Source organism: Aricia agestis, chromosome 8 (assembly GCF_905147365.1).
Source record: "Aricia agestis chromosome 8, ilAriAges1.1, whole genome shotgun sequence".
NCBI classification, from domain to species: Eukaryota; Metazoa; Arthropoda; class Insecta; order Lepidoptera; family Lycaenidae; genus Aricia; species Aricia agestis.
The window spans coordinates 14953325-15079499 of NC_056413.1; the positions used below are offsets into that span (position 1 = coordinate 14953325).

At 36.1% G+C, this 126175-nt stretch overlaps 3 protein-coding genes and 1 long non-coding RNA gene across 22 annotated transcripts in view; 2 read left to right on the top strand and 2 right to left on the bottom strand.

Annotated features, from left to right (window-relative positions):
* Positions 1-11187, bottom strand: part of LOC121729887 — a 15547-nt gene extending 4360 nt beyond the window's left edge. The window contains exons 1-2 of the long non-coding RNA XR_006036033.1: positions 11178-11187; positions 9796-9806 (exon numbers count right to left, since the gene is read on the bottom strand). This is a non-coding gene — a long non-coding RNA (uncharacterized LOC121729887). The remainder of the gene's footprint in view (positions 1-9795; positions 9807-11177) is intronic.
* A 7376-nt stretch (positions 11188-18563) lies between these two features.
* Positions 18564-58566, top strand: LOC121729885 (voltage-dependent calcium channel type A subunit alpha-1). Of its 19 annotated transcripts, none has more exons than XM_042118556.1 (42): positions 18564-18630; positions 30216-30350; positions 32654-32786; positions 33680-33819; positions 34107-34207; positions 36063-36218; positions 37143-37363; positions 37861-37964; positions 38622-38737; positions 38824-38883; positions 39032-39133; positions 39418-39435; positions 40052-40249; positions 40331-40545; positions 40624-40836; positions 40913-41086; positions 41328-41384; positions 41519-41599; positions 42215-42309; positions 42399-42521; positions 42679-42858; positions 43611-43877; positions 44307-44450; positions 44967-45168; positions 45241-45405; positions 46684-46794; positions 48345-48428; positions 48576-48617; positions 50288-50470; positions 50621-50712; positions 50823-50976; positions 51083-51210; positions 51302-51504; positions 51581-51792; positions 53557-53732; positions 53944-53956; positions 54879-54994; positions 55468-55616; positions 56771-56854; positions 57352-57542; positions 57762-57871; positions 58322-58566. In XM_042118556.1, the coding sequence occupies exons 1-42, from the start codon at positions 18605-18607 to the stop codon at positions 58512-58514; spliced, it is 5667 nt and encodes a 1888-aa protein (XP_041974490.1). In that variant the 5' UTR covers positions 18564-18604; the 3' UTR covers positions 58515-58566. The 19 variants fall into 19 exon arrangements, 13 of the variants coding, with proteins under 13 accessions (XP_041974490.1, XP_041974491.1, XP_041974494.1 ...); XM_042118557.1 differs by having other exon boundaries at positions 57367-57542; XM_042118560.1 differs by lacking the exons at positions 53557-53732; positions 53944-53956 and adding an exon at positions 52210-52245.
* A 5934-nt stretch (positions 58567-64500) lies between these two features.
* LOC121729562 lies at positions 64501-87694 on the bottom strand. Its single transcript, XM_042118117.1, has 22 exons — positions 87293-87694; positions 86492-86653; positions 84893-85152; positions 84314-84486; positions 83954-84020; positions 83011-83214; positions 82439-82679; positions 81515-81681; positions 80471-80588; positions 79567-79630; positions 79162-79416; positions 78774-78837; positions 78655-78698; positions 78101-78196; positions 77585-78009; positions 77197-77473; positions 69358-71279; positions 69152-69253; positions 68868-68957; positions 68501-68713; positions 67690-67795; positions 64501-64604 (listed from the first exon to the last, which is right to left on the bottom strand). The coding sequence occupies exons 1-22, from the start codon at positions 87551-87553 to the stop codon at positions 64501-64503; spliced, it is 5415 nt and encodes a 1804-aa protein (XP_041974051.1). The 5' UTR covers positions 87554-87694.
* A 17644-nt stretch (positions 87695-105338) lies between these two features.
* Positions 105339-114926, top strand: LOC121729388 (protein obstructor-E). The gene is made up of 5 exons (XM_042117888.1): positions 105339-105443; positions 110735-110935; positions 112868-113071; positions 113847-114060; positions 114809-114926. Exons 1-5 carry the CDS (start codon positions 105401-105403, stop codon positions 114864-114866), a joined length of 720 nt encoding a protein of 239 aa, XP_041973822.1. The 5' UTR covers positions 105339-105400; the 3' UTR covers positions 114867-114926.
* The last annotated feature ends 11249 nt before the right edge of the window (positions 114927-126175 follow it).

Here is a 126175-nt window from a genome sequence, read left to right on the forward strand (position 1 = left end):
TTACTTTTAAAAAACTAATAATGAGACTTAATTGTCATTTTTAAAATATTCTACAAATAATAATCTAGAAATAATAATAACACATTCTCAGTAATATAATTGATACAAAATATGGTAAATATATTATTCTTGAAGCTCACTTAACGAAAGAAATAATAATAATTTGTATTAACTACCTCTATACTACTAAAATTTCATATACGTACATTTAATTTAGTTCAAATGTAACAATAATATTGGTCGCGCGCTGATTCAATGATAGTAATTATCTTTTATTGACATTAATTCTTCAATTGATATTCATGTTTTAAAAGTTAATCAAAAACATGAATAATTATCCCATAACAATGCAACTTGTTGCTTAATTTATTTAATAAACAGTAAAACAGATGAACAATTATAACATAATGTAATATTAAGTATAATGACGCAAGTAAATGTAAAAATCTTCAATATGTCTAAAAGATACACAGGGTGTAACAAAAATAAGTGATAATACTTTTTAATTGGGTGTGTGCAACGTGTGTAATTATGGGTTCCCTATATACATATAGTTACTACACACACACGTACACTATGAAAGTATAAGCGCTAAAAGATAAACTTTTTTTTACTTTTGTAGGAAAAAAACCTTATGCATCGCCAACTTTTTTGGCGATTTGTATGAGCTAGCTAGCTCATACAAATCGCCAAAAAAGTTGCTCTTTCAGCGCTACAACTTTCACACTGAACTCCATATAAGGAACACCCTAAAGTATTATCATTATGTTTTATTACCGACTTCCAAAAAGGAGGAGGTTATACGTTCGGCTGTATGTATTTTTTTTTTGTATGTTCAACGATAACTCAGCCGTTTGTGATCCGATTTTCAAAATTCTATCTGTGTTGTATAGGGTTTAACTCGAATTTGGTACCTTGTTCACAAAAGTGGTGATCTGATGATACGATCCTGGAGGAATCGAGGGGACTCCTTGAAATTTGTATGGAAACATATAGTGATTTCAATTTTTTCTGAAGCATTCGAAGTAAATGCTACCAAAAAGTAAGATTTCGCCCTGGATCCGAAGGTACCCAACAGAACTTTTGAATCCTTATAGATACAGGTTCGGGGATTTCGGCGTTGTTTAAACAACTGAAAGCATAAGCCAACACATAAATTTATTTGATCATCATCATCAAAATCATAATTATGCCATGGGTCATCACATTATGATCCAATTATTGATGCTTTTCGTGATATTTTGCATCGAAGCAGATGTTTTTGATGATTATTTCGCTGTTTGTGGACCGATTTTCAAAATTCTTGTGTTGTTGTATAGGACATAATCTTGTAATTACGAAAGTGGTGAGCTGATGATGGGATCTATGGGAGCAATCGAGGGAAATCCTTGAAATTTATCAAAAGACTCCTAGTGGTTAAAATGTTGTTTTTAGTAACTTAAACATATGTTACGAATAAGAAAAAGTCTCTTGAAGAAAGTGTCTCTTGGTCCAAAGGCACTGAACAGAACTCCTGAACCTTTAAAGATAAAAGTTTGGAAATTGCAGCATCGCTTAGATAACTGCAAGCATTTACCACAATTTCGCTTACAGTAACATAATGTGAGTAGTTAACTTTCGTAGTGGTTATTTACGCCTAAAGTCTTATCTTGTAAATAACTAAAAAGAGTGAAATTATTATTTTTAACAAAAAATTAAAACCGACTTCCAAGGCAAAAACAACGGTACCAGCTAATTTTATCGTGAGTTCAGTCATTGTCAGAATATCTGAAGCTTTTGGGACTGGTACCGACTTCAAATTGAAGACTGTAGTATGTACAGAAATAGTTGAGATTTAGACGAATTCTGAAAAAGGCACTGTTATAGAGTAAGAGTTATTTAATAATTTTTAGTACATATTATTATAATTTTTACCTTGGAAGTCGGTTTTAATTTTTTGTTAAAAATAATAATTATATCTTGTATAGAGTTTATAGTCTTTTGGGATTGGGTTTGGAAGTGCATCCAAGGTGCGTAGAGCCAAAATATAATTATATGCCGTAGAGCAGGGGTCACTAAATGGCGGACTGCGGTCCGCATCCGGACCGCCGACCTATTGTGTGCGGACCCAGCATGTTCGAAGATGACCTTCGTTAAAAATTAATTTAAATCTCGACGATGTCTCGATATACTGTTGAACATGTAGCAACCAAAATTTTTACTTTTCTCATTGATACAAATTACAAATACCTTTGTAATTTCCGTTATTACGAGTACCTGCATTTATTAAGAAAAAAAAATGTGTGGACCGCGAAGGTCATTTTATTTCCTAAAACGGACCCCGAACGAAACTAATTGGTGACCCTGCCGTAGAGTAACTAAGACATGTCCTTGAAATCAAACTCGTACAGAACACACCACCAGTTTACGTGTGTCATTCGCATCTGCATCGTTATGCTATAGCGTGTTTTGTGATTTCGGACAACGATATCTAAAAACACGAAAATTTACGCGTGGGCCTGATGTTCAAAATGAAATCTTCTTTAGGACGTTGTGCCTTTTTTGAATGGGTACAAAATGTTTCCATCCCAAAAAAAAAATCAAGATACCTGATCGAATATACGTAATATTTTCAAGAAGAGAGCATATTCCCTCTTAAAAGGCCGGCAATGCACCTGCAGCTCTCCTGATGTTGAGAATGTCCATTGGAATGTCCAAACGGTAGTTGCTTTCCATCAGGTGACCCGTTTGCTCATTTGCCCCCTTATTTTATAACAAAAAATACGGAGGGACAATCGACGCGGCGTAGGAGAGGAAGTAATATCTATAAGAGAAAGCGTGTATGTTCTTCTGCCTATACTCCCAAAGTGCGACTCGCTGTTATTTATAGTACCTGGATGACCGAGCTTTGTTCGGTATAGCAAACACTCATTGACTTCGTGTTACTTAACAACGACATCTGCTGGAATAGTTTTAGCTGTTGTTGTGTCGTTAAAGCAATTAGTTGCTCACGAAATAGTTTTATTATTCGTCAATAGATGTCAGGAAGAGTCATTTTTTTCAGTTTATAGATTATCGATAAAACACGAATAAAAATCCGTTCTCTAAAAATGATTCCTACCTAGATCGATTTATCGCCCCCGAAACCCAATATATACTAAATATCATGAAAATCGTTGGAGCCGATTCCGAGATTCCAATTATATATATATATATATACAAGAATTGCTCGTTTAAAGATATAAGATAAGATTTTGTGGAAAACATATAATACTCGGATGAGTATTATAGTAGAAAACAGCATTCTGAAGGTCATTGCCTCTAAATTAGACTGTCCCATTCAAAAATACTGGATGGAGATAGGGATAGGCTTGATGTCGTAAATATTATACAGACTCTACTAACACTACTAACATATTTATATAAGATAATTGTTACTAACTATCTCTAACAAATCTATGGACAAATTAGTCTGAAATAAAGTTTTATTTATTTATTTATTTATTTATTTATTATATGTTTTCCACAAAATCATTCACAATTTCAATACATATATTTCGATTTGACGTTATACGTGCGTAACGAAAGTGGTGATATCAACTCGAAACTTGTACTCGTTTATTTAACATCTGCTAGGTACCACGTATGGTTCTTGAACGTTCCCTATAGCCGCACATACTTAAGGGGGCGACTAACCCTAAAGTGTCGATTTTATAATTCATTTTTATACTTGAAAATAAGCCCCGAATTGTTTCATTTTCTAAAATTAGATACAACATTATATTTCCGAGAATTCGATCTGAGCGAAAACACGATATCTTAAAATTTTCTCGATAGAAAAAAATCACAAAGATGCATCTAATTTTCACTAATTCTTCATTTATTTCTGTAACCGTGCATTGAACTAAGTTAATATTTTAACACATTGTATAAAATTCTAACATAGAGAGATCGACCTAGCGGATTTTTAAAAATATTGTATATTTATCCAGTTATTAAGAAAAAACTAATTTGGCGATGAATCCGCGTCGTTCTTTTTCACCTGGCATATGAAAAACGGGCGTGAGTGTAAAGAGAGAAGGACGAGGTTTGATTTTTAGGGTTAGTCGCCCTCTTAAAGCTGTTTACGTAAATTAATAATTGACTATTAACAGCAGCTGTGACCAATAGTTCTTACATTATACCCACCTGTACTATGTTTACATTAACATCGAAACGTATTCAAACGGAGTCAAGGAAAGTAATAGACGGGCAAGTTATGGAAAATAATTTATTGTAATCAAATAAAGCCACACGCGATGTTGCATACGAGCGTGCGGGGATATTGATTGGCTGGACGACCACAAGGTCAATACTTGCCCAAGGATCTGGGACACGCTACTGTGACGAGTTGCTGGTAATGGTGACGTCATGTGACACTTGTTTTTTTTTAATTATTAAAACACAGTCACTAGTCATTTTGCGAAAGGTATCCTTAAACGTTATTGGGAGTTTTTATCGTTCACATATCAAAAAATAACGTATAATATATTTGTGGCTTCAAACTAAGTAACGTTGTTGAAAAATATTCTTAGTACATTTAGATATTTGCAGCGCCTTAACTATAGTCACATTTTTTCGGTGAACGCATTTTATTTAGAATATATTATGATAACAATTCATAACTTCTAGGACGATTTCCGTAGACCGTATATTGATACGGTCTACGGAAATCGTCCTAGAAGTAGGCTGTAATTGAAGTTAAGCTACGGAATTTTATAGTGCCCGAGTGTAACAAATATCATAGACACACTTTTTATGGAACAGAGAGCGTCCAGCGAGCGAAAGGTGTTGAAATGTTTTTTAATTGTTTAGTTATTTTGTATTGTTTACCAAATAAAGTTTGTTTGTTTCTTTCTTTCTTTCTTTCTTTCTTTCTTTCCATGTCCATTATACTCGAAACGCATAAACCAACACGATTAGCGAGAGATCAGGCACAGGACCGACTTTTATATGCCTATGGAGCATCTTACTTGTCAGGCAATCAGGTTATCGGCCTGCAATGACATTGTGGAAATCAAACCTAGGAACTCCGAGATCAGAGCCAAGTTCTAAATCATAAGAACGTCGAAGCGTATGGAGGTAAATAGTAGACATGTAAAATTAAGCTGACCTTTATCTCATCTTATTGGCCATACATTACTTAAAATAAGGACTCTAAGGGCCTGTTTCACTACTTTCTGATAAAGTGCCGAATTGGCTGTTCGCAACTTTTTTGACAGATGTTCCATACTTGATCTGTCACTGTGGATAGCACGAGCATGCTATTAGGCACTTATTAGAAAGTGGTGAAACAATCCCTTAATGTATTTAGAGAGGTTATCAGAGATGTTTGACAGAGTCAATATTATTATTGACTGTGTAGTGTGTATGGCCCGTCAGTCGTGTCGTATAAACCCCAAAAATGTAGAAAAATATTAATCACAATTATATATTTCTGGTGTGCCTGTATCTACTGTCTATAATGGAATTTGTACGGTAATGTAACTTCTTAATTTTAACTTGTACACATATAAGAAAGTTTTATAAGCTAGCTCTGTAAAGGTGTACTAGATATTAACCACCCGTTAACTTACATTTTGCAGTAATAAAAACTATAATAATTATGTCTTTTTTCCGGATTGAAAATATTTTTGTTTAATTTTAACGAAGACTCGCTATCGTCTTCGTTATGATAATTAAAAGTATAGATAATCATTTATACTACATACTGCGTTTAGACAAAATAATTGCGATTATATTGAAAAAGTGTGTAAAAAAGTTGTGTGTTAACAAAATGAGCAATGAGCTATTTTATGTGCAGAGTGCAGCCAAACACGGTTGATATTAGCACTAACCCACTGTGAATTTAACGTGAATACACACAGTAGCACTCTTAAGCAGTATATTAAGCTTTGATGTGCCTTAGTAAGTGTGTCAGTAATAACTCGGCGCGAAGTAGGTTATGTTATGAATTAATGCGCCGGGCTAAGTTAGATCGTTGTAAGCCAGATTCTAATCCGGAAGAGGTAAATTTGGATTTAATCTGAATAACTTAGTCACATTAACATTATAAGGATGGATATAAATCCAGCAATAGATGTAACGATTTATTTAAAAAGCGCTGCGGTCGCGTTGTCATTTACTTTTTTTTTAAATGAAATAAGGGGCAAACGAGCAAGCGGGTCACCTGATGGAAAGCAACTTCAGTCGCCCATGGACACTCGCAGCATCAGAAGAGCTGCAGGTGCGTTCCTGGCCTTTTAAGGGGTAATAGGGGAGGGTAGGGATGGGAAGGGAATAGGGGAGGGTAGGGATTGGAATAGGGTAGGGGATTGGGCCTCCGGTAAACTCACTCACTCGGCGAAACACAACGCTAGCGCTGTTTCACGCCGGTTTTCTGTGAGAACGTGGTATTTCTCCGGTCGAGCCAGCCCATGGTTCTCCCACGTATAAATATAATTATTCTTATTATAAGCCTAAGCTGTCCCACTGCTGGGCAAAGGCTTCCCCCAAAGACTTAACTGTGTCCCCCAAATGACTTAATATAATAGCTTGTGGTGTAGCAGCTAAGCCGCGCGTTCGAGCGGACGCATATTATAAACCATATGTTGTATGTATCCGGAAAAGTTTAATTTGGATTTAATCTGTATTACTTATATATACTAATATTATAATACCGTTTGTGAGTGTGTGAGTTTTTTACCTACCTGATCACCTATTGTCTGACAAGTAAGATGATCCATGCGTCGGAAGGGCATGTAAAAAGTCGGTCCTGCACCTGATCTCCCACCAGTCGTGTCGGTCTTTCGTCCCACTGGGTTATGAGAGTAAAGGAATAGAGAGTGCTCTTGTGTACTGCGCACACACTTGGGTATTATAAAATTACTCCTGCGTACCTAGCTCGGTTTCAATGAAACCGGCCACCGTCGCCGAAACCGGTGTGGAGGGTATTATTATTATGGACTGCAGAAAATGTAGCCTCACCATTTTTGAATTTAGGAGAAATATCTAGTCAGCACAAACTGTCATAGTTTTAAGGTTGGTTGGAACTGAAATGCAGCACGATTAAGAGGAGTTCACACCGCCCTTTTTTCCATACAAACGTTGTCCCCTGTTTTCTCCCTGGATAATGCTACTAGAGTTATAATTTTTTTCCTAAATATCTACGGCCACTAATACAATCCCTATGTTTTCTTTTTTTCATAATTTAATTATTAAATAAGGTATGAACGTTCAAAAACCCAAAAAAATGGCCAGATTTTCCGCTGTGTTCAAACATCCAGAAAACAGATTTGGCTAGATTATACAAAAAAAAAAACAGGAACACAGCTCAAGCCTTTCTTTAATCTTTAATGAAAAAAGTACTTAATTTGGTTAAGTTTTGGAGAAGGAATCAGGGGACAACGAATCGTTGATTTTCTGCAGTTGTCTCTATCGCATTCTGCGGTATAGGCTTGAGGTAAGGGAGACAGCTATTATAGATATTACACGTACTTTTTTTTCATTTCTTTAGCCCCTGGTAGCCCCTCTTAGTGCCTGGTATGCTATTCGATACTAATATGATGCCGAAATTCCGTTGCGTTATTTCTATTTTAAAAGGCTTTATTATTATTATATTTTTTCGGTATCCTAATTTCTATTTCAGTAGCAATTTATTATTTGTGAAAGTTTCCGGAAAGCTCCGGACATAAAATCAGCCGCGGAACTTCAGTTGCGTATGTTTATCTCGCTGTGTTATAGATATTTCTTCAGCGATATTTTATTAAAATAAAAATTTTCTTGTTAAAAGTCTTCCTTAAATCAACTTTAATTTAAGGAAGGCTTCGATAGAAACAGTATACAGCCTATATAAAACTCTTTAGCAAAAAAACTAAGTGTAGACCATCTGTCAGATGAGTTATGGATAAAAAAAAAAAAAATCAAAATTGTTTTATTTCTGAATAAATTTAAAATAAATGTTTTCAGAAAGTCCTACATGATGCCTACCACCGGTTCGGGAACTAACCCGGCGAGAAGAACCGGCGTAAGAAACTCGCACGGGGCCCACTTTTTTACCAAAAAAAGTGAGAAAAAAAAATAGCCTATTCGATTCGAGAAAAAGATAGCCTATTCGACACATATCAGCAAGTGGTGAAACAGCCCCTTAAAGTCATAATTAAAATATACAAGGTGTAACAAAAGTAAGTGATAATACTTTAGGGTGTGTATGAGTCCCTTGTATTGAGTTCACTGTGAAAGTAGCAGAGCTGAAAAAGTAACTTATTTTTAACTTTTGTATGGAAAAATTCCTCACGCTTGGGCGCTTGCCCAAACAAATAAAGAAAATCATTTTTCAGCGCTGCTACTTTCACAGTGAACTTAATATAAGGGACAAACCCTGGTGTAAGTAAAAGTAGGTGTAATAAAAAGTAAAGTATTTCCGGTTAACTAAAGATTTGACATTTTGCATTGTAGTTAAAGTTATAGTTAATTTTTAGTTATAGTTAAAGTAAGTTGGTGCAACCCACCCTTAGTGTGTGTTACACCCTGTAATCTGTGTACGGCGTTTGCATGAAAACAGACTCGTAAGCTTCGATTGAGTATTTAGCGATTCCCTTTGAGCGCGCAGTGAAAACTGTATCGATGACAGCTCGGTCATTTTTGGAGGGAAATTGCCCCATATCCGCCGCCCACGAGCCCCGATCGGCCCGTGATTGACAGTACTATTTGCTGGATTTGTGTTTGAAGCAGGGATTCCATGATTGACATACACAAGTTTGGTTTACAGCAAGGAAAATTGTTTGTTAAAATTTTAATCGAACTTTTTATTTCGTGGACGATTTTTCTACATTTCCGGTTTATTTGTCATGTGTATTGTCGTATACAGGGTGTTACATATTATGTTGGATAATACTTTAGGGTGCAATAAGTGTCCTTTATTATTATTTAATTCACTGTCAAAGTAGCAGCGCTGAAAGAGCAACTTTTTACGAAAAGTTTAAAAGAATTTACTCTTTCAGCTGCTACTTTCACAGTGAACTCTATACACGGGACTCATACACACCCAAAGTATTAATACCTTTTTTTGTTACATTCTGTACATCCAGTCCACGTGCGACTGACAACATCCTCCTGGCCACACGTATTTTGCCCACATGATAGGAATCTGTGAAATGATAGGATGTGAGTAACTATCATGCGGATCCGCACGCGGGCTCTAACACGCCTGACATAAAAAACGCCTTTATATGCTGAGAATGCAAAAAAACACGTCTTTGTTGTACGTAATAATAATATCTATGGACGCTTCACACCACGTCAGTCTGGCCCCGTGCTAAGTACCTAAAGGACTTGTGTTACAGATACCAGACAACGGAAATATATTTAATACTTTTATACTATACATATATTTAAGATTTTAATTATATCATACACCTATTTAATATACATCCAGACCCGGGAACATTGAAAACTTTTTGTTCCGTCGGCGGGATTCGAACCCGTGACCCCCGGCCTGAGCTACCGACGCGCTCACCACTGAGCCACAGAGGTCGTCACGTATAACGTATTACTATAATTTCATTACCATTGAATCTTTCATCGTAATTCCGTTATCTGTCTCAATCCGAACTTGCCACGGGGCCAAACTGACGTGGTATAAAAGTTCCAGATATTATTATTATTTAAATGTTAAGTATTAGGCGCGCAGTTCACAAATATAGTAGCATTTCATTTTGTTCGAGTTTCATTTATTAGGGTTCCGTACCCAAAGGGTAAAAACAGGACCCTAGGGTCCCATTTTTACCCTTTGGGTACGGAATACGGAACTTCGGGTACGGAAGTAATAGCTATTACTGAGACTTCGATGTCTGTCCGTCTGTCTCCAGGCTGTATCTCAAGAACCGCTATAAGTAGGTAGACTTTTGAAATTTTCACAGATTGTGTATTTCTGTTGCCGCTATAATAACAAATACTAAAAACGAAATAAAATAAATATTTAAAGTGGGCTCCCATAGAACAAACGTGATTTTTTCGGCTTTTTTTTGCTCTATATCAATAATGGAAACAGGCAGGCACTTGAAAATTTTAAATATGCCTTAATTATATTATTATTATGTGTACTTTAATAATAATATTAAAATAAAAATTTAAGGGCCATACAAAACACACCATTTTTGGCCTATTTTTGCTCTATAACCGTTCGAAACCCTTCGTGCGCGAGTCTGACTCGCACTTGGCCGATTATTTGTTTACATTTAGATCAAAATAAACGAAGTACAGGGCCTCTATCATGAGCTCTTAAATCCATTCTCTTTACGTCCTTATACTTACTGTATAAGGACGTAAAGTGAATGGATTTAAGAGCTCATGATAGAGGCCCGGGCAATACAAGTACATAGTACATTATAATGTCAAACAAGATAACAACGTAAACAAACAATTAAAGGGGTTAATAACAGGAATATCTTATCAGCTAGGGCCTGATAACGAGTGTTATTAAGGCTGCAATACTACATTGTACTATAACAATGGTTCCCACACTGGTTTCGGTGACCGTGATTGTTTTTAATACGGTGACGGAAACAAGGAACTATAATAAGGTGTACTCGGGGAATCGAGACAGTAGCGGTCATTGACTCCCTGTCAAAAAACTTGTCATTTTCTTTACGAATAATAAAAATGGAAAAGTAACTCCGTCAAAAACATGTTCCACAATACTTGTCAAGAATGTGCACCGGTACACATTTCAATACGTTTGCAATATTTAGGTGGCCTTGAGTGGTAGCAGGCTGACGTTACATGACGAAAGGAACCAAATTTAAAACGATAATGGTATGGGAGTTACATTTCCTCAGTTTTTATTATTATCGTAACATTTTCTATATAAACCGCGATTGACTATGAAATGTCTGATGTTTCTAGCTAAGGGCGATAGCGTATTTTGCATACTCGATGTGAACTAAATATGAAGCATAATATCACTAAGAACTTATAAAAAGTTGGAGATTATCATTCTAAGAGTTACCAAGAGGTATTCCGACGAATCTATAATAATCTGTGTCTTTATAAGTGGTCAATTTTATTCTTAAATATTCTAAATACAGTGCGAGCATTTTCCATTTAGCGCCTAGACTAAAAAGATCAATGACAGCTACCGCCTCGTTTCGCCGAGTACAGTATAGTACTGGCAATTAGACAAAAAATTCGATTTCTTTATGAATGTCACTTGCCTAAAAGTGACAGTAGTTTCGTGACTGACTTCAATTGTGAATTACGGTGTAGCCTGCAGGCCAGCATAATAACTGTAATTTAATTTAGGTCTCACTAAGTGCTCAATACGTAAGGATGTCTCTATTCATATTATACTCTCTCTTCTTTACTCTCATATCTCCTTTCGTCATGTCAAAATATTGTCTGTCCCACTGACCGATATAATAAGGTACAGATCGACTCTTAACCATAAATTTATTATACCTAACAGAATAGAGCAACAATCTCGAGCTGTCAAACGAAACCGAAATTGATTTATGTCTTTGTGTAAAAATTTGTTTACGTATACAATTACACAAGCATCTTTCTAAGAGATTAAATTGTCAACGTGCCGATAAGTGCCAACTGGACGTCAAACAGATGAAAAAATTGATTCAGCTGTCATGTATCACACGTCTCTTTTTACCACGCAGTGTTACTGATAGTGACATCTCGCTTGCTTAGGCCTTTGTTTCTCTATTCGGCTAGGTATATTAACTTTATGCTTTTAACATGTCCATCCGACGCATGGATTATCTTCCTAGTAATTACACATTCGAGTGATCAGTCTCAGCCTTTTTTTTTTTTGATGCGCAGGGGAAACCCATCATGGGTGCCCCGGGTTGGGGATGTGCCTCTGTTAGCTGAAGCACCCCGGGGGTATGTGGGACTCTTAACCACTAAAACCACATGCGGTTTGCCTTCAGCCATATACAGAGGCCTGGAGGGAGTCCTGTATCTGTCTTATACAGGACTCCCTCCACGACCGGCCGGCCTACCTCAAAAGGGACCGGACTTCCTCCAAAATAAGGGAACGCTTCGGCAAACTGAAGCGTTCCCCTCGGCGCCGGGACTAGCTAAGCCGGGCAAGTTCCCATCCTTGCCCGGAGCCCTGGATTAGGCAGAAGTTTGGAGGTTCGCGTAACGACGCCTCCGCACTCCCGTCCTACGCCGGCGGAGTGGAACGGAGGATAGATCACTCTCACTGTTCCGCTCCGCGGATCGGTCTCAGCCTCAGCCAGACTCAGTCAGCCACAGTCTGAATTGTCCGCAACTAAAACCTTGAAAACAACTTTTTTTCATCGTGGAAATTATCCACGACCTCCGAGTCAAGATCTACACTCAAAATAATAATGGACTATAAATGCATTGCTTTAGTCGGTCGTAGCATAGAGAAAAAATCGTACATAGACCTATTTGCTGATGTTTCTTTCACTCGCACACGATAAACAAAAAAATATAGATGTTGTACAATTTGTACTATCAGAGAAGTTGATTCCTATGCAAATCGGGGCCCTAAGTAGTTTGGTTGCGTTACGTCAAACCCAGCTGACAGATCACAATTAACATTGAATTGACATATTCGACCAAATAACGTTGGTCTGTCAATTGCATAGGAATCAGCTTCCTCGATGGTACATTCTTGTAGGGAGAGTAAAACACAGAATATTGTTATATCACTCAACACCACCACTCGGGCTCGTAGCTGATAGAAGAAGTGATCGTCAGACCGAAGTCGAGCTACCACTACTACTCTCCCCACTACCTACCCAAGTAGGCGGGGCATATCTTTATTTATCAATACACTACAGATGTAAACACTGTTGATCAGATAGTTCTACAATAAAGGAACAGTTATCAACTCTATCTGAGGAGAAGCTTACTTAAACTTTATAAACTTTAATCTCGACGACGACTCCAAAACAGTATACTTAATCTTGGCTTTATTTGTTTGTTTGTTCGCATTTAATTCAGCGTTATAAACATCTTATTCTTTGCCACAACATTGTCGGTTTATTGCTTTCACTTGAATATAATATTACTATGCTCATAAACAGTAAAGAATGTTACCAACCACACTAATATTCTAAATACCAAATTGTGTCAGTTTTATCGTTTTATGAGTTACCTTCATGCTACCTCTTCAGTTTAAACTGATTTAAAAGAATATGTTTAGTATGGAGGTATATTGAATCTTGCAATGGGATATTTGTAACACTAGACGTGGGAGAGCCATGCTTCGGCACGAATGGGCCGGCTCGACCGGAGAAATACCACGTTTTCACAGAAAACCGGCGTGAAGCAGCGCTTGCACTGTGTTTCGCCGAGTGAGTGAGTTTACCGGAGGCCCAATCCCTTACCCTATTCCCTTCCCTACCCTCCCCTATTCCCTTCCCTTCCCTTCCCATCCGTACCCTCCCCTATTACCCTATTCCCTCTTAAAAGGCCGGCAACGCACCTGCAGCTCTTCTGATGCTGCGAGTGTCCATGGGCGACGGAAGTTGCTTTCCATCAGGTGACCCGTTTGCTCGTTTGCCCCCTTATTTCATTAAAAAATCTCATTAAAAAAACTGAAAATGTGCGGTATCCGCCTGATGAACGATTCTGGGTGAAAGTTTAATATTTTATTAATATAAAAAATGTGGTATAATGACTTTAAGTTAGTGTTAACTAACAGTCGTGAATCGATTTGTGACTTATTGATAGAAAAAAATATTACAAAAGTAAAATACGACAACTGAGGGACAAGCCAAATAATGTTCTAAGCCACGTAATCATAACATTATCAAAAGTGATTTGTATGATTATGACAGCTCCCATACATTTGACGACTATGAATACGCAGCATTCTTAATCTTATTGCTCAAAACTTCCAGCAAACGCAAGATTCTCATATCATTGAACATAAATAATAGAAGTAGGTACACAAACATCTTTATCATCATATCTGTTGACAAAAACCTCGTAATCCGGCAGCCAGAGCGGCGCCAGGACCAAGGACGAAGGTCTGGCGGACGTCCAGATTGACGTCATCACTTCGACAGTCAGAAGGTGTCTAGGATAGATGTTTGACTTTGAAGGACTTTTTAAAGCCTATAACATCAATTCCCTCCCTCAATTATATTCCCTCTTAAAAGGCCGGCAGTGCATAATATTATGCAACTCTTCTAGTCTTCTACTGTTGCCAGTGTCCATAGGCAACGGTAGTTGCTTTTCATCAGGTGACCCATTTGCTCGTTTGCCCCCTTATTTTTTTTTAAAGTCAGTGGTACAGATATTTAATGACTACTTACGGCCGTTCCCAATATTTGATCTATCTCTGGTTTTGCCCTACTAGAGATAGGAATAGCTCACATTAGACATTAGAGACATATATTTTATGTCAATTGTGAGCTATTCCTATCTCTAGTAGGGCAAAACCAGAGATAGATCAAATATTGGGAACGGCCGCTAGATGACGCCCGTAACTCCGTTGTGACTCCGTCGACATGACACTAGTACTAATTCGTAATAGTGTCATGTCGACTATAATCACAGTATAAATATCATTAGAAGGGTAACTTAGCCGTATTCAATGTTCCACGTACGTTTTAAGTGATATTATATTGTTTTGCTACTTTAAGGTATCTGGTGATAGTACCAGCCACCAGGTGACTTCAGAAACAATTTAATCCATATCAATCTACGAATATTAAAAAGGAAACGTAACTACCATACTATTACCGTTTTGGTTCCTTTCGAACTGTCAAGTGACGTCAGCCTGATACCGCTCAAGGCGGCAGGAAAACGTGTACCTAGGTACCATAAAGTTAATATACCTAGTGGAATAGAGAAACAAAGGCCTGAGCAACAGAGATGTCACTATCAGTAACAGTGCGTGGTAAAAAGAGACGTGTGATACATGACAGCAGCATTCTTTTTAAGACGTCTAGTCGGCACGTGCCGCACGTTGACAATTTAATTTCACAGAATTCATATTCAATCATGCTTGTGTAAGTGTATACGTACACATATTTTTCACACAGATAAAAACCAATTTCGGTTACGTTTGACAGCTCGAGATTGTTGCTCTATTCCGCTAGGTATATTAACTTTATGCTAGGTACATATTTTTAACAAGTATTGTAGAACATGTATTAATGCTTAAAAATTATCATTATCATTCAAACGCATTTACATCAGTAGGTATAACATTGAACAGTGTGGCTCCACTCTTGCGATAAAATGTGAATGTTAAAGGTACAAGTTCGAACAGAGCGACACGCGACAACTGCAGACGATGTCGTCGCGACACCACTGGTTTCTATGTATATTTCTATTTTCTATGAATAAGTGTCGCTAGCTGCGGAGGGTATTTCTTGTAGTGTCGTGACGACACGTTGTCAGCTATTGTCTCGAGTCGCTCGGTTCCAACTTGTACCTTTGGCTATAAATAAAGTTTTTTGTTAATTCATGAAGACCTAAGCGGCCGCATCCGGCCGCGATAACAATAGATAAGCTATTGTGTCTCGTTATTCCACGATCGATGGGTTAATACATTTATCACAACTTTGTGTAAACTCATCCTAAAAGCAAAAACACATAAAATGCGTTGCAACACTGCAAAGCGAAAATCGGTAGATTTTTTTTTATTTGATAAGTTTGGAATGTTTTTGCCGCTGCACAAGGTGTTTTAGCCCTAAGTTGCAACGAAGTTGACAAGCCATTTTTCCTAGAACTAGCACGCTATGACCGTGTTTGTTCTGACCGTTTCTAGATAATCTGACTGCTTTAATCTGAAAATTGCTTGCGTTAATACGGTGTGGTAATTTTAGAACTGGAATGTAATTTAAAAGATACGGCTAGTTACAATAATTAAAGTATGTTTTAACTTAGGTTATTAAGCAGGTATAAAATTTTGGATAGTTTGTTTAAGGGGGCGACTAATCATGAATCACGGTATATCTTAAAATTTTCTCGATAGAAAAAATAAATCACAAAGATGCATCTAATTTTCACGAATTTTTCATAATATATTACCATAACCGTGCGTTAAACTAAGTTAATATTTTAACGAATTGCATAAAATTCTAGCATTGAGAATCTGGCCTAGCGGATTTTTTAAATGTTGTATATTTATCGAGTTATTGAGAAATAACAGCTAATTTGGCGATGAATCTGCGTCGTCCTTTTCACCTGGCATATGAAAGACGAGTAAGTGTGAAGAGAGAAGGCGACTAACGCAAAAAATCAAACATCGTGTTTGATTTTTTGCCGCTTATTATACAATACCTAATATAAAAAAATCCGTCAATACTAATCTAATTTTCAAACTATGACTGTTCGTCTTTTCGACTGTCTCTCTGTCGGTAGCCTCTTCATGCCTAGACTAATAATGAACGAATTCTGATATTATTTGACATAAATATTATTTTCTTTAAGTTCTCGGAAATTACATACTTAACATAATTTTTTCATCCCTTGAAAATCTGCACGAAAAATATTAACTTGGTTGGTCACGTTATTTTCTAATATTTCACTTTCATCTACACTAGTCATCATCATCACTAATATGAGGTAAACCCCAATCAAGTTAGATCAAAAAGACCCTGTAAGGTTGCATTAATTCGCACCAAGCTAAAAATCGGTGTTCTAAAATAATAGTTTTCACGATTATCAGCAAAACGGTAAGTTTTTTTTTTATAAAAATACCTCAGACAACAATCATAGGTCATAAAATTATCTACAAAAATTGTAAATAAGTACCTATATATACTTTTTTTTCCATACGAGCCACCGTTTTTATAATATATACACTATACAGATTCAAAAAGTTGAAAAAGTTGTAATTGTCACAATATGCATAAGTAGGTACGCCTCGTATACAATGTATGATGTATCCTTACACCAGTGTCCGAGTTCCGACCCTTCAATGTTATGAAATCATAAAGTGCGGAATAGAGAAACAAAGGCCTGAGCAAGAGAGATGTCACTATCAGTAACACTGCGTGGTAAAAAGAGACGTGTACATAACAGCAGCACCCTTTTTTTGATGTCCAGTCGGCACGTGCCGCACGTTGACAATTTAATCTCATAGAATTCATGTTCAATCATGCTTATGTAAGTGTATACGTACACATATTTTTCACACAGATGAAAACCAATTTTGGTTTCGTTTGACAGCTCGAGATTGTTGCTCTATTTAGCTAGGTATATTAACTTTATGTATGAAATATGGTATTATCTATCGACGCATTGGTTCTTTTTTTTCTCTCATATTCTAAACAATATTACTGATTTTCAACTTGGACTTGCGAATTAATGCAACCTCAACTTGACTGGGGTATACAGTTTATTTTTTGTAGGAGGTAATCTCTGAAACTATCGGTCCGATTGCAAAAAAATTAAGACCGACAGAAAGCTGGTGTGTTCCTGTGTAAGAAACGCTATATATTTTTAAGTTTAAAAAATATTTTTTTTTTTCTGAAATTATGTCGTTCTCAGAATCCCACGCGGGCGAAACCGCGGGCAAGGCTAGTACTTAATATCAAGAGCCGCAAAGATAATAAGCTATAACCATATAAATGGTATGACAAGGTGCGGCGCCTCCCAGACTACGCCGCGCCGGCGTCGTCTCGTCTCCCGCCTTTGGACGCGACCCAGAGTTTTTCCTCGTAGGCTTCGAGGTCACGACGATACTTGGGAAAGCCCATGCCAAAGGCAGGACAAGATTAATTGGTTATGTCGAATATTTTAACTTCTTGTTGGGTTAGCACTTTTATTTTCTTAGGCAGATTGAATTGATAACATTATTGTCTATTTATTTTAAATTGGAGTCCTTTGTTGGGGATTATACTAATTGTAATGTATCTGAGTTATTATTATATTGATGCCATAAAAATTAGAATCAATTTAAGTAACTTCTAATATTGTTTTATGAACACATAAAGCAACTATTTACTTATTTATGCAACTATAATATGGTATAAATATTTATTTATAATATTAACTGTAGTTTGCTACGTAGTACGTATTTATATTATAAGTAAGCACTATAATATGCTAAGTACTCACATACGGTTTTGCTCGATCGAGCAATCACGTAGAGTAAAAACCACGGCTCGGGCTTTCGTCCACACATTCAGCATTGCTCGATAGTTTTACTCCAAATCGAATGAAATTAGATATAATATTTAATTCCATCGAACCGGCTCGATGCGAGCCTTCGAGCTGTGAGTTTTGCTGTCCACACGGTGATTTTTGCTCGATTTGGAGTAAAACTATCGAGTGAAACCGTATGTGAGTACTTAGTATTAGTATTAATATAAATCTAAGTGCTACCGCGAATCGAAGCCGCGAATACACTTTTTTCAAAGTTATTTTAGCTTAATTTTGAGTCCATGATGTTGGCATAAGACCCGATGTCAGAATTTAAAAAATAACACTGTCATATCAGAGACAATATTATTTTTTCAAGTACCCTCCATCATTTTTTTTGCTGTCATCTTATTACGAAGTTCAGAGTGTTGGAACTTGAAGTGTACTGTCTCAGTGTTGTTTAGTGACTTTCTTTGATGAGTGATAAGAAAATAATAAAGGTTATAGATGAGTCTTCATGAAGCTCCAGTGCAATGGAAATACGTGAGTCGGTTTTTATTCGCAAAATACATGAGTCAAGTTTTACGATGTAGTTGTATTACTACTAGTTCCACCAATATTGTTATGTAGTATGTTACGGATGCAGGAATTTGTTGCTGTTGATACTTCATTGTTATGGTTAGTCTTGAATTATTTTGCTATTTAGGATATATAATCTTATTCCTAAAAAGACATCCGAGGTAAATTATTAACCCTACGTTGAGATAATATCATAAATTTTCTGTCGTAAATACTGTACATATGAGTGAAATTACAGAACTTTTAACCTAGACTGTAAAATGGGGTGATGTAATACAATGCATTTTTAATAAGCCATTCAATATGTAACTTTATCGACTACACACTACACATATTGAATTGATAACCTTGCTGCTTATATTAGGCTATCTCATAAAGTTAATATACCTAGCGGAATAGAGAAACAAAGGCCTGAGCAAGAGAGATGTCACTATCAGTAACACTGCGTGGTAAAAAGAGACGTGTGATACATGACAGCAGCACTCTTTTTTTGACGTCCAGTCGGCACGTGCCGCACGTTGACAATTTAATCTCATAGAATTCATCAAAGAGAATATAATCACTATGGAATTCATCATATTCATGTTCAATCATGCTTGTGTAAGTGTATACGTACACATATTTTTCACACATATGAAAACCAATTTTGGTTACGTTTGACAGCTCGAGATTGTTGCTCTATTTCGCTAGGTACCTCTATTAACTTTATGGGCCATCTACTGCTATTTTGAATGCTTCATATTGCCTCCTCACATCGCAATGTAAACTTTAAACGACGCGTAACCGTTTAAATCCATCCAAAAAACGTCGTCTATAAAATGAGCCAACACAACAATAACTGAAGTGATCTGAGATGCTCACTGTCCTTCAGTACCAGTGTCTTGACCTCATTACACCCCCCCCCCCCCCCCCCCTCCCTCCCGTGGGAGTGACCATCGCTCTCAGCATCGAGCACCTATTTTACATAATGATTAAGTTAACATTAATTTTTGAAGACGTTGGATGGTCATTCAGAATCTTGTGCCATTTTCAGGCTGAAAAAAAGTTTTTTAGTTAACTATAATACTTTTTTCACAACGTACACTATTCTAAGACTGTTTTCGCATTAAGTCGCGAGTCATTTTAGTATAGCAGTTGCGCGGCTGCCGCACTACTCGCGATTTAATGTGAAGGCAGCCTTAGTTTAGAAATATAAAATGGAAATCGGTTTAGCGGTTGTGAATACGTAGTCGACAGTCTTATTTATAAGGTTAACATTACACGGTAGATTTTGCTGTCAGTTTTACCACAGTCATGACTGTGACTGATGCATAACCTGTCGTGTAATGCAATGACTGAAGGTTGCATGAAGTTGATTGACGAAAATCTGGATATCTTGATTTTTGGTTCATGCAACCATCAGTCACGTATTTTGAATGAGTGTTGTCACATCTGACAAAATAGGAAAAAAATTTGAAACGTTTACCTTTGAAAATGTTGGCTTTGACTGACATAAAACTGAAGAGAATTGAGTGACCGTCTAATACCATTCGTCAGTCCATCAGTCACCATCAGTCATCAGTCAAACATAATTCATTATTGACGAAATTGACTGTCGCTTGTTCATACAAGAGACAGTCAATTTCGTCAATAGTGAATGATGCCTAATGGTGCCCTCTCACGGCGCGTATTATCGCAAGCCGCGCCGCGCCCGCTCGAGCCACCCCTTCTCACGGCGCGTGATATCACAAGCCGCGCCACGCCGACGAAAATTCAAGTAAAATGAAACTTTATTAACACGATAATAGATATCATTTTGCTCTAAGTCACTTCGTTAAATAAATAAATTTTAATGAAGTACAACTTTATTCACTAGGCAACTAGGTTGCATTTCAATCTATGCCGCTAATTTTATTAAATTAAATGTAATTCATTTAATTGATAACACTTTTGACGAGCCGGCACGAATTCTCCCATGCTTCGGCACGAATGGGCCGGCTCGACCGGAGAAATACCACGTCCTCACAGAAAACCGGCGTGAAACAGCGCTTTCGGCTGTGTTTCGCCGAGTGAGTGAGTTTACCGGAGGCCCAATTCCCTTCCATATCCTCCCCTATTCCCTTCCCTTCCCATCCCTACCCTCTCCTATTTACCCTATTCTCTCTTAAAAGGCCGGCAACGCACCTGCAGCTCTTCAGAGAAAAAAATCGAAGTTATAGTAATGATGAATAACAGTAGAATTGAGAAACTTATTATACACTGAAAATTTGCTTTACACCAATATTAGTAAGATGCAGATGTTAAACTTCTTAATATAAATCCACTCCACTTGGTCACGATCACCCTTTATCAGTTAGACCGATTTTCATGATATATGGTGTGAAAGTATAATAAACTACAGGAAAGGAAATAGGCTTCTTTTCATAGTTGAAAATGCACAGTTTCTTACTTATATAGACAGTCGAACAGCTAGTAGGTTAATAGTATTAGCTGGAAGTGTGTCAGTTGTGACGTGCTAGCGACCGCATGCAAGCGCATTAGATCAGGTAATTAACCCATACATCCACTCTAAATCGAATTGTCACCGTACACGAGCCACGGGGTAATAACACTCCAATTTAGTGCCGTTGTTTGGAATATTTAGCCAGCCAGGTAAATGAACATAGTGTATTACAGATACTCTTATTTTACATCCATACTACTAATATAATATATTATATTATTAGTAGTACCAAACAGGGGTTGATTTTTGAGAAAAGTTTAACTGAGCTTTTTTGCTCCTATTGGCGCCCCCTATCGATTGATGTATTCAAAATTGGTGGTTATAAGAAGTTAGCCCATCAATCCCCAAGCAGCAGCCGGTTGCCGCATTGCAATTGAAAATCTATGTATCTGCGATACCCACGATGGAGGTGCTACAATTTTGACGCAAAATTTTTTAGTCTTTTTCCATAGTGTCCCGTTTCCTCCAGTCCGACCATGAAATTTAGTATGAGGGTACTTTGAATCTTGAGTCACAATAAAGAAGTCAAATTTCAGTCACAATACATCCTTATGAATCAAAGTCAAAAAAATTTATTCAGAATAAGTTTTTTTCCAAACATTTTCCGAACCTTGTTGCTACTGGGGCCTACCACCGGTCCGGGAACTAACCCGGCACTGCGAGTCGCAGTGACGAAAGGGCTACCTGCCTTTCTTAACAAAAAAAAATGGCAGTGCCAGGCCATGACACGGTGGACTAACGTCAGTTACTGGCTCAATTCATATCTGTCTTAACACCTCGTATTGTATCAGTGTTTGAGAGACGGCTGATGTTTCACAAACACGCGTGTAGGTCAGCCATTCTCAGAGCCCGGGAGCTCCGCAAAGTCCTTGCCACCAGCATGGAGACAAAAATGTCACTAATTGAAAACCGCTGGTGTAGGTGTACCTACTTTTGCAAATAATGTTCTACAAAAAGGCTTCTTAAATTGCCAACTCTCAAGGGTCATTGGATAACTAGAACGTGCTTTATACCTTTTATTTTTTTACACATTCGATAGTTATTCGAGGCATGCAGACTCAATTAAATTTAATCAAATTTTTTTTTAATCACTTATTACTGAATAGGAATAATTTTGTAATAATTACTATGTTATTGTATTTTGACTGAATTTTCTTTTTTGGGTACATTATACAGGTTGTAACAAAACTAAACTGTGATAAATGATAATACTTCAGGGTGTGTACATGTTTCTTGTAAAGAGTTCACTGTGAAAGTAGCAGCGCTAAAATACCTTTTTTTCACTTTTGTATGGGCAAGCGCCCTAGCGTCACGAGTTTCCCCATACAAAAGTGAAAAAAGATGGTATTTCAGCGCTGCTACTTTCACAATAAACTCTATAAAAGAGACACATGCACTGCCTAAAGTATTATCACTTAGTTTTGTTACACCCTGTATTATTTTAGAATAGAATAGAATTTATTTATTTCCTAAAAATTTGTTACATCTCATTTAATGAATCTATACTTAATTACATAAAAAACTAGGCCTTTGCATCCGTTGTGGATGATTTATATAATTTTTGAGAGCGAAGTAACCACTCCTCAAATACTGTGTAATATTATAAATGCGAAAGTGTGTCTGTCTGTCTGTCTCATCTGTCTGTTGCCTCTTTACGCCCAAGCCGCTGAACCGATTTTGCTGAAATTTGGTATGGAGATTGAGTCCCAGGCAAGGATGCTTTTTATCCTGGAGTTGCCGGCGTAATTTAGTAGATTTTATTCTATTGGATTTAGCCTATAACTACGCGCGTTGTGACGAATAACGATAATTATTATCTTATGTTCTTTTTAGGGGCCTAAAAGTTTCTGCATACCAAAATACATCAAAACATTCTCGAGCGCAGCTTAAATGTTTACTATACTGTACTCGGCAAAACGAGGCGGTAGCGGTCATTGACCTTTTCAGTCTAGGCGCTAAATGAAAAATACTCCCACTGTATTAAAAATATTGAAGAATAAAATTGGCCTCTAATAAAGACACAGATTATTACAGATTCACCAGAAAACCCCTTGGTAACTCTAAGAATGATAATCTCCAACTTTTCATGAGTTCGAAGATGATATGTACTATATACTTCATATTCAGTTCACATCGAGTATGCAAAATACGCTATCGCCCTTACCGCCGTACTCAGAGACATTTAATTACGATTAACCTTCAATTTAATGAAGAGTTTGACAGATAATGTATGGGGCTTATGTCAACATTTTGAATTAATTACAATTAAGTAATTAATGCTCCACTCTGAGTGCGGCAGTTAGACTAGGAACATCTGACACTTCATTGTTAATCGCGGTTTATATGGAAAATGACAAGTTTTTTGACAGGGAGTCAATGACCGCTACTATTAAGGTCTACCAAGATCTGATGGCTTGGATGGCAGATTTTCAAAAAATATCCTTAATCATTGAAATTTTTATATTTGCATGTTTCACACACAGAATCAGTCGTTATAAGAAAAAAAAAAGGATCAAAATGTTTCATTCCAATTACCCCAGTATTGCTAGAGTCAATTTATTTTTTCACTTTTTGCCCTCAGATTCTGGTAGACCGATCTCGATTCCCCGAGTACACCTTACGTTACTTTCAAGTCTGGTACTCGTAACATAAGTTCTTTGAGAACTTACGAGGCCAGACTGATATGGTGTGAAACGTCCATAGATATTATTTTTAACTAGCCCTTGTCCTAATTCCCATAAATTATTTATGTATACGAAAGGATACACAAAACTAATTGTTCCCTATAATGTGCGGAAATGTCATTCTCGGCGGTCTTTGTAGTACAATACGAGTAGTTTCAACCCCCCGTCAAGCGCAGACGCGAACAATAGTCAATCTTGATTCTTTGTGGTACAATGGTATTTAAAAACTAAAAATTCACATAGCAAAACTGTTAATTTTCATTGTTTCAATCATCTATCACAGACCACAGCCTAGTCAAATCCGGATTGGGTTAATTAATCAATGAAAATGAATGAATGAATGAAAATACTTTATTGTATCAAAAACAAACAGAACATAGAAACCGAGACGTGTAAAAAATACATCTAAGGCGGTCTTACAATTTCTACCACTTAGGATTAATACTTACGTATTTACTCTTAAGAGGCCGGGTACCATCGAAATTCTCAGACATACGTAATACCAAAATCATTTCTCATACGAAAATATTTAACATGTTTGACTTATTTTTCAGCTTAAAATAGTAACTACCTAGGTTCCTGTGTAAAAATTTACTACAAAATAATTAAACACTAAAAATATATAAATAAATAGTAAATTTGCTATAAAATATTTAAACTTTAAAAAATATTTTTAAAGTTTACCTAAATATTTATTGTTGGACCACCATCTGCCTGCGAATTCATTTCTAATATTTTCTCTAAATATCTCATGCATACTAATATTATAAATACGAAAGTGTGTCTGTCTGTATGTCTGTCTGTCTGTCTGTCTGTTACCTCTTCACACCTAAACGGCTGCGGCGGCGATTTTGCTAAAATTTGGTATGTAGATACTTTGAGTCCCGGAAAAGGACATAGGATATTTTTTGCCCCGGAAAAATATACGGTTCCCGCGCGATAAACGAGTTTTGGCGCAACGGAGTTGCGGGCATCTATATCATCATATCAATCACAAATCATCTAGTACGAGATAATTCATAGTTTCAAGCACTTACAGATTTTGGCGCGAAGCATCCTTCTTATTTCGGGTACTTTCTAGCGGCCGTTGTTAGTTCTTAAATCTATGGACGATATTCATGTAAGGCTTAAAAAATGTTTATGAAGTAAGGAAAAGTTGGTTTAAAAAAGCAGGTTCCTTTGGCATCTTTACTAGGCTGAGCCTGTATCTTATATGCCAGTTTCTTCCTCACAAATCTGACATCGTTACAATACATTCTAGTTTTTATATATTGTGTAGGTGAATATCAAAACCCGGCAAGTCACACCCATACTCGAAACTGAACTATGAATGGCGCTAAATTTGAAATTTAGTTCTTTTTTCCAAATCACGATAAGTCCCCAAAAACTGTATAAAAACAACGTTTAAAATCGACAATTTATTTAAAAACCCGGTACGTCCATTGACAAATCGAAATCAAACTCAAGGACGTTCACTTCGACCAATCACAACTAAGAATGGCGTCCAAGATCGCAGCCAGTTTGAAAACAAAATCGAGAGAAATACACCTCACTGTCGTCGATTTTATTGAATTTTGTGAGAAAAATAGAAGAACGCAGTACACAAATTAGTGTGGTGAATCCTGAAAGAGCAAAGAAGATGTCTGTGTCAAAAGTTAACACTTTCGAGGACAGAACGACATTATACGTCATAGTTCGAAATTTTGATACGGCACAACGTACGATGACGACCAAATAACATTTGGATTTTACGGCAGAACGTTCATTTCCGATTAACGTTCAAGTTAAAATCCCATTGAATGTATCTTGTGTCACAACATGTAAAATTCCCGAAGCTCTACTGTCACGTAGAGTAAGTTTTAAACTATTTCAAATAAGTGCCGATGACAGTTGGCGGTGGTTACTCGCACACGCACAACGTGTTTATACGTCCCGGGCGCCTCCCGCGCTCCCGGCTGCGTCACTGCGGAGGTGCGCTCGCGTCAGGGTAACATTTCGTGGCGTATTGTAATATTTTCCGCGACAAAACATCTTGAATATTTAGTTATTTTATTTATATGTTATTCTTTCGCTGGGCAATATATTATTTAACTATAAATTCATAATTTTATACTGAGAAAATGGATTATTTTATTTATATTAGATGAATAAGCGCAAAATAAGACTATGAGCATTTTCGATGATTCCGACAATGATGATGATGAAAATTTTGGTTTGGATAAATCCGTTGAGAATGGTCATTCGCTCACTGTGAACTCACCATCACCTCAAGCTCCAGCCTCATCACGTTTTCAAGGGGAGGGTTATATTATGTTGGACGTTATGACACGTTGTATCCGTACGCGTCTAGTTAATTTTACTTTTAATGACGTAACGTATTGATACGATGACGTGATAAAACGGTTGTGTCATGATGTGTATAAAACAATATGTTTTAATGGGACGCTACGTATACGTCGTATAATTTGTATGGACATTTACTGTTTCATTTTGTTATACAGTCTCAAGTGATAGCGTTCTTGAAAGTGTTAAAAAGAAAAATGCCGGGAATAAAGTTGTAATAAGATGTGTTTTATTTTATGGCTAAATATTAGGATGAAGCAACCCTCAGTACGGGATTGTCAAAATAAGATTTAGCAAAACTACTATTTTTCGAAATCCGGTAAGTCCACAGTGATTTTTTTCAAACTCCGATAAATTTCGACAGTATACACCAAACACCGATATGTCCAAACTTTAACAAGGTTTTAAAGCGTAATCTCTTATGAAAACTGTATTTTTATATTTTCCTTTACACACTACCTCCTATATAAATCCCTATTTGCTGAAAATTCCAAGAAATACCTTTATCAATAGTCAAAAGCATATTTCTCTCATTTGCCAAGTTTCGCTTCTGGTGGACATACTGGGATTTGATATTATTATTTTACTAGCTCTCCCGGCAAACGTTTCTTTGCCATACATAAAGTATTTCGCCCGTATTATTCTATTGAAGTGACTAAATAAGTATGTCACCATGGCAACTTTTGCAATTTAGGAGCTGTGTCACAGTTTTAACTAGTACAGCTAAGAACACTAACTACTGAATTTGTACTGTAATTAAGTTAAACAGTGTCTTTATTAAAAGCTTTTGAATGTTACTTAATATGATTTGAAAGAAATAAATAATAATTATTAAAAAAAACGTCCATCCCTATCCCGTCGCACGTAAACAATGGTCGCCGTCAGACTCGAGTTGTAATAATTTACTATTATTTATGCAACAAAATATTATGCACTTATCAATATAATAGGTACCCAGTAGCTGATTCTCAGACCCACTGAATATGCATATAAAATTTGGTTAAAATCAGTAAAGCCGTTTCGGAGGAGTACGCGGCCTAACATTGTGATACGAGAATTTTATATTATATAAGAAGATATTGTGTGTCAGTACATTCATATTACAATATGAAAGCCTTACAAAATAGTATGTAGGTCCTACAAAATAGTATGTAAGTCCTACGAAACAGCATGTAGGACCTACAAAACAGTATGTAGGTCACACAGAAGGGAGAATCGGGTGCATTACATTAATTAACATGGCGCCCCCGGGACGGTGTTATCCGATGACGTATCTTTTAATCATGCAAAATGTATTTTAACTATTTATTTTTTTTAATTCGCTAATTCCATTTCTGTTCAATTATAGATACGAATCATGACAGCTGATTAACCTGTAATACATTTAGCTAGACAACTTAGTCTAGCCCCATTTATAATAAAATATATTTACAAATAATACATGAATAATACGCTGCAGACAGTGCTGTCGTTATCAAACCATTGGAAACGTCGCTAGAAAGAAAAGACAAAACATTGTAAAGGTTTTTCTCATAATAAGAAAGATATTAAATAGTTAATGAATGACCAAACTTGCTTGACTACGTCACCGCTTATTAATATGTTCGGGGGTACTAGTGAGAGTAGTGGGGGTAGTGGGGATAGTAGCGGGGCTCGATAGACGGATAGATGGACGTTGTTCGTAGAGTCCACATCCTGAGGATGCTCCGGTGTTGGGGCGAAACGCGCGTCGAGGTTTTCAACCTGCATGGTGGTGAGGGGCCTTGCACGGATTTGCCAACATTATTGCTTGTGTGGTGGTGGTGTTTGCAAGTTCTTGCATGCGAGTGTACGCATAGGCAGTGTGGGAGGAGGGAGGTGCTGTACGCATGCCTATGCGTACACTCACTCATTTACTTAAAGGTGGAAGTTGTTTTCGCGGAATATTGCTAAAAATAATAACAAACTAAATTTAAAAAGAAATATATTGACAAATAAGATTAGTTACCTACCTTACCATAAACTCGACTTTTATGCCCAATTTTAAACCCACTTCCAAAAATGAGGAGGTTATATGTTCGTCTGTTTATATTTCTCTGTCTGTTTATATAGTTTTTTGTATGTTCAACGATCACTTCGCCGTTTATGGACCTGTTTAAAAATAATACTAATTTAAGAGGTACTAATTTAAGAGGTAGTGAGGACTGAGGAGGCTGATCGTTCTGGTCGGAACTGTCTGGGCGATCCGAATTAGGGCGAGATTTGTTTGACAGTAGATATTGTACTATCAGAGCTACAGTTTATTCCTAGGCAGTTGGGGGACCTATCGCGTTACGTCAAACCCAGCCAACAAATCACGACTTACTTGAATTGACATAACTTGACCAATTATTGGCGTTGGTCTGTCAACTGCCTATAGGATCGATGGTACCAATAATTGCCTGTTGCATTGCTGTCGCAAGATCATTAATCACCCTACAGAACGATCGGCCTCCCTAATCCCTATATAGAAGGCCTTAATATGCGTTTTCCCCGTGGATAACTTTGCTCTCAGAGGCGATGGAAGGGGAAGTATCGTAAAAATCAGATACGGCGCCGTCGAGTCTCGCGATTCGCTTTCCGTTCCAATCTCCTGCTGTGAGAGATATTATTTTCCTCACATTTAAATACATGTTTACAAGTTACTCGTGTTATAATGTAATAGTATTTATTGATTGTTATGTCAGAACTCAGAAGGCTTTTCATATAATATATAATGTATGTGTAAACGACGTCTTGACGTCTTCATACGTGGGAGAGCCATGCTTCGGCACGAATGGGCCGGCTTGACCGGAGAAATACCACGTTCTCACAGAAAACCGGCGTGAAACAGCGCTAGCGCTGTGTTTCGCCGAGTGAGTGAGTTTACCGGAGGCCCAATACCCTACCCTATTCCCTTCCCTACCCTTCTCTATTCCCTTCCTTACCCTCCCTATTCCCTCTTAAAAGGCCGGCAACGCACCTGCAGCTCTTCTGATGAAGTTGCTTTCCATCAGGTGACCCGTTTGCCCCCATATTTCATTAAAAAAAATAAAAATAAAAATTATGTAAAATGCAAAGTTGGGCATGGTTTTGTGCTTAACATGTAACCAAAATATATCCAAAACCGGAATGGACCCGTTTTTTTTTTACTCAAAATTGTTGTTTGTGTGTGTGAACTTAGCTAGAACTTGCTTTGTTACGGGCGTCCGCGTCACGGCCAGCGCCAGTCTGTCTAGTTTAAGCTATAATTATTGGTGGGCGTCCCGAAACCCACAAGTATTTTTGGACCACGCTTCTAGCCTCAAAACACTATAAGTATCTACCATCTTCTATTTAACATTCTCGACGTATTTTTTCCGGTGTTTATTACCAGATTCTTCTGGACCTTTGCTTAAGTATATGTTTAAATGTTGTGTTCTTATCCTGTTTGTCTGAGAATCGGCCAACTTTTTTTAACATCTGAAAGTAATAACAACGTTAAAGCAGACATCATACAATTCTGAATCGTGACAGGCTCGCCGTATACACACGCGCGGACCCGCCGATTTGCACTCGAAACGTTAGCGCGGAATTCGTTTAGTACGTTCGTTTTCCTCCAAACGAACTTTGCGGTGCGGCAATTAATGTAGGTACCTCTATTTCCTACTGATTCCACGTTTTCGGATTTCCGAATACGGAAAACGTGCGTATGCGGCCAGCCTTAGTTTGATATAAATATATTTGGATTCTAAAAGGAGTTGTTATTACAACATTCGAAATAACAGCCCATCCTCGGAGGATCCATCGGAGGATCTTTCTTCGAGGCTCAAGGCAGACCTTGAGCCTCGTTGTGGCACGACGTTTAATATTCCCACGACGAATAATATGGCAATACAGCGTTTACCGGATGTGTATGTCCGCCATCTTATATTATGACCACCATGTTCCAAAATCTTCCTTTGAGGCTATCATGGTATCAGCGCAACGTGTGCGGCAAAACAATGTCAGCCAGAGCAGCTTGCTAATGTCCGCCATCTTATATTGTGACCGTCATGTTTCAGGTTGGCGGCAGCGCAGGAGGCGGCGGGGGCGCAGGCTCGCGCGGCGCCAGCTGATACCATGGGCGGCGCGCACCAGCCCGCTACTCCGGGGCCCAGCTCGCTCTTTATATTCTCCGACGAAAATCCTATTCGGAGGTAAATATTATCATAAAACTGTTTTTAATCTGAAATATGCACTAGTGACTAAGGTATTTTTTTAAAGTATCCAATACACAATGGCCCACGATAGCCCACTGCAGGCCATTGCGCGCCACGCCTGGTAATCGTCCGCCATCATACACCATTACCCCGTCTACACAATGGCGATGGCTTATTGTGGGCCAGCATGATCCATTGTGTACAGGTACATAAGTTAGCCGACTATCGTACAAACCACAGAAATAGATCAAGATAGAAGCGCAATGTCGCTCCAATTTGTATGAACACGAGCGTGTCACTTTTTTCCTACCTACTCCTTTTGGTTAAAAAGAAAAAAGTGGATATATTTTTGTCAATTTTTACTGAAAGGATTTATTAAAGTCTTATTGGAGTGTTTGTTATTTAAATTCATACTTTATGAAGTTACTCTCTTCAAATCTAATAAGCGTCATGTCGCTATTCATTACAACAATTGTCCATATCACCGCTGCTCAGTAACTCCATTATTTCACGGACAGTCACACATATACAAGGACATGTTCAATGAAATTATTTTTCTCGCATACTCAAATACGATTACTGTGAGAGTAAAATTTGATTTCTTCGATGCATCACTTGATCGTGTTAGTCTCAAGCCTTGATTACTACAATTATTGCGACGTCTTGCATGCATATTAATAATAATAGAAGTGAATCGTGGACTATCCTAGACGACTTATGTTGTTAACTGCTTGTAAAAGTTGTTTAAAGTATTCAGTCCATCCTAATTCCTAAGGCTGCGTTTAGAATCGTTGCGCTGAATGTTGTCAGGCAAATGAAGCGTTTCTATTGGTTTCATTCCTCGCAACGCAGCTTATGCTCATCTCCGGTGGAAACACAGCCTTATCCAACCGGACAGGCTGTAGTAAAATTTGATGAAAGCAAATTTCGTAAGCATTGTCACTCAAAACACACTTAGACCCAGTTTCATCAAGCAATGTTAAATAAATAATGGCTTGTTAAATCAGTTAATGGCCTGTTAGAGCTATCGAGCGTTCCACCATGCCCTAATGTCATGTTAAATCACCTAACACGGTGTTAAATTTAATTCCTGCTATGGAGGTCCGTTAAATATTTAACAGGCTGTTATATGAGTCAAAATAACAACTTTCAAAGACAATAATATGCAATATCAATAAAAGAATCTGTTTTGACTTTTGAGTCTTTCCGCCATGTTTCCGCTACGTCCTTATTATTAATTATTTTCATAGTTATGAATAATTATTTATTTTCACTTTGCCAAAAATTCAGCTTTCGGATTTTCCTTGACATTGCAAATACACTAACTTGTATCAAAATTACCAAACCGAAATATGTAAAAGTTTGTATTATGATTCATGTTTTCATCTTTGACAGATAATAATTATTAACCTGGTTAATTAAGAAGAACTATTATAGCGTAACAAATGTAAGGAATCAGTGATATTTTAATTTGGTCGCATTATCTACTATGGAATAAAGTAACACATTGCAGCAAAGATGTCGTATTAATCTTGTACATTGCAATTTCGTCGCCTTAAAATTGTCGCGCAAGAATGAACGAATTGATAGTTGTTCACTCGTTGTTCACTTATCATTGCATTTACTAATCCGCTGTTAAATTTTTACTGTGGGACATAAGTATTTTAACAGTCTGTTTAATTTTCCAAGGTCCGTTAAGTAATGCCTTGTTAGGATTTAACAAACAGAGGTTGGTGAAATTGGGTCTCAACTTTAGTTTATTTGAATGAGATCTTGCACACATCTGGGATAAAGTTTTGTAAAAAAAATATGTGATATTTAACCCAGGGTTAACTTTAACACAAATCTGACAAGTCGTATTTGATGGTACCTAGTTATTAGGCAATTAATTTAAGACCTTCCTTAAGAGATTCCTCACTCAGTATTGACTTCTTTATTTCACCGTTTTAGATGTTTTCTTTTCTTTGAATATACTTCATCAACATATTTTTTAAGAAAATGCATCTTACCATTCACTTTTAGACTAGGGTTACATGGTCAGTAAGGCATCAGTTCAGTCCATCAGTCTCAGACTGACGCCAGAATGATGGCCGGAATCACGCGGTTACACCATCATTCTCCCGTCCGCGTCAGTCTGGATCAGACTGATGGACTGAACTAATGTCAGACTGACCGTGTAACCCTTTGTATTAGCTTCATGGTGTAATCCTAGGGCCTAGTCTTACATGCGTTGCATCTAACAAGTACTTGATATCCTTCATATTGTGCAGTATTTAATGAGAATCCACTCTGAATTCCAGGTATACAAAGTTCATTATCGAGTGGCCGCCCTTCGAGTACGCGGTGCTGCTTACCATCATCGCCAACTGCGTGGTGCTGGCGCTGGAGGAGCATCTGCCCAACGGCGACAAGACGATCTTAGCTAAGAATCTGGTACGATGGAAATGATAGGATGGAAATTGCGTTAGTAATAGTTGGACGCTGTTAAGCATTCGTGTACTAACCCACAAAAAAAATACGTATTGAGTTATGAATGCAGTTATGTTCTTTTGTTTATTTAGAACAAGACTGCATTCAAAATTAAACAACAAAAAAATGTGGGTTAGGAGTTAGGACACTAATGCTTAACAGCGACGAGTTGGAGTAGGTTATTTTAATGATAAGAAAGATGGAAAGAAACGCGTTATATTCAAATGAAGATTTTCTCAGGATTTCAATAAAAAATCTACCTAAGCCCACCGAAAAGAACGGGGAAAAACTCGGTATCCCAAATCATGGCTTGCATAGCTTGTGGTTGTTGATTTGCCGATATTAAAAAAATGCTTAGGCCGTGGCTGCATCAGCAACAATGAGTGTAGCTACCGATGATATCAAAAAATATAAAAAGGAGCACTATCAGATAAACCATAATCTTTACAATACTTAAAGAGGCAATTTCCTGAAGTGTCTTTAAGCTATGTTAATAAAATATGTATTTAAGTGACTAAATAATAACTAAATTGCAAGTAACAAAACCTGATTTGTTTTAATAGGTATATTGTGACTAAACCAACGTGGTTATAGTGTGCAAATACTAGACCGTAAACATTCAACATTTTTCTACAGCTGTAACAAATAGGGTACGTTAGTCTAGCGTACAGGCTTTACAAAGGCCTACAATGCTTCACAGGGTAATCTAGCAGTGGATACTCGTACTAATTGAGGTCTGTCCCCACATAGTCACAATAAATGCATTTTTATTTAATTTCAACAGGTAGCATAGTTTATTTGTCTAAAGTTAGGTTATTATGATACTAGTAATCTAACGTAATCGTTTTTTGTTTCAGGAAAAGACGGAGACGTACTTTTTAGGAATATTTTGTGTAGAAGCCTCATTAAAAATTTTAGCCTTAGGTTTTGTTTTACACAAGGGATCGTATCTTAGGAACATTTGGAACATAATGGATTTTTTCGTTGTACTCACCGGGTAAGTGAACTTTATTAACTACGAATAAATCATCATCATTATTTAATTTATAATTTTACAATCATCAATACTATAATCTATTTTGAGTAGCTAAGGTGATTGGCTGTTTCTTTTACAGTCCGATTCAGATCATTGTAACATGACTGTAAACAAAACCTACCTGTTAACATGTTAAACTCATTAAAAAAATAGTCTTCTTTGATCAGGTAAGGTTTGTTTATAGTGGTGGTACTTAGGACTGTAGGTGTGTATAGGATCGTGACTGAAGTGTGACTGACACAAACTAGGTCGATGACGATTTTCGCCGAATACAACGTGGACGTTGACCTGCGGATGCTGCGCTCTTTCAGAGTGCTCCGACCGCTCAAGCTCGTCTCAAGAATACCAAGTAATTCACAGTAATTGGCGAAAAGTTCAAATAATTTTACTGTATAGAGAGAACCTCGCTAGATTTCTTCGATGGATTTTTTGAATGTAGAACAAACGCTAGTTTTGAAAATAGAATTTAACTTTTTTAGTGACACAGACGTAGCATCGATTTTTGCCATACGCTATGAAATCGTTAGAGTGGATTTCTTTATTGTCGATGCTCAGAGTATTCCAGTTTCGATTTTTCGTGTTGCATAATAGATCCGTTGTTATATTTTGTGTGTCGTAGGTATTTTCGAATAATAAAAATAAAAAGTAAATATATAGATATAACAAGATTATTTAGGTGATTACTATGGTATAGATTAAAGTAAAAATAAAAATCATTAGAAATAATAATGTTATGTAATAATTAGAATAATACTTAGAATGTAGACTAAGCTAGTTTTTTATTTTGTTTCACGGAATATGGTTGTTTATTTTTTTTGACTAGAATTTAATAGCCGACTTCAACATACAAGGTATTTTTGGTTTACTCAAAATAAGTATCCTTAGTAGAAATAGACCTACACAAATGAACATAGATTTTAGAGGTGATCCTTAGTTCTTATTAGAATTTATCCAAGCAAAGCTAGACGAAAAGTTTAACAATATTGTAACAATAATATCTAAAAAAACCTGTTGCTGATTAAGGTTTTATAATATAAACCTGACTAAATTACTTCTCCTACAACAATTAATTATTATGTAACTTCAAAATCAAAGAAATCTAGTAACATTATTGTTATTACTTACTCTAAAATCCCATTTACAATAGCGTTGTCACTCTCAAAAAAAAACATTTTTTAAATGCTTCACAATAGCAGCAATATCTTAATTTCTACATTTTCCCCAATGTCAATAAGTTAAAAAACATTTTTCTTGCAATCAGCAACATATTCCGTATCAGCAACATATTCCTCTCAGTCAGCAACATATTCCTTCCAATCAGCAACATATTCCTCGCGATCAGCAACATATTCCTCGCTATCAGCAATATATTCCTCCCAATCAGCAACATTTTCCTCTCAATCAGCCCCTTGAAGTCGGCTAGCCACAAACATATTCCGGTAGAGTGTGCTAGCAGCTATAGTACCGAGTGATATGTTGGCAGTATCATCACGCAGCTGCCCGTCGCGCCCGACGTGGACTTCCGGACCTTGCGTGCCATTAGGGTGCTGAGGCCCCTTAAATTAGTGTCGGGCGTTCCTAGTGAGTTCTCGTGTCAAAATTATTAGTTTAGTACCAGTAGTGTTCACGAAATTTGTTGCATTATTATCAGATCGTCGCCAGAAATTATTGTATTTAGGTTGGGCCAATGTTTTATTTTAATAGCTACTAGAGGACTGGAGAACACTAAAGGATATATTTTTTTACAACTTACTCATATTGTGTAATATGTTAACCATCTCCTCGAATGTTGCTAAAAGTATCAAACACGATATTATTATCTAAACTATTTTAAGAATACTTTATTAAATGAAAACTTTATGGCAGCAGAAATATACAGCAGTGAACATATTTCACCTTCACTTACTCGTATTAACTATCGCAAACAATGCTTACTTTAATGAATATTTAAATACTTTGGGCCCCACTTAAACTGTTATTCAATAAAATAAAGTTATATACAAGTAATAATGCAACAACAGTATCGCAGTTTGCACGTTCACCGTAATTTTGCAGGCACTTCAATGTTTTACATCACATTCGTAGATTTTATTAATTCGATTTACAACTCAATTGGCTCAAATCTGATGAATCATATCATTATAGTGATCAAATTAGCATGATAACTTTAATGATTGATGGGTTTAATGACAACCATTACGCAGGTCTCCAAGTGGTGCTGAAGTCTATCATCAAGGCTATGGCACCACTGCTGCAGATCGGGTTGCTGGTGCTGTTCGCGATTGTCATATTCGCCATCATTGGCCTGGAGTTTTATTCTGGGGCGCTACATAAGACTTGTTATAGCTTAGAAGATATTAGTAAGTATCTGTATTATGTTGAGGATGTTTCAGGATCTGATAATGTTGCTTTACTAGCTAACTTGCCTCGTCTTATGACAAAGACGAAGCAATTTAAGCTAATAGACTAAGAAATTTGAAAGGCAAGAGCCCTTTCCTGTTTTCCCAAATTACTTGTTCCAAAAATGCCGTTTTTTTTTTTTAATCTTTATTTAATGAGCTTATTCAATAATGAACATGCCACTCAGTAACAATTTCTTAAGACTAATTACAAAATCAGAAAACAACAAACAAAGAAATAATATTTAACAATAATTATTATGACCTCGATCCTTCAAAATAATTTTGACAACTTTTAAGAGATCATTAGCTACTAAAAAAAAATGCCGTTGTTACCCAGTTGTTTTTGTGTATTCAAACTTAAAAGTACGCTCTGGAAGAGTGCCAATAAGTTGTGTTATACCAGTTGTAAATTACTAAGAAATATTAACAGAAACTAGTATTGGCCTAGTTGTGAAAACTAACTTGGTGTGCAATAGGCTGAAAGTTGGCAAGTTGTAATATAAGTTGAGACGTTAATTATATTTTGTTTGTTAGATGTATCACGCTATACTCGCATAATTGAGCGCGGTATTAGTTTAAAATTTTGCGATTTTTGCGTTTGAATTTGTCAAGCTAAGGATAATTTTGTTTTTCGTTATCTACATAGGTAATCTAATAAAACACTTTCTTCCTTAAAGTAAATTACGATTATCAAAGAAGTAAATTACGATTACTTATAAAGATTTATTATAATTATTATTTATCGCATTGTCTAATTAGTTAGGATTTAGTACAGCTGTTACTACTGAGTTACATTGTCGCTAATTAATAATGTTTTACTGTTCCTTATAACTGTGCTCTAACATTTTAATACTCCACTTTATATATATATTCATATTTTAGATGAAATAGTGAATGACGGTGAATCGCCGACGCCGTGTAACGCAGACAACGAGACGCTGGCTCCGTACGGCGCGTACGTGTGCGCGTACGACAAGAACACGTGCCTCGAGAAGTGGGAGGGGCCCAACAAGGGCATCACGTCCTTCGACAACATCGGCTTCGCCATGCTCACCGTCTTCCAGTGCATCACCATGGAGGGATGGACGGCCATTTTGTATTGGGTATGAGATTTTATCATGTTGTGACTTACTATTTGTTACGTATTTATTAATTGCTGCCACTACCTTCAAGGAGACCAAACCCTTGTGTCTACGTCTTTTGTTTGTTGTCCAAAATATATTAAAGGACGGGGCTGATGTTTACCATGAGCCAATTACTGTCGAGTGAATGCTAAATAGTTTACAACTTTAAGTACTTCGTATTTTACCACCCTATAACGATTTCGACTGGTGTATGTCTTATACGAAAGTTATATTTTAAAACAATATTATAAATAGTATTTACATTGAGGTGGTTTTCTGTTTGTAGACGTTAACTTATGAGTTATTATAATAAAACGGTTATAGTAGTATTGTCAATACTAATTTCATATCCTCGTGAAGCACAGGTAATAATAACATGCCTTAATACCTTAATTCATTATTTACTCATGTCAGTATCTATCTTAGTTATAAATTCCTTTTTTTTCCTGTGATTTATAATGTATGATTTCTTTCAGACAAACGATGCGTTAGGTAGTACATTCAACTGGATTTACTTTGTACCTCTCATAGTATTGGGTTCATTCTTTATGCTCAACTTAGTTCTCGGTGTCCTTAGCGGGTAAGTTGCAAATATCATCTTTTTTTTAGTCATCTTACTAATAAAATGACCAACACCATGTTGCCGAGTTTTGTTTTTGTCGTAAAAAGTTAAACGTATCACTTTAGAAAAGCCACTTGGCTGAATTTATGAATAGTGTTGGTCTTTTTGTCAATAAGGATCTTAATCATAACAAGGTTTAGGGTCTGTTTCACCACTTTCTGATAAAGTGCCTAATAGGCTATTCACAACTTTTTTGACAGATTCTCATACTTGATCTGTCAAGTTAATTGGTGGATAGCCTTATCAGAAAGTGGTGAAACAGGCCCTTATAGAAATATCCTAACACTTAGATAATGTTTAGAGAATTTTCTAACGAAAGAGGCCGTGTCGAACGGAGGGCACAATATCAGAAAGAGAAGAAAAGGCAAAAGTTTAATGCAGATTTTACTGGCTATATAAATTGGATTACTGAAGCAGGTCTGACTGTGTTGCCAGAAAACATGATTTGTAGTAGGCTACTGCTAAGTGTTTCTATGCTAACATATATCTTACTCATAGTATGCTCAATAGTCGTATCTGTTTTTGTCATGTAACGAATGTTCATTATCTATTCTGAATCATTTAAAATAATTTACATTAGTACCAACAGCTAGATCATCGTCATTATTTTTCCAGTGAATTTGCTAAAGAAAGAGAAAAAGTAGAAAATAGGCAAGAATTTCTTAAATTAAGAAGACAACAAATGCTAGAAAGAGAACTGAATGGTTACGTTGAGTGGATTTGTAAAGCTGGTAAGTATTAAAGTAATCCAATTCTAAACATTAATGAGAGTTAATATTTACAAAATATATTTATGCGACGCCAAATATTTTTACAGAGGAAGTAATATTAGCAGAAGAAAGAACGACAGAAGAAGAGAGAATGCATATAATAGAAGGTAAGAAAAGCCACTTTACAAACAGATTTCTCATCCATTTATTCATTCATTCTAAAAAGCGAACCCAATTTAATTTATTATGTCCTTATTTACTATAGCGATCAATAAACGGTTAAAGAATATTTCTAATATTTAATGCATGTTCCAGCACGACGGAGAGCAGCGGCAAAAAAGAAATTAAAAAACCTAGGAAAAAGTAAAAGTACTGATACAGAAGAAGAGGAACAGGACGAAGATTGTGGAGATGACGGTCAGTAAACTAAAGATCTTTTTCTCTGTTTGTGTGTGTGCGTAGTATCACAATTTCCAAAAATACTAACAAACTTTTCTGTAGCGAAGTTCCTATCAAATCTCTTTTACAATAAATTCTTGATCAAATTCTTCGTGTACATAAAGCTAGATGTAATATCATTCAGCTAGGTACATTAACGAATGTTGCATGTAACTGTCTATCATATTATATTCTTAAAATATCTCTACGATCATCCATTTCCATACGTTCTCGTACTGTATTTGTGTGTTGATTGTTTACAGTTCCAAAGAAAAAGCAAGGTATGGGATCAAGCGTGACGCTGGTAGAATATTCCTTTTCATCTTCTAGTAGTCAAATTAGTCTCTAGATCTAGTCTTAGGAATAGCTACCCCTTAACGGTGATCCTATCATATTAATATTTTGTTTTTGCCAACCTTGTTTTGTTATAATATTATAGCTGATAGAATTTATTCACTCCATCTGATTACTTCGTTTAGCCATACATTAAAAAGTTACCATATAACGTAACATTTGAGCACATTTAATGGGGACGATACGTAAACCACCCTTAGGGATGGCTGAGTTAATAAGCGAAGAGTATCGAATAACGATTTAGATCGAATTTCGATACTACTGCAGAGAAAAATCCAATTACTGGACTTTGATATCGTGTATGTGAATATGATATTTATAACATTTATAATATGTATCTTATATTGGAACTATTTCCGGATCAGTCAAGATCAATTTAATTGGTCATTAAAATCAAACTATAGTCCTATCATTTTGAAAATCTTTCAATCTCCAACACTTTGCTCGTAAATGGTTCCATAACAATGTAGTATTCCAGAAATTAGAGTAAAGCAAGAACTTGTTATTCACGCACTTTATTTGACTGTTTTTGACTTACTTCAGGTTTTCTGAAGAGCAAAACGAGAACGGCAGGAAAATGTGCTGATTTCTGGAGAGCAGAGAAGAGGTTTCGTTTTTGGATACGACACACAGTTAAAACGCAGTGGTTTTACTGGTTCGTCATAGTTTTGGTGCTCTTCAATACAATATGCGTAGCTGTGGAGCATTATAAGCAACCTAAGTACCTTACTTCATTTTTATGTAAGTAACCTTATAATTCAATTTATATTTCCACGGTACCTTAAGATCCTGATAATTATTTTACTATTTGTTCCATTTCAGACTACGCCGAATTTGTGTTCTTGGGTCTATTTATGATGGAGATGTGGATAAAAATGTATGCTTTAGGACCTAGGATATATTTTGAATCCTCATTCAATCGCTTCGATTGCGTTGTAATATCGGGTTCTATCTTCGAAGTAATCTGGTCAGAAGTGAAGGGTGGTTCTTTTGGACTCTCTGTATTAAGAGCTTTAAGATTGTTAAGGATATTCAAGGTAAATATTATTAAATTATTAATCAATACATATCCTGTTGAATTTGTATATTAAACGTAAAATTTTCTTCATTTTTAGGTTACAAAATATTGGTCCTCTCTGCGGAATCTTGTAATATCTCTGCTCAATTCAATGAGATCTATTATATCTCTGTTGTTCCTTCTGTTCTTGTTCATTCTAATATTTGCTCTACTGGGTATGCAATTATTTGGCGGACAATTTAATTTCGAGGATGGAACGCCACCGACGAACTTCAACACATTTCCGATTGCGCTGCTTACTGTCTTCCAGGTAATATAATATAGTTACATTTTTATATTAGCAAACAAGAAAACCTTCTCTTTACACATATTTTTTCTGCTTCCAGATTTTAACAGGCGAAGATTGGAATGAAGTCATGTATGATGGTATTCAATCTCAAGGTGGCATACAGAGAGGCATGATTTATTCACTGTATTTTGTTATTCTTGTTCTGTTTGGAAACTACACTCTGCTGAACGTGTTTCTTGCCATCGCCGTCGACAACTTGGCGAATGCGCAGGTAAATACGACAATGCTTTCGCTTAAATTTACCGCCCATACATCGTTTTGTTTATGTATAAAATATTTGTTGAATGTATCGTAATTTGTGTAAGACCAAATGTAAATAGGGAGAGAAGAAATTGAAAGGTAAAATTAAACGCGCCTAAATCAGTGATGTATTTGTGACGTGTCTTCGCGAATGAGGCAATTGTATATTCAAAAGCGCTTCGCAAACAATGTTGCATTTATGTATTTTTCAGGAATTAACGGCAGCAGAAGAAGAGCAAGTAGAAGAAGATAAGGAGAAACAGCTGCAAGTGAGTAATATGCTTAATATTTACTAAATAGATGAAATTGAGAGAGCTTAGATGCTTCTCAAGTAAGACTAGATAGGATCGCTAACGTAGATTGTAAATACTGTTACAAAACGAGTTCTGTTGTAAATAATTAGGAATTGGAGAAAGAAATGGGTGCATTGCACGCTGTGGATGGGACACCATCTCGAAACAGTCAAGGGTCTTCAAGTAGGAAGGTAAAAGAACTCAGTGGAGCCTCGCTGTGCTTGACGTCGATGGTTGTTGTGGCTTAAAATATTGTTGTTTAACTCCATTAAAACACATAATTAAGCCATGTTGTAACGTGCTAGTTAATTTGTCTCTGCTAATTTCATGTAACCACCATTGTGATTATCATCAAGGGCTCAACAATATTATAAGTTTAAGTTCGGTGTTGATGTTGCTTGTGTGGGCCGAATGTCTCTAAATTATTTTTTTTATATTTAAAATTTTAACAAAATTTATAGATGCTGAACATTTTAATTTAAATAGATCATAGTTGTCAAAGTTTTTAGATTGATAACACGTTATAAATTAATTTGTCTTTGATTATGCTTGTTATAATTGGTTATTTCATACAAATTTATTTAAATGCATGATCAATAGACAACTTAGAAATTATTCAAAATTAGTAAAATCTAACATTACGAGAACTTTAAATGGTGGTACTACAAAACTTACTAACATGGGGATTAATGGTAAAGGTGATTTTAGTCTGTTGATTTGCCTTTACATTGTGGTAACTCCATGCAGGGGGACCTTGCAATGTTTAATTCCTTTTGAACAGATTACTCAAATTGCAGGATAAACAGAAGGAAGAGGCCAAAAAGGAAGAAGAAGAGATACCAGATGGACCAAAACCAATGCTGCCATATTCGTCCATGTTTATTTTATCACCTACGAATCCGTAAGTCTTTACACAATAATATGATGATTCGTTTTTGGAATAAGCTATTAACGGGGCGATGTAATCTCATATATACTTTTTTGTTACAGCATAAGACGTGGCGCACACTGGGTTGTAAATTTAAGATATTTTGATTTTTTTATTATGGTAGTTATATGTATGAGTTCTGTGGCTCTTGCGGCGGAAGACCCCGTAGTTGAAGAAAGTTACAGGTGCCTACATTTTAAAATACATAGTTTATATGATCAGTCCCATGTTCTTTCTTCATTGCTCTTAGTGCTTCGGACATGTCCAATTTTCATCAAGCTAAACGTTTCTTCGCAACTTTGTATTCTCCGGCTTCAGCTAATTCCTTGTTATTGTTTACAGGAATAAAATTTTGAATTACTTCGACTACGCTTTCACGGGGGTGTTCACTGTGGAAATGTTGTTGAAGATCGTGGATCTCGGCATCCTGTTCCACCCGGGCGCGTACCTGCGCGACCTATGGAACATCATGGACGCCGCCGTCGTCATCTGCGCCATCGTCAGCTTCGGCTTCGAAATAGGGTACGTTGGTTTACATTACTTTTTAATTTCGTTTTTGTTTATTTTACATGTCACAGTAGATTACATGCGTTCGTATGTAAATCAGAAGAAAAACCATGAAAATAATTTCATGGTTTTTCTTCTGATTTACATACAGTAGGATAGACATAAACGGTGACATATTCTGAATCTGTGTTAAAGTGTTAATAGTACTATTTAAAATAATATATATTTAAATAAATAGTAAGTAAGTATATTTATTTTTATTATTATTAATATTTTAATTTTAAAATTATTTTTTAATGAAGTATTTAATTATTTTTAAATTTAAATTACTTTTTTATTTTTAATTTTTTAAATTTTAATTATTTTTATTAATTTTTATTTTTAATTTTTTTAATTAATTTTACATAAAAAGTATTTTAATTATTATCAATATTAATTAAATAATATATTTAAATAAATAGTGTATTTTAAATAATAATTTAACATTAAAAAGCATTGAAAATAGTTTTATTCTTCGATGCTCAAGTCAGGTAACAAGCGGCTGTTTACCCGGTAACAAGCTGCTGTTTATTCGTTTCTAGCGGCTGCTATCGGTTACTACCCGCTTACAAGCCGCTGGTTTACAACTATAGTCTCCTCTAGTCCTAAATATTGTCTATTAATACCATTATAAATATTTTTGTTAGAGTATAATTTACACTAAGGATGATTAATATTGACAAGTTGAGCAAATAATCATATTAACGTTGAATATTTTATTGTTTCAGAGGCGTGAAAAAGGGCGCGGGGCAGAATTTGTCTACAATAAAATCGTTAAGAGTGTTGAGAGTGCTTAGACCTTTAAAAACAATTAAGCGTGTTCCAAAACTAAAAGCAGTGTTTGACTGTGTTGTGAACTCTTTGAAAAACGTCATTAACATTCTCATTGTGTATATATTGTTTCAATTCATATTCGCTGTAATTGCTGTTCAACTTTTTAATGGTAAATTTTTTTACTGCAACGATATCAGTAAGAATACTTATGAAGACTGCCAGTAAGTATAACTTTTTATTGTTTTCTAGCTTAATTTAATTTAGGTCAAAAATAAAATCGTATTGTATGTTTGTCTCATACTACATTTTTAAAATAATAAATATCAATATTTGACAGTTATGAGAACTTCAGAACTTAGTATTATGTTTATTTATGGAGAAATAATAATTAATTATTATAGAGTACCAAAAATGTATTTGCGAAATTATCAGATAATATATATTAAGGGTCTGTTTCACCACTTCCAGATAAAGTGCCGAATAAGCTATTCACAACTTTTTGAAAGATTCTCCATATTTGATCTGTCGAGTTAAGTGGTGGATAGCCTATTCGGCACTTATCAGGAAGTGGTGAAACAGGCCCTTAATCTATTAAACATGTAAAACGTAATGCTATGATACATACTAAACTTTTAATTTATCTGTTACAGAGGGTCGTACTTCGTGTACGAGAAAAACAGTATACTGCCTACGATAAGCAAGCGTCTGTGGACGACGCAGTCCTTTCACTACGACAATGTGGCGTCGGCTATGCTCACGCTATTCGCGGTACAAACTGGAGAGGGCTGGCCGCAGTAAGTGACCACAATATCTAACTACTGTAATACGATGTAGATCTAGAAAATATCGCTAGCAAACTTTTATTTGTCATAGAGAATTTTAATAAAATTAAACAGAAACGCGATGCCTAAAGCAGAGTAAACAGAACTAACGAGAAGGCCAACTCAAAAGAAATCTCGACATTTACGTTTGATGTAGTATATCTTATCGGCCGGCACGCGCCATACTGTACTAAGGGTTGATTGAGACCACAACGCGACGGGTAGATGCATTTCTAAATTTATATGGATTTGACAGATTCGCAAGACGTCTCACGCAATTGAAATCTGTCAAATCCTCGTCGCGTTACGGTCTGAATTGACCCGGATGCGTTACGCATCATTCTGAAGCATGTCGAAATTGATACTAGCGCCCAACTCACGTAGATTCACTAGTTGTTTGAAGTCGAGATACTCTTTAGTTCTGTCTACTCTGCCTAAAGCTAAGGTGAATGGAAGGCGTGTGATAAATGGCATATATCTTATTTTCAGAGTTCTACAAAATTCAATGGCCGCAACATACGAGGATCGGGGACCCATACAAAATTTTCGGATAGAAATGTCCTTATTTTATATAGTTTACTTTATAGTGTTTCCGTTCTTCTTTGTCAACATATTCGTAGCCTTGATTATTATTACGTTTCAAGAGCAGGGTGAAGCAGAATTGCAGGATGGTGAAATAGATAAAAATCAGGTAACTATGATTTCTGTTTGGCAAGTAGAAATAAATATATCCAAAACTAATGCAACTAAATTCATATTTTAGAAATCATGTATAGACTTTACAATAGACGCCAGACCATTAGAAAGGTATATGCCAAGTAAAAGAGGAAGTCTAAAGTACAAAGTGTGGAGGATAGTAGTATCTTCGCCTTTTGAGTACTCCATCATGACACTTATTGTGTTGAACACATTATTGCTTATGATGAAGGTATGTGTGCATTTTTTATAAAAATATATTGATATTATACTTACTGAAATTAACATTATTAGCACTTTCATTGCTCCTTACTCGGCTAGGGTCGGGATGGTTGGGCAGTGAATGTGCTAATAATAATGACTATTATTATTTAACTGTTAATTATATAGAGTCAAAGTACACAACATTTACCAAAGCTAATATAACAAAAGTCAGACATACAAGGCACATTGTTGTGGAAAGTATGTAGAAAATTTTCACTACGTCAAAGTAGATACCCAAATGATGGCCGATTTCACAAGGCACACGATAGATTAGTGTGCAAAAGTTGTATTATGAGAAACACAACAGTCACTGCACTGAACCAAATTAGAGAGTAACGAAATCCATTCCTTGAGTAAAATGTTGTGATTGTGTGTAGTTTTAATAATATCATACATGCATAATTACTAATTAATGATTTATACATCATAAATTGGCTTCAGTTAGTACTGCCACACACATCAAGACAAACACACAATATTAATGCTCATATCGGCGTCAATGGACAATTTTATGTATTGGAATGCGCCGTTTTGGAATTGAGCCTATACCTTCAAAAGTATCCTAATTTCGTTGTTTTATTTTGTGTCTTACTTTGAGTGGTCCTGTGTCTCCTCGCTTGCTGATAACCTAATATTTATATGTAATTGTATATGTGTTTACTCGTATGCACGATATACCTCTTCCTTCCTGCACATTCAGGCACAAGATTCAACACTATTTCGTTCCGAGCTCGTGAACAACTCTTCAAGTCAGGTCCTGGCCATTCGTGTTGTTCGTGTTGCATGATTATAAAGAGGATGACTTATAATTATTATATGTTGACTATGCATGATTGATGGAACGGCCTCGTGCCAAGCAAGATTGTCAGTGGCTTTGGCCTGCTTCTCGTTTTGTCAATCGATTTAAATTAAGTTCGTTTAAATATTTGGAGGATCGTCGAGTAAATTCCACTTTAAAACAATAGGTCTATCTCTTACATACGTTATACTATAATTAAAACTATCTACTGTTATTATGTTTATTGTTTTTACAAAAGTAGTTAATATCTACCTCTGTTATTTAACTATCCTTCCTTATTGCCTTATTTGTTATGTTCTCCAAAACAAAATAATTGACTTACATCATCATCATACATTCTTTACAATACCTTCTTTTCTATTTTATTTTAAACCTACTAACAATCCAATAACTATTCAATATTTTCATTGCCATGGATTTATTCTACACATCTTCACGTAATGGCAGTACTATAATCAAAGTGACCTCTACTCGGATATCCTCAAGTATTCCAATATGGGGTTTACCGGCATGTTTTCTGTGGAAACGGTGTTGAAAATCATCGCTTATGGTGTCAAAGTAAGTACACGATTAACACGATTTCAAACGCCATAACGGCAAGTAATCTTGAAAAAGGATTACAAATGTACTCTTTCTTTTGTAGGGTGTATCATACTAACTTTACATGACTAAGGGATTGTTTAGTTATATTGCTCCCCTTCCTTTTCGTACCCTCGACTGGTTTCTCTCTGATAGTGGTTTTAATTTGAAAGCTAGAAATATTATTTGCTAAATACGTACTGCATGTACTGCATGGCTTATCTTAATGTTTTTGTTAATGTAAATGTTTTGTAGTGACTATTTTAAGTAAATTATACAGCAGGTAAGAATAATTTGCGGCATTTTAACGATTTTTACACAGGGGAGCAGATTTTAGTACCAGTATATTCATTGATCGAGTGCTAGGTAAAGAAAATTTTGAAAATCAAAGGTAAGTTATATTTTTTACTTTCGCGGTGAAGCCAGCAAAATACGTATGTGTGGGTGAACGCATGGAAGCCTTTGCATGAAGCACGTGCACTCTCACAAGTTACTTCAACAAACATTTCACTTGAACAGATATTGGCTCAAATCGATTTCATTACAACACATATATACACATAACACAATTAAAATTTTGGATCTAAAGGAATTCCCAAGTGAAAAATCGGCATACACAAAATTGAAGCTAGTTTAAATTAGAAATTTGGAATTAAGAGTGATACTTTAATTAGTGGAATAAATTTTTTAGTATGAATTTTTAAAAATTTGGTGTTGGTTTTGTATTAGTTTCACGAGGCCCCACCACTACTTACGGACATCTTAACCTTCACGAACATATTTTTTACGTTCTGCTTTCTCCTCGAGACTGTTTTGAAGTTAATTGCCTACGGATGTACGGTAAGAATTTATCCACTTTTCTTTATTGTCACTGACGAATTAAGTACCTATTATTTTAATTAGCTCGAAATCGAATCAGAGTATTAATCGATTTCATAATATTATTAGACTAAATATTAGTATTGAAGGTTTTGAGTTTTAGATGAAACATCTATTATTAAACTGTTTTAAAATAATTGTTTTTAACTATTTTTATCACGAGTGCTTTCAATAGCACAAACGAGATCTTCAATATTAAAATTTAAACACATTTTAGACACGTATATTATATTATATAATATGTTATAATTAGATTAGTTTATACTTAAAAACTTAAGTATAGCATTTTAATATTCAATATTGACTTGAATATCATGTACTTAGATAAACTTTTTGAAAGAGTTTTGATATGCTGCTTATTTAATATTTATAATATTAAAATATTTTTGATAATTTTCATTATTAACAGTCTAGATAATATCGCAAGATTTAGAATTGCATAGATTTAAAATGTAAGAGAGATTACCTATCCTACAGATCCCTCGTGAACTAACGTAGAAAGCGTACATTTGTATACAGTTACTTGTAGATTGATGAGCTTAAAGACAAACTGTAGATATTATTCCAGCAAAAGTTAAAAATTTACTTAGTTAGACTCAATTTACTTTTCTAGCTACTTCTTTATTAATGACACGACATTTGTTTTTCAGAATTTTTTCAAAGATCCATGGAATACATTCGATTTCATAACAGTAATTGGAAGTATTATCGACGCCCTCATTATGGAGTTCGGCGTGAGTATTTTTATAATGTCTTTGCTTTTCTTTATTTTTATAATTGATCTTGCCAAGATCATAATTTGGAAGCTTCTCGATCTGATTTTTATGAATTTGATATTATTCTTTAATTGCCGCAAAATAAAGTATATATCCTGATTCCAGAGCGACCTCACTGAAAACTGTGCTGACATTTCCTGTCAGCAGGTAACGGTACTTGCTTTTTGCTAGGAAACCTAGATTTTTTTGTATCTAATATTTGATTGCCCGTGATTTTGACTGTGTCGAAAACTGATTTACTGTAGCGCTAGAAGATGGTTGAAGTTTTGGTCTCTAGAATAGCTTTTGATCTAGGAAGTGTCTAGGTCTTATCATCCAAGCATAGAACACCCTTTCGAGAGTCGTGATTGTGTCTGTAGTGTTGGTAGAGGTCAAATGGGTCAGTTTTTAACATTTCTAATGAGTGTAAACCTTAAAATGTCTATGAATAATAATATAATATTAATTATTATGTGTGACAAAGTTTCATTTTCAACTATGGCTTGACTACTACAAGTTATACAAAACGTGGCATGACAGGTTGGAAATATTGTTATTGAAGATATTTAGATTTTATAGAGACCTGGCAAAGTGTAAACTAAATAATTGCTATCATCGATTTGTTTGAAATGACAAAAACTCTAGTAAAATACTGCACAAAAATATTTTAGATTACACATTAAAGAACCTTGCATTTTAAATAGCGATGAATCATTGATATAAAATGCAACGAGCACAACGTTTTTTAACTTGTGAAAATAATGAATACAAAAAATATGGTAAAAAGTGTGTCCTATGCATTAGATTAAATTGTTATTGGATTGATGTTTTAATTGTTTCAAGAATACTAGAGGTTTTTCGCTAAAATAGTACCATATATTGCTGAAGTTTCAATTTGAACATAAGATTTTTAAAATTTGAATTTCAACTTTTAGAAACGATTAGTAGCAAAAGTATTCTTCGCTAGTTTAAAAATAGAATACTCATTTAACCCTCTCTCGAAAAATCCTTTGGCTGATATTGGTAATAAATTTTCGATTAGATTTGCTGGAGACATGAGCTTATAAAATTTATTTCATGTGTGTTCATTGCGCTTCGTCTCATACATTTATTTGCACCTCTCAATTGACTAACAATAGAGTTCATATACTTCTAGAACTCTAAACTAAATAAAATGTTTAATATTTTTCATTTTATTCCAAACTACTAAAATATCTTCATTGTAATTTAGACGTATCAAAGTACATAAAATATATAGACCTGGAAAATATTAGTTAAGTATTCACATTAGTCGAGAGTGTTTTAGCTATGTTTTCATTAGTTTTGCTTATTTTTACACTTATATATTTAGTAGCAGTATCAGGGAAGATTTTGTTTAATTTTGTAATAAAATTTGTATTTATTATTAAAAAAATATTATTTATATTTTATTTTGGGTTAAACCTTAACTAATAAATTTTTAAGTATTAATTATTTAGAGTCCAAAAGTATTCCTTATTTTAAAAATATGGATTCACAAAGAATTTCTTATATTTCATGATTATTTTAAGAGCTTCTGGATAAACAGTGTTATCTAGAAAATAAGATACCTTATAAATAATAAAAATCAAGTAAAGAATTTGGACACGATGACTACTTAAAATGCCTATTTAAAATAATTATGCATCCAAATAACTTGGAAATGCATGTGAACAATAATAATAAGACTGTTTTAAGGTATCAACTCTGAACAGAAGAATAATTTATTATTTGCTAAATACCAATAGATATTTTATTGCAAAATAGGGGGTGAATCAAAAGGAACCCAAATAAAGACAAAGAAACTTGTAAAATTTCAGGAGAACACTTTCAATGTGGGTTTTCTGCGTCTGTTTCGAGCGGCTCGGCTGATCAAGCTGCTGAGACAGGGGTATACCATACGGATACTGTTGTGGACATTCGTGCAGAGCTTCAAAGCGTTGCCCTACGTGTGCCTTCTCATCGCTATGTTGTTTTTCATTTATGCCATCATCGGGATGCAGGTATTTAAAAATAGAAGATGTTTTATCATTTCATTTTATTATTAAGATAATTATAGTTTTAAAGACCCCTTGCTGTCCCACTGATGGGCACAGGCCTTTTAAATGATACTATAGATAACGATGTTACTTTACATTATTTTTGTCTTTCAGGTGTTCGGAAATATAGAGTTAATAGCAGACTCAGATATGAATAGACATAACAACTTTCGAAGTTTTATTCAAGCGCTCATGTTATTATTTAGGTAAAAAACTGATAGTGTTAATTTGTTAAATTTCTTGGAACTACCTATCTTCGAGTAAGTAGTTAATACTTCTTGTACATATTATCTAATAATAATTTATTTGTTTTCAGGTGTGCCACAGGTGAAGCTTGGCCAAATATAATGTTAGCTTGCTTGAAGCCAGCTAAATGTGATAAAGAAGCTGGCAAGCCATCAAATGAGTCGTGTGGAAGTACTTTAGCTTATGCATACTTTGTTTCTTTCATATTCTTCTGTTCCTTTCTTGTAAGTATTTGCTTTATAATATTCTTATCATTTGATTATAAAATAAACTATCGTTTTGTTTTTTACGATTTTTCACGAAATATTAATTAAATTATAATTATTTCAGATGTTGAATCTGTTCGTGGCTGTCATCATGGATAACTTCGATTATCTGACGAGAGATTCATCAATTCTCGGAGCGCATCATTTAGATGAATTTGTTAGGATATGGGCCGAATACGACCCAAATGCGACGTAAGTTTTTACATTTCAAAGGAATGTTAAAATCATAATCAGAATATTATATAATTTTTAATATTTTATTAAAAAATATATTATATTTCAGAGGGAAAATTCATTATACAGAAATGTATGATATGTTAAAAAATATGGACCCCCCATTGGGGTTTGGCAATAAATGTCCGAATAGGTTAGCGTACAAAAAGTTAATAAGAATGAATATGCCGTTAGACGAAGAAGGGAAAGTGAATTTTACGACAACGTTGTTTGCCTTGATACGAGAAAACTTAAACATTAAGATGAGATCTGGTAAGTGATTTTACATATTAAGTGAACAAATGAAATACTTGAAAACATTAAATGAATAAATGTCATAAAATTCCAGCTGGAGAAATGGACCAAGCTGATGAGGAGCTCAGAGAAACAATAACCCACATCTGGCCACTCCAGGCAAAGAAGATGCTAGATTTGCTGGTGCCTCGCAAAGATGTACTCAACGCTGGAAAACTAACCGTAGGGAAGGTCTACGCAGGACTTCTAATTTTAGAAAGTTGGAGATCGACTAGGTTTGGGCAAACTAAACCACAGGGTGCTCCGGTAAGTACAGTTTGCATTGATTTCAGTTTATTTTTGGTTCTGATTACATTTTGACTAAATATTTTGACAGAATAGGTTTCGTAGTTACATGAAGCCAGAGTAAATCGTAAGGCTAATTTGAGTTGTATTGCACAGTTTGAACTTTGAGCCAAATGTAACCCTTTGGATAGGTTTTAATTCACGATTTAACCTAATAGTAGTGTGTGTTAATTGTCCCTTAAAATTCCTTTTGACTAGATTAAAAACACGATATAGTTAGAACTAGTTGTGTTGTCTTCCTGTGGATGTATTGTTGTGTGAACTGACGTCATAAAGTCACGCAAACCGTTGATTGGCTATAGAAATTAAAAACAACAATACAACGGTATTTTAGCATCGACTCGGTATGGGTCGACTACATTGGTGGTTTATTTTCAGGCATTCAGCGAGAATAGCCCTACGGCCAATCAGCCGGTAGTATTAATTATTTTAAGGAACGAAACTTTAACCTTTTTCTTGCACTCCTATAGACATTTTGTTTTGTTTTTCATCAACTTCTTTCGCATCGTGTTTTAATAAATTAATTTAAATATATAATATTAAACTTCATTTATAAATCAACACGATGATTTAAGAGATTTAAATAGGTCATACGTTGATTAGTAAAATAGAGGAATTAAAAATATTAGTACTAGATACATAGCGCACATCACTTGGTAGTGTAAGAGATTCTTGATATTGGATTAATTTGTACTATGGAAATTTATGAGGCCAAAACGTTACCCTTCGTAAACCACAATCTACCTAGTGACCTGTCCTATAGTTGCAAAATGTACCAATAGTTTTTAGGCGAGTGTTTCTGTGTAATGAGTTCTTTTAGGTTTGACGTAGTAATAGCCATGTGTTCCGTAGATTTATTTGTCATTCCAATTATGATTTTTTACCGACTTTGACTTTGTTTTTTATGTTACGATGACTTTCTGTCCCAACTGGCACAATGCATGACTTACATCTTACTCAACTCACACACTGTTTGTCTCTACCTGTAATTTACATTCTGGCTCAGTTTGACTACTTCTACTATCATTTCGTCGCCTGTGATTATAAAAAAAATTAGTTGCTTTTGCTATGCCTCTCGCTCCACGATATATTCACTATTAACTATCGTTTATACAATTTAGCACAATCAGGGCTGTAAAATCAGCAATTGTATATATATTTTTATTTATCAATAATTGCATTTTGTTATGAACTATACAATTATTGGGTATGTTTGATTTCCTTGGTCTGCATAATGTCTCTGGCTTCAACCTGGATCACTATGCACATTTATTCAAATGCTTTTTGTGATTTACAGTTTCCTGCAGCAATCCAAACATATCTATTTATATTTGATGACATTGAGAATACTCGAACAAATGATACATTTTAACAGCGACTCTAAAATTCTAGCTCGTCAAAGCCATTTTTACAGACACTGATACATCCATGTTTGATTTCCCCAACAAGTGCTTATCTACTCTTGCTCACATTATTTACACAAACAGAAATAATATCACAGAAAGAGTTCAGAACTCCAGCATGGATATGTAATGTATGGGGACTTTGCGCAGACTCATGTAGGCTTTGTAGTTTCTCACATATAAGTATAGTTACTATACCATGAAATACGGTTCTATATCGAATATAATTTACATCTAATATGGTTACCCCAATTTGGATATGAGACATGATTTTGCGCAAAAGTTTGGGGGTATTGCGTGACGAGGGGTGTGCGTGGTGCAGAAGGCGTCCTTCTTTAACTGCCTGCTGGACGTGGCTGCGGGACTGGGGCCCGGGTCAAGAGCCGGCTCTCTGAGCCACGACATACCGACCATCACCGCCACGGACGGTCATCCCGAAGATCCGCACATGTTACCGAATTTGGCGAAGAGATCCTCGACTCGAAGAAGATCTTTCAAGTAAGTTAATTGCAATCAATTATGTTAAATTTGGCGAAGATTTTGCTGTTATGCAGTACACTATTTGTCAGTTACTTTTGAATGTATGTAATTGTTACTACTATCTACATATTCGGTATTTTTTTTAATTGGTTGATGATTATCTAATAAGTAACTGCTTTTAAAGTACTAAAAATTATGGAGCATTAATATCAATTTTCTATTGTTACAGGAACAATAAAAAGGTGTGTGTAAAGGTGAACATGTCCCAAATTAAATGTAACCAAAAAATTTTGTCAACGATATTTGTAACGATGTTCCCCTTAATACAAATGAATTGTCGATTCAATGTATTAACGTAACCTGTTATAACCCGAGTAATGGTATCTGGGTACTGTTCTGTGCTTAAGTGTTAAGTGTAACCCTATAACCGATATTTACTTTGCTCTAATAGTTGGTGTTGTAATTTTGTTAGAAACGCTGTTGCGATGTGTTGTCCTAACGACTAATGTATACGATTATTTTGTATTAATTGTTGTCTTATATAGCTTAACGAGCAATCGTAGGTTCTATTTTGAGAGATTAGGGGCCTAGGCCCGTACACACTGTTATTGTAATAGAATATGTTGTACTCAAATTAATTTTTATTTAAAGTTTACAGATGGTTGTTGATGTTTAGGTAATCTATTCAGTAATAATACAGCAGCAATAAGTAGAGTTACTGTATGTGTATCGAATGTCTTAAAATATATTAGGTATAGTGAATGGTTTATTTAAAATGTGTAAAGATTAGGGGATATCATACCGATATGCCTAGACACAGCACCTTATATTCTTAACACTTACACGCTACATAATTTCAATATTATACTAGAAACAGTACAAAATGACTGAAATACTTAACTTTGAACGCATGATACCGACATTGTAAGTATGCATGAATCACTAATAGATTTAGTTTTGCATATCATGTCGGTAAGTACATTAACTTTTTAATTTCCTACGAGCACGATGCATGCAATGCAATAACCACTAGATTTGTGCATCCATGTTGTGTCAACAGAAACTTTTTGTCATTATGGGACAGTATCATTTTTAGTTCTTTTGTTACGTTTTCAAAGGTTACTTCTAGTTTTTTGAGTATGCTCATACTATTGTATTGTATAGGTTCTGGAGTTGCAAGATGTGGGTTCTCATCACGCATCCATGGAGTCATTGGAGGAGGGAAGGTTACAAGCTCCTCATGTATACCAAAATGGGCATGGAAGATCGTCTAGTCTAAGGTACATTCAAATCAAGATTTGTAATATTTTTGATTTATAAAACATGATAACTGATAAGGGACGTATATTGTCTAATGTTGATTATTATTTATAATTTTTAATTTTCATCTGTACCAAATATTTTATTTTTTTGTTTAATATTTAATTTTTGCGTTACTAGGACCGACTTTTTTTTTGTTTTATTATATACTTTTTCGTTTTATTTATTTATTTTTATTTTATAGCGTCATCGAAGAAGAAAACGAACTTACTGAAATTGTAGTAGAGGAGGGTATGTTAAAATCATGGTTTAATGAAACGACTAACCAAAATTATATTCTAGGTACTAACAAAACTTTTAACAACCCAACAGCGCATGTCACTATATGAAATATGCATGACTATAGTTGTAACTAATCATGGACTGGAATGTACCGATGCCGTATATTCATAATTTAATGCAAATGACTTAGTACCAATAAATTTCATGGTAGACGAACGCCAAGTCCGCGACGACGCCACTACGGGGGCTACCAACACGAGATCGGCTTCTCCGACACCGTCAACAACGTCGTCGAGATAGTCAAACACGAGCACCAGAGGCATGGCCGACACCGCGCGCCGCACCACTATCATCCACATGGTAGGTCACACGATTTTGATCCATCCCCTCGAAGACATACCAGCTGAAGACCGATCTAACAAAGTGAATCTGCTAATATGCATCGCCTGTTTCTTTTCTTTTACCCTTTTATTTTTAGATTCTCCCTATATTGGCAGATTTACTACTGGCTTGTTTGCTAATGCAATCAAAATTGCAAATGATAATATCGAGCCTCTTAAAGCTATACGCCTAAACCTACGATCATATAGTGTTCACTCATATATACCATCATTAACCATATTTATATATATTTCATTTAGATTTAGTTTATGAAACCAAACAGTTTTGCAAACATTTTTCTTCTCATGAAGGTACTCTGAAAGTTTTGTGAGAAGTTTGGAAGATTAGCTTTAAAGTAGTTGTAGTTGTCCATAATTTGTAGATGTAGTTATAAGAAATTGAGACAATGCAGTAAAGCTAAAATTACCTTAAAATTAGTTGAGAAATTATTTAGATGATTAATTATTTAGATCTAAACTAATAAATTATTTACGATGCTAGTTTTGTAAAATAAGTATTCCGTAGATTAATTTTAGATTCTGAAAATGCTCATACGTTTGCTCATTACCTATCTTATTTGACTTCATTTATACTTCATCAAGCTATATTGTTCTTTCCACTAGAGTAAGTTCATACAACGATTCTAGAAAATATTGTGTACTCAATTCGGCATAAGTAATTTATTTGTAACATTTAATTACTGAAATATGAAATGTATTGCCTGCTGCATGCTACAATATAACAGTGCTCACTTTGGCCGCACATCGCTTTGTATAATCTGACATATGCCTGAGTGCATGCACTTTGAGAACATTACTTAATCATGCAGCATGCAAAAGCTTAAAATGTCCAGCTGTAGTCGATCTAAATTGTTCTGAAGAAACCGCTACCTCGATAGAGTAAAATAAAGATTGTATGTATAACACAATCGTGTCCCGCGTACCCGAACACTCGGACACTCTTACTGAACCTTTCGAAAACTCAATCCTCAATTTCCGAATTCCAATCTCGCAGTCGAATCCTATACAGATCAAAACTTTTAGAGTCACCTTTATGAGCAAGGAAATGAAGTCGGTAAACCGACGGGCGTAGGGTAAAGCGTGGTCGAAGGTACATGAAGGTATTCCTGACAGCAGGGAAGGAGTGGAGAGCGCCGTATCCCACCACCAGCCTGAGCCAGCCCTCGCGATCGCCCAGCCCGCCACACCACACCTACGGTGAGACCACTCGCCACACACACGGACCGACAAGTGACAACACACCACGCTCGCCAGAGCGAGCCCCGTATCGATAAGCTCCCATACGAAACTAACACGTAGCATTAAAGTTTATAAATTAATCTAAAATCAGTACCTTATTCAGTAACGCAAGCAGTGACTATTGATGTTAAGCCGAAATTAATGTAAATACACCCGTCGAATTTATATTCGTCGATACGATCCATTGTAAAGCAGTAGGTCTGCAGTTTAACCGACCGAGGCCTACTGCTCGATTCAAAATTGTTCTCGGTCGATGTCAAATTAGTAGCGCATGATTTGTGAACGCGGAAGCGTGGCGTTATCAATGAGAAAACTGTTTGCACATCTGTTTATTATCCCTTCTATATTTTCTTTAAAATCTTTATTTGTTCACTTCCGTCATGAGATTATCATCAGTACATGGTGGCGTTTTGTGTTCGTGCGGAGGAAGAGCGCTCAAATTATTCAAAGAGCAGTTTGGGCCCCGATAGGTGGCGACAGGGAGCGGGATAGGGAGCGCGAGTGGCGGGAATGGCGGGAGCGGTCGGGCGAGCGGGAGGGCGGCCGGCGGGGCCGCGGCCGGCAGCTGCCCCCCACGCCCACGAAGCCGTCCACCTTACACGTTAAACAGCAACCGTTCACAAGAATTAGCCATAGCCCCTCGCACGTGAGTATACCGACATCGACACCGACTATAATCATTGAGAGACACCCGATTTCAATGAGAGCACAATATAATATCCCAATGTCAAAAAAACTATTGTCCATTACCTATCTTCATTTACCTACTCTACTTCTACAACCATTTGTGAGTCATTTTGTTCAACTTTTATACCGACTAGAATTAGAAAATGGATACGGTATCAAAACTAAACTTTTCCTACAGCTTTCATTAAGGCACACAGCACGAGAACCATTGGAGCCTTTACACGACGAGTACGAGTATGGCAGAGAAGTTGAAAGACTGATACATCGAGACTATAGATCTAGAGATAGGTGAGTCCACACACATTTCTTCTAATTCTTATAATAAAAACTTGAAGTACGCTGACGAACATGGCAAAATTTCGATCTTTTCCACTATCTTCTCTATACAGGGTGTAACAAAAACAAGTGATAATAATTTAGGGTGTGTACGTGTTCCCTGTAGAGAGTTCTCTGTGAAAGTAACAGCGCTGAAAGACCAAAAAAATTTTTCACTTTTGTATGGGGAAACTCGTGACTCTTGGGCCCTTGCCCATACAAAAGTAAAAAAAAATTTTGGTCTTTCAGCGCTGCTACTTTCACAGTGAAATCTCTACAGGGAACACGTAAGTATTATCACTTGTTTTTGTTACACCCTGTATATATTTTCTACATACAAAATTACCACGAGGGTAGACAAAGCGAGTAAACACCTTTTTGCACCGCCTTCATTGGGTGAACCCTGAACTTTTGGCAAATCAGACGCGGTTGGGGCACCGATCCGGAGCGCAGCGCGCGGTCGTACGAGGCGCCGCTCTCGTATGAGGCGGCGCTGGCGATGGGCCGCGGCGGCGGCGCGCGCGCGCTGCCCTCGCCCGCCGGCGCGCCGCGGCTGCCCAACGGGTACAAGCCGCGCGCGCGACACTCGGACTCCGACGAGGACGACTGGTGCTAGCGGCGCCGCCGCGCGCGCTCCCAGCGGGACGTGCGCGCGCCGCCCGCGAGCCCCGCCACGCACGCGCACACCTTCTGACGCGCCGCGCCCCCTCCCGCGCCCGCGCTCCCGTGCGTGTACATAGAGACGGACGATCCTCGCCGCTCGGCGTCCCGGACGGGTCGCGATCGGTTCGCGGGCACCGAGTGTTCGAATTCTAGTATTTACAAAGTTTTGGAAAATTTAATTTTTAATTCGCTAAAATTTTACTCTTTGATTTATATTATGATAAGGTAATCGAAATATGAAACAGTGCCAGGCAACTCGTTTGCGCTAGGATTTTTACATAAAATGAAATTATTAGTCTGTATCGTAAAAGTAAACTTTCTATATTAAATTTGCACTACATAAAGTCTAAATATATCGCCTGTTGAAACGGCGTCGGCTGAGGTTCCGTCTCGCGGCGGTGGTCTCGTCGTACCGCAAGCGAGGACTCGGTTTTGTCGACGCGCCGCTTGCGCTACGACGAGGCGCGGACTCGAGAGGACCACAACGGTCTCGTTTCATGTTCAAGTTAGACGTTGAGTGAATCTAGCATTTCATCGTCGAAACAAATTAATACTAGAATTGTATAAAATATTTACATAGCGAATAATTTTTACTTAGTTAATATATACTAAATAAATAATTAAACATTTTTTATTAAATTTGCTGTCCTTCCCCCAAGTGCTTTATATCTATGTTATTTAAATTTAAATACAATTATAAATATGGATTGTATGTAAACTTTAAAGAAATTCTGCATATTATTAAGTACATAAATTGTTAAATCGTGTGTAGGCCAGTCAATACGTATCTAGTATTTTGTTACATTTGGCTATAAAGGTTGTATAGGAGTCGTCTAAACGGAAAAGGTCAAAGTTTAGTGCCTACTATAACTATAACTTAACATTCGTTCAAATCAATACTAGCCACATTACATTAAAACATTTAGCCAGACCAAATGTGACAAAAACTTTTCATCAATTTTTGACTGGTTAATTGAATTTAATAGATTTTGTCGCCTGGTAAATGTCATGCTGTTGATTTAAAGTGTGTGATGTTGGATTAGATGCCTTTCATTTTATTTGGTACTTCTACTACTTCATTTTCAAAATTGTTCCTATTTTTCTGAATTAATTTTCTATTTCTAATCTAACATTGCACGTTTTGTGAGGAGAATAAAGTAACCACAGAGTAACGCCAGAAATAACAGTAGTCTTAGCGTTTAGCTGTGACCACTCGGTTACGTGCGGCAACGTAGGAGATGTTGCCGGTAAACCTAATGTATCCCTTCCCTCTCAGCCAAATGCTAGGGCTGCTACCGACTTGTCATAGCAGCATAATATAATCGCCCATAGAGAAAGTATTCGAAATTGTTAAAGTATTGAAAATAATATTATTAGGGTTGTAACAATGGAAATAAATTCTATAATTAATTTCTAATTCCCGGAGGAATAGCAGTTAATTAATAATTTTTTATCCAATATGATGAATCAATGTCTAAAAATATCAGAGTATAATTACATTTTTCCGTCATAAACAATTATCTCGAGTAAGCTTTGTTTGTTGGACTTGCGATTTTGAATGTTAAATAGACCAGGCACAAAATCCATGCAAACATTGTATTCTGAATTGGTTTTAACAACCATTGCATGTATTTGAAACGTATTACGACTAACAATCAGAAAACCAATTCAGGTGCACATAGACCCACTCAATCCTATTCGACCTGGTAAATTAGGACTCATTGACATTCAACAAACAGTTTTCAGAATTCGAACGCGACTTTTGCATTTTCTATTCCGTTTATTGACTATACTTTTTTCTCTCATTGTTTTCTAGACAGATTCTCGTGGTACTGACTTGCACTAGTCGCGTCTCGATGATCACATTTCAACCTCACATCGTTGCGAGACATGTTCTACGTACTAGTACGACGAAATTGTAAATACATAATTTTCTGTGATAACATGAGGAAAATGAGATTTATAATTAGAACTGTGTGGTTGCATAGGAAAGTTATTTATTTCTAACGCTGTGCGAATCTACCGCCACGGCGATTGACAGTATGGGTCTTTGCATATTCTCTGAGTTCATTATGGATTGCGATTTTTATTTGACTGGTAGTTGTATTGTAAGTACTTTTATACAGATTTTTGAAAATGTTTTCTCTAATTACATAGACCAGTGCGATCTCCAAATTACGCAGTTTGAGGCGGTCTCGAATACTCAGACTTGATATTATAGTGTGCTCGCACTTGTACCGTTTAAAGTATTAATCCATATACTTATTGTATTGTTTGTCTGTAGATCTTGTCAGAATGGATATTACATAAGACACTTTGATTGTTATTCACGATACTCGTTTATTAGAGCTTTTAAATGACTATTTTCATTTCATATTTTAACCTCTGTTATTATAGTACAAAATGTATAGTCCAATGTGTTTGTAAGTTTAGGTTGTCTGGATTGATGCGGTGGGTTTTGACTGTGTAATGTATAAATATAATGTAAAATAACTGTTGTAATTTAAGTGTGTTAAGATTTTATATTATTTTGTTGTTCAGTTAATATTTTAAAATATGTTGTAAAAATGTTTATTTAATATTTTAACTAATAGATTTTATCAGTTATATCCAGAATTGTTTATTATACATCATTAATACCTTACAATACTTTAAAATTCCAGACCTTGGCCGTGACCTTCCAATCCGGACAGTTTAAACTTACATTTAGCTTCAATGTGCAATTGCGAGAATCGTATTATGCAAGAATAAAATATACTTGTTGTTGTAAAACATTTAATTTATTCAATTAAGATTTTAATAAAACATAAAATAAATATTATTTGTATGACTCGAATGTCATTCGTTTCCCTCCATAGTTTTAACTCCTAGGTGTTAACCCGTTCTCGAATAAACGGTATGTGCATAAAATGATTCTTGAATTGTGTTACTGTTTTGATATTATGTCAAATATAATCCGTCTCGTCGTAACGCAAATGTAAACTTGGCTTCGTCGTAAGGCATAAAATGTTTTGCCACATAAAAAGACGGGGTTTGTTTACATTTTTTTTACTTCTGATGGACTAAAGAGTAGTCGTTTTATTTTATTTGAGATGGGAATGAGTGTCTAATAATAAATTGTTACCTTGATCTCAAGAGTGTTAGAATTTTTCCGTGTAGTTTTATCATTTGTAAACATAGAGTTAAGTAGATGGAGCCTACAATTCCAAAAATATATTGACAGCTAATTCTAGGTTTTAACTTTTAAGACCACACCTTTTAATCCGTTTACACTTAACATAATTATTTAAAGTACGAAAAACACTAAAACCCCGCCAATAAAAATTTTGATACTTTGATTTTCATATGCTACAGTCTAAAACGAAAATGTTTTAAAGTTAACCCACGAGGTTTATAATCAGGAGAATGGAGATATTCACATCTATCCAGCGATTTATTTGTTACCTGTCTACTTAGCTCTATCTGTACGACTCATGACAAATATAATTATTGTTATTGTATAGATGTATGGATACTTTTGTTCTGTCATTGGGGCGTTAGGATAAGGCCGATGGACTTTCGATGCTGCGGTGCGCCGCGACCATCGGACTGTGTTTAAGTGGTGTAAATATTGTATATTGTCTCGACCGTGTCGTAGGGGTCGTGTGTGAAAATGTCTAGTGATACGTTACTAGTATAATGTTAGCTAGGTAATATCGCCCCCAACTGTCCTAGAGTTTGAGTTGGGTGTCTCACTGCCTTAAAATAATGAAAATGTTTGTTGTAATAGTTAACCCTAACTACTACAAGTAAGTGACATTTCAATAATCTTTATACATTTTTGAATCGAGCACTACTCATCGCGGGTTTAGTCGGTGTTCGACCCCAATATCCAACCCTGTCTACGGTACATTACTGAAACGACGGGGTTGAAACTTGAAAGCGACCCCAACATTCTTGCGTAACGTAGTTGTAAAGACGGGGTTAAATCGACCCCAAGATTTTCACGTTACGCAGTTGCAAAGACGGGGTTGAAAGCGACCCCAAGAATCTCGCGTAACGTAGTTGTAAAGACGGGGTTGGAGATTGGGGTTGAACACGGAATAAGCCTCATCGTGCAATCTTTGTGCGTCCACGTCACTTCCTATCATCACTCGGCTAGTAACGAATTTAATATTGTAACTTTCTTTTTCCTTTTTATATGCTAGTTGAGCTAGATAATTAATAAACATTATTGAAGCATCTTCTTTATACTTTACCACTATTACGAGGATCCTAGTGTCATAGACATGGACACAGCCTGGCTATTCTTAATACGGATTAATCACTGAAAATTTTTTGGTAATAGAGAAGTTTGAACGTTTAAATTCTTGTACACTTGTGCAAAATCAAATAAATTAAAAAAGTAATCTGTAGGTCTACTACGAAGCCGTTTTGAGACTCAAACAATCGGAAGAGTATGCCGCGTCCTGCTCTAACAATGTCACTTCACGTTTGTAAGAGTAGGACGCAAGACTCTCGTACGATTGTTTGAGTCTCAAAACCGTTTCGTGGTATGGGCCCAGATCCATTTCAATCTATATAGATGTTATGAAATTGCAGTCTGGATCCTTGTACAACAATATAAATCATTTGCCCATCTAACAATGCCGTCTTCGGGCTTTCTTTTCTCTACTGTTCTCGAGATTTCTAGAATATTCCAGTGTTTGATCATTCGCTTGTACAGCTTGCCATTATCTTGTACATTTGGCATAGGAGGTCCATCGGCGGGCACCATAGGATGTTGCGGTACGGCCAATAATTCTGCAGGATAGTGAAATCCTATCGATTATGTATTTAATAAAGAACCAAACTTAAAGTTAGTATTTAAGTAATTTATTATCCTAAAACTAAAATATACGCATGTTTTCACTATACCTACAGGTAAAGGTTATGTACAATACGAGGAGCTACCGTTTTATATATGAATTCTTGCTCGCCTGTAAAATTTTGCAGAATGAATCATATTATAAGAATGTACAATATGAATAAATGCAAAAAAGACATTTCCTCGAGCTTTGTGTATTTTTTACCCGCCCCTCGTTCCAAGATTCATTTTGAAAACGCGAAAGTATCCAGAAAATAAATATTAGCTAGATGAAAAAGTAGGTAAATTATAAGGTTTGTTAAAATTATAAGGGAAAAATGAGCAATTCTTCATGTTGTAAAATGTTGTTTATCTGGTTCTTTCACTCACGTCTTTATATTTTTGAATCGGATCTGATTTCCTACCTGGACTAAAAGACTTAATTAAAGTTAAAAATAAATTAAAGAAAGAACTAGTTGACAACCAAAAACGACTTATAGAAAAAGTTCCCTTAAAGGGGGCGACTAACCCTAAATTTTATAATTAATTTTTATACTTATTTGAAAATAAGCCCCGAATCGTTTCCTAAAATTAGATACTACATTATATTTCCGAGAATTCGATCTGAGCAAAAAACGATATCTTAAAATTTTCTCGATAGAAAAAAAATCACAATCACATCTAATTTTCACGAATTTTTCATTTATTGCCATAACCGTGCATTGAACTAAGTTAATATTTTAACACATTGTATAAAATTCTATCATTGAGAGATCGACCTAGCGGATATTTAAAATGTTGTATATTTATTGAGTTAATGAGAAAAAACTAATTTGGCGATGAATCCGCGTCGTTCCTTTTCACCTGGCATATGAAAGACGGGCGTGAGTGTGAAGAGAGAAGAACGATGTTTAATTTTTGGGGTTAGTCGCCCTCTTAATACCTTTTATTTGAGTGACTTACTATTAATTTTAACAAAATTTCAAAATGCAGACTTTCTAAAAATTTGGCAATCTTATAAATTATATTTAAAATAAAAACAATTCATTTGAAAAGATCACAGTAATTTTTTAATAAATAATATAATATCACATTATAATTTTGAATTTTAATATTAAATAATGCCGTAGGAGGTTTCCGAGTCCATTTCATACTCGTTGTCCAGCGAGCTCGCATCTGCATCCGTACTTATTGGTAGTGTGGGCGAGGTGGGTGTATCTAAACAAAACGTTTATTTGAGCATTTAGATAACGTGGACCCTTATCATATAATAAATATTAAACTACTAGTGTGACTTTTAAGTTTTATGAATACATATTATACTCGTATTGACGATTTTACCATGAATCTACCATTAAAGCAGTGGTTCCGAACCTGGCGGTAATCACCCCCGCGGGGGTAATATAGCTATTCTATTATAGGGATAACAGAAGTGGTAAGTACCTGAAATAGGTGAATTGGCAGAAAAAAAAATTTAAACTCTGTTCAGCCTCTGGCATTAAAAAAAAGGCAAGAAACCGTGTGAACGTCGAGCATGATATGAGTAATGAGATACGCGTTGAGTGGAACTGAACCTAATTATATTTAAAAACTTGCGAATTTAAAACAATAATAATAATGAATAATATCAACCTTATAATAAAGTAATTACCAATAAATTAATAAAGTTGTTTTTAATTGCAGTACTGTTTTCTTAAAAATATAAAGTGGGATGGGGGGGGGGGGGGGGTAAAATCAGTTTTTCTAACAGACCATAGGGGTAACAGCCCTGAAAAGGTTAGGAAACACTGCATTTAATTGAAAGACATGTAGTCAGCTCGTAAGCGCGTGGCCATTTTATGCTTGTGTGCATTGCCATTTGCCGTAATGTGCGTGTAGGGATGGGCGTTTATCGTGCTTATATAATAATATATCAAATAAAAAGTAAAAACACTATATATTATTACAAAATATTCTTAACTACTAGGGGTAGTCCATTTGTTTTTAACTATGAAGTACCAGGAGCGCATAACGTATGAAGAGCTGTTTGCATTCAATTTTTTCAACCTACCCACTAAAGGTAGGACACAGTTAGTCGGCGCGTGCCGGGGCGGATCGGGGTTCAGCGCAGCGCAAAATGCGCTATAGCACACTATTGCCGGGTCGGGTCGCATGACGCATCGCATTGACGGATTTTAACGCTCACTGTGCCGGGGCGGGTCGGCGCGCAATGCATTGTGACGGATTTTGAGCCGAGGCTTGCCGAGCCGCATCGCATCACATCCGCGTGCCGCTTGCTATAGCACACTGTTGTCGGGGCGCAGCGGGTCTTGTCGGGCCGTGTCGCATTGACGGAAATCTGCCGAGCAAAAATCCGCGCCGATGCGCCCCGGCACAGTGTGTGATACGCGCATCCGCTTCCATACTAATTGTATGGAGGCGGATTTTTGCGATGCACCCCGGCACGCTGAGCCCCAGCACGGCCCGTCTCAGTGCTCTCTCTCACACCGCCCTTTTTTCCATACAAACGTTGTCCCCTGTTTCCTCCCTGGATAATGCTAGTAGACTTATAATTTTTTTCCTGAATATCTACGGCCACTAATACAATGTCCCTATGTTTTCTTTCTTTTCATAATTTAGTTATTAAATAAGATAATATGAACGTTCAAAAACCCAAAAAAATGGCCAGATTTTCCGCTGTGTTCAAACATCCAGAAAACAGATTTGGCTAGATTATACAAAAAAAAAAATAAAACATAGGAACACAGCTCAAGCCTTTCTTTAATCTTTAATGAAAAAAGTATTTAAATCGGTTAAGTTTTGGAGAAGGAATCAGGGGACAACGAATCGTTTATTTTCTGCAGTTGTCTCTATCGCGTTCTGCGGTATAGGCTTGAGGTAAGGGAGACAGCTATAGATATTACACGTACTTTTTTTTTCATTTCTCTAGCCCCTGGTGTATCCTCTTAATTCTAAGATTTTTCTTGTGACTACCCCCAATATTTTGTTATAATTATTGTGAATGGACAAATTAAGAGGGGTAGCCCATTTTATTTAAACTATAAAGTACCAGGAGCGCATAACGTATGAGGAGGTTTTTGTGTTAATATTTTTCGACCTACGCACTAATTCTAAGATTTTTCTTGTGACTACCCCCAATATTTTGTTTCAATTCTTGTGAATAGACAAATTAAGAGTTGTAGCCCATTTGTTATAAACTATGAAGTACCAGGAGCGCATAACGTATGAAGAACTGTTTGCATTTACTTTTTTTCGACCTACCCACTAATTCTAATATTTTTCTTGGGAGGAGAATAGCAAGATTCAAGTACATTTTGTACACCTGTTTTGTATAAACTTAAGGTAAGTATTGCAAAGTTAAGTTTATTAAGTTACATACATGAAACTAGAACGTATTATAGTAGGTAAGATAAAATTAATTCGTACATTACTAGTTATAGACAAATTTATGGTACCTAATTACAACGTGTTATTAAAAATATTTTAAAATACCTGACTTATGAAGTAATGACAGGGATAGATAACAATCATTATTTAGTGGAACCACAAAACTATTGCATAAAACGTTCACTAAACACTTTATCACGTGAAATATGCAGACCGACCGATCCTTCGCTATGACCGAGTATAGCGGTCTAAACATTACACGCTTTTCACGCTAATACACCGATATGAGCTCTCTCTTTTACTCGACTTATCGCATCGTTAGTTACAAAGAGTAACATTATCAACTGTCAAAATATAATAGTATTATATCTCAATATTATATACTTTAGGGTGTGTATGATTCCCCTATATAGCAGCATTGAAAGAGTAAATTTGCCCGTACAAAAGTTTTTTAACTTTTGTACGGGCAAATTCATGAAGTTGGGGAGCGTGCCCATACAAATCACAAAAAAAATGTGCTCTTTCAGAGCTGTTACTTTAACAGTGAACTCTATATAAGTAACACACACACAACCTTAAAAGTAATAACATTTTTTCGTTTTTCGATCAAATTGTGTAGGTATTTAAAAGTAATATTCAACTCTACATGAAGTCGCAGATATACAGGGTGTAACAAAAATAAGTGACCAAAATTTTTCTTTCACTTTTGTATGGGGAAACTCGTGCCGCTCGGGCCGTCGCCCATACAAAAGTGAAAAAAAAATTCGTCTTTCAGAGCTGCTACTTTCACAGTGAACTCTCTACAAGGAACATGTACACACCCTAAAGTATTATCACTTATTTTTGTTACACCCTGTATAAATAACGTTTGTTGCAGTCATTTATGATTTTGTGACAAATATCTCTTTGCACTTACCATTAGAAGTAACAGCTTGCTCGTTAGCAGGTTCACTATTTTCCGGATTGCGGTGCGCCTCCAAGTTATATTCAGATTGCCCGCTTGACCGATTGCTTAGTGGCTCCTGAAAAAATTTTAACGTATATAAGGTTACAATACGGCTTATACTCTTACTGTTAGTCTTATCTTGTCTGACAAAGTCATGCCTATTTTTTGGTAGTGTCTTCAAGTATCAGATTAATATGCACTTAGCGCCATCTGTGTGTTGAAAATAATATTTAAATGACACAAGTAAGTTCAAATGAAGTAAGCCGGGTTAGTTCGCAAACCGGTGGTAGGTCAAGTGGTCAACATGTAAAAGTTCTGAAAATATTATATTTTGTTTCAAAAGTAAAAATATTTCTAAGCAAATCTTCCTATTTATTTAGTACTAGGTTTCCGCCCGTGGCTCGGCCCACGTGGATATCGGTTATATCGCGCTTCAAAATGAAACGTACTTATTTTCGTGAGGGATACTCACACACCACGTACTGGCGCCGTTGTAGTATATGCTATGTATCAGAGATGGCGCTGTATGTGAAAACTGATTTTCCCTGTTTTCCTGCTTTTCTCTTGAAGTTTTTTCTGATTTTTTCTATAGACCTCACGGAGCCCGAGACCTTTTCAACGAATGCAAAACCGTGGAAATCGGTTCGTGCGTTCTGGAGTTATAGCGTCAGGAAGAAAAACCCGACTTAATTTTATATATTAGATTCGACGAACATTATAAAATCATTCACAATCGATCCTAATACTATCAATACTCCTAAAGAACTTTCATCTAACCCACCTCACTCTCCAAGGAGGTCGTCCCGCTGAGCGAAGTGCCTCTTCCCGAAGTGTCCTGTGACACGTCACTGTGTATACCGCGCCCGTCGCCGGCGCCGATTCCCCCTGCTATATGGTCTTCTGTCTCATCTTCTGTCTCATGCTCCGAATCTTCCGTCTCGTTCATATCATCTTCCGGAAGTGACGTCACTGTACGGTCCAGTTCGGAGTCACTCTGCAAATTATGGTCATTAAAATTATTTATTGCGAGTTTCTTTACAGACACCTTTTGATAAAAAATAAAGTATTTTGAGCATATTAAAATATAAAATGGAATTTCAATTACGATGGAGACATATTATTATTATTCATTTTATGCATATGCATACCTCAAACAACCAGTACGAAATATGAACATCGTCCTCCGTAGAGCAGGACATGTAGGTGTCTTCTGATGATCGTTGGGATACTTCTGGATCCTGAAATAAAAAAAAAGTATACCTGCTATAAAAATAACAAATAGTATAGAAAGTTTAAAAAAAAGCAAAACATAGACATATAATATTAACGGTCAAATTAACCATGAAAACTTTAATGCAGGGAGCAAAGAAAGTAATAAAAATCTAGAATATAATATTGTTTTAGTATCTAGAACAATTATCTCATTACTTACACGCTCAAACTCTACTCTTGTATCTGAAATATTGTTCACATCCATGAGGTTATCTTCATCAGCAGCCTTCAGTATATCGACTGGCACCAAAGGGTTTTCAATCTGCGGAAATATAGCAAATGATAATAGACTATTTAGGGGAAGCCATGAAATAATTTGACAATTTAAGCCAAAACTAAAGTTAGAAATTAGAATATAACACTTACTTTTGATATAATATTTTCCTTGAGATCAGGGGATTGCGGCAATGAAAGAATGGAATTACTATTCAACGAAGATAATTCTTCGAATTCATTGTCAGCTGACAAATATTCGGAAAACTTTGAAGTAGTCGCAGACGCGACGGAAATAGGTGACAAAAACTCCACATCCTGAACCCCAGAATCTATATTCGAGTATTCTATGGACACTTTCGACGAATTTTCATTTTGGACTATAAATATCTCTTTTTTTGCACTCGATGCGGTGGGTAAAGTCAAAGTTGAAGTATAATCAGAGTTGATAGACTCTTTATCGTCTGGAAATTGATATATATTGCAAGCCCCATCTTTGTTGTCAATAGTTGAGCACCTTGTTATGTGACTGAGCGTTTTATCAATTAGATATCTTACTTGTTCTTCAATATAATCACCTGCATCTTCTTGTACGTCATCACTTCTTTCGGTTTTATCAAAGGCAGAATCAATTTCGATTGTTTGGTTATTATATCTCTTACAAGCGTTTTCAGCTTCTTTAAATTTGATAAGTCTCGTATTGGAGAAATTAAAATCATTTGATATTTCTGTTGCCTCAACATCAAAGTCTACGCCAAGAGGTGCTTCAGTTTCCATACTGCGAGATTTAACATTTTCGGCCTTGGTCGTTTCCAAGCTTTTGATGCTGTTTAATTTCCGAACTCGTTTGATCCTATTTGTGTAATTTCCAGGTTTATAGCTCTCCGAACTTTTTTTGGATGAATAATCGACAGTGCATTTATTTTTAATACAGAACGATACGTTATTGTTACTACAAGACGAACAAGGAACGTATGTACTGCTTCCAGGTATACATTTCTTAAGTTTTTCTTCTTCAACTCCTTTAACATCCAACTTGTCTTTATCGATTTCGTTTCTATAAACTTGATATATAGGAAATTTTCGGAGGTAGGTAGGAAATCTATTCCGTTTAGCCGCTTGGGATTTCCCAGAACTTTTTAACGGTAACTCGTGTAATTGTTTCCTTTCATTATACGTGTTTAGTACAATATTTAAATTAAGATTTAACTTTTTATCACTTGAACATTTGTTGATTCGCCTCTTTAAATATGCAGGAATATAATTTTTTATGTCAAAAATTTGGCTTGTATCGAGAAATTTTGTAATGGGCGAAGAAGTTTCCAAAGGTTTCATACCTATACTTGGTTTAACTAATCGGACATGTCTAATTTTTTTCTTAATGTCACTGATATCTAGACAATTATGTTTTCCAGGTTTTCTCTGTGCAACGTTGATAAGTGCTGATTTTCGGTAAGATATTTTTCTTTTAGATTCTCTTCTAACATTAAGTGCCGGATTAGATTTATTTAACGTATTTTGAGTAACGACAATATTTTTCTTTACGATAATTTCCCTTCTTCTTCTATATTGAACAATGGGCGCTTTCTTGACCACATTATTTGAAATTCCTTCCTGCCATTTTCCTTGATAGACAATATCTTCGGAATTTCTATTTTTGTAGCAGTGTACGTAAATTCCACCATAGCTTAAAGAAGACCTTTTACTACTAACTTTATTGGCATAAAGCTTTGTGGTTGTACCATTATTTTCCAAACTTTGCTTCTTAAACATGACTATGGATTCAGATTTTTGTTGTTGCTTATGATTTATAATTTCTTGGTCATTTTGATGTCCAAGAACGTATTCTTTTCTTAAAGATTCGCAAGCATTGAATGTATCTTTGCTTGTATTAGTTCCTATAATATTTTGGAAATCAGTAATAGATGCCTTGATCTTGAGTTCTGTATGTTGTATCTTAGGTGTTATGTTTAACGCTGATCGAGCATCTGATAAATCCATCACATCATCTGGCCCACACTGGATATCTGCACTGATGTGCCGAATACCATCCGAAGTACTTGGTTCGTCTATATCTAGAAACATAGGTTTAGAATAGAATAGAATAGAAAATACATTATTTGTACAACTTAAAACTAAACTTAAACTTAAGAAACACAATAAAGGAAAAATATGTACAAATAGGCGGTCTTAGTAATAGCAGCAGTTTCTGCCAGACAACCTGTGATTTTAAAATACAAAAATAAGAGTAAGTATATTTGTTAATAATATTATGACTAAATAATAAATAAGTATATACTGCATATAACATAGGTACTACATATAAATAACATGTAATAATACATAAAAAATATTTATATAAACTACATAAAATTTACACAAATATAATAATGTTAGCGGCAACACCAGAAGCTGATTCACCTAGCCACCCCCCTACCTCTCAGAGTGTATAAAAACTGCCTCGCCACGTGACTCGTTCTCTTTTTCCCTTGAGAATTCGTGCGAGATAGACGTGCCATTGCTTGTGTCCGTTATTTTGTAATTAATTATTAGTTTTGTTATTTTCTTTTGTTTAATTTTGTAATTAATTAGTTTGTTAGCAATTTAGTGATTTAGTTTTGTTATTTAATTTTTATTTAAAGTGTTAAATTAGATTTATAGAATTGGTGTTGATTTTTTTTATATTAATTAAGGTTTCCCTACCTAAAATCAGGCGTGGGATAAAGAAAACACTCCCACAATTATTATTTTCCAACAAGGTTGCTAATTTAGAATAGTCATGGGTAGATCGAATCGTTCACGGTCAAAAACACGGGGGAAGCGCGTTGCACGCTCGCGTAGTAGAATCTCGCACGGCAGGCTGTCTCGTAGCACGTCTCGGGGACGCACAAAGGAGCGGCGGCGATCTCGCCGTGACCGTTCGGGCTCGGAACGATGGAGCCGTGATCGCTCGCGTGAACAGCACGAGCGGTGTCGTCGTCGGCGTTCACGATCGAGGTGTTCTGGCCGGGAGCGTTCGAGTCCAGGTCGATCATACTTGGAACCGAGGGACGAGACGCTGCATCGAGACTACGCACAATCGCTCGAGGCGATAGCCTCGCGGTTGAGTGCATTGGAAGGTAAATCGGGGTGGTCGAATACGCCCGGCGCTGCTAACGGAGACTCCATGGGCTGCTCTACGGAAAGAATTGTGGACGCAATTCAATCATTAAGGTCGGTACATACACAAAACTATTACGTCTCTAACTTTGATCCCGATGTAAACGATGTAGATCAGTGGTATTCCGAGGTGGATAGGGCACAGCTTGTAAATAAGTGGTCAGATAATGAGTGCCTGTCGCGGGTAGGTAACTGTTTAAAGGGGAACGCGAAACAATGGCTTAGTGAGTGGGTTACCAACGATCGTTCGTGGAGTACCTTTAAAAATGATTTTAGATCGTTATGTGTAAAAAAGATAGATGTGGCTAATATTCTTTTCGAAGTTATGAATACGGATTCAGAAAAATATTCCACTTATGCGGAGTACGCGCGTAGATCGTTATTACGATTACGAATTGTTAAGGGGTTGTCCGAGGAACTTATGATCGCAATCGTAATTCGTGGCATTAGAGACCCACATATCAAGGCGTGTGCCACTAATGCGAAACTCACTATCGACAATATGGTCGACTTTTTGTCGACGTTTACTAAGCCTACTTCTAAATCTTTACCTATGTCTTCATTTTCTCAACAATCTCGACACAAGTCGACTTTTAAACGTATATTGAAGTGTTTTATTTGCGGCGACACTCAACACAAACAGGTTAATTGTCCAAAGAAACCTAAACAAAAAACTAACTCTCAAATACTCGCATTACCTAGTTCGAGTGATAATAGTTCTAAGTCCAATTTGTCGTGCGCTTATTGCAAGAAGGGTGGGCACGATATTACTTCGTGTTTTGCTAAACAACGTTCGGATGCACAACGTAATAAAAACAAAGTTAATTTTTGTTCTACCCCCGACTTTAGTAAAAATAATGACGTTATGGTTGGTATCATTCAGGGGATTCCGGTTGATATACTTATTGACAGTGGTGCATTAGATGTGTCATTAATATCCTCGGATGTTGTAAATCATTTTTCGTGTTGTAAGAAACCTATTAACAGTCAGTTAAAGGGTATTAGTGACACAACTATTTTTGTTGAATTTTACGTGACACTGACAATCGAGTTCCCGGAAATAACTTTGGAAGTTGATTTGCTAATTGTGCCTAGAGAGTGTATGAATGCGCCTATAATTATCGGTACAGATGTACTGAATAGAGACGGGGTCACGTACGTCCGTACACGAAGTTTGCAACGTTTGACTCGCGGGCTTTCAGTTAATCGTGTGTGCAATGTTCAAGCGAATATCGAGTGTAATGAAATTAAAACAACATTAGTGGGCGATGATTTGAAAGTTTTATTGTCTATTCTTGATAAATTTTCTAAGTTTATGATTTCGGGTACCGCCATGACTACCGTTACCACCGGTAAAATGCAAATTCGCTTGAATAATGACACTCCGATATACTATCGACCTTACAAAATGTCTTTTAACGAAAAACTAAAGGTGCGGGATATCATTAAAGACCTTCTGTCCAAAAATATTATTCGTGAGTCGGAGTCGCCTTATTCTAGCCCGGTCTTGTTAGTCAAAAAGAAGGATGGCTCAGATAGGATGTGCGTGGATTTTCGTGCACTAAATAAGATAACCGTAAAAGATCGATACCCACTTCCTTTAATAGATGACCACCTTGACAGACTAGGGAAAGCGAAATTGTTCACAACTTTGGATATGGCTACCGGCTTCCACCAAATCATGTTACAGGACGATTCTATTCCCCTTACTGGTTTTGTTACGCCCGAAGGGCATTACGAATATATTAAAATGCCATACGGTCTCGCGAATGCTCCCATAGTTTATCAGCGAATTATATCAAAAACGTTGCGTGAGTTTATCGAATCTGGCTTAGTTTTGGTATATATTGATGACTGTTTAATACTGCATTCCTCAATTGAGGAAGGTTTGCAAACACTCGATCGTGTGTTGACAACGTTAACAAATTCAGGTTTTTCGATAAACTTACGCAAATGTTCCTTCCTATGTACCAAGATAGAATACTTGGGTAGGATAATATCGGACGGATGCATACGACCGGCTGAAGCTAAAGTTCAGGCTCTGATAAATTCAAGTGTACCTCAAAACGTGCGGCAAGTGAGACAGTTTCTGGGCCTGGTGGGCTATTTCAGGAAATACATATCTGGTTACTCATTAAAAACGTCTTGTATAGCACGGTTAACAAAGAAAGGCGTCGATTTTGTATGGGGTGAGGAACAGGAAATGGCTCGTCAGGAACTCATTAAGTGTCTTACCAGTAAGCCGGTACTTTGTATTTTTGATCCTGAACTACCCACGCAGGTTCATACAGATGCGAGTAGCGCGGGCTACGGTGCGGTCCTACTCCAGATTCATAGGGATGGTAGTAAACGGGTAGTGGCGTATTACAGCCAGGCCACTAAGGGGGCCGAGTCTAAATACCATTCCTATGAACTGGAGACTCTTGCGGTGGTAAAAGCCCTTAAACATTTTAGGCATCATCTCATTGGTAGGCATTTTACTGTCGTAACCGATTGTAACGCTCTCAAATCTACTCAGACAAAAAGGGACCTGTTACCACGGGTAGCTAGATGGTGGGTTTACTTGCAGGATTTCGACTTTGATATTCAGTACCGAAAGGGGGTCTTATTGCCGCATGCTGACTATTTTAGTCGAAACCCTGTTGCAACTGTAAACAACATAACCAAACCACGCAATTGGGCACAAATCGCACAATCGGGTGATGAGGAAACGCAACAATTGTTGCGATCCCTAGACGAGGGACAGTTGGACGCCTCGAGATACGTCAAAAAGGGTGATCTTTTGTACTATCGCTATACACCTACGGGCGAAGAGGGGCGCCTCCTCTGTTTTATTCCTAAGGGGTATCGACTTAGTCTGCTTCGTATTTTTCACGACGAACATGCCCATATTGATGTCGAAAAGACTGCCGATCTCATATTACGATATTTTTGGTTTCCTGGTCTAAGGACCTTTATTTCCAAATATGTTAAGCATTGTTTAACCTGCATAGCTCATAAACGTGTGCCACGATCCTCATTACAGCCAATTACTTCATGGGCCAAGCCTAATATTCCATTTGACACTCTACACCTTGACGTTTTGGGACCGTTACCAGAATCACAAGGTTTTAAGCACATATTAGTTGCAGTTGATTCTTTTTCCAAATTTTGTCACTTAATTCCTATTCACCGACAAGATTTAACTGAGCTGAAGCGAGCCATGCAATTAATTATTTCCTTGTTCGGTACTCCCAACACTTTAATTTGTGATAGAGGTAGAATGTTTGAGGCTTCGAGTTTTTTATCTTTTCTTAATGAGTTAGGATGCCGAGTGCATCACATCACTCCTGAGATGCATCAAGCTAATGGCCAGGCCGAACGCTATATCCGCACGATTCTCAATATGCTTCGTATCGAGTCAAATCAAAAGAAAAGTGAATGGGCTGAGGAGTTGTGGCGACTGCAATTAATTTTAAATATCACAAAACAAAAGACAACGCAGTATTCTCCCTTAAATTTGTTGATCGGGTCCGAAAATGCATTACCGGTAGTCCGCTCGTTAATACGCGATGTGGCTTTAGAAAATTCTACTGACAATCGTGAGTCATTACGCGAATTACGAAGACAGAGGACGACCGAACGGTTGACACGAAATCAAGCCGAACAAGATCGACGGGTGAACGAAGATCGTGAGCCTCCCCGCATCTATAAATTGAATGATCTCGTATTTGTGATCAAGTACTCCCAGTCACAGGGCAAGTTGGATCCAGGAATGCGTGGACCTTACCGAATTACCCGAGTGCTCGATCATGGGCGCTACGAGCTGAAGCTGGTCAGCGGAGCATACGGCAAGGTTACTTATGCGGCCGCGCAGTACCTGGTGCCCTGGAGAGGAGAGTGGACCCCGGAGACCTGCGCAGCATTCTTTGAGGGTGAGTTTACAAGTCTGTTTGGTACGCTTAATAGTGGAGCCTATGCCAGAACAGCCGTCGGAGGTACGCTTAATAGTGGAGCCTATGCCTTGACGTGAAGTCCGAGCAATATGATTATTGACGGCAGTTCTGACGGGTATGCTTAATAGTGGAGCCTATGCCTGAAAGCTAGCTAGCTAAATAATGTAGTTGACTATATAATGCGCACTTCGGTACCATTTTTGCTTGTTACTCATTTATAAAAATCGGACCAGTTTTTGATGTTGTTACAACTGTATTAGAGCTATTTTTATGTAATTCCAGGAGAGGAGAATGATGACGTCTCAGCAGATGCCGTAACTGCTCAGTCCGATCCTACTCAAGAACAACCCGGTCCATCATCGAAGCCTGACGAGGACGTCAGACTGTCAGGAGAGGCCGTGTTAGCGGCAACACCAGAAGCTGATTCACCTAGCCACCCCCCTACCTCTCAGAGTGTATAAAAACTGCCTCGCCACGTGACTCGTTCTCTTTTTCCCTTGAGAATTCGTGCGAGATAGACGTGCCATTGCTTGTGTCCGTTATTTTGTAATTAATTATTAGTTTTGTTATTTTCTTTTGTTTAATTTTGTAATTAATTAGTTTGTTAGCAATTTAGTGATTTAGTTTTGTTATTTAATTTTTATTTAAAGTGTTAAATTAGATTTATAGAATTGGTGTTGATTTTTTTTATATTAATTAAGGTTTCCCTACCTAAAAATAATATATTTTGAAAGAAGACATTTATATTATAGACTATTATGACAGATTTAGATAATATTCCTTAACTCGCTTCTTAAAAATATTTATTGTTTGTATTGTTGTGGTTTATTGAGGTTTATTGTATTGTATAGATTTATTTCATGGATCATAACTAATATTATCAAATTAAGTACTATACCATGCGTGAAAAAGACAGACGGAACTTCAACCTTTTCTTTAACATAGGCTTCTTCATGACAAGATACACTTTTAGTTACTGTTAACTCTAAACTTTTATTTTTAGATTTGTCGACATTTGGTTCAGCATCGGTACTTTTTATGTTAGTAACTTCTTTATGTTTAATAGTTATAAAACTCGCTTGTTCATAAAAATCCATGTCACCAATGGAACCTTCTTGATTCACTTCAATCTCATTTTGACTCAAATTAAATATGTTCATAAGGCTAATCGGTATCTAACAAAAATTTAATCGGTATCTAACAAAAAATTATCAAGAACTTAAATAATTTTTGTAGAGTTAAAAATGTTGGCATTATTATCAGCAAACGATAAAGTAGGTACTCACCGGTCTAATAGACTTACACATAGAAGCATAACAATTTTCTTCTTTGTGCATTTTTACTTTTTGTTGATTCCGAATACTTTCATTCTTAAAGTAACTTATATATCCAGGCGCGAATGATGTAAGTCTTTTAATCTTTCCATATCCCTTGCGTTTCAACTTTTTCTTGTGTTCTCGGAATTTACTTTGTCTTTTTCGCATAGACTTAGCTTTTATAACTATGACTTCATCATTATTATTCCTTTGTAAACACTCGGTACTTTGATTACATCTCCATTTAGCAATTTCGTCACTTTTTGACAGAATATGCTGAGTGCTTATACACGTAGTAGTATCTGCTTTGTCAGTTTGTTTAAAATAAACATCCTTCAACTCATATTCTTCAATCAAGCTATCATAACTTTGAAGAATTATTTTATTATCTGCATCTAAATTGTTACAATCATTGAGTACTGCTGTTTGCACTATATTATATGCTGTTTAATACTACATATTATTTTATACTAACTACAATTTTACCTGTATCATCAAAACGCATATTTTTAAGAGTTATCTCGCGATTTGAAAATTCATCTATAAAGTCGTATTCCAGATTTTCTATACTTTGATCGCTACCTAAAATTGTCATATAAGGCATTTTATAGTATACTTCAATTTTGGTTGCCCTGTTAAAAGTAGGTATTACATTTTTTTTATATCTAAACCATAAAGTTAATATACCTAGCGGAATAGAGCAACAATCTCGAGCTGTCAAACGAAACCGAAACTGGTATTATCTGTGTGTAAAAATATGTGTACGTATACACTTACACAAGCATGATTGAACGTGATTTCTATGAGATTAAATTGTCGAGGTGCGGCACGTGCCGAATGGACGTCAAAAAAAAGTGTGCTGCTGTCATATATCACACGTCTCTTTTTACCACGCAGTGTTACTGATAGTGACATCTCTCTTGCTCAGACCTTTGTTTCTCTATTCCGCTAGGTATATTAACTTTATGAACTTAAAAAAAATGTGACAATTATTTGTAAAAAATAATGTTGACGGATCATTTGTTTCTTTTGTAACTTACATGAATCCAGCACAATGCTTTCATATCTTTCCACAATAGTTTCTCTGAAAATAATTTAAGATATTTTTATTTTATTTACTTCAGAATCTTTATTGAGAATAATATTTAAGCCAACTCACGCCTTAAATGTTTTCTCAATTCCAATAGAAATTATGATATTTAGATCTTCCTTATATCTCTCGTCTAAAAGTTATTGAGATTATAAAAATGTAGGTAATATACACTAGTGAGCACCTAGTCTAAGATAATAGTTTTTATTTAAACAGCTGATAGTTATTTTGTCTGTACGATCAAAGAAATGTATGCTGCAAACCTACATTATTTAGTAGGGTTATGTGTGATGTTAAGTTGGTCGTGAAAAGGCCTCGGCTGGGTCAAGCCCAGCCGAAGCCTTTTCACGACCAACTTAATCTAATAACCCTACCGAATTACGTAGGTTTGCTATCTGCCATTCAGACTTTATCAGATACGCCACCTATAGCATACAATTATACTAAAAACACATACTGAATTTTATCGCTCTCTTGCAATCACCAATGAAATTCCTTCGTTGTTCCATCATAGCCTTCTCAGTAACACGAAGCAAATCGTACAACTTGTGAAGCAACATCGGTAGCGGTGGCAACCCACCATTCCTGGCGTCTTGTACCAAGTCGACCACTCGGCAGACCAGTCGCTCGAGCTCAAACGATATGTCTTTACGCTTACTCAGCCTTTGAAGACTTAGAATCTTCTGATCGAGAGACGTAAGCAAGTCATACTCTACATGAGGGATATATAAATTATTTTGTAAGACATTTAAAGATGGGTATTACAAGAATAAGTTTAGAGGCTGCATTATTTTAGTACGTTGCGGTGTAAAGCTACCTAAAATACTTCAAGATAATATCATAATTAATAAAAAATTCTAACCAAACAAATCGGGTTCCGGGAGATTTTGTAACATTTCCAATGATTGAGAATCGGTGGAAGACCACTGAAAACATAATATTTACATAAAAATATGTCCTAAAATCTGATTAGATTTGAATCCAATCAAACTCTACTATAAGTAGCAAAGTTACAGCAAGTTTGAAAATGGTGTCAAGAAAAACTAAGTGTATAAAAACATACAAAATAATTTTATTTGTTACAAATTATACTTAGTACGCAATTAATATCAAACAATAATAATCTATCTCTAAGATAACTAGGACTTAGAATAAAATATACAGTCTTATAAGTGTGATGAATAATAAACAACCAATTATCTAAAATGTGACAGCAAAACATTGGCTCCCTTACTAATTAAAATATTTACATAATAGATAGGCCACTGTGTCAAGGGTTTTATCAGAGAAGTGGATTCATAGGCAGATGGCGGACCTACGTAATTTGGTCGCCTTATGTCATACCCAGCCGGCAGATCACAGCTAACATTGAATTGACATAATCCGACCATTTGACGAAGGTCCGTGAACTGGCTGTGAATAAATTTCTTCGTTCGATTCGAACATTGATAAAACCCTTGAGACATGGGCAAAACATTGTAAAACCTATTCATCGTGTAAATAGTTAAATACCTTCCTCAGTAAGGGAAATACGGGTCAAACTACCTAATCGTTGGCAGTCATCCTATTTAGATTTTTGTTATAAAATAGCATTTTAGAACAAAGAATAATGCCAATAATAGAATTATCTGTAGTAAGTATAAACATTAAACGCGTAAAGTGTCAATAATTGGCTGCTTCACCCAATTTAATAACTGAATTAATTTTTAAATTTGGTAAAACTACCAATTATTTAAATTGAGAATTTAATAAAATTAAGAATTTACATCGGTCGAGGCGACATCTATCCAATCCTTCTGTAAGTCTAACGGTTCGTTTTCTACCAGTTTTGTGTACACCACAGTATCATCGACCACTTCGTACCCATTCCATTCTAGAAGTTCCCTGAAACGTCGCAGCACTGTAGAACATGTATCTTTTTTAAACTATTGAAATGGAAACAGCACAAAGGCAAAACTGATTAAGGTCAAATTATACTAACTACCCAATAGTTGGCAGTTATCATATTATTAGCACAGTAAATGTTTGACTGATATGATTAAAAAAAAATGTTTTATTTCTGAGTAGATTTTAAGAAACCTGGTGCCTACCACCGGTTCGGGAACTATCCCGGCGATAGTTCCGTAGGCAGGCACCGTAGCTAATATTAACATTCTGAAAGTATTTTCTTAAAATCTACTCAGAAATAAAACATTTTTTTTCTTAAAATCTACTCAGAAATAAAACATTTTTTTTTTGTAATTTGAATGGTTTTCAAATGAATATTATATTTAGTTACTAGATGACGCCCGCAATTCCATGTGCCAATATTCGTTTGTCGCGCGGCAAACGTACATTTTTCCGAGATAAAAAGTTTTGGGCCGGCTCGACCGGAGAAATACCACTCGTTGAAACCGGCGTTGAACAGCGATTGCGCTGTGTTTCGCCGAGTGAGTGAGTTTACCGGAGTCCCAATCCCAACCCTTTTCCCTTCCCTACCCTCCCCTATTTCTTTCCCAACTGTCCCCTATTCCATTCCCTACCCTATTACCCTATTTCCTTTTAAAAGGCTGGCAACGCGCCTGCAGCTCTTCTGATGCTGCGAGTGTCCATGGGCGACGGAAGTTTTCCATCAGGTGACCCGTTTGCTCGTTTGCCCCCTTATTTCATTAAAAAAACCTTATGTCCTTTCACGGGACTCAAATTATTTCCATGCCAAATTTCAGCTAAATCGGTTCAGCGGTTTAATCGTAAAGAGGTAACAGACAGACAGACACTTTCGTATTAATAATTTATATTAGTATGTATATTGTATAATGGTATTAACTAACCTAACTTGATACTCATCATCGGTAATATGAGAGACGAGACCCATTATGTACCCGATAGGTATCTCAATCTTATCGTCCTGTAGGAAACTATCCTCGCCGCTCGTGTAGGTTAACCGGGTTATTTCTTCAGATATCGCTTCTAGTATTCTAGTTTCTTCCGATCTAGCCTATTATATAAACACAATTTATTTACTACATTTTATAAAGTACATAATTATTATTATTGTATAGGGAACATATGCATCGAAGGTGCTGAACTGATGTCTCATGTCGCCAATAAGAAACTTGTACTCAATTATTTACTTGACATGTGCTGCCACCTATAATTGTCTTTGCACATACCCAATTATCATAAAAATGAGTGGTCCTCCCTTATGTGTTCATGTTTTTATTGATAGTTGGGGAGGGGAAGAGGGGATTTCGGGAGTAGCTCGAGCGTGTCAGATTAAGCTTGTATAGGCTTCCGACATGTGTCTAGTTATCATGGTACAGAAATTAGATTTCTCACAATATGGTGGGTTATTTTTTTTAATGTTGAAATGTCATCAGATCTATCAGATTAAGATAGGGGATGTTGCACTGACAATTCAAAGGTTAGGTAAGCCTGTAGTATGTTTGTAAGCCTGTAACCTAACCTAAATAAGCAATTTTCTGGATATATTTTCTTTTCCAAAACTTTAAAATGGATGCAGTTTCTGAACCCACCACTAAAATAAAAACGATCTTAGAATAATTTTTTAATCAGTTTTACCTATAAATGTAAAACACCTACTAGGTGTCCATGACGCTAGAGTGACTACAAAATTAGCACCTTCCCCTCCCCTACTATCAGAATATTTGTTATTACTTATTATGCATATCAATAGCTTCACGACATACATTGTATAATATTATTCCTGTTTTAAAATAATCATAGTAACTCACCGCAAATGGGTATGAATACTCCTTTATAATTTTGTAATATTTATTCCAGTATGGGGCATCTTCTCCCCAGTTAATATTCTTCCAAATAGTTTCTTCTGTATCCAGGGTAGCCATTTTGGATAGGTGTCGAATTTCTCCAAGAAGATCCCTAGCATTGGCCAACGTGTCCGGTTTATTTTTGGCCATCAACTTGTGTGTAGTCTTTGAAAATCTTTTAACCTGGTTATTCATACAATTTAACCTGAAAATTATAAATAAACAAGAACTTTGAACAAAATTTTTGTAAATCATTAAAAAAATAAGGTTGTAGGAAGTGATTATAATTCTTGATGTTATTAAGGTTTTCTGTTTTCAGGGAGAAATAAGATTATGGATTTTAACTAGATGAATACAAATTACAAATATAAAAAAAATACTGTGTTACTTTCGTATATTAACTACTGAACTCTTGCTTCTGAACCTTTCGAATTTTGTTCTAAGCTACCATGATATTCTAAAATCAAATATAACAATGATAAAGAGAATTTAAATCTAAATAATAGTACTATACTGATTATTTAGATTTCATTAACCTGTTCGACACATTTTCGATATGATAGACACTTATAAACCATTCTCTGGCCAAGCGAATACAGAATGTATCTTCTTCAAACATAAGGTAGTTTCTTTCAAACTCCTCCTTAACGTCACATTGCAAATTCTTATGTTGGATAGGTGAGGACGGAGTGGAACTTACAAAGGACACACACTCACAGTAAGTCGTTAAAGATTGAACACTATAGGAAATATTACATTGATTATAATGTTTTTCAATTAAATGAGTTTCAAATTCAAATTCAAAATTGCTAAGAATATGGTACAGTAGATGTTTACATTTTTATGAGTTCAGACATAAATAAATAAATAAAATAAATAAAAATTCTTTATTTCAGCAAAAACACAAAATTCTTAAAAACATTACAGTGTCATTTTTTGCTGTTTACATTACCAAAAGATTAACTGTAGTTCTCACACTAGGATAACCTGTGTCGTGAGAACTGATGTGATTTAATCAATAAGCTTAAGCTCGGTACCACCACCATTATGAAACAATATATAAATGTAAATATATATAAAACTATGTAAGAAAAAAAAATGAAATAAAATAAAAAATATGAGTAGGTAATAAAGGTTAGTACTTGGTATATGAAACATTGTTTTAATAAATTAATGTTAAGATAAAACAGGAAAGATTTAACTGTTGTGTCTGTGAGTATTAAAAATAATATTTTTTAGATGGGTGTTAGGAATTTAATTATATATAAAGACATATTCGACTATTAACATATTGTGCAAATATTGTCATTGTAATTATAATTTTTTCTTTTAGTTCATCAAGCCCCATTACGGTGACCGAGACATAATATAAATTCTACTGTGTCTCGCTTTTCCACGATCGACAGGTTAAAATTACCAGTTACTAAAAATATTTACACAGTAAACAACAATACAAAGTTAATAAAATAAATTAAGTACCTGGTCTCTATTGATTCTGTCATGTCCCAGCTATCCATAGAATCACTCATGGCAGAATTAGATTCACCTGAAAAGAAGAAAAAGACATGCCAAAGGATATCTTTCATTTTCGTCCAAGCGAGGACATTAGGCAGGCCAGAGAAGAAAAGTTTCGTATTTGCATGAAGCTTGAGAAAATCACATATTATTGCACTATTTATTAGTGTCGCTAGTTTACAACCAGTGATCAAACTTTGATGAAGACTGAAGACACATAAAATGAAAGATACAAAAATATTAAATTATTACAGAAATAAAAGTCTACCTTTAAATTAATATAGCATCTGAAATTTTTATATGAGACAATAAATAAAAACTTACGTTCAACAATAGCCAGGCTATTTGGACTTAGTTCAGTCTGCTTCTGATAGTTTGATGCGACAAACAAAGCTAGCTGACTGCAGCAGCCGAGGAGTGAGGTGCCCGGTGGGCCTGGCCCTATGCCTTTACAGCTGACAGAATATTCCGGATACCTAGTCACTATGTTGCTACACCTGTAAAGATATAATATACATTACGTTTTTTTTTTTTTTTTCCGAAGCTTTTAACTTTGTGTAGACAGATCTACATAATTTGCCTCTAATAAAAATTTGTTGAAATTTATCATTTCATTACATTGAAGACTATAGTTTAAAAAACTTCATAATAATTCCAATTTTGTTTCTTATGTTTTATTTTGTATATATTATGTTAATTTATAGGCTAAAGGTGGGCCTTTATTGTTTTGTTGGGTAATGGGTTATAAGGCTGGGTTTCACATAGCCTGGCCCGATAAATGATGTAGGCCATCTGCCTATGAATTTGTTTCCCTGATAGGACATAATTATCACATAATAATATTATGTGATCATTTAATGCCTTTGTTGCCTTATTATGACTATATTAAGATAAATCACTCACCAATCATGAAACTGTTCTCTGCTCCATTCAAAAAAGTGATCTAATCTTCTGAGTCCATTTGACTCCAGAGCTTTGAACAACTCATTGAAATCCCCGTTCGGAGTTGTGATGACAACGACCCAGGGTTTGATGAAACCAAATATGTTGTGAACAAATCTCTCTAGGTCATGAGGAAGCATGTGCTCTATCATCTCTATAGAGACCACCGCATCGCTACCTAGCAGTCTATGATCTGGATCAGCAGCATTACCTTGGTACACCTGAAATAAAAAGAATATTAATTGCATTCTATGGAATCTTTTATTACGAGATTTTTGTAATATTTTTTATTTTATTTTATTTATTTGCCCAGCAGTAGGACACAAACGGCTAATTAGACTAGAATAGAATATATTTTATTTGATACACCAACAAGGAAATACATTAAAAAAGGTCTTAATATAGAAAGCATACAGTTGTAAAATAAAGATTAACATATCCCAAATTACAGGTGTAATTCTACGTATGCACAAATCTTACACACAATATCTTAAGAACTATGAACTATGATGTATCTCAAGTGGCAACAAACAAACAACAATAATATGTAATCAAACCACAACAGAGAACAGTTAATACAATAATAAAAGAAAATTTGTATATAGCTTATGGCGCTTTGCAGACGACAGGGCAGGGCGGGCTTTCTGTCCGCGAATCAGGAGCGGACATGCCGCGCCGCCAGTGCCGGTCGGGCACCTGCGGCGCGGTCTTTTTGCCCGCCGTGTGCGTTGGTAATATAGAATACCCTTTGTGCTATCATTCGCGGCAAAATTGACTGGCCCACCCTGCCCCGTTGTCTGCAAAGCGCCTAAAAAGTTAAAACATCATCAACAACCTAGGGCAACAAACCAACAATCATTTTTTTAAACTTTCATACGTGGGAGAGCCATGCTTCGGCACGAATGGGCCAGCTCGACCGGAGAAATACCACGTTCTCACAGAAAACCGGCGTGAAACAGCGCTTGCGCTGTGTTTCGCCGAGTGAGTGAGTTTACCAGAGGCCCAATCCCCTACCCTATTCCCTTTCCTACCCTCGCCTATTCCCTTCCCTTCCCATCCCCCCCCCCCCCCTAATACCCTATTCCCTCTTCAAAGGCCGGCAACGCACCTGCAGCTCTTCTGATGCTGCGAGTGTCCATGGGCGACGGAAGTTGCTTTCCATCAGGTGACCCGTTTGCTCGTTTGCCCCCTTATTTCATTAAAAGAAAAAAAAAAAAACTCAATTTATTGGAACAGATACAAGTATCGCTAGTATTTGACAAACTGTTATAATATAATATATGACATATACCATCAAAGAATTGATTCATAGATAGATGCGGACCTACATTATTTAGCTGGGTTATGTTAAGTCAATGATAATCTTGATCTGTATGTGGATATTCTAGCTATTGATGGTATTATTTTATTAAAATATAATTTCAGTAACAGAGACAGCTTGCAGTTTATATTATATTCATATAGTATAAACTGCATGCTGTCTCCGTATAAAATCTCATAAAAAAAATCTTAATGGATAAAAGAACTTTAAGGGTAATTTAGGAGTGACTTAGAACTTACTGTTATTTTCAATGGGTTTTCTCTCTTCTGGGTGTACCTGTCATGTTTGAGGTCCAGTGTTATGGGCAATGGTTCCAAGTCAACGCCTAAGATCTCTGTGATACCTGGTATATTCTTTAGATATTTGATGAAGCTCATGTCATTACACCCAAAATCTATGACCTGTAATTAAGAAATAATAAAATAGATAGAGTTGAGAGAAAACTCAAAATGTTTGGGTAGTGTTTAGGGTTGCCAGGTCGCTTAGCCAAAAAGCCGGACAAAGGAGCCAGCTTGGCCAGACATTTGTACAAAAACGTCCTGCTATCGAGTACTTAGAATCTGAACTCTCAGTGTTCCAATATGTTCATAATTTTCTGTTTTATTAAAAACAATTTTACATATAGTTTTACATTTTATTAAGTGTAAAACCTTCTTAAAATAGTAGATTTTCATATAAAATTATCTATTCAAAGCTCTATAAAAGCCGGACTCCTCTTAATTTTGTCCGGACAAGCAGTCAAAAAGCCTGACTGTGTCCTGCTTTATGCCTGGCAACCCTAGTAGTGTTTGTATGTTTAATATTTATGCATGTTTGTTCCGTGTAGTACATCTTATTTGTAATAAATAGTCAAGATACTTGCAGTGATGGATGTAAGAAAATTATTACTTAGATTAGGTTTATTACTAGGTAGGTACAGATCTAAGGCCAAACAATTTGGTAATACATCTAGATTTGAACCACAAAGAAAAGGTTACGTTGGTAAGAATCATTGGGGGATGTAGGCCTTGAAAATAGCAAAGTAAACAAAAGAAACCTACCTTTTCCAATTGACCCCTCCATCTTGTATCCAACAAACAATCGCTCACTGCTGCATATCTTTGCACGTAAACGGGAGGAAAAAATACTACTCCTTTGTTCTCATCGTATTCTGAGTATACATCATCATCACTATCTTCTTCCAAATAAACATCTGTTGATTTGTAAAAGAAAATTTTCTTCAAATACGGCTCGAGTATTTGTTCAAACACTGCTATCAAAGATTTTTGAAACAGATACAAAGCTTGCAGAGCGATAATCATTTTTGTTATTATAACCAACTTTTATTTATAATTATTATTGTATTAGAAACAAAACTGCTTCATATTTTGTGAATTTCGATGTCGGTCTCGCGGTAATCTTTTGTTTTTGTTTTTGAACGTTTTTTTGAAGGATTCTTCTTCCTCGTCATCTGACAGCAGATTCGATACACAACACACACACACCCCGCGTTCCAGATGACGTTAGAAACGCTCACGCTCAAGACCGTAGTTTTTCCCGTTCCACTAGCTTAGGTATATTTGTTTCGTTTTTTAAGTAATCATATTTTAATATAGTTAAACTTTTATTATATTTGAGTATTCACATTGAATCATATTTTAATAACAAAACCACATACTTACTTACTTTGAATATTGACTATTGTCACAATAGACATAACTACCAGTCATAGAGTAACTTAAATCTACCAGTAGTTCGACTGCAAAGAAGCGGACAGGTTTCAATATTTGTCAAATTCGTCGGGTTTCACTAGGCTTATGAACGGAATGTGCCTCGCGCTGGCTGATATAATTTATTTTTAAATATTTAAAATAAAGATTTCAAAATTGGATTTTTGGATTGAAAATTGGATTGGTAACAAGTTAACAACCCTAGCGACGATTTTCGTCATAATACGTTAAATTTAAAAATTTCAACATCAGTTCTAAGTCGACATACTCTATCATTCTGTCTACTCTGCTATTGTCACAATAAACATTTAAGGCGAGGATAAACCCCAATTTGTTATTCCGTGACTCCCGGTTTACCTAGTTCCAATATAATAACGAAGTGTTAAAAAATATGAGATATAAAGCACAATATTCAAAATACCTTAAACCATAAACATTTTAATAAAACGTAATACTTTGGCTGTAATTAATTTACAAAGTTACCTCCGAAAAAACTCTATTTCATCGAAATATAAGTATTAACTGGGATAATTGTACATTTTATTTGAATAAATTGTTGGTAAATCTATATTAAAAATTCTTTAACCGAACAATTTCGTTTCTTAATATTTATTTCCAAAGATATTTGAAAAAAACATGAAAAATAGAGAAGATTCGCCCGAGAACCTATAGTTTTATGCTAAGCTAAAATAAATCTTATTGCGATGCGTATACGCTTGGTCTTTGGTTGTGTGCAAGGTTATCGTTTTTGATTGAGATTAATCCCCGCCTTAAACGCTCTAAGGTAACAATACTAACAATACCGCATAATCCTTAGTCAAGTACGAGTATGTCAACAGACTATAGGAGAGATGAAAATTAGTATTAATTAATAATTATTATATATTAGAAATCATTTGACCTTTCATTTAAAACAATTTATTTTCTAATCAAAATATTTCATTATAATATGTTATTTAATTTATTTAATTAAAATATTATTTGTAATGAAATAATATAAAGTTTTTTTGTCTCTACTCTCTCCTGAAAACTTTCCGAACATGGCTTTCGCGATATAGTTACGTTAAAATTAAAAAAAAACTAGAACGCCCACTTTGACCCATCTTCGTCAAGGGTCGTTTTGAGCGAAAATGATGACGTCATGAGTGACGTCATAGCCGCAATCAAAACGACCCCGGTCGCCAAAGAGAACGGCAGAGTGGACGTTTTGAGCGTTTTGGTCAAAATTAACGTCATCTGGAACGCAGCCACAGTATATATTATGTCTATGGATTATAATATCCGTTTCCTTATTCATTGTAATATTTTCTGATATTTTCTTCTTCTAAAGCTGGCGCCAGACATGGGCTTCAAAGTTTGAGCAAACTTTGCACAAATAGTAAATGCCAGCAATAACTTTGCACAAATAGGCAAATGTCAGTGCCACACTTGGCGAGTTTGCGTATTTGATCATATTATGTCTGGCGCCCGCTTAAGCTGTCAACGTCAAAATAAAGATTTTTTTTTTTGCTTGTCAAGTTTTGTTTTTTTTTTTAGTTTTATGAACCTTCGATCAAATACTTAATATTCGATCGAAGCTTTTAACCATGTTTTACACAGAAAAAATTAAAATATGATAAGATTTCTTTTATTTTTCAGGTTTAAAAATAGATTATTTTTTGCTTAGGTGATGTAATCTCAACATCCTATAGTAGAAACACGAGCTACATGAGAGATACCTTAAAAGTACTTACAGTTCAATTTCGGCAGGTTCTCGAGTGGTATTTCCTTAGAGTATACATTAGCAAGCTATAGAGCGCGCGCATCGCTCGTTCCCCGTTGTGCCGATCGTAAGCAGAAGTTCTATAGATACTTGTCAAACGTATAACGCAAGTCTAGTGATGTTCCATGCGCCATCGTAAGACGCTTATAGGAAAATATGTTCACACTCGTGCTTACAGTTCATACCTTGTTAGAAGCACTCTATAGCTTGCTATAATGTTTACTCTATGGGTATTTCTTTTATAATATGTTCGGGACATATTAGCAGATTATAATCAGATGCTTATTTTTTAATCAAACACTAATACAACAATCTTTTTACGATATTTTTGTGCAATATACGAAGCCACACTGAATCGCAAAACAAAATGGTGGGCGCTTACGTCACGCCTATAGCGAGCTGTGATTGGCTATATAGCTGGAAGTTGACCAAACAAGCACACATTTAACCAAATCGTGGAGGTTGGATTATTAAGCAGGGAATTAATATTTTTTCGCTGCGAACAAAAAAACTTTAAACTAAAAAAACAGCCCTTTTGTTTGGGAAATTAAACATTATCGTTAGTGTAATAAAATCGATTTTTGTCCGTCTATCATCCTAAATTTATAACTAATTTTTGGTCAAAATGGTCGGTTGAACAATCTAGCACTCAGGCGACGAGTTCTAATCTGCTAACCACTTAGCTATTAGCCGATATCAATACGGAACTGATCTTAATTTATTTCCTCTGATGTAGTTAGTGAAAGTGTTCCATTGTCAGTCAGGCGACGTCTGTGATCTATTATTGCGACAAATCTCCGTTTCTTTATGCTAATAACCACTTTCAGATCATGTTATTGACCCTCTATAGTCTATATACTTATTACTTAACCAATTTATACCATCTACCTATAAGTAGGTATACCGTATAACTTGTAAAAATATTAACCACGCAACGTCAGTTTTTTTTTAAAATGAATTATGGGGGCACACGAGCAAACGGGTCACCTGATGGAAAGCAACTTCCGTCGCCCATGGACACTCGCAGCATCGGAAGAGCTGCAGGTGCTTTGCCGACCTTTTAAGAGGGAATAGGGTAATAGGGGAGGGTAGGGAAGGAAATAGGAAAGGGTAGGGAAGGGAAAAGGGTAGGGCATTGGGCCTCCGGTAAACTCATTCACTAGGCGAAACACAGCGCAAGCGCTGTTTTACGCCGGTTTTCTGTGAACCCGTGATATTTCTCCGGTCGAGCCGGCCCATTCGTGCCGAAGCATGGCTCTCCCACGTCATAGTCACATCAAGACTTGATGTATATTTTGAATTATTTTGACCTTTGGGTTGGATTGAGACCCGGGAAAGTACTTACCTACTCGTACAATATAGATTTTGTGGCTGAGAAATGTACGGCCCGTATAAATAGTTAGTACTGATGCGACCCGGTCTCCAGACGCGGTTCGGCTCTGTGATTAGTCCAAATTTTGACAGACAATCAATCACAGAGCTTGAACCGAGTCTTGAGACCGAGATGCATCTTGAGTACTGACTATTAATTATACGCGCCTACGTCTCCCGCGCTATAAACGAATTTTAGCGCAACGGAGTTGCGGGCGTGACCTAGTTATGGATATTTTTTCTTACCTCCAGGACAGTAGAAAGGTTCCATTCAAATATTATAAATGCGAAAGTGTGTCAGTCTGTCTGTCTCACTGACTGTTACCTCGCGACGCCCAACCCGCTAAAGCGATTTTGCTGAAGATTGGTATTTACATTGACTCAATGTCGTATGTCCCACATATTATAGGATACTTTTTATCTCAGAAAAATGTAGATACTTATCCCGCGCGATAAACCAGCGGACGCTGGGCGACTGCCCAGGGCCCCGGATAAAAAGGGGCGCTCAAAAGGCAAACAAAAGGGGCGCAAAATTTTTCAGCACTGGGCCCCGAAGAATTCTCGGCCAGGGCGCTAGTAGTGCTAAAACCGGCATTGCAATAAACTAATTTTGGCGCAACGGTGTTGCGGTAGTCACTATGGATATTTTTTATTATTAGACAATCAGCCTGCGAACTTAGATATACATATTAGCTTTTTTGCGGGGTCCCGTATCCCGTATCCCGTTCCAGTTAAAAAAATATAAATCCGGCACTGATTCACTGCGAACTAAACCTGGAGGCCAACTTCGAAACCTTGCATTCAAATCTTCGGGCCCGTAAGTTTTTTTTTTTATTATAAAATTGTGGCCGTCTATGGACTGTTCGTCCATATCCTTTTTTTGTTATTTTATTATTTAGATTTTTCGCACCAAGGATAATTGAAATAATATTATGAATTTTAATTAATTGTGGTCCATCACGCCATTTTTTTTTAATATAAGTAATATATATACACATATATATACATATATATATATATATATATATATATATATATATATATATATATATATATATATATATATATATATATATATATATATATATTCAATTTGAAATAATTCTCGCTGGTTTTTTGCGTCCGTTCGCGATGGAAATCATATGAGACATTGTATATTTTTGTATTCGTTCCATGCATTTAATCGTTTTTCCTACATCCATTTAAATGTATGGATATATTGATACCGTATATTGTACTATATTAATTCCATGCATTCTACTAATTAAATGACTCCTTACTATATTTGAGATTATATCGGTACCGTATATTATTTTTGTATGTACGCCATAAACTGTTGAGTTTGTTGCTTCCTCCTAACCTTATATGTTATATCGATACATAAATAGGTACCTATATAATAGATCCCAATAAATTCATTGCGTATGTGGTCTCTGTGTACCCCAATGAGGGACAGGAGTGACGATATGTATGTATGAATAGAGAATCATCCCTCTTTATGAAGTCGATTAAAATGAAATACTTATTTCTATAACTTGGAGTACATAACAGACATTAAAAACAAGTTATATTACATAGATTAATTAAATTTTAAATTATAATTAGGTAAGTCCGCTAGGCTAACTAAAAAATGTTAAGGATAATTATGATAGATATGATGTGGGAGCATTTTATTTATGTGAGCGTGTTTCTTCTGAACTTAAGTATGAACACAAAATAAAACAATTGTTCCGGTAGTAGGTATTTTTAAGTTTTATTGTTTAAAATCAAGTAGGTACAATAATAAACCCATAGTCATAATAATCAAAGTGTCGGACAAATCAAATACACCGAAATAGGAACATAAAAGTAATTTAAGAAATTAACAATTTTAAGAACGACCTGTTGAGAGGCTAAATTACTGTGACATTGACTATAATTAACTTGTGTATGTAAGCAATACTAGTTTTCAATCGTGGCTCTGCCCACGTGACAAGTTGATAAAATTTAACAAATTGAAATTCGTTATTAGCCGTTTAGGCGTTAAAAAAATAAAACAAAAATGCTTAGAAAAATATTAACCTGAAGAATCACATATCAGACATACCTATCAGCACAAAGTCTCAAAAAAGGCCCTTTAGGCGTCGAAAAGAAAAATAAAAACGCTTAAAAAATTATTAACGCACCTATCAAAAATAAAATGAATCAGTCCAAAATCTCAAAAATTTACACAACTACACAAAAATTACACAACAATATATATACTTTGTAAATTTAAATTATGGTTATTATCTATAATAGTACCTATTATTTCTGTTCATTTGTTTTGTACAAAAAGAGGACGGTATTTGATTAAAATACAAGTTCACAATAATAATATTTTTTTTCGTAAGTAGTAGGTTAACGCGCGCGCGTAAACAAACACGACGCGACGTTGCGTTCTGTGCTGTAACAGTCATAGTCAATCATGGTTGTCGTGATTGATGTAGATCGTTTCGATCGTTTTTTGTATTGTTTATTGTATCTTCTTCTTCCTAGTCGTATCCTCATGGCTGAGGGACGTGACCACCAAAATTTGCTTTTTGGGATAGGGCTCTCCACTTGTCTCTATTTTTGGCCTGATGAAATGCCTCCTGGAACGTGCAGTCAGCAGCCTTGACAATCGCGTCTGTCCATCGTGTAGCCACTCTGCCTCTGCCTCTTTTCCCCTCTAATTGCCCAGCTAGTATGAGACTCTCAAGATTATTAGGCTCCCGGCGGGCTATGTGGCCAAAAAAGGCAAGTGATCGTTGTAGACAAAGCGTGGACAGGCGGGTGGTAATTTTGAATTGCTGAAGTATAGACGTGTTGGTCCGGTGTGCGGTCCAAGGGATGCCGAGCATTTTACGCCAGCACCACATTTCAAAAGCGTCAATCTTAGCTCGAGTACGTGCTTTTAGTGTCCATGTCTCGGAGGCATATAAAAATATTGAAAAGATTAGGGAACGCATTAGTGTTATTTTTGTGCTACGATAGATGTTCTTATTCTTCCATATCTTTTCTAAGCGCCCAACCGCAGATTTAGCCATCTGAGCCCGTCGGACTGAGCCTCTCGCAGTTACCATTGTTGCTAATCAACGATCCCAGGTAGACAAACTCCTCTACGGGTTGGAGATCTTGTAGTAAGGATGTCTTTTGTATTTGGTTCAGCTTTTCGACGTACATCAGTTTGGTTTTATTGCGATTGATTTGGAGGCCAAAGTCTCGACTAATCTTTTCGAGCCGCGCTAGAAGTTCAGCAAGTTTCACTTCGCAAGTACTTATAAGCGTGGTGTCGTCAGCGAACCTTAGGTTGTTGAGAAGGTATCCGTTAATTTTAATACCATCCTCCCAATCTTCCAACACTCGACGCATTATATATTCGCCTACGAGGTTGAACAGCTGTGGAGAGAGGATGCAACCCTGTCTGACACCACGCTCTGTAGCAAACGGCTCTGACAGATCATTGTCTAATCGCACCCTTGATCGACCTTCCAGATAGAGGTTTTGTACCAAAAATATGAGATGATCGGGGACGCCCAACTCTCTCATCACCTCCAGCATTTTGGACCAGACGATGCAGTCAAAGGCCTTAGCGTAATCCACAAAACAGAGTACTATTGGGACATTGAATTCTCTGCTCTTTTCTATCAGCTGACGGATGTTTAGGATTTGTTCTCGGGTACCCCTGCCCTTTACGAATCCCGCCTGCTCTTTGGATATCTGTCTAGTTATATAGTGTGCCAATCTGTTGTTTATAACATGGAGAAGAATCTTACTGGCGTGTGAAATTAGTGAGATGGTCCGATAATTTCCACACTTTTTAGTCGACCTTTTCTTATGTAATGGTATCACGAGAGATTCTGTCCAATCGTCTGGCCACTGTCCTGTTCTCCATACTTTAAGACATATTGAATGCATTACTCTGATTCCAGACTTACCCAAGCTCTTAAGCACTTGTGCCTGTATACCATCTCCACCGCAAGCTTTTGTTTTGAGCTTATTTATAGCTGCTTCTACTTCATGGAGAACGATGTCGGGTTCTTTATCTGTAAAATCTAATCTAGTGTCAGGTTCATCAGCGTCATATTTGTACAGGTCTTGGCAGTAGTTCCTCCATCTTGTCATCACTTGTTTCTTGTCTAAAATCAGGTTACCCTTTTCATCTTCTATGTTCCAAGATTTTGATTTTCGTTCCCGTGTGAGAATTTTCACCTTTTGGAACATGTCTCTTGGATGTAGGGTATCAGAGTGTGTTTGTATATCTCTACATATGGAATTGATATATGCATTCTTGTCATGTCTACAGAGACGCTGTACTAGTGAGTCAAGTTCAGAGTATCGCTGCTGTTCTTCCTTTGAACGAATTCCTCCAGTCTTTAGAGCCTTTCTTTGTGCGATTGCCTCCCAAGTGGTCATCCACTCAGATCTAGGGTGTTTTACTTTCCGTCCATTTGTGATTGTTCTAGTTGTCTCTTCTAATGCGGCCTTAAGCTGATTCCATGATGTATTGGCTGAGTCAAATGGGCAATACGTTTCACTGTCCAGTCAAGTTTGTAGTGTGTCCTCAAAAGCTTTCGCTTCTTGTGTTAGAAGAATATTTTTGGATGGTGGAGGCTTTGAAACTACTTTGAGGCGGACTCTGTATTGAGCTATTAACAGCTGATGGTCGCTGCCACAATCTGCACCCGGAAAAGTCTTTGAGACAGTTATGCACGACTTCCATCTGCTGCTGATTAATATGAAGTCAATCTGATTTTTATGACCTGTTGGCGATCGCCATGTCCATAAGCGTCTTGGATGTTGTTTATATGCCGTGTTAGTTACGAATAGTCCTTTTTCAATGCAAAACTCTAACAACATCTCACCTCGACTGTTGCGGGCTCCTAAGCCGTATTCCCCAATAACATTCCTTAGGTGTTGATCATGATCAGTGTGCCCTATCTTAGCATTAAAGTCTCCCAGGATGATAGTACATTCCTTCTTTGGTAACGCTTTGCAGGTTAATTCTAGCTCGTGGTAAAATTCCTCCATCTCTTCTTCGGTGGCTGCAGTGGTCGGCGCATAGACCTGTACAAAGTTAATTGGGTGTGGATGGGCTGAAATTTTTAAGGATATAATTCTATTGTTGATGGTATTATACCCCAATACCTTGTCTCGTAGCCAGCTAGCAACTATGAAGCCCACACCACTAAAACTATTGTCTTGCCTGTCAGAGTAGATTACCATATTTCCTTCAGGTGTGATGTGGTATCCGTTATCTTTGACATGGGTCTCACTCAATCCTAGTATAGCCAGATTATAGCGCTCCATCTCCGCTTCAACAACTTCGGTTTTTCCTGGCCTTAAAAGTCCACGGACATTCCAGGTTTCTATTGTTATTGCCCTTCCCTTGGGTGTTAGTTTGCTAGAGTAAGATGTTATGTTTCCAACAGTAGCAGAGTTTCTGCAAGCAGCCTGCTGGTTAACTGACCTGCAGCCGGTAGCCAATTTCACACCAGTCGGCCCGGAACTAAGCTGGCGCCGAGCGTTAGTCGGGTCGCATGACATCATAATATTATCTCTGGTGGCGTTCTTAATCATGGTGGTTTTCTTGGGATTATAGTCGCGGTAGTTTCCCGTTGCTTTCCGCGCTAGACTTTTTGAGGGTATTTAGTCCTCAAGGCCACTACTGCCTAGGAGTCAGGTTATCATATCCGCCGCCTGAGACTCGGCGTTGTTACTCGTTTAGCACCACCCGGGGGACCCGTGTAGGGTAGTAAAAGGTAATTCCTACGGACGCGAGTAACCACCGCCCCCGTTTATTGTATCAAGTTTGATTAATTTTAAACATTGATTTAATTTGAAATCTAATTTTAATTGCCTGAAATGTAAAATCAGCGATATGCGATCAGTAGTTGGGAAAGGGTCCGGTGGCTTTAACACAGGTTATACTGTAACCTAGCTAAGCTGCCGGTTGCGATCTTAACATTCTAATATAAAAAACCATTGAAAATAAAATAATTTGCATGTTGTAATTGTCTAGATTAAGGTTTTTATGTTATCGAGCTGAATAAAAGTACATTATTATTATTATTAGTATGCCATCACAGTTACTATAAATCTTGTCAAGGGTGTCGATTTATGAATGAAGAAAGTCACCAATTAAAAAAAATCTCAGAACACTGTACAGTGTACAGCCTAGCCCATGACCCGGTAACCACTTGACGTTGAGTTTCGATGCACTTGTTTGGGCTATTTTATCATTACCGTGGCTTTCTAATAGCGAAAGAATTATTTAAATTGGTTCAGTCTCGTAACTCGTAAGTTAAATAGTAATAAGCAAACGATTAAATAGGTATTTCGTCTCTACAATATTAGTAAGTATAGATATTTAAAAATACATTAGTCCCAACCCAATTCGCAGTCTAAACTCAGTCACTGATGGGCTTTTGTTTAAAATATACAATAGGTAAGTACTTATCAAAGAAAATCATATACGTAGGTATGTAGGTAGGGACATAGTAGTTAATACAATCGATCCAAAATACTTTTAGACAGGTAAGTATATAAACAGTTCAACAACAAACAGGACACTGGACGTCAGGATAATGATCGTAAATTGCATATTTATTTGTAAATAAATATGCTGCACCAGAAAAATGAAGATTTATATAGCGATTTTATGTTCTTTCGTTTCATAGGTAGAACAAAATGATTTGTAATAATATTGATATTATTCTTGGTCGTTGCACCACAATTAAAACATTTTTTTTGTATTACAAAATGGGTCGACGGCCAAGGCCATTTTATTTTGTCTTTAAAATAGTTTTTAAAATCACTTCTTTTAAAAAAAAACGATCTACATCAATCACGACAACCATTGACACGACAATCTAACACTGAAATAATTTTTCAAATCGGACCAGTAGTTCCTGAGATAAGCGCGTTCAAATAAACCCTTTCAAATAATTTCCCTCCGTTTTTTCCACATTTTCCTCTATTCTTCTATATCTTCGCTCCTATTATTCTTAGCGTGATAAAATATTGCTTATAGCCTTCCTCGATAAATGGGCTATCTAACACTGAAAGAATTTTTCAAATCGGACTAGTAGTTCCTGAGATTAACGCGTTCAAACAAACAAACAACCTCTCCTGCTTTATAATATTGAAGTGTAGATAACATTTTTACTACTTTTCTTACTATTCTACTACTATTTTTCGAAAATGTGTCAAATAACTACCTAATTGTAATGTCGACATTGCATCGATTCGATATATTTGTTCCTGTTTTCCTGAAATACAGTTACAGATTTGATCATTATTCTGAATGATCGTCATTATGTTTTTAGGGCTATTCAGGAAAAAGACGTTCAGGAAAATGAGGAATTCACTAAATTCGTTTATAATTAAGTATTGATATAAAGAAAATTATTAAGAACTTAGAAATGTTGCGGGCCTTTATAACTTGGTATAAAAAAAGTAGTAAAAAAAAGACAAATGTTGGCACACATCGAGAAATGTAAATGACGTCTTATTTGGAAATTTTTGTAGAACGTATTTCAAAGAGAGAGAGAGAGCATAAAACGAAGACCTCTATCCACACCAAAGCACTGCGATCAAATAAAGTGAGCCAGCAGATTTTATCGCAAAATAGGTTTCAACCCGTCACGTTGAGTATATCGGCAAGGCATTCAAAACAAACAATGCGCAGGACAATGACGCGAATTTTATGAACATTTTAAAAATATAATTTTTAGTTATTTAATGTAAGTTGATGTGTTATTTGTTGGTATCGGATTCTTCTCTTCTTTATCTTCAAATTAACATTAAATTTTTAATCCTTTCTAGCTCATTTTTTTTATAAATAATAAATTGTGAGCGGCAGTTTCGAAACGACACGCAAAAATTTCATAATGTGGTTTTTTTTTTTTATAAATCAATAGTTTTAGCAGCATTTTTGTAAGTTAATTAGACATTGAAATGTGTAATGTTACATCAAATTTACGAAGGCGTTGTGAACCCAACTTTGAAGACATGAATTTAGTCTCTCTCAAATATTCGCCCCACTACACAATATTTATACCACAAGCGTCATTACGTCCGCGCTGGCCGGCAAAAAATATAAACAAAAACATGCCCTTGCATGTCGCGTGCGAACTCCGCCCCCTCGCCTCTGGCACCCCCGCGTTTCCTCTGGGACGATGTCGTTTTGTGGGACGTAATTAAATCGCACATTAGAATTGATAAAAACTTTATTATATACAGGAATCCACATGATCGGCGTGTTATACGTAAACAAAGTATCGAATATACGCCACCGATATACGGCGCACAGTAGCGACCTCCAAAATTCGCGCGCCAAATAGCGGAACTAAGAAACACGCCGAAAAGCACTCCGGTGACAAAACAACGTCCATGCCAATATTTCACCCAGCCATTGTACTAACCTTAACACTACTTCTGGCTGAATTTGAGAGATAGTCAATCTTGCGTCCGTATACAGGATGCAACAAGTCAGTCGGACGCAATATCATCGGTAAAAACCGCCATGTAGGACGTAATATCAACTCCGGGGTGGAAATATATATATATATATATATATATATATATATATATATATATATATATATATATATATATATATAATAAATATATATTTATTGTTTTATAAATTACATTACATAAGGGCCCGTAAGTTTAGAAATGACCTTAAGTAGGTACTCCGAAGTTACAGGGGCTTAATGTCTTCTAGCGTAGTCACGGGACAAACTTCGAAGGTCCGAGCCCCGAGCTTTCGAACGAAATATATTTCAGAGAAGGAAGCGACCCGATCATTCGTCCGAAACATTGAAGTTTACACTTCGGTGTAGACCTCCTGAATAGAAGGCATTATTATTAAATTTTGCAAGCCGGTCCATTGCATGACTTTTGCGAATAACTCCTTAAGAATATGTCATTGCAACTTAGGATATTAATAATTTAAAACATTGTGTTCGTTTTTCGTAATTCATAACTCATCTCAGGACATGCGATTAAATTTGGTTTATTTTAAAATCAAACCTGTTTTGTCAGTATGTAAAATGACACTGCCAGTGATCTTTAAGAGGATACCACAGCGGCTAGAGAAATGAAAAAAAAGTACGTGTAATATCTATAGCTGTCTCCCTTACCTCAAGCCTATACCGCAGAACGCGATAGAGACAACTGCAGAAAATCCAGAAAATCGACGATTCGTTGTCCCCTGATTCCTTCTCCAAAACTTAACCGATTTAAGTACTTTTTTCATTAAAGATTAAAAAAAGGCTTGAGCTGTGTTTCTATGTTTTGCTTTTTTTGTATAATCTATCCAAATCTGTTTTCTGGACGTTTGAACACAGTGGAAAATCTGGCCATTTTTTTGGGTTTTTGAACGTTCATATCTTATTTAATAATTAAATTATGAAAAAAAAGAAAACATAGGGACATTGTATTAGTGGCCGTAGATATTCAGGAAAAAAATTATAACTCTACTAGCATTATCCAGGAAGGAAACAGGGGACAACGTTTGTATGGAAAAAATGGCGGTGTGGAATCCTCTTAACCCAGTGTTGTCGCAAAAGAAAACCAACTCGCTCATTGACCTTTCCACAGAATATTGCTTAGCTACTAGCTAGTTCACACCAAAACTATACCTACTTGGTGATTGGCGATAGACGACACTACAATTTGATCACTAGATGACCCGGTAAACTTCTTATGATTTCCCTCCTACTATAAATCTTCCCTGGACTTTTACGAATATTTCAATACTAATGTATTATTAATCAAATCGGTTCGGTCGGTCTATTTCGAGTTTTAGCGAGACAAACCAAATCGAAAATTTATTTAAATGAATCTAGATTCTAGATTATCGATGCAAAATTAAAGTGTTAAGCTATAGAATTGATTTTGTATTGCTTTTATGCTTTTCCATGTCACACCTCGTTTTAAGCTAAACTTTGTACTTAACCTCAAAGTTACCTTAGTCAGCCTTCATATGACTTTTAATCTTCGCGGTAAGCGGCCGACGAAAATTTTAATAAAATGTTACTTTATGAACTCGGCTACAGGTTTTATTTTGCTCTACACCACAAATCAGCGCAGCGGCGGCATGGGTCGCTAGAAAATGAAACTTGTAGCCTAGTTCATAAAGTTGCATTTTATTTGAATTTTTGTTGGTCGCGGTTGCTTGCCGCAGGGATCATAATATAAAGTCAGACCGGCCGGTCGTGGAGGGAGTCATGTTTTAGACAGATCCAGGACATCCGGCTGTATACGGCTGAAGACAAACCGCAGGTGGTTTTAGTGGGTAAGCCCGGCGCGCGGCGTCTCGCCGGGAGTCTCACATACCGCCGGGGCGGGGGCGGGGGTGCTTCAGCTAACTGAGGCACACCCCCAACCCGGGGCACCCATAAAGGGTTTCCCCTGCGCATAAAAAAAGGATCATATTTTCCGACTGCGTTCAAAAAAGTTATACCTATTTGCATTTCACTTCTTACTTACAATTATAGTCCAGTGTTCTTCAATCTTTTTGATTTCGCGACCCCTTTGCGGTCATAGAAAGCCAAAGAAATAATTTTATTAGCTAAGGCTACCTAAGTTAGGTAAGTTTTTTTTTAGTTTGGTATCTATCATAAGTCAGCTTTTTCTTTCTGTCGGCGATCCCCCGAGTAAGGCTTCGCGACCCCCTAGGGGTTGCGACCCACAGATTGAAAAATACTGCAATAGTCAATCTAAGGCGATAGTATAGATGTACAATATGTTAGCAGCTGCTAACTGTGTGATGTAAGTTAAGAAGTGTTACGCGAATGTTAGTTCCGGGCTGGGAAAGGTCAGTTTCATAATCAGCCAAAATAGTCAACATTTATTTTGATGTAAAAATATAAATTAGAGTGTTTTAACAATGTTAACGTAACGTTAATCACCAAAAAAGCATTCCTGAACATACTAGTATTATGATGTATCGTAAATATGCAAATGTTTATGCAAAAGAGATAAGACACAGTATATTCCATACTAACAAAATGCGAAAGTATGTTTGTTACCTCTTCACGCCAAAACGCTGGACTGATTTTGCTGAAATTCGGTATGTAGATGCTTTGAGTCCCAGGAAAGTAGGATACTTTTTATCCCGCAACTGCAAACATAGAATTTCGGGCGTCATCTAGTATTAAATATTATTATATCGTGTATGTCTCAGATTCTAAAATAAAATTGAGCTTGGTCCTAGTTCCTACGTAATGTATCTACGTGTTAAAAGTCTCTATCATACTAAAAATCTTATCAGCTATCTGAAAACCACAAAACTCTGAAGGCAAGTGCGTTTGCTTATGCAAAATATATCTATCTATTTTTTACTTATTTTTACGTACGTACGTACTTATTTTTTACGTACTTATTTTTTTCTATTTATTTTATCTCGTGTTATTTTATATCCACCTAGACATATTTCACAATGATATAATGGATAGAGTTCACACGTTTCTTTGTGCACATTCACAGGTAACATTTAGCAAAACATTATTAAAATATCGTAAAACACGTTATGGATTCTTTATTTTACTGACCGAAAATAGCTAAAGCCTTGATTTTTGAACGCAACGCGGAACATTTCGGAAGGAAGCCTTGACGGGTCCTGATATTTTATTGTTATCCTTAACAAATATACTCTTCGTCAATAATCATAATTATTGCTATATTCTGTGGCTAATTTGTTTACCATGATAATAACATGTTGTGTGTTCTTACGAATGGTCTGGCTAGTTACAGAAAATATTTTACCTATTTAAATACAATAAATATAACAAAATGTAAAGTTTAGTCTGTAGAGACGTGTGTTTTTCGCATAAAGTTAAAAATATATATACTAGCGGAATAGAGAAACAAAGGCCTGAGCAAAAGAGATGTCACTATCAGTAACACTGCGTGGTAAAAAGAGACGTGCGATGTGATACATGACAGCAGCACTCTTTTTTTGACGTCCAGTCGGCACGTGCCGCACGTTGACAATTTAATCTCATAGAAATTAGAATTCATGTTCTAACATGCTTGAAAATCAATTTTGGTTTCGTTTGACAGCTCGAGATTATTGCTCTATTCCGCTAGGTATATTAACTTTATGGTTTTTCGCTCCATACCACTTGACCACGGAGGTGTCAACTCTGCAGTTATAGGTATAATATCCTATTTTTATAATAATAATAATATCTATGGACGCTTCACACCACGTCAGTCTGGCCCCGTGCTAAGTACCTAAAGGACTTGTGTTATAGGTACCAGACAATGGAAATATATTTAATACTTTTATACTATACATATTATATTTAAGATTTTTATTATATCATACACATATTTAATACACATCCAGACCCGGAAACTTTGAAAACTCTTTGTTCCGTCGGCGGTATTCGAACCCGCGACCTCCGGCTTGAGCTACCGACGCGCTCACCACTGAGCCACAGAGGTCGTCAATTATTTAATTATTATTAATAATATTTTTACTTGATGTTATATAATTCTGGTTGAAGTTAGCTTTTGCAACGTTTCTTGGATTCCAATAATTAATTATTTACAATTCAATATTATCCTTGTCCAATGCAATAGTGACTTGTGAGTTGCGACTTGTGAGTCATTTTCGAATGTGTTAGCTTTCTCGCCTTTGTCTCTGTCCGCCCACGACACATTATTCTTTGTTCTTAGCACAATCTTAGAATTTACTAATAGATTACGAGGACTATCTCATCCTAACTAATATTACATTTGCTACTAATATTACAATGCGACAGTGTCTGTCTGTCTGTCAACTCTACACGCCCAAACCGCTAAACCGATTTTGGTGGGTATGGAAATATTTTGAGTCCCGGGAAAGGACATAGGAAAAACGTATTTTGGCACAGCGGAGTTCATCGAGCTCTTGAATATATTCAAAATTATATCTCTAATTATTAATTACTTAATAGATTTTTAGGGTTCCGTACCCAAACACTGTAACTCAAGAATCGCTATAGCTAGACTTTTGAATTTTTCACAGATTGTGTATATCTGTTGTCGTTATGACAACAAATACTAAAAACAAAATAAATTAAGTATTTAAGGGGAGCTCCCATACAACAAACGTAATTTTTTTTTTGCTATTTTTTGTTCGATATCAATAACGACAACACATAGGCACTTGAAAATATTCACGAAATACTCAATTGTATTTGTACTTTAATAATTTAAAATAAAAATTAAATAAATTAAATAATTAAGGGGGGCTCCTATACAAAAAAGTAAAAACACAATTTTTAGCCTATATTTGCTCTATTGTGGTACGGAACCCTTCAGCGCGAGTCCAACTCGCACTTGGTCGATTTTTATACCAACCGTACTATAAAACAATTATTTGTTAGGTTTAATAGCCTCACTGAGAAACTTTTAGTGATAACCAATACATTTAAAGTTTTGCAATTAATAATTAGAAAAAAAAATATATAATAATAATATGTACTTTTAAATGTTATAGCCTTATATAAACACTTTACTAATGCCCATTCTCAGTTTTTTTGACAGAAGTTTATCTATTCACGATCGTTTTTGATTGAACAGAGTCAAAAAATGGCCCAATCAACAATGTTTGTGAAATGACCATTGAAAAACCTCCAGAAACCGGACATAAGCAATGTTTAAGATCTCTGAGCATGGCTATTATTTTTTTATTGGTTTTCTAAAGATGCTAATACTTTCGTCAACTCATTAGCGATTAAAGTCGTCGTACAAATATCAAGGCTCCTGCTTAACATGTATTATAATAATTATGCACTTTTTATAATGTAAAGAGAATGTAGACAAAAATGTCGTCTACAAAAAGTATAGGCGTATTCATGGACTTTTAAAACAAAACTTAGTGAACGGTTAACGCACACGTGCACTGGAAAAATTCGAACGACATCAATATGCGACGCATACCTGAGTTTTTACAATTTACAGTTAAATGCATATACGGCGTAGGGGGCATATTGTTAGAACCAACCTGCATACGAAACGAAGGTTACGGTGTCTGGAGCCTCGAGGGACCAAACCTTCGTACCAAACCTTCTAGCGGTCAAGTCGACGCCCCGAATATAGATATGTCAATTAAATAATAGTAATTACTTAATTAGAATTTTTTTAATGTTAAATCACAGCTAAGTCTTCGTACCGGTTTTGAAGGCAGGTCGGGTGATGAAAAGGCGCGCACTCGCATTGCACTCCTCAGTCGTGCTGGGGTCGTCGTAGGGGTCGGTCCACTATCTAGTCAAATATTTTATTTAAAAAAAAAGAAAATAATTATGAAAGTGTTCATCGTTCTGGCGGCAGTCGCCGCTCTTGCGAGTAAGTATGATTAATTATAATATTTATAGACTTAGCTTTAATATTATACTTGTGAATTAAAGCTATAATAATAGGTATAACCCACACTTAAACTTTTTTATAAAAAGTCTTATCAACTTTTCACTTAATAATACAGGAATATGATTATGAGTAGTCTTAACAAAATAAACAGTTATAAATAAAGAAATCAAAGAAAATTTTAAAAGAAAAGAATATGCAGATCATGATTTTATAGACTCTACCTCTCCGAACTCTACAAGCTTTGAATTCGTCGAAAGCTACGTGATTAGGATTTTAATTTTGCAAAGTTACCACCGATCGAAGCTTTTCTTAGTAAAAAGTTCATAAAAGCTTTTAAGCTCTGATTATACTTTTAAGATAAAGGTAAATGGGACATTTGAAGTTATTTTAAATTTGATTATAATTTATAATGCTCTTTTCCCGGTTTCAAAAAATGAGAGATATGAGATGTCTTTCAATCTTCAAAGCAATGCAATGCCACGGTGGCAAGTAGAACCGCATTCAGAGACATATTTTAATGATGATTAAACTTTAATTTAATTGAGAGTTTGACAGTTACTGTATGAGGCTTATGTCAAAATGTTCATTGAATTACAGTTAAGTATATTCGACTCTGAGCGCGGCAGTTCTTCTTAAACCGACTTTCCAATACAACTAATAACCTAAACCAGAAATAAACATTCGTCTCAGTCGAGTGGTCGCGACATTGACATTCAACTTTACAATCACATGGAAATTTCTAAAAGTTGCGACTTGCGATGTTGACACAACTTTACGCAAAGGTTGGCGGAACTTTTGCAATCAATTTACATAAGGCAGGTCGGCCGAGCGTAATATTTCGAAGAAAGAATCGATTGGTCAACCATTTTTCCTTCAATTTTACATTCAATATATGTCAAAGGCCGGCGCACTTGCAGCTCTTCTAATGTTGCGAGTGTCCAGGGGCAACGGTAGTTGCTTTCCATCAGGTGGCCCGTTTGCTCGTTTGCCCCCTTAATTTATTAAAAAAATGTGACTCCCCTATACATTTACTTCTCTATTGCCCATGATTCTGTGGATTTTGACAGGAGTTTATCTACTCAACGGTGTTGTTGATTGGTTGCTTCGACTTTAGCTAATCAAAGACTATAAACTTACTAGAAATTACTTCATTAAACCTCAGACACTAGCCATAAGATCTACTGACGAAGTGTCTAATACTTTTATTTCTACTTCAACATACTAAGTTATTGATACTATCTGGGTCAACAGGATAGGTCATAGGAATAGTTTTTGTAGGTCAGCTGAAATATGTCATCAGCACTCTACGAAGTGAGAATAATTTCATTGCAGGTCCCATTCATTCTAGATTTTTTCAAAAACTTCACATTGGTCATTTTCATTGTATAATTATGAAACCAAAAAAAATGTTTAACTTTTTTATAACTTTCATCTCACATAGATATTCGCAGATATCTATGTCTTATATATTTATACCATTGCATTGATGTAAATAATATCAACATAAAACAGGTAGGTACTTACCGCCGTACTTAAAGACATTTAATAATTTATGATTTACCTTCAATTTGACAGATAATGTATGGGGCTTGCGTCAAAATTTGAAATTAAAATTACATTTAATTAATTAATGTTCCACTCTGAGTGCAGCAGTTAGGCACTTCAATTATTTATCTAAATTCGATTAGTCAGTCAAATATCACATCAGGTCACGGCGCGACCTCTGCTGCAGATGCATCGTGTTGTAACACCGCTTTCACCATTACGTCACCTCTGTTGCGATACCGGCCGTACCTCTATTGATGATTATTAGCATTGACGAGACTTTTAAGCCTAGAATCTAGATATTTTGTAGATGTAATTGAAGAAATAGTTGAATTTTTATCTCCTTACTCCCTTACTAATAAAAATATTGATAAAGCGGATGTCATAAGTGAAGAGATAGTCATTTTTTATCTCTTTACCCCCTTACTAATTGCCAATGCTAGGTCTGCTTGGTCGGCTGAAGTCTCCTTTTGTGAGTCAATCATGGCACAAAAGGAGGCTGCTGAACGAGATCGAGAGAGATCAGATCCTGCCCGACGTTCCCGTCGACATTATGGCAATGCCGCAAGTCAACAGAGCGTTTTACTCCCTGCTATTAGCTAGGGCTACATTATATGGGGACATTAGTACCCCGGGATAGCTTTCGAATGTAGTTCCGTAAAGAGCTCTGTTAAAGCAATGTGCTGGGAGAGCAGCGGAAGTTGTTCGATAGAGTACCCGTGGCTCTCCTATGTGCGGAAGTCTGTCAATCGCAGGGGTTTTAGTGGGTAAAAATCCCACATATCCTACCCAGGAATCTTTTTGAAGATTTCCCCTGCGTCAAAAAAAAAGTCTGCTTGTGTATGCAGAAGTAATTTTATAGTGCCCAAGTGTGTGCGCAGTACACAAGAGCACTCTCTATTCCTTTACTCTCATAACCCAGTGGGACGGAAGGCCGACACGACCGGCAAGAGATCAGGCGCAGGACCGACTTTTTACATGCCCATCCGACGCATGGATCATCTTACTTATCAGACAATCAGGTGATCAGCCTGCATTGTCCTAACCAAACTTGGAAATAAAAAAATTCCAACGCTGGAATCGAACCCACGACCTCCGAGTCAAGAGCCGCGCTCTATACCACTAGACCACGGAGGCGTTGGAAATGTTACACGACAGATAAAGACAGTGAACCTCGAATAGTTTCCTTTTTTTATATGTAACACGGTTTGATTGTATCGGTCGTCGTGTTTTGGGTATAATTTTTCGCATCATTGAATATTACCGTGTAAAATAGCGCCAAGACGCGCACCGTTTTTGTCGCGTACCAAGTTTTGTATAGCTTGCGGTTTCTAGAGTTATAGAAGAAGGGAAAAATAGTTTAATAGAATAAGACCATTTAGTGCCATTTACTATATATAAGCCACCCACGTGTTTCTTACGTAACGTTGTTCGACACGTTGCCAAAATGTGGTGGTATAACATACTTAAATACTACAACCAGTAAAATATATAATATATTCAAATAAATAAATTTAAATTGTGTGTCTTAACACCGAATAACAAATGAGTACAATTTTTGTGGAACCGTTAATTGGTTCATGAATTAATGTAGAGTAAAAATGCTCTTAATTGAAATTTCGTAAAATATGTCCATACCGAAGTGTTGGCTAACATAATTATATAATTTAAATTATAAAAAACATTATAGTTTATAATTATATTCTATTTTTTGCGTTGGGGGAACGCTTTTACGCATCCTCGAGGCCCGGGGAGGACCGACGAGGTATGTGGGACTCCCCGGGGCGGACGGAAGACGCACTTGGGAGTACCCACTAAAACCCCAACGGTGTTCCTGCTCCAGACGGACTACGGGAAACGCGTGATACACGACCGCAGTTATAATTATATACCTACATACTTAATTTTTAATTAAAATTCAAAGGAAATGATGACGATGTGATACATCTGAAAGTTAAATATCAAACCAATATTTTATTATAAATATAATAATAAAATTATAATATAAATAAAGGGCGTTTCGATAGCTTTAATTTGAATAGATTATAATAGATATTAGTTTTAATTTATTAAATTATGATATTTTTTATAACAGGATATAGAGTCCCACTTTTGAGATAAATTTGAATACGCTTTGGCCAGAGTAGACAGAATGATATTTGGCCTTGACACTCATCTATTTGAATTGCAAAAAAGGTGATGAACGAGTATTTTTTAATGTCACACTTTACAGACATTTGAATATTAAGCCTGTAACCTTTTGAACTAATCAACATAACCTCTTTCTGACATGCTCAGAAAATTAGGTCGTAGCGTTTTTATTACTCGTAAGTCGTTACAGGAAAATAAAAATCTGTAGCTACAGATTTTTATTTTCCTGTTCTGAGGTCGTAGCCGAAAAAAATATTGTATTTTTTTATATCACTCAAGTTTTTTTTCTCAGCATTATTCATACGTCATATTATGTCGCAAAGTATTTGTTTGTTTTTTGGGATAACCGAGTAGGTATTAAAAAGTTTTGATCGAAACATCATATCGCTTCTAAAACTTCTATGTACGTCTATGTATCTAACTTATTCTATGTACGCAGAGACACTACCATGCGTGTGTTACATAAGCTATTATTTTATCATTATTAATTACATAAACATCACATTAGTTGCATGTTGCGTGCGCAAATTAAGCTATACAATTTTAATGTGCTTTTTAATTGTTATCATTAACACAACTTTGTCTGTGTAATCTTATGTCATTGTTAGGTAAACTTTGCTTCCAAAAATGGACAAGACACTTTGTTTAAAAGGAAATACAATATTATTGTCGGTTTTTGTGTCTTACGTACATTTAGTAAAGTGTTAGCATGCATTTTTAGATTTAAAATAATTTTTGTTAATAATCTAGGGGCACGGTAGTAGTCCTGCCAAGATGACGTTCAAAAATTATAATTCGTCTCGTACAATCTCATAAATTAGAGGGTTAATGCTTTAGTGTTAATGATTTTTATCAACCCTAACTTTCATTTGGTAGTTAGGGTAGTTCTAGGTACGAAATTATTGGCAAGACATCAAAACTTACCTTATAATTAAAGTGTGTATTGTTTTGCGTGAACCGTTCGCTGCAATTGGTTACAAAACGACCTGCGTTGACGTGACGGCTATCAATTAAACATTGCAAGATTAGAGCACGCCCAATGTGTTCGTTACATAAGCGTTGTGAAACAAAAAATCGATCGATGACTTGGCCATTCTCATCGGCTTTCACTCCGAGTTTTTATCGACAAACTTATTTGCAAACGTTATTATCTTAACTTACAAACTAGGGCTGGGAACGGTGGTCTAATGGGAGAGATCATCAATATAGAGGCAATCCTCAAGAGCATAGTGACGTCACTTATCAGGGTTCTAAAATCTAAATGACCAGCCTCCAAAAAATTCAAAAAAGTTATCTCTAGTTTTCATAACGTTCAATAATTTCAAAAAAGAATGTGCTATGTTTTAATTTTTGTGTCGTGGTAATATGAAACTGTACAATATCTTGTCTGGTAATTTTAACCTATGCGATATATTTTTAGTCGGTAGTGACTGTGATCTGATTAGCAGGTTGGTTAAGCCCGTTTTAAGTGCTGGATATTCGGCTATAACATATAAACATTACAGTGATCGTTTAAATATTCTATAATACCTATCATACAATATGTAACTAAACCACCATTTCCTCTTCTCCAGGTGCACAGTCGTCGTTCAAGTGCCCCGCCAAGGACGGCCAGTACGAGGATGAGAGACAGTGCGACAAGTTCTATGAGTGTAGAGACGGCATCGCCACCACCAAGCTTTGTCCCGACGGCCTGGTGTTCGACCCCACCATCCGCAAGATTAACAAGTGCGACCAGCCCTTCAACGTAGACTGCGGTGACAGGACTGAGCTGCGTGAGTTATTTTTAATTTTCATATTTGCAGCAAAGGATTTTGTTAGTGAATCTTGAAGGATTTGATGAAAGGCAATGTCATTCGGGTATACAGGCGGATGTTTCGTCTTTTTTAAACTAAGGTTAAGGTACAAGTTGGAAGCCGGCTTCATGAAGCGGCAACAGACGACATGTCGTCGCGACACTACTAGTTTCTATGTATTTCTATGAATAATTAGTGTCGCTAGCTTCGTGTCGTTAGCTGCGGAGAGTATTTCATAGAAATCCATACAAACCAATAGTGTCGCTGCGACACGTCGTCTGCGGTTGCTTCATGTTGCCCGCTACCAATCGGCACCTTTAGAATATTACCTTTAGGTAAAGCTAGCTGTTCTACTTGCTTTACAATTTTGGCATATAGAATTAATAACTTTGAATTCATCTTTTGTACAGTATTAAACTTATAAAAGTATATTCAAGGTATGCTATATCTAAAAATTGTTTATTTATTTGTTTATAATATCTACGTAATAACCGTACTGAAAATCTTCAAAGATACTCATTATCACTTAAACTAAAACTCCAGTTTACTTAATGCCCTTTTTCCGATTACCAGCCATAATAGCTACAATATAATAATCGATAGATTAAGTTTCACGTATCGAAAGGCAAACACAATCTTTGGCTGGAGGCCACAGCCAACTGTGCCAGAAATGAAAGTGTCCTGGCCAGTCCTTTGACCACCTAGGTCACACACGACTGACTTTCTAGGTCATGTAGGTATCACACAGGATGTAGACTAACTTGGTAGATAATTTTAACTGAGAAAATTAAGCTTTTCTAAGATAAAATTCTCTGTTACGCAAATTTTCGATAATTTAACTCCTGTTTGGCTCTTTTTTGCAAAAAAGGAAAAATCGCTGTCAAAAAATTTTGGTCAGTGTAAAGTTCTAGTTTTGGCTGTATCTTAATATTATATTGAGGAAAAATATCCTACCCTAAACGAGCAAAAAAAGGATATAAGAAACTTTTCATAAAATAATTTGTACGAATGATTGTTATTATGTATCATGTGAAAGATGAGAAACTTGCAAAAACAAATGTTTCTAAAACTGATTGTCTCTATCAGTGGACAAATAAAACTGTCAAAGCACCCGGATTTCGCTTATCACGATCTAAGCTATCCATACCACGTACGCGTACATGTGTATTCTTTACGTAACTCACATATTAATGCGGTTATAAGTAAAACGATTCCGTGAAGGGAATTCAAAGTCAGACGCTTCGACCAAGGCGAATGAGTTATCGTGAGACAGTTCCAGTTTTCATCGTTCGCAAAAGGCACTTACTTCCTGTACAGTTTAGGTCAGTAACTCACAAGGTTTAATGAAATCTGGGCTGTAATGATGCAACGTGTAAATTGTGATGTATCTGTGCGATTTTAATGACGCTATTTAACTTCCTGCTGGCTGATTCTGTATCGTACATTTGTGAGTTAATAACTGAGTTAGTAACGAAACGGAGAAGTGAGTAACGGAAAATGCCACTTTTTGTATTCACTTGCATACAAAAGTGAGAATTTCCGTTGCTCACTCCTCCTTTTCGTTACTAACTCAGTGATTAACTCACAAATGTACCATACAGAATCGGCCAGCTGGTTAAATTGTAAAGTAGTAAAACTGAACAGGCTGCGAAAGATACGTGGATTTACAAAATGTACTTATTCCAATCGTTCTAAGATAATCTCAGTAGACAAGCTAAGCAAGGTTTGATTTGCTCCAGTTTGGGTTAAAGTTAATCTTGAATTATATAGAGTTTAATTATCAATCCGTCTCGTTTTTGTTATTGACAGGGATATGATATGACACCAGTAGCAAAACCCAAATTTGGACATAAAATTATCCAATAAAATTTATATTGTATTAGTCAATTCTAACCCATGTTTACCTTCCAGAACAAGCCAAGTCCAACCACAACTGCCCGCGCCGCAACGGCTTCTTCGCCCACCCCGACCCGACAGTCTGCGACAAGTTCTACAACTGTATCGAGGGAGAGTTCATCGAGGTGCCCTGCACCGCTGGTCTCCACTTCGACGAGTACTCCGGCACCTGCGTCTGGCCCGACTCCGCCGCACGAACCGGATGCTCCGCCGTAAACAGTAAGTTCTGATAATGTGTACTACATAAAGTTAATATACCTAGCGGAATAGAGAAACAAAGGCCTGAGCAAGAGAGATGTCACTATCAGTAATACTGCGTGGTAAAAAGAGACGTGTAATACATGACAGCAGCACTCTTTTTTTGACATCCAGTCGGCACGTGTCGCACGTTGGTAATTTGATCTCATAGAGTTCATGTTCAATCATGCTCGTGTCAGTGTACGTACGTATACGTACACATATTTTTCACACAGATGAAAACCAATTTTGGTTTCGTTTGACAGCTCGAGATTGTTGCTCTATTCCGCTAGGTATATTAACTTTATGGTGTACTATCAGATAAGTTGATTCCTAGGCAGATGGCGAACTTAAGTAATTTGGTCGCGTTAAGTCTAACGGCTAACCCAACAAATCACAATAATAATTATTATTTAATTGACGTGATCCGTGCAAATGAGATTGGTCTGTCAACTGCCTAGGAATCAATTTTCTCGATGGTAGGCAAATGTGCGTGTGACTCCTGGATGTGCCACCAATTGCTCTACCAATGAGAGGATCTCAATATCTACCTAATATAAGCCTCAAAATATCTTCCAAAATGCCAGTTAGTAACCTGGTGGTTCTCTTTATTTCTAAAATTGAAGAAGATCAATAAAAGAAGGAAAATCTCTATTTGACAATACCTTAAGCTTTTGAGATCAAATGAGTTAAACTTTTAGTTTGATTTTTAAAAGCATTTGCAATACCAATAACTAACCAACTTATTTCTTTACAGAGAAGACCAAAGAAGGTTTCGAGTGCCCCAAGGAGCCGCCAGTCGACAATCAAGGTCAAGCCGTCGCCCACCCCAAGTACCCCCACCCCACTGACTGCCAGCGGTTCTTCGTGTGCCTGAACGGCGTTGAGCCCAGAGACCTCGGCTGCCAGGTCGGAGAGGTTTACAACGAGGAGAGCCAACGGTGCGACGCCCCTGAGAACGTCCGCGGATGGTGAGTTTCTTAAAATAAAATAAGGGAGCAAACGAGAAAACGGGTCACCTGATGGAAAGCAACTACCGTCGCCCATGGAAACTGGAAACGTGCGTTGCCGGCCTTTTAAGAGGGAATACGCTCTCTTCTTGAAGGTTTACAGGTCGTATAGTTTACCTTGCTTCTTCAGGGCTTTTGTCCTGAGTTGTTATAGAACGATAAGTTTGCTAAAAAATACATGAATACTAAAGTCGCCTTTCTGAATATGCGATTTGCCAGTCGAATGCTACGTTTCGACCACTTAGATAAACTGCGTCTTGAATGTGATTTTAAATCGCCGCACTGCGTTGAGTTGATCAAATGAAGCTTAGCTCAGCTGCGTTAGAAAAGCAAACTTATAAGATGAATAAACATATTAATGATTATACTGTATGTTACGTTTACTGAGACTGAACGGTGCAATGCCGTTGTGGTCTGAGTAGCGGTCTCCGTCTTGAATGTTTGCTCGATTGTTCTTGAGTTAGTCATTGTTCTATCTTGGACTTTACTATTGTTTCTGACCACGACCGTAGCTAGGGGTGGGAATTGGGGGGCAATGCCCTACCTTAAAATCACAATGCCTTACCTTAAAAATAGCAAAACCCAAGAAAATCAATCAATTATGATATTTTTTTTTTACTTCCGCCCTACCTGTAACCAATGCTGCCCTACCTCAAATCTGACCCTAGCTACAGCCCTGTTTCTGACTAAAACATTGTTCTGTCCACAGCGAGGACTGGTACAAGGACGCCGAGGAGACCGCCCAGCCCACCAAGGCGAGATCCTGAGCTAGTGATAGTTTAAGTTACTCTAAGACTTGATAAGTTAATTATATTATAAGAAAACAACCATCTTGTTTTATTTTATACCCTCATATTATGTGTAGGACCTTTTTATTACCAACTGGTAATTGTATGCTAAAACTACATTACACGAAACATCTTTAAAAGTTATTTGGGAATTGGTCCTTATCTTTAGAGTAGTTTTTCAGAATTTTCACAGAGCGCAAAAGGAAATATAATACAGTAGTATTAAGATAGACAAGATAAGCATAATCTATATTATATACCATGTAAGAACTTAGCAGAAGCATAATTTGAGCTACGAGAAGTTGCTAGTCCAAACATCCTTGAAAGGATATCAAACTGAATAACTTCTGAGTTTTACTATACTACATTACTCTTCTTTTTTTATTTTTTAAATACTTTTGAATTTTAAGATTACTTCCTAAAGTAATCTTAAAATGCAAAAATATTAAAAAAATTAAAAAAAAAGCTTTTTAAAGGATTTATTGTCTCGACTACTCGGAGACTGTTGCTTAAGTGTCTAAACACACCATGCCGAAGTTCCGCGGCCAAAGTTCGGCATGATTACGTCAGCAATGTCAAAAGCATAAAATATTATAACGTGACGGAATTTCGGCATGGTGTGTCATCTGTAATTTAAAATACGTTGCAGGCGGAATCATGCCGAACTTCCACCGTGGAACTTCGGCATTGTGTGTTTAGACACTAAGAGATACTTCTTAATTGAATGAAGTACTAGCAGAAATGTATGGAGCTTATTATGTCTTATAAACTTCATTTAATTAAAGTATCTTATCATTAACAACTCTGAGTGAGGCTGCTAAGTATATATAATATGGCAAATTTTATAAGATCAGGTGGCCTTTGAGCTGACAATTATTTCATGGTGAAGCCATTCGATCCGGTAGTCCTTAACGATAATATAATTTTATGCTTTCCTGTGTGTGCACTAGTCCTATCAGGTCGGCCTGCCTTAAGTCCGATTCGTTCAATTTTCGTTCGTTCAATCGCCTCTCTAATGAGTCTCGAAATTAATCTTTAATAACTTAACTTCATAATTAATGCGAAAGTGTATTCTTCTATAATATAATATCTTCGAAAATATAATTATGGCTGCCTGTCCGTAACCCCATACACCTTAACCGCTGAACTGATTTTCATAATATCAGGTTTTATGGAGTTTTTTCATAAATTCAAACTGTAATTTTTTCATAAATTCAAAATATAATTATGGCTGCCTGTCCGTAACCCCATACACCTTAACCGCTGAACTGATTTTCATAATATCAGGTTTTATGGAGTTTTTTCATAAATTCAAACGCTCATTTCATAAATTCATGCGATTGTCGCTCATACGGCCTGTGACTATAATTATTACAGAGATATTTTTAAACGCCTAAATATTATCGTCGCCGCCTGTAGCGGGAATAAGTTATCTTAAAGGTAATTAAGGCCCGTATACACAAGAAGGTCTACCGAATTCGATAGCACTGATTGCTGCAGGCCAGGTATGGCCGCCTCGTGCACACAAATGGTAAAGCACAAAACAAATCCAGTCGGCCTGCGATCAGTTCCGACTTGATCGGCTTTCCTATGTGTATGGGCCTTAAATCCTGACAATATCATTATCATAATATTATCTTGAATTGACTTTCGAACGAGCACAAGAACCAGTTTGTATAGACACCCAATTACTCAACAATAATTGTTGCCATTGCCCAAGTGACATGAGCTTAGTCACACAAAGAAATTACCAAATATTTGTTGCTAGGTACCACAATACAAAGTGTACTTACTTGCTAAAGCACCTTGTACTGTGGTCTTTTCTATTCTAGGAGCGATAAGTAAAATGCTCGCGCCTCGCAGTGAATTCTGTTAGCTTTAAAAAGAAATTGAATTTCATATTAAGAAACAGACACAGACTATAATAAAGATAAAGGAGAAGATGAAAATTTCTTGGTAACTCTTACAATGGTAATCTCCAACTTTTTTGAGTTCAAAGCTAATTTACTCCAGACTCAGTTCTCATCGCGTACTTATGTAAAATACGATATCGCCAATGATATTCTACTTAGACAGATATGTTACGTCCATACTATTTTCCGGCTTAAATCTCTTCCGAACAATTTTCAAATTCAAAATTGCAAAAATTAACAAATTTGACAGATAAGTGAAACAAAGGATACGAAAAACCATTCACATAAAAGAGACAGTTCTATTTTTAAACGTCGAATAGTATCGCTGTCTCTTTCTTCGGTTGAGCTATGACGAAAATTCGATTTTTTCCAGATTGTTAAAAAAATAATTGAAAATGTAAATAATCGAGGTATTTACTGCAATCAAGTCATGTGGTAAGAGATTTCATGTGTTTTGTTTACTTTCGAGTCATAATTGGTACATTTTCGAAGCACGCACGACGTCATTTTCAATTTATTTAGGTAAGACAAGACGCGGCACGTTCGTGACTGCGCTCGATTCAGACTAAATAACAGACGGCCCAATTGGGCCGTATTTGAATCTTCACAACGCGCGCGGTAGTAACATATCTGCTATAAGTAGAATATTATTGGATATCGCCCTTAGACTTGAAAAATCTGTTATTTCATTGTAAAAAAAAATATATGAGTACGTTTTTGGCCCTGTCAATGAGTGCTATCGCCTCGATTCACCGTGTACACTTTAGCAGCAAACTCCTTTAAGAGTGCAGATAGAAGTCAGTAGTGTTCTCGTGTTTTAAGTTTTAACAACACTAGCTATTTGACCGAGCTTCGCTCGGTATTCGATAAAACACAAATAAAATGACATTTTCTAAAAATGATTCCTAGGTAGATCGATTTATCGCCCCCGAAACCCCCCATATACTAAATTTCATGAAAATTGTTGGAGCCGATGCCGAGATACAAGAATTGCTCGTTTAAAGATATAAGATAAAATATTATGCCCGTTTTCACCAACCCAAACGCTATATTTTTAAGGGTAATTTACTGTCTTAAAAACGCGTTTTTGACAATACATGAGGTGAACCATAGACATCGATAACATTTTGAAGGACAAGTACGCTTAATGACTACTAGAGGACACGCTAGAGATGCGTAAAATTGACGCGCGTTCATAGAGAGCGCGATACCTGAAATAAAAGTTATGTGTGCGTGTGCTCGATTACTCTTTTATAAATAAAATCTAGTTATTTTTAATTGAGGTTTTACATTTCCGTGTTCTAGTAAATTCCATTTCATCATAAATGCATCCTTCGCTATAAAGTAGTTCACGCTTTGAATCACTCAATTACTCGGTAAAATTATTAAAAATATATATTTCATTTCGTATATTTTATTAATTACGGTAAGGTCTATAAGTATTGATAGTGATTTTAGAAAAAAGGGGAGTTACTTATCCTCAGCATGAATAGGTAATATTAAAAATATTTCGTGTCGCAACTATCTTATATATAAAGATGGATTTTCAAATGTCTTAGTCGCGCTAAAACCGCTGAACGGATTAGTCTGATTTTAGTCTTAAAATATTCGTAGAAGTCCAGGGAAGGTTTTAAAGTGACACGAAGTTTACCGGGATAGCTAGTATACTTATTATATAAATTGGCTTCTAGAAATGGCTGCAAGTGTTATTATAATATGAAGAGTAAGTAGTGGGTAATATTATTTAAATTGAAGTTAAAGTACATGGAACGATCTTAGAACAAGAAAGGGGTGGACACAATCGTATAGTACACTTTTTCTCTTCGCTACCTAGAGTTAAGGCCCAGTAGTCCCTAAAATTAGCAGGTCGATGTCTGTCAGTACGAATATCGACGTAAAGGAAATTAAAATATTAATTAACATTCATATCAGCGCGTCTTGTACAGTGGCGGTTACGCGCTCGCCGCGTGCCTTGATAATAGGAAATAGGAGAAAAAACCTTTTGTTTTTAGTACGAGTATTACACAAATCAAATATATCAAATCGTTTAGGTTAGGCTACGACAAATGTACTTCATTTTTTTGTTTTTTTCTTGAAACTGTGTAATTTAGCCACAAATTACACAGTACGTACGTGGGAGAGCCATGCTTTGGCACGAATGGGCCGGCTCGACCGGAGAAATACCACGTCCTTACAGAAAACCGGCGTAAAACAGCGCTTGCGCTGTGTTTCGCCGAGTGAGTAAGTTTACCGGAGGCCCAATCCCAAGCTGCAGGTGCGTTGCCGGCCTTTTAATAGGGAATAGGGTAATAGGGGAGGGTATGGAAGGGAATAGGGTAGGCCTATTCCCTTCCATACCCTCCCCTATTCCCTTTCCTTCCCTTCACTACCCTCCCCTATTACCCTATTCCCTATTAAAAGGCCGGCAACGCACCTGCAGCTCTTCTGATGCTACGAGTGTCCATGGGCGACGGAAGTTGCTTTCCATCAGGTGACCCGTTTGCTCGTTTGCCCCCTTATATCATAAAAAAAAATGATTCAATTATGAAAAACAGCGTTATGACAGTCATTTTTGAGATTTTTTTCTATCGAGCAGAATTTATCAAATTGTGTACTGATATACCTTTGCGTATAGGAAACGGTACTTTTTTTATTCTTAAATAATGACATTTCCTTTACAAAAAACATTATTTAAAAAACCCATTTTACGTAGTTGTGACAACCGAGCTGCTCTATTGAACTCTCATTAAATATTATGCGACATTATCTAAATATCTATGGACGCTGCACACCATGTCAGTCTGGCCCCGTGTTAAATACCTAAAGGACTTGTGTTACAGGTACCAGACAACGGAAATATATTTAATACTTTTATACTATACATATATTTAAGATTTTTATTATATGATACACAAATTTAATACACACCCAGACCCGGGAACATTGAAAACCATTTGTTCCGTCGGCGGGATTCAAACCCGCGACCCCCGGCTTGAGCTACCAACGCGCTCACCACTGAGCCACAGAGGTCGTCACATTAATTTAACTGTGCGTTCGGCGACCGTACTTTGCGATCGATTTACGAGGAAATCAGACCAGAAAGTATGCAATCCAACGCTGGAAATAAGTTTCAATGTCAATGACAGTCGGCAGCGCGCATTAACTAAAAGTCGATATAATGCAATAATCAATTGAGTTACGTTATTATAACGGATAACCAATGTAACGGGAAACATAATGATTATTTTTATTTATCAACAATTTTTTTTTAATTCCTGGACAATAAAAGAAGTCTGAGCCAAATCGGTTCAGAAGCTCTCAAGTTTTAGCGAGACTACCAAAATTTAAAATTTAAATCTAGATTAGGGCCCATAGTGTCCCAACACCCACTGCTGGGCAAAGGCTATATAACCCTTCATAGTTTACAGTTTTGTTATAATATTATGTTTGACCACTCTTTGTCCAGGATAGGAAACATAATATTATACAGGCGATTATAAAATTCCGTTTTAAGTATTTGCAGAATAAATTTCTTGGATATAATCTATAGCTATACAATATATTTACATCTCATTAGGCGTATACCGTCTATGTTTTAAGGCTCTACGAAGGCCGGACTCCCTTTGATTTTGGCTGGACATACAAGCAAACAGCCTGACTGTGTCCGGCTTTATCCGAACTTGGCGTCCGTCAAATATAACTATGACAACAACTTTCTTACTTATGAAGGAAAGCTTATTATATAAAGGAGCTAAATCTTGAAGCCAACTAAATATTCATTCTGTATAGTAAAATGAATTAAATTTTCTTTATGCTGAGTCCTTAACTCTAAATTAAATTGAAAATGTGACAGCCTACCTATAAGAATACGTCAAAATTGACACTAATACCTCACATTTAATTTAGTCTAGTTAACTTAATCTTGCTCCTGTATGATAAAATTGATTAAATTTTCGTTGCGCTGAGTCCTTATCTCTAAATTAAATTGAAAATTTGACAGCTTACCTATGAGAATACGTCAAAATTGACACTAATACCTCAGATTTAATTTAGTGTAGTTAACTTAATCTTGCTACTTGCTTTAAATTTATTTTAGCTTAGAATGCTTGTTAGGTGCAGTAGGTGCAAAATTTTACCTTGCACTCTATGATTATAATAATAAGGTGTAAAATGCTACACTTATAATGTTATGTACGTGAATGCGCTCAGTAATGCCATGTCGTGTTCACGACATACAGTCACCACCGACACGTACTTTTCGACTTTATTTCTACAGGGATAAAGTTTAAAAATATAAAGATGGCAACTTCTTCGGAACAACAGAAGGATGGTGCGAAGGCTGCGAGGACTTTCAAAACCAGTAAAGACAAAATACCCAAAGGTCAGCTTGAAATTCTTGGATAAGATTTTGCGGTCCTTTTAGGGCAATAAATTTAAGACGTCATAACCTTTCAAGTATTTTTATAGTGATGCTGATGACTGATAAGACGTTATTATATCACCATTATTCTTAACCTCGTATGATTTTGGAGTCTCTTAATGACAACTCAGGAATAAGCATTAAGGGGCAGTTGACATTTAACGTGACGAGGCGATGCAATAATATGAAATAAGATGAGAATTTTATTGAGTACTTACATAATTATTATTTTTAACAAAAAATTAAAACCAACTTCCAAGGTAAAAACAATAATAATATGAACTAAAAAGTGTTAAATAACTCTTACTCTATAATAGTGCCTTTTTCAGAATTCGTCTAAATCTCAACTATTTCTGTACATACTACAGTCTTCATTATTTGAAGTCGGTACCAGCTAATTTTATCGTGAGTTCAGTCAATGTCAGAATATCTGAAGCTTTTGGGACTGGTACCGACTTAAAAGTAAATCCTATACAACAACACAAGAATTTTGAAAATCGGTCCACAAACAGCGAAATAACCATCAAAAACATCTGCTTCGACGCAAAATATCACGAAAAGCATCAATAATTAGGTCATAATGTGATGGCATGGCATAATTATGATTGTGATGATGATGATCTATTAAATTGATGTGTTGGCTTTTGCTTTCAGTTGTTTAAACAACGCCGAAATCGCCGAGCCCGTATTTATAAGGATTCCAAAGTTCTGTTGGGTACCTTCGGATACAGGTTATAACCTGGTGCGAAATCTTACTTTTTGGTAGCATTTACCTCGAATTCTTCAGAAAAAAATTAAATCACTATATGTTTCCATACAAATTTCAAGGAGTCCCCTCGATTCCTCCAGGATCCCATCATCAGATCACCATTTTTGTGAATATGGTACCAAATTTGAGCTAAACCCTATACAATACAAAAATAATTTTGAAAATCGGATCACAAACGGCTGAGTTATCGTTGAACATAGAAAAAAAAGATAGATACAGCCGAACATAATTATTACCTCCTCCTTTTTGAAAGTCGGTAAAAAGATACCTACACATTGAATTGAATTGGCGCACGCAGTTTAATACTGCGGGGCTAAAATGGTCGCTTTGAAGAATCATTATATGAATCATAATATGATTCATTTTTCTAAAATCGCAAAATGCAACTCTGCTTGCATTCATTTCTGTATTTTTGTACTGACAGATTGTCAGTTTGACAGTTTTGACAATTCATTTGCTGAATTGATTGAGAGGAATTGCTAAATGTGACCATTTTAGCCCCGCTGTAATCTATACTAATATCTTTAATTCGAAATTGTGTCTGTCTGTTACATCTTCACGCCTTGCGCCGCGCCTTCAAACCGCTGAACTGATTACTTTTGGGTATGGAGATACTTTGAGTCCCGGGAAAGGACATATCACATAGGTTACTTTTTTCCCGGAAAAATGCAGGGTTGCTGCGCGATAAACGAATATTGGCGCAACGGAGTTGTGGCCGTGATCTAGTTAAGTAGCCTATAAGTTTATTTTATTGGAACTTAGAATTATCTCGTCTAGACGCTCTCACATTGTCACTAAGCCTTATTCGGCCAACCATTTCACTATTTCGAGATCAAACCTAACATTAACCTACATCGCGAGAAATGGAGTAAAATTCTTACGACAGCGTTAGGAAATGTGATATTAAACTTGCATTGCTGTATTTAGTAATATGGCGCGGCGCTCGCACATTTTATTGATTCGTGAGAAGTGCGTAAACGCGCCGCGCATTCCTAGTAGCATAGACTAGGAGCATATAGGCCCTAGCATTTACAACGCGCGTCTGTAGCTCAAGCCGGGGGTCGCGAGTTTGAATCCCGCCGACGGAACAAAAAGTTTTCAATGTTCCCGGGTCTGGATGTGTATTAAATATGTGTATGATATAATAAAAATCTTAAATATATGTAAAGTATAAAAGTATTAAATATATTTCCGTTGTCTGGTACCTGTAACACAAGTCCTTTAGGTACGCCCCGTGCTAAGTCTGGACTGACGTGGTGTGAAACATCCATAGATATTATAAAAAAAAATCCTACAAATTTTTGTATAGGTACGTTTTCAGAAATCCTTTGGAATCATTATACTATAGGTAATAAACTTTTTTATTATTCATTTATGACAATATTGCAAATGCCAAAGTGTAATAATTGTTTGTTATACTTTCACGCTTAAACAGGCTCTAAACCCGATTTAGATCAAATTAATTGTATGAGGATAGATACTTTGAGCCACAGGAAAAAATGTAAGGATTAAAATTGTTAATATAATAATATTTACTATCTTAATTCCTGCAAGAAGAACTTATCGCATTTTTCTTACTAACGCTTCATTCAAATAAAAGTAACTGTTATTTTCCTGCAGCATTTATTGTATTGGGCTCTTAGTCTAAAAGCCTTAATGAATTGTCAGACAGTGCACGTACTGCGACGGAGGAAATGGGAGCGACGAATGAACTTTGATTGTTCGGTCCTTCGGAAATATTGATGTGTTCATAATAATTATAAACTAGCTGTACTTGAAGCAGGATCGAAATCACATCCATACTAATATTATAAATTCGAAAGTGCCTCTGTCTGTCTGTAACCTTTTCACGCCCAAACCGCTGAACCGATTTTGCTGTTTGGTTTGGAAATACTTTAAGTCCCAGGAAAGGGCATAATATGATACTTTTGAAACAAATTGTGGCGCAACAGAGTTGTGGGCGTCATCTAGTAAAATTATAGTTATTTTTTATAACAGTATCTTCATAACAAATTTCAGTAGAATCGTTTCAGAGATTTGGGCGGGAAGTGGTGACAGATAGACTGACAGAGGCAATTTCGCATTTTAATATTAGTATGGATGTAATTGGTAGTTAAAGTAGAAGAAAAGGAAGGTAAACAAATATAAAATAAAAAACATGGTTATGTTTTTATAATTTTAGCACGTAGACAAAAGTGTCTAAACTTAAACAATATTCAACAATGATTCAGCGCAGTGAATAGCCAGATCGACAGTTACTTGTAACAAATTATAAAACAATTTTCAGCTCTTCTAAGATCTAAGATCTTTATGCGGTGTGCTGATGATTTCTAAAGGTATTAAAAAAGATGTTATTAAGATTTAAGAGAAAATTACATGTAGCGTTAGGCTAATTTAATGTTTAAGTGTTGTATTATGTAGACTGTGCAGTTATTTAAAGAGTTCGTGTTAAATTCTTAAAATAAGTATTATATATTTTATGCTCTCATATATAATTTTGTATGAGGGCATAATTAGTTAAAATATTCGTTAAAATATTTTGTTGTCTCGAATGTTTAATGAATCTTAATTTGATAAATTTAATGTCATGCATACATATAATTTGTGCATATACTGCTTAAAATATTATTGTATATGATATGTCTTTCAAATGTGTTATTGTATATGTACTGTTGGTGTGCTAAATAAATAAATAAATAAACCTCCATACATTATATCATCCATTATAGAGTCGATCCTCCATCATTATCCGAAAAAAATCAAATTATAACTATGTAAAGCAGGCAGATGATAAAAAATTTGTTTATGTTTAATATTAAAATATCATTCAGTAAAAGTTAAAAACTAATTAGTTGAATATGAGCATTGATTAGGCATCATTGTTATTTTGACATGCTATTAAGTACCTACGCATGACTAATTTCTCACTTAAGGTTAATTGAAATTTTTACAATAACAACTTATTTAGGTTTCCTTAGTTAAATGTTGGTGCTTTAATTTGCGATTTACCTAAAACCTGTTACAAAGCAATACTGAGCTACCTAGATACTTAATAAAGTTCAAAGGAAAATTCCGTGCTCCAATTTCCACATTTTTAGATCGTAAACATATTAGGCAATAGTTTAATGTGATAAATATGCTATATTTAGACGATATTTATTATTAAGTTTTGTTATTATCCTGTTCTTATAAACAGTATAGACATTAAAATTTGTGGCCTCTATAACATTTTAGGGTGATATGCGTCACAAAACAGTAGACCGTATGTAGCTTAAGAGCTACATACGGTCGGTTTATTTAGTTGCTCCGAATTTTGTTTTAAATAACGCGAAGCTCTACAGAAAAAGTCTCCTACGTCACGGGACACAAAGTTCAGAAGCTAAGGCATTTGCAGGTAACAGAATGACATGCACATCCCCATTTATACTCGTAACATGTACACTCGTAACTGATACGTGGGAGAGCCATGCTTCGGCACGAATGGGCCGGCTTGACCGGAGAAATACCACGTTCTCACAGAAACAGCGCTTGCGCTCGAAACACAGCGCAATCCAAGGAGGCCAAATCCCCTACCCTATTCCCTTCTCTACCCTCCCCTATTCCCTTCCCATCCCTACCCTCCCCTATTACCCTATTCCCTCTTAAAAGGCCGGCAACGTACCTGCAGCTTTTCTGATGCTGCGAGTGTCCATGGGCGACGGAAGTTGCTTTCCATCAGGTGACCCGTTTGCTCGTTTGCCCCCTTATTTCATTGAAAAAAAAACATTAAGGTATAATATAGATGTTGCGAACTCTATGTTAATTACGAATGAATCATTCAACATCCAAAGAATCTCTTCATCCATTCCCTTTAATCACAGTCATCACAATTATCCATAGTAAAGATAATTCTATATCCATATTACTTATAACTTTACTTAATTTATAAATACGAAAGTGTGTCTGTCTGTCTGTTACCTCTTCATGCCCAAACTGCTGAACTAATTTTGCCAAAATTTGATATGGAAATAGTTTAAGTCCCAGAAAAGGACATGGCAAACTTTTTATCGGGGAATAATGTGCGGTTTCCGCGCGATAAAAGAATTTTGGCGCAGCGAAGTTACGGGCGTCATCTAGTTATTCTTTATTCATTAAACTTATGTTATAGTTTAAAATAAACGCGGTAGTCACCATGAGGTTGACCGTG

Bases quoted from the DNA above. Each gene is read 5' to 3' on its own strand.
- LOC121729885 (XM_042118556.1), top strand. From the start codon at position 18,605: ATGAAGCTCCAGTGCAATGGAAATAC. The intron at 34,208-36,062 runs GTAATTCACAGT...ACCATTACGCAG, and splicing joins GCTCGTCTCAAGAATACCAA to GTCTCCAAGTGGTGCTGAAG. The intron at 43,878-44,306 runs GTAAGTATAACT...TATCTGTTACAG, and splicing joins AATACTTATGAAGACTGCCA to AGGGTCGTACTTCGTGTACG.
- LOC121729562 (XM_042118117.1), bottom strand. From the start codon at position 87,553: ATGATTATCGCTCTGCAAGCTTTGTATCTGTTTCAAAAATCTTTGATA. The intron at 85,153-86,491 runs GTAAGTTCTAAG...TTTTTATTTCAG, and splicing joins AAAACCCATTGAAAATAACA to GTGTACCAAGGTAATGCTGC. The intron at 68,714-68,867 runs GTATGCATATGC...CATAATTTGCAG, and splicing joins TTTCGTACTGGTTGTTTGAG to AGTGACTCCGAACTGGACCG.
- LOC121729388 (XM_042117888.1), top strand. From the start codon at position 105,401: ATGAAAGTGTTCATCGTTCTGGCGGCAGTCGCCGCTCTTGCGA. The intron at 110,936-112,867 runs GTGAGTTATTTT...TTTACCTTCCAG, and splicing joins CGGTGACAGGACTGAGCTGC to AACAAGCCAAGTCCAACCAC. The intron at 114,061-114,808 runs GTGAGTTTCTTA...TTCTGTCCACAG, and splicing joins CCTGAGAACGTCCGCGGATG to CGAGGACTGGTACAAGGACG.